At 34.0% G+C, this 139703-nt stretch overlaps 1 protein-coding gene and 29 non-coding genes across 30 annotated transcripts in view; 15 read left to right on the top strand and 15 right to left on the bottom strand.

The window, feature by feature from the left end:
* Window positions 1–5881, top strand: part of LOC124536367 — a 14072-nt gene extending 8191 nt beyond the window's left edge. Inside the window, exon 2 of the mRNA XM_047112897.1 lies at window positions 5714–5881. Coding sequence (XP_046968853.1) covers window positions 5714–5881 — 168 coding nt within the window. The remainder of the gene's footprint in view (window positions 1–5713) is intronic.
* A 50117-nt stretch (window positions 5882–55998) lies between these two features.
* Trnav-aac lies at window positions 55999–56071 on the bottom strand. The gene has a single exon. It is a non-coding gene; the product is annotated as a tRNA-Val (tRNA).
* An 8881-nt stretch (window positions 56072–64952) lies between these two features.
* Window positions 64953–65025, top strand: Trnav-aac. The gene has a single exon. It is a non-coding gene; the product is annotated as a tRNA-Val (tRNA).
* Window positions 65026–67652: 2627 nt separating this feature from the next.
* Window positions 67653–67725, top strand: Trnav-aac. Its single transcript has one exon. It is a non-coding gene; the product is annotated as a tRNA-Val (tRNA).
* A 9337-nt stretch (window positions 67726–77062) lies between these two features.
* On the top strand, window positions 77063–77135 carry Trnav-aac. The gene has a single exon. It is a non-coding gene; the product is annotated as a tRNA-Val (tRNA).
* A 5864-nt stretch (window positions 77136–82999) lies between these two features.
* On the top strand, window positions 83000–83072 carry Trnav-aac. Its single transcript has one exon. It is a non-coding gene; the product is annotated as a tRNA-Val (tRNA).
* A 6334-nt stretch (window positions 83073–89406) lies between these two features.
* Window positions 89407–89479, top strand: Trnav-aac. Its single transcript has one exon. It is a non-coding gene; the product is annotated as a tRNA-Val (tRNA).
* Window positions 89480–93153: 3674 nt separating this feature from the next.
* Trnav-aac lies at window positions 93154–93226 on the top strand. The gene has a single exon. It is a non-coding gene; the product is annotated as a tRNA-Val (tRNA).
* Window positions 93227–93322: 96 nt separating this feature from the next.
* Window positions 93323–93395, top strand: Trnav-aac. The gene has a single exon. It is a non-coding gene; the product is annotated as a tRNA-Val (tRNA).
* A 96-nt stretch (window positions 93396–93491) lies between these two features.
* Window positions 93492–93564, top strand: Trnav-uac. The gene has a single exon. It is a non-coding gene; the product is annotated as a tRNA-Val (tRNA).
* Window positions 93565–110396: 16832 nt separating this feature from the next.
* On the top strand, window positions 110397–110469 carry Trnav-cac. The gene has a single exon. It is a non-coding gene; the product is annotated as a tRNA-Val (tRNA).
* Window positions 110470–111704: 1235 nt separating this feature from the next.
* Window positions 111705–111777, bottom strand: Trnav-aac. Its single transcript has one exon. It is a non-coding gene; the product is annotated as a tRNA-Val (tRNA).
* Window positions 111778–113362: 1585 nt separating this feature from the next.
* Trnav-uac lies at window positions 113363–113435 on the top strand. The gene has a single exon. It is a non-coding gene; the product is annotated as a tRNA-Val (tRNA).
* A 96-nt stretch (window positions 113436–113531) lies between these two features.
* Trnal-caa lies at window positions 113532–113603 on the top strand. The gene has a single exon. It is a non-coding gene; the product is annotated as a tRNA-Leu (tRNA).
* A 1820-nt stretch (window positions 113604–115423) lies between these two features.
* Trnav-uac lies at window positions 115424–115496 on the bottom strand. Its single transcript has one exon. It is a non-coding gene; the product is annotated as a tRNA-Val (tRNA).
* Window positions 115497–120398: 4902 nt separating this feature from the next.
* On the bottom strand, window positions 120399–120471 carry Trnav-cac. Its single transcript has one exon. It is a non-coding gene; the product is annotated as a tRNA-Val (tRNA).
* A 244-nt stretch (window positions 120472–120715) lies between these two features.
* On the bottom strand, window positions 120716–120788 carry Trnav-uac. The gene has a single exon. It is a non-coding gene; the product is annotated as a tRNA-Val (tRNA).
* Window positions 120789–120884: 96 nt separating this feature from the next.
* On the bottom strand, window positions 120885–120957 carry Trnav-cac. The gene has a single exon. It is a non-coding gene; the product is annotated as a tRNA-Val (tRNA).
* Window positions 120958–123476: 2519 nt separating this feature from the next.
* On the bottom strand, window positions 123477–123549 carry Trnav-cac. Its single transcript has one exon. It is a non-coding gene; the product is annotated as a tRNA-Val (tRNA).
* Window positions 123550–123809: 260 nt separating this feature from the next.
* Trnav-aac lies at window positions 123810–123882 on the bottom strand. The gene has a single exon. It is a non-coding gene; the product is annotated as a tRNA-Val (tRNA).
* Window positions 123883–124824: 942 nt separating this feature from the next.
* Window positions 124825–124897, top strand: Trnav-aac. The gene has a single exon. It is a non-coding gene; the product is annotated as a tRNA-Val (tRNA).
* A 1209-nt stretch (window positions 124898–126106) lies between these two features.
* Trnav-cac lies at window positions 126107–126179 on the top strand. Its single transcript has one exon. It is a non-coding gene; the product is annotated as a tRNA-Val (tRNA).
* A 516-nt stretch (window positions 126180–126695) lies between these two features.
* On the bottom strand, window positions 126696–126768 carry Trnav-uac. The gene has a single exon. It is a non-coding gene; the product is annotated as a tRNA-Val (tRNA).
* Window positions 126769–128752: 1984 nt separating this feature from the next.
* Window positions 128753–128825, bottom strand: Trnav-aac. Its single transcript has one exon. It is a non-coding gene; the product is annotated as a tRNA-Val (tRNA).
* Window positions 128826–128921: 96 nt separating this feature from the next.
* Trnav-aac lies at window positions 128922–128994 on the bottom strand. The gene has a single exon. It is a non-coding gene; the product is annotated as a tRNA-Val (tRNA).
* A 96-nt stretch (window positions 128995–129090) lies between these two features.
* On the bottom strand, window positions 129091–129163 carry Trnav-aac. Its single transcript has one exon. It is a non-coding gene; the product is annotated as a tRNA-Val (tRNA).
* A 4726-nt stretch (window positions 129164–133889) lies between these two features.
* On the bottom strand, window positions 133890–133962 carry Trnav-aac. Its single transcript has one exon. It is a non-coding gene; the product is annotated as a tRNA-Val (tRNA).
* Window positions 133963–135069: 1107 nt separating this feature from the next.
* On the bottom strand, window positions 135070–135142 carry Trnav-uac. The gene has a single exon. It is a non-coding gene; the product is annotated as a tRNA-Val (tRNA).
* Window positions 135143–135240: 98 nt separating this feature from the next.
* Window positions 135241–135313, bottom strand: Trnav-cac. The gene has a single exon. It is a non-coding gene; the product is annotated as a tRNA-Val (tRNA).
* A 628-nt stretch (window positions 135314–135941) lies between these two features.
* Trnav-aac lies at window positions 135942–136014 on the top strand. Its single transcript has one exon. It is a non-coding gene; the product is annotated as a tRNA-Val (tRNA).
* The last annotated feature ends 3689 nt before the right edge of the window (window positions 136015–139703 follow it).

Here is a 139703-nt window from a genome sequence, read left to right as displayed (position 1 = left end):
ATAAACTTTATCGTACCGACATAGCTATCTGATTCGCTTGGAATATTATTATGTAAATCAATTTAGGCTTTCATTGTGGTTATCTGTGGAGTAGGGTGAAATTATTCACAATTCGATACGACCGGCGCCGTCGTGACTCCGTCACTATGCTCGGATCACTTTTCAATTAACCCACTTCTCTGTGTCTGATGTCTTAAATTTTTCGTAAAGGAAAGTTTTAAATATGAAAATATCGATGTTTATATACAACTAGCAACCGTGCTTACACGAATACTATTTTTTAAAAAAGAAAATCATCGGATCTTACATTTTACTATAGAATTAGCTCGTTGTTTGTGGATTCTGGATCTCCTACATTCGAACAAACTAATTTAATCTCGTAATAATATTAGTTTCTTTATTTCTTTATTACTTTACGTTCTTACAATATATTTAAACACATCTCGGGAAACCTTATTCGTACACGTCCAAATCGAGGCAGGCAGCCTTTATGTTACGTCGTCTGTACGCTATGATGGCTGTATATAAATCGACGTCGTGTATTATTCTATGAAAAATGAAAGAAACGCCGACAGCATTTCAAAGGGTTTGGAGTATTAGTCTTTGTCAAAGTAAAAAACAAATTTCCATAGACTTGGTATATTCCTTTTGATGCGTTTATTTTCTTCTTTCGTATGAAAGACAGCGATTTACGATAATCTACCAAAAATAAGTTTACCAAACCAATACCGCTTAATATAACAACTTGTTTTAACATAGATTATTAGATTTTGATATTAAAAATTATAAAGCATCAAGATTAATCCGATATTATACAATAATACTCAGTATTGCTATGTTGTGGCTTGAAGGGTGAGTGAGTCAGGTAATTATGAGCATAAGGGACATAACATCTTAGTTCCCAAGGTCGGTAGTGCATTAACTATCTACGGAATGGCTTATTAATTTACAGAGCCAATGAGTATGACCTATGATGACCACTTACCATATAGTAGGTGGAACAAGTGGTCCATATACTTAATAAGAGCAACATTAATTCATTCGATTACATAATAGACGCATTGTTTTGGATTTTGTACCAAATCCAAAAAGTCAAATAAGACTCTATAAGTAGAACTTATACTTCATTTTTAAAACGTTTACAGTTTTTATTTACAATTGAAGATACAGAGGTATTGTCTATTTAGTGCATCTTATATTTAATTTATCTTTGTTATTTTTGTGTACATGTTTTTAGTCTTCGAGGGATTTCTGGGTATCTTCACCGGTATGAAAAGTAGGTTTATTAGAGTTTAACTTCATTAAACAATCGTCGATTATTTTATTGGTACTAAAAATTCACTATTGCGTTATTATAATGAAATGAATGAAATATTGGACAACATCACATACATTACTCTGATCCCATCGTAAGTAGCTGAAGTACTTGTGCTATGGAAAATCCGAAGTAAAGACGGTACCACAAACGCCCAGACCCAAGACAGCATAGAAAACTAATGAACTTTTTCTACGTCGACTACATGGCTTGGCGTACCCATGAATACCGGTGTACACACTACTCGACTACGGAGGTCGTCAAATATATTAATTAGTTGAAAAGGAAAATACACTGACACGTGAAGAACTGGCAAATGAAACTCCGTTGCTGTCAATCATTATTTTGTTTATACGTTTTTAATCTTTAAACACAAAATTGCGCATAATCATTTAAAAGCGTTTACAGAATAATTGTTATTGGGGTACTTAATAAAACAACTATTTCTTTGAATATTAAGAAATACTTTGGAACATTTTGCTCCGAACAACAAACCACATCGATTGTGAGGTCACACTTTATAATTGTCACACAACTCCGAGTGAACCTTAGGTTTAACGTAAAAGGTTTTTTATTACACATAAAATTATTTTCGTAACGTCGACGCTTTCGGTGAAAAGTCATAAGAGCCAGCGGGAGTTTTTTTTATTAAACGATGAGTTAATTTCTAAATCGTATTTTTAATAGGTCTTGTTTTGTCTTAAAATATTAAATCTGACTCAAAACACATACTGTCTGTAACTTTTTGTTTGTGTAAATTCTTCGTCCAAGATTACAGAGTTTTTTTAAAAAAAAACCGTTTTGTATTATTGATGAGAAGATATTTAATGTACCATAAGGCAAAATTAATGTTATTGCAAATAGTATTGTTTTTTGTAGTCAAGTAAAAATCACTGTATAGTATTATGACCTCAGAAAATAGTAAAGAAAGGCTAGCGTTACTTAGCATCTGGTCCCCATCGTCAATATCTCAATAATATTTACAATAAACGTTTTCGAAAAAAATAATTAAAATGAAAATATCGAAATCATAAAATCAATCCAAGTGTCAATTGCAAAATAGTAATTTGCAGTTATAGTAATTTTATTTAATATGAGACAACATCACATACATTATTCTGATCCCAATGTAAGTAGCTGAAGCACTTGTGTCATGGAAATCAGAAGTAACGACGGTACCACCAGTAATTTGCCTGCTATAATATAACAATTTAGAATCTAAACCATAAAAAAATAACTTCAAAAATAAGTATGCTTTAAAGTAAATTTTGTATAAAACTAAATAAGACCAGGTATAAATTCAATTGAAATAAACATATTGACACGATATTCAAAAAATGTAAAACAAAACCAACCAATTTAATTCAATCAATCGAAATTTTATTTACTTCGATAGATTATCAACTACCGAATATCAATGCATTAAATTTTAAGCAATATGTTTTGGTTCACAATCTTTCGACAGTTTACAATCTCGAGAAATAGATTCCAACTGTATTTACAATTTTACGGCGAAATATTTTTTTTCTTTATCCCATACTCGATTGTAGCGTAATATTAAATTCCTGTTTTCAACATTCAAAGCGACGAGTATCGTTCAATTTGTTTCATCCTCAGAATAAATAATACGTTCAAATTCAGTTGGTCAGATTAATTACGAGACAAAGAGGAAGGCGACCTACATTCAAAACCAATTAGAGGCTGTTTATTTACTAAATTATTGAAATCTACCAGCTTGTTATAAATGTAGTATTAAATTTTCCTTTTGATTTATTAGCAAAACGATATTTCCGACATTTGAATTTGTTAACAAAATAGAAGTAACGAGATGATACCCTATATTATAAAGTACATTAAAAACGTTAAAATATGTAAAACAAAATATATAGTACGCTAAAACAGGCATTAGTTACATCAGAGGCGGTATATAGAAATGTGTGTATAGATAAGTTAAGTATCTAAGTATATTGGATTCCGCCTCCTTAATATAGTAGATAGCTTATCAGGCCCGAGGTTTCTATTCAAACCTCCTCAGCACCTTCATAAGGTTGGCTTAAGGAGACAGCGGATATACACTGATGATCACATATTATGTAAAAAAACTGACGAGCTATCACGATTCTTCTATTCAGGTAAGTAGTTTAAGCTAAGTGATATTTTTTAACACTCACACTATGGATCTTTTACACTGTTACAGAAAACACAGAATCATTTTAATAAATTTATAATACTGACATACAATGCTAATGTAACTAAATTAGAGAAGTGCATTTCATATTTTTAAAGGTTGGTTTTAGTTTTACGTTCTATTATTTAAAACTGACTGATTACATAAGAAGTACTAATGTTTTACATGCATACTAATATTCCGTTGAGTTGAGATGGCCCAGTGGTTAGAACACGTTCATCTTAACTAATGATTGCGGGTTCAAATCCAGGACAGGCAGCACTATATTTCATCGAAATTCTGTCACATGTGCATTCCACCAACCTGCAATGGAACAGCGTGGTGGAATATGTTCCAAACCCTCTTCTTGATGGATGAGGAGGCCTTATCTCAGCAGTGGGAAATTTACAGGCTGTTACTTTAGTTTAGTATTCCGTCCTAAAAAATATAATTGTTCAAATTGTTGTTGTATATCCGTCAAGACAATGCTCACATAAAAGATTGACAGTAAGGTTACTATCATTAATCAGCACGTTTGAAGCCGATACAGGAAAGACTTAGAAGCAAACATAAATTGATTAACATCCAACCGAGCCATGAAATGCCTACTCACATACAGTTGAGCACATTTCATGCTGTTACTTTATTCATGTTCAAATTCGTGCTAAAGTCGGAATAGCATCTGTAATGACAGCACCATTGAGCACAGGTAATTATGAGCTAATTGATTGACTTGCAACCGCTTTACCCTTGACAATAATTGGGGAAGGTGATTTCGAACTTAGCTTTCATCAAATTATTCAATACAATAGTTGATCTCGTGATAAATCTGACACGTTTATATCAACTTCATAGACGTATTAACATAAAAAGTTTATTCATGGTTCATCTCGGTCTACACTTCGAGCTTGTAGCAGCTTTAAGTAATATAGTTTTTTAAATGACGATTCAACAGTACTTGTAAAAGCCTATTTGAATAAATAACATTGTGATTTAAAAAAATAAATCAATATCATATAAATAATACTGATATTCTATACTTTATATAGATATAAAAACTGGCCAAGTGCGGTAGCTCTGGTTCATGAAGTAAGTAATTCACGATTGGATACAGGCAGACAGACGGACGGATAGCGGAGTCTTAGTAACATGCATTATATTACTAAGACTCCGCTGTCTTTTTGCCCTTTTGCCCTTGTCCTTTTGCCCTTTGGGTACAAACCCTAGAAACAAAAAAGAAACTATAATATCTAAAATAAAATGTAAAACATAGACAACTATGAAAATTTAAGAGATTAAATTGACATGGCTACTTTTATTATTACACAAGAACAAGACATTCGTAGATAATGTCGAAATATCGAGCTCCACCGAATAAAAATGATAAACATGGTAAATATTCCGTAATTAATAAGTATGAAAATGACCCTTAAAGAATTGACATTAGGCAATAAGTAAATAAGAATCAACTCTAGTATCTCAAGACCATATTATCTTGGATCTCAATAACTGTTTCTAGGAACTAAACCAGTTAGTGCTCAGAAACAAAGTTAGATGTTCGTTCTAGCTCGAAAATTGAATTTAAACTATGTAAGTGACATAGTGTAAATCTTAAACGGATTTCGAGTCTTGTAGCTCTAAAATATTTACCTTTCAAGCTTAAATCTGGATCTGAACTATCTATTCTCTTCTAGTCGGTTATAACATTGATTTCTGCCAACATTACAATGCTTTATTCTACTGTATTTCATAGTGGCTGAGCCAGTGTAACAGAAAGAATATAAGAAATCCCATCAAGGGCTTGTTACTCTTAGTCCAGCTAGTGGATATGAGGAAGATTATCGTCAATTAAAATTACAAATTATAAAATAAAATCCAAGACAAAAATCTTAAAGCAATTTTCAATTGTAGCCATCTTGGCTCTAAGAAATATAATCGATTATTCAATTAAAAAATGCAATTCAATTAGTTCAGTGACCCGCACAGATTGTTATCAAGCTTAAGCGTGAATTAATCCAATTCGAAATGCCGCTTAGTATATTTTAAAGTCTCTATATTTTAAAGTGTTTAAAGAGCAAATTGCATAGTAAAGTCGCTCCCGACTTTGGCGTGGTCAAGCAAAAATAAAAACGTTTTTTCGGATCTCATAGTTCCAACGCCTTAAAGATAGGGCGTTACCTTTGGGCCACGGATGCATAAGGTCATCAACTCTGCTGAGGGTGAACTAATAGTGCGAGGTGTCAAAATCATCTTCATTCCCTGAAGACTGCCTCATCCAGCCATGGGCAGAGTTCCACGAATGGGGGAAGACACGAATGCCTGATACGTATGAAAGATCAACAATATCCCGCATCCTCTTCAATCTACCCCGAGGACAACCATCACTCTGGTTTAAGTGAATAAGAATCCCATATAAGCTGTTTTCCCCTAAAGGGTTAGATACGTTGGATGATTTGATGAAGGATTCCACTGAGTGAAAAAAAAATGGCTACGAAAAAGGCTACAAGTCCTGATATCCTGAAATTAAATCCTAATTCGAGCTGACAAAAATACAGTAACAGACCGAAGACTGAAATTCGGAAGTGAGTACTCCCGTGCCTTGGAAATTATTTATAATGCCAAACTGTATACATATAATTATAGGACTGTGTCCCAATGCGGTATTACAGAACTTTAAACAAAAATATTTAAAATATCTATCCATGTTATAATATAATACTATCAAAGTTGTATATGATATTCCAAGCAGCAATTATTGTGAGTTCACTCAGACTGCAAGAAAACAAATCCACTCTGTCTGCTATCTCATTGAGAGTACGTAACGTGCGCGTCAGTGGTGCTTCCTTGAGCAACTTAGTTCGCCTGATGGGCACCGCTAGCGACGACGGTCGATGTCTCCGCCACATGTAAAGCCGTTATTCTGCATCTGTAGTGTTAGATTTGCCATCTAATCGGATTCTGAAAGAAAGACAGACACACATTTATGTATATGTCCAGAGTTGGTCGGTCGTTTTCAGAACATATTCCAACATACTATATAATTATTGTGTTCGTTTTGAAGCTATAATTAAGCTATAACATCATTTGAAAACCAATCAAAGCAATTTTTTTGTAGGAAACCGTACAAACTCTTAATAATACCTTAAAATATTATTATGGTACAGTTAATTACAAGTACATGTATTAAGCTAACAATTGCTTTATATTTATGTTAATTATTATCATCATAATCGACAATAGATTATAATAAATGAGATTATAATATTATGCCAGTGGACTGAAATTATTCAGATATGAAAGCATATTTCATATTAATTAGTTTGAAATGGAGTCGTGATTTTACTACTACTGCAAATATTATTTTGAAACAGTATTTGCATTTATTCTTATAATATATAGAATTGATTTACATTTAGAGAAATAATAGAATCGTCAATAGCCCAACGGTTTACGTGCCGCCTAGTTTTGTAAAAAGTCACAGGATCGATCGTCAACCTACGGACTATTATCGTATCCACTCCTAAAACAAGTTTACCACTTTTAGTTTAAAGGAATATTAGTAATTTCCTTTTTTTTTAAGGTACAAATATACATTTATTAACATAAGAATTAACAACATTAAATGCTTAAATATATATATACAAATATGAACTAAAACTAGTTACTGTATAAATCTTGACCGCGTGGAATGGTGGCAAGAATGCTAGCAGCATTTCCCCGTTGAATCGCAATTCCGATAACGTAATTTCCTTAATTTATTTGGGACATTCTTAATATTCTTAACAAAAGTAATATTTGCTAATGCCACTTGATGGTTATTTGTAACCACTGCCTCGCTACTGGCACCGTAAGAAATATTAATTATTCCTTGCATAACCGACATACACCATTAACTCTTGGATATTACCTACAGGCAGGCTTACACAAAGCCCAATCACAGTTATCATATTTTTTGTTATGATTGTAATAATTTTCCAAAATTTAATTTTTTTTTTAATATTACAAGTCCATCTAGACGTAGCTACTTTCTCGTCCTGTTCATGTTTAAAGGGTGTGCATAATTACTTCCACAAGTAATATAACATCTGTATTTCCAAGATTGGTGATACTGGCGATGTTAACGTGGTTACTTCTGACTTCCTTGTCTATAAGCAGGGGTGACCACTTATCATCAGATGGGCCATTTGCCCAACCGACTTAATCATCACCAATTTTATAAGAAAAAGCGCAAAAATATTATCTGAAATTAATTCGTTTAACAGAAATAACACATCGTAAAAATCATAACTCTTTTGTTATCTAGGTGGAATACTCAACTATGAAGTTTCGCCGCCATAGTTGTGTCAAGTCATAAAAAACTTAAATGATGAGTGTTATTTCCGTGTGACCCACTTCTGAATGCCATGACTACTAGAAGTTATTCTTCGCGATTACATCTAACGAAGTCACCTTTGTTTTCATAACTGACTTAAAAAAAGAAGGACGTTATCATTTCTATGAGCTGAGATGGCCCAGTGTTTAGAACGCGTGCATCTTAACCGTGATTGCGGGTTCAAACCAAGGCAAGCACCACTGAATATTCATGTGCTTAATTTGTATTTATAATCCATCTCGTGCTCGGCGGTGAAGGAAAACATCGTGAGAAAACCTGCATGTCTAATTTCATAGGAATTCTGCCATATGTCTATTCCACCAGCTAGCTAGTATAAAATATAAAATGGATATTTTTGCTACGTTATAAAAACCTTTTCATATATATTATTTATTAAATATTGTTTTATATGAAATCCATATTTTTTAATGCAATAAACTCGGAAAAATATTTTATAATATGTACTCTCATACTCACTGTGCCATACAAGCTTCGCTGAAATCCGTGTAACGGAACGTATTGCATTATTTCACAACGATATACAGAAGGTAGGGAAGGTGCTCTATATAATATTAAATTACCAGTAGTTACCTATTTCAAATATATTATGAAAAAAATAATAACATGTTATTATTATTGTTCCAATAATCTATTTATCCATACTGATAAACAAGGTGACGCTTTTACTTGATACAATGATAAAAGTTACAAACCTACATAAACATATCAGGGATATACAGCGCATTTATGACAGTATTTCGGTATATAATATAATCATATAAGTATAAGCAATTTTACCCGATTTTAATATAGAATTTTAAGAGAAGACGCGTTAATTTCGTGTTCTTTCTTATTTATAAGCTACGAGCCTAAAGATCTTGACTCATGAAGACATCAATACTACGTTAATTAATTCATAACACCATATACCCAGTATAGGCTGGGTATTTTGCCATGGATATCCTCTATAGGATTATAACAATAGGTGTATTGCTAGACCAAACTAGTTTATTTATAACATTTTCTGTCAGAGAACCGAGTCTTAGTATCCGATAAAGTGTAATATCAAATCGAAGCGATTCTTCTACTTGAAACGGGAAGCCATACTATAATCAGAGCTAGCACTTATTTCACGTTTCAGTTTGATTGGATGCTGTAATACTTATTATTCTAAATATTAATTACTCTGTAATTTTTCTGAAATTATTCCTCGATATAAATTAAATGTCCACTAAGCTTCAATTTCCATTGACGGGCGATATGACTTATAGTATAATATAAAAAAATCAATCGTTATTAATTTTACACGTGGAAAGACTCAAAGCGTGGCTAGTTATATAATAATATTATGACATCAAAAGAAATGATTTTCTAATAGAGATGTACCGTCAAATGGAGAGGCAATATAACTTAGAAGTTTAATGTTCCACTTTTACGAGCTCGACCTTGTCTAAGATATTACGGCACTATACTGTTATTATAGAGTTATGAAAGAATTAAAATATTCGAACTATCAAGTATATAATACGAAATATAAAAAATGGCAACATCTAAAATATTTGACTGATATAAAATGTGGCAACTGTAATTGTATACGTTGTTTAGTGGTCGATTATTTACAATCCCCAGTCCGAGTCATTTGACATAAAAAGTCGCTGTAAAAATTCATTATTTTCATTTACTTTTTTACCAATGGCTAACCCTTGTTGTATTCGTATAAAGTCAACATGAGAATAGAATAAAATAAGATTCTATAAAAATATTTTAAGTTGAACAATATACATAAAAATAAAAATCCTTGCTTTCTTCCGACTAATAAATAAAATTTTAACAAAAAGAAAAACCGACTTCAAACAAAACACTATTTTAAAACAAATGAATATGCACGAAAAAGTAATAAAAATAATTGCGTATTCAACATATTTTTTAGAGTCTTCCTAAGTTAAATGAATGAAAAATATTAGACTACTTAAAAGTCGATTAACGATTATATCATGTAGTTATAGTTATTGGTATATTTGGAGTCGGTGTAAGCCAATAAAACCCTACAGTATATCTATCAATTTTGATTTGAAATTATCAAAATCGGTCCACCCAGTGAAAAGTTATGAGGTAAAAACATAAAAAAAAAAAAAAAAAAATACAGACGAATTGATAACCTCCTCCTTATGGAAGTCGGTTGAAAAAGTTTAAACTCTTGGCTTTTATCTACATGTACATACTTTTATATACATGTATTTTATATCTAATTGTTTTCTCTTAAATCACTGTATTTGCTGTAATAGCCGCATCAAAATCTTTTTTTTAGTTCATATCATAAAAGCTACTATGTAAACGCTTCATTATAAAACCTATGATTTCTCGTCTCATAAGCCTTTGAAATTAATCATGATATTGGTAAATGTCTGAAATATCACAGACGACGCATCTATTGTTTCGGTGATAAGTCCAATTGTGAAATACAAATAATTCTCACATAACGTTCGGAATACATCGTTCCGTATTAGTAGCAGCTAAAGAAAATGCCATAGCTATAAAACAGTGCAAATATCATCTATACTTGCTATTTCTAAATTACAAAACCATTTACAGTTAAAGTATTCGTTCCTATCAATGCAAACATTGAAGAATATTTCATCCTGTTTTATTTATTGCCTTTGTGATTAACAGTTTGGCTGGATCAGACAGGGAATCGGTATCACGAAATTTACACAATTGATTTGTTTTGGACAGACAATTTATCTTATTCATACAAAAATCTCATAAGTCTCGCTAAGGACATACTATTACAAATATTGTATTCTCACAAGTAATTTATTCTCGGGATATTATTAAAATATTAGATTTTTAATTGCAGATAATATAATTACAAATATAGTTGTGAAAAAAGTGATAAGTATCGTCATGGTTTGATACTTTTAATGCTTATACTATATACGTTACAAATATATAAAAAAAAATTGTTGAAAATTCGGATTAGATATATTCGCAGACTGACAGGGTGCACCAGTGATAACTTACGGAACAGAGACGTGGTCGTTTACTAAGCGCAACATAAAAAAGCTCAAAGCTAATATTGGGAGCCAATGGATGCGAGTACCAAGACCGGCTTTTATTTTGAAGATCTTTGGGAGAGGTCCATCAATGGACGTATTCAGGCTGAAATAATGATGATGATGAATTATAAAATTATTTACAAAAATTATCAAACAAATATTTAAATATTTTTCACAAATAAACTTCATGTGAAACCTTTAGGTGTAGTTCATTAAGATTTTATGCAAATTGACCAAAACATTATGTACGTTTAAGTTGTCGAAAAACATACGTAGACCAATATTTCTACATCGTGATTTGAGCCTTTAAAATAGAAAAAATATTTAAAAAAAAACTATGCTTGATTTTTGACCCGAATGAATTTAAATGGGTTTTGTTACAAATATTTACATATCTGTTAAACAAAGAACGTATTTGGTCAAAATAATTGATATAAATCGAACGATTGCTTTCCCGAATGGATTTTGTCACCATATAAATTGCTTTTTACCCGAACACGACGCGTCAAGGGTATTGTATTTACTAGCCTTATTCGATCTCATTTTATTATATCGATATAATCGATTATAATAACATAACAATCGAATATTCCAATTTCAAAAAAAGAATGATACTACCAAATCGTTTCTCAGAACTCCGTAATTTATAAACTGATTTCCATTTTTCTGTATACGAAGTGGTTCAATTCCATTTAAATTTCATGAAACAAAATTAATTATTCAATTTTGTTTGTGTTAAAAAGTTGTAAATAACAATAAAAGTTTATAACAATAAAGAAAAGACTGTTTCGTTTACTATATTTATATATCGAATACAATGGTGGGAAGAGTAAAATAAGATGAATAAATAAAACTATATATACTATCTTGAATACTATACTTCGATCTTCAATTGACATGTTAGTATTGGTCGAAATATAAATGTAGCTTATGATAATCACGATGCGTACCAAACATATACATATATATAACTTAAATATTGTAGAAAAAAAACACTGAGCAATTGGGTAGTTACTTTATACTTTAAACCACAAAGAGAATACAAATAAATGCAACATGGATATAGCCTGAATAAGAGAGGCGAAAAATTTTAGCGATCTAATCACTATATATTGAATCTCTTCTAGACAACCAACAGAGACAAGCTGGGGTGTTTACTTAATAAAAGTAAATTTTGACATTCAGTGCACTGATATCGTATTCACTTACATATACTCTATTCATATTTTTAGTTCCTAGATATTATCAAGAGATGAGCCTACACACTTTATACTACATACATTACATTTCTTAAAAGCCAGTTTTGCAAGTGCAACACCTCCCCCACTACCACACCCCTCCACACCCCGTTATTGTGAAAGTCCATGATCACTGTTAATTTACTTTTCTTCAGGCACTTGCGTGTTTACCACCAATACCAAAAAATGGCAATAAAATTGTTCATGTTATACAATTACAAATTCATTATTAGTATGTATTTTAAACGTAAAACTTACCTGTTTATGACATTATATTTACCACCACAAAGTGTATTGGAGTACCATTACACGAGTTAATGCAATGATGTGAATTCGAACGAGACACGGCTGGTGAATTTAATAAATTGAATATAAAACGCGAAGGACGTTCAAATTGTCCCGAAGTGTTTTCTAATATGGCAATAAAACCTCATGTATGACTTATCCTAATAGATGTATTAGGTAATTGAATGGGGAAAATATAGCGGTCGAAAAGTATCCCACGCGTGGACAAAACTCTTTCCGCAATTATATATTTTTTTATTAACAAATATTGTAGCAGCCTGCAAAAGTCCGACTGCTGAGTTTTTCTTTTTCTTTCGAGGAGGTTTTGAATGCATATTACTTAATCCACACACACATAATTTTTCGTACGTGCAAGTTTTCCTCGAGAAAATTTTTCTTCGTGTGCCTACACATTATTTCAATTTTTCTTACTTAAAGGTAGCTTATAATAAACGTTTGAATTGTAAATTCAATTACATATGGCATTCTTAAACCATAAGTACATAATATCGAAAGAAAATTGCCAAATCCGGAAAACTTTTCAGGTTTTTAATTGACTTAAAAAAAAAAGGTTTTCAATTTGGACATTTTCAGGAAGTCATTTTTTGGTGTTTTGATGTCGGTTATTATATGTAATATTGTTTCCATTTAAAAGGCTCCTCTCCCATTAAGGAGAGGTATTGAAACATGTTCTACCACGCCGTTCCAATGCGGGTTGGTGGAATGCACATGTGGCAGAATTTTAATGAAATATATATGTGTATATATATGGTGGTGTTTGCCTGGGTCTGAACCCGAAATCATCGCTTAAGATGCACGCGTTCTTACCACTGGGCCTTCTCAGCTCTTTATCTAAATTAAAGTGCTCTATTTAAATCTAAATATGTTATAATTATACATATATGTGTTTGTCCATAAACAAGCGCACACGCACATTCGCATATAATATACATTAACAATTACGCGTATATAAACCTGTAATGACAACATCAAATTACCTTTTTTTATACCACAAGTACCTATTACTCTTCAAAATTATTCTTACTAAGGTTCTTAATTCTTCTACTCTCTATACATAATTAGGTACATTGTATAAAACAATATCACTTACCGCTGTCTGTCACTATGTAGGTATGCTTATATCTTTAAAATTACGCTACTGATTTTGATACGGTTTCGTTTAAAGGAAGGTTTTTGTATATAATACATAAACAATATATAAAATAGATAAGAAAAAAATTGTATTATATGTAGTCATTGCAGTCATTGCACCCGTGCAAAGCCTGGGTCGCTAGTATTATAATACATCCTAGAGAGCCACAAAGACATTTGCAGACTTTTGCAGTCTGCATTTGTGCTCCTGCCTCCCCACACTATTATACTTATTAATGAGACGTATTAAAGATAAACACAATACAACAGTACACTGTGATATTGGAGAGAATAAATATTTTTATTATTATTATATTATGCACAACGATTCTAAATGAAAAGTCTGATTGTAATATATATTTACCATATATTTTAAATAAATACTAATTCATTAATTCAGGAGTACACACGAATACATAAATCCTCACGTACAAGCGCACGTATGTTTTAGGCTGCGTTGTTACAAACATCTGGAACAATTTATCTTTTAAGCCAACGTATCTAAATCGTAAATTACTTTAGGCTATTTTTTTATGCTAACATGTTTTCTCGTATATTGTTTAAAAATAAGAAACATGTTGCGAAAATCGTTTATGCTTAATCATTTTTATTTCTTATGGTTATAAGTAGTCAGATTATTTAAATGATTTTAAGGACTGTAAGTCATTTGCATCGCCAAAGAACATGGACTATTTAAATTTAACTGAGTATATATAATAATAATCTTTTTATGAAAAAAATATAAACATTACTTTATTTACACCAAATGGCTTTATATATATATAAAGGAGAAGCATGTCCGAGCCCGTTTTTAAACAAACGTCACGTCAGTATTCTGACGTCACGAGTGTCAGGGTTTCGATCTTTAACCATCCTCGATGGTATGAAATTAAACTCAGGAAATAATCTTCTCTTATTTATTCCAATATGAGGCGGTCCGATCGCTCCGACGGCTCGAACAAGCCTGTCTATAACGACTAAAAATTATTAATTTAACAATCAAACAGTTTAAAATTATTAAAATAATCATTTCTGGACTCGTGTTTATGTGTTCGTGCCGACGTATATGATTATTGGTACTGTGTCAAGTGCTATATATGCGAAACTCCAAGACAAATATTCCTGAAAAAGTTATAGTAACGTCCACTATGGAAGAATATCCTAACCTATACTATAATAGTAAAAAAAGTTAATTTGACTCCCGTTAATCTTTACCAAGCAATTCAACACCGTTGAACATAGTTCAAGCGCAGGGTCAAGGGTTCTACGTGCTTTCCGAAACATGGGACTGCAAGGAATTCCAACTTTCAGTTTTCCGAATGATGTTGAGAATTTCCCAATGGAAGGATAAGTCATCTTTATTTAGCCTACCAACGAGATATTCAATTAATATGTACAGACTGTTCAGCATAATTCTAAGATTGTCTTGCTTATTACAGTATTGATTACTGCCATCATCGAATTACTCGCCGTCCTCCAACTAAATTGTGTTAGTTATTGACGCTTAAAATAACGCTTGCAAGGCAATTTATTATCAGTTAATTCTATTACACTAAACAAATTAGACTCGTTTTCATTTTAACGATAAAATCAAATTTCCGTTTCGACGATAACGAATATGTTTTTTCATTAATATGAATAAATTGGTTTTGTGATCTTTCAACGGTTCAATAAAGTGTATTGCTTTTGTGGTTATTTCGTATAACATTACAGCATTATTTGCAGTAAATATTTTATATAGAAGTTACAGCATTGGCTTGTAATATAATACAATACTACTAAAATATCCGAAATGGTAAAGTGGTTACGAATCTGTATATCTTAACCGCAAATTGCGGATAAATTATAATTAATTTCGTACTCAGAAAGGGAAAATATTTTGAAAAGTATGTACAGTCAGAGTTATTTTCTTATGAGATAGATAGCAAACGAGTAGGAGGCTCACCTGATGGAAAGTGACTACCACCGCCCATGGACATCTACAACACCAGGGGACTTGAAGGTGCGTTGCTGGCCTTTAAGGAAGGAGTACGCTCATTTCTTGAAGGTACCCATGTCGTATCGGTTCGGAAAAACCGTCGGCGACAGCTGGTTTCACAAAGTGGTTGTGCGAGGCAGAAAATGTCTAAGAAGTAAGAAAACCTTCGTCAGTTTTCAAATTCATTCCTTTATCAAGTCTTAAACTCTCAGTACCTTTTGAATCTAAACGTCAAATCATTGCGTCGCAATATGTCATTCTCGATCGGTAAAGCAGATTATCGCAAATACCGAGCACATGAAAATAGTTATTAAGGTGACGAACCTTTTCTTACCCCGACTATACATATACCCAACCTGCATTGGATTTGCTTGAAGCTCGAAGCGAGGAAGAACCTCAAAATTAAATGGGCCTTAGCCCATCATTATTAAGAGGCTTTTCTATAGTCATTTCACTTACAGACACTATCAATAATACCTGCTTGCTACATATATTAAAACTAATTGATATTGTACCTACACTATAAATATGTATTACAAATAATCTCCACTATATTCAGGGTTTCTGAAAGAGATCTCTTGTTAGAGATAAGTTATCCCTTTGTACACATTTTTCATTTATATAATTTTCTGTATACTCTGTTGGTACATAAATAAATAAATATTTAAAGACTTGAAATAATGTTGATAAGATGTATTATTTATTTCTAAATTAATAATAAATGAACTACTAGAATTTAAACGCTTCTAAAATCACATGGAAATATTAAATGAAAATTAGTTAACAATTTATTAAAGTATGCTTAATTCTAGCAAATATGCATATAATGGAACTATTAAATGCTTCGTAAATAGAAGCTTATTTTAAAGCAGAATATTATCCGAGAGCTATGCCCGAGGAACGTGCAAATGAGCTCAAGTATCGTCAGTGTATTTTATCGACATGAGCGACTTTTTTTCCTTTTGCTTTATACCGTAAGTTGCGTTTTACAAGCACAATGTTCATACTAATTCAATTAGAAAACTACCGTATAACTCTTATTCAACGTAGCGTTTTCATTTGTTTAAAAAGCAAATTAATTCATTCTTGCATAATTAAGTACAATTATGCAATTGTGACTGTTGCATAATTGTGTAAGAACAACAAGAGCCTGTAAGTTTCCCAATGCTGGGCTAAAGCCTCCTCTTCCTCTCCCTTTGAGGAGAAGGTTTTGGAACATATTCCACCACGCTGTTCCAAAGTGGATTGGTGGAGTACACATGTGACAGAATTTGTATGAAATTAGACATAAGCAGGTCTCCTCACGATGTTTTCCTTCACCGCCAAGCACGAAATGAATTATAAACACAAATTAAGCACATGAATATTCAGTGGTGCTTGCCTGGGTTTGAACCCGCAATCATCGGCTAAGATGCACGCGTTCTAACCACTGGGCCTTCTCGGTTCGAATTGTTTGTGTATGAAAACATTTATGCAATAGTCACAATTGAACAAATGATTGTTAACTATGCAATTTAATTAATAATTCTATTTTTAGTTAGACTTCCTTACTGACATAAAACTTTGCCAACGATTTGAAATAAATGAGTCAACTTAGTCAGCTAGCTGTCCCGCACACTTGCCAATCGTCATACAACTTTTACTAGTGTGCATGTTTTTGTTCTGTCCCTACAACAGCTTTTACACTCTACAGATTTGAATAACCAAAATCAGATACAGAAGGTATGCTGTACATGTATAATGTAAATTGTGAAATGAATGTATTGAATTAATATAAAAGATACTTTTTGTGTGTGTGTGATGATGCTGTCAGACGACCATTATCTAGATCGCCAATACGCCTCAAACCTTGGAGTTAATATGTCATGTCCTTGTGCCTCGGGCTTAATCAACTTTAAAACCGGAAACAACGAAAATATGATATATATTGGCACATTTATGATAAAGGCCGGCAACGCACCTGCAAGCCCCTTGGTATTGCATAAGATCATATGCGGTGGTAATCACTTTACATTAGGTTAGCCTGTTGGTTTATGAAGTACCCCATTAAAAAAAAATTGGTATAACAGTCTTCATTAAAGGCAAAAGTATTTTCATAGCATCTGAAGCAGAAATCATGGAAATAATAGCACAAAGTGGCTTCAGCTTTGAAATCGACTTCAATTTACCCAGAAAGCTATATTTAGCCGTTCATACGTTATATGAAAGTCATGAGTAACTAAGGGTCGATCAGACGGAAAATCACTTGAAACTGTAAACTTAGCTTGTAGTTTAGCGTTAAACTCGTGAGTTATAAATAGAAAACAGCCGATAATTTCAACGCAACGTCGAAGCCTCCTACGTTAACTTATAATTATTCTACGTCATCACCTAACTTCGACTTAGCGATGAATACAGTTTCTTGTATTGGGGACATTACCAGATTCGACTTCGTACAGGTTGAATGTTTATTAACGTTTAATCCTTAAATATACACATATATTAATTACAAATATTTACTGTACAAATCTTGATCGCGTGAATGGTGGCAAGAATGTAAGCAGCATTTTCCCGTTGAATCGCAATTCGGATCCTCTGGGGCAAAAATTCAAAATTCAACAATTCGTCACTAGTGGAAACAATCAGGAATCCACTGGTAATCATATTTATGTAAATAAAAGGGATGGTGTTGTATTATGTCTAACTAGTTATGAACTGTCTGCAGCTCAGTTGTGAGTTAATCGCTTGGAATATGTAAATCTATGAGTTATTTCCCTATTACTTTTTTTTATTTTCCTATTACTCCTTCAAATACTACCACATTTACTTGGTGATAGGGCTGGGTAGGTACCACCCACACATCAGTTATTCTTCCGCCAAATAACAGTACTCAGTATTATTGTGTTCCGGTTTGAAGGGTGAGTGAGCCAATGTAACTACAGGCACAAGGGACATAACATCTTAGTTCCCAATGTTGGTGGCACATTGACGATGTACAGAATAGTTAATATTTCTTACATTGTCATTGTTTATGGGTGATGGTGACCACTTACCATAAGGTGGCCCTTAAGCTCGTCCGCCAATCTATACCATACAAAAAAAATAGAATACGGTATTGTTGCTCAGCGCGGTTTCACCCGCATTAAACTTTGATTCACCCCTGTTGAATATAGCGTCCATAGTTTTTTGGACGAGTAAATTCTGTGATAGCGCCTCAAACAATCTCCTATTAAATTAAATACGAATATTAGTAGTTTTACATTTAATATAACCCAGTAACATGACGTTCAATTCCGACGAATCATGCCAGGTCTACGTTCCGTTAATATACTTCAGAGTGTAATTTTACACGAACTAGCTATCGTTTTCCAAACAGATTCTGTAACCAAATAATTGTTTAGCCAACGTTGATTCTGTGAGCCTCACTGGAGGGTATCGGTATAAAATAGGTCTATTATAGTTCTCGCAAATACGTATTTGATATTCGAAGAAAATTCCATATTACACTCGAGAAAATAGCAATTCGATTTGATATTAAAATCAGCAACAGCGTTTATATTCTATGTCATAAAATCTGCTTAGATTCGATGCTGTTTTGTTCATTGGCACAATTTAAGAAATCACTGTATTACTATTAATTTAAACAGCTGTTTTTTTCGGTACTTTATAGGATCAGATTGCTAACTGGTACAGTTCTATTTATTTGGATTTTGAGATAACACGTTACTCCTATACTTTTTAGTACGCACTTTTTTATACACATGATTTCCATTAAAAATATAGTTGACACTTCTCCTTCTGATGAGACGGATTGAAGTTTATAACACGTAGCTGTTACAATTTTATTTCGTGATAGGAAGAGGAAGACCTCTGGAAGGTACCATTCATCTGATATTATTGTTGTGTTCTGGTTTGAAAGGTACGTGAGGCAATGTAACTACAGGCATAAGGGACATAACATCTTATTTCCCAACATTGGTCACGCAATTTTCCAACATTGGCCGCGCGTTGGTGATGTTTGGTGAATGGTGAAATGGCCACCCGATGGCATATTTTTAAAAAATAATTCTGGTTGGTGACCCTGATAAATTGGTCACCAACTTTTATCTAACACATGCAGATTCAGTCACTGTGGTTTGTTGACGGATTCTTTGGATTTACAACTGAATTCTAAATAAAAATTCAGTGGTTTCGAACTAGTAATCATTCTCTTTCAATATGCTCCAACCTTAGGACTATTTTCATAATTTATTTTACTCAATTTATTTTTTATTATTTTGTAATTGAAGTAAAATATAAATACTTTTCTATTACTTTGTAGCATATTCTAGGAAAAAACTAACACGCTTTAATAAATGCTTCTTGATATGGACTAGAAAGTAAAATCGTTTCATGCATACAAAGTAGGTAAAAAATCCAAGAAGTACTTTTCATTACAATCTCAAAGCAAAGCTCATTACTTCATATCAGATATGTATGACAGCAGAAGAATGTTAATCAGAAATATCCAAGATCTGAAGTTTTACATAAGATTATTAAGAAAATTCAATATAAATGCATAAGTTAACATTTACTTCGTATTTTAACGTATGCTAGTGGATCTTCCGCGAAACTCGGTCTTCGTTTACTCAAAAGAATTGGAGTTTGTCGATACTAATTTATGTATTTTTTTTTACGTTTGTCATTTCTTTTTTCTAATAGAGTACCGACTTCTAATCGGCCAAGTTACTGGCTGATTAGAAGTCGGTACGATTTTACGCTCTCTAATAAATCACATGCACATGTGTCATGATTTATCTACATAGTGTCATGATTTATATATATAGTTATATTGACAACAATTTACGTTTTTGTCGAATTGTTTTTTTTTTAAGAACAGACTTAAATTCTGGTCGCAGTATAAAAGTGACGGCCAGTAAATGTCTAAATGCTGAGCTAAGATCCCTTTTTCTTTCAAGAATAAAGTTTGCAGTAAAATGTTGCAGATTTTTTATCGAAATAAGCAGATTTCGTCGTGATGTTTTCATTTTTCAGACGGACGGACAGCAAAGTGATCCCATTAGGGTTCCGTTTTTGCCTTTTGTGGCACAGCAAACAAAAAGAAGTAGCCACTTAATTTTTCTAGGTAGGATTTACTTTCAGAAGTGATGGTAAGTAAAGTACTTCAATGTGCCTACTAATATTTTAATTTTTTATAGAGTTCTGTGTGTTGGATACCGCCATAGCCGTACCACCACGCTTACCAGGAAATATTAATGCTTTAAAATTAACATGGTTATTTTTAATACTAAAGGTATTAATTTCGGGATATTTACAATGTTTTTTACTTTTGTTCGGTGGAGCTCGATATGTCGACATTATCTACGAACGTTACTCAAGATACCAATTGACAAATCGTTGGCGGTAGTTTTAATTAATATTTCTTTTGTTCTTCAAATAGACAAATGCTACCTTAGTCTACCCGTGACCACGAACGCTGTAAAGTATTCGAAACGTCGGGATGATAAAAAAAATAATTAATATACGCGACTTAAGTTTTATTTCAATGTGTAATAATCGCGAAAATCTAAAACAACATTATCTACGAATGTCATGTTCACGAGACTACGACTAGTCTAAGTCTAGTCTAGTAAATATCCCGCAATTAATACCTTTAGTAATATTAATGTTTGTTACCCAGGTTTGATTCCACAATATTCGGTTAAGATTTATTTGTATGAACCATCCATTTCAAATGAAATATCTTGTAATAAAAACTGTATCGAAAATAAAATGCACGTAAAGACACTGCTAAACAAACATTCAGAGAGACAAGGGCTCTTTAAACCATGAAAGTTCCCTCAAATGTCGACTCGAGTGCGGTTAAAATGAATGAAGTAGGTTCTCCCGACAAGCCATTATCATAACTATACTTATATTATAAGAGGGTATTTTCGCATGTCGGTTTCCGGATATACAAAAAAAAGAAATCACGAAATCAATTACGGAATTTATAAATTATGATAGTTTGTAGTTTTAGACATTTATTGCAGATTTCCATAGAAATACAAGTTTGGAATTAGTAATAATTATATAGGAAGTTAATCATTTTAAATTTCAAAACTATTTTTGGGTTTTTAATACTTTTTTTTATTTTTTTATGGTATCGGTTTGCGGTCCAGCATATAGGCTATCTGATGGTAAGTGGTCACCATCACCCATAGACAATTAACCCGTAAGAAATATTAACTATTCCTTACATCATCAGTGTGCCTTCAACCTTGGGAAATAAGATGTTATGTCCCTTGTGCCTGTAGTTACACTGGCTCACCCACCCTTCAAACCGGAACACAACAATACTGAGTACTATTATTTGGCGGTAGAATAACTGATGAGTGGGTGATACCTACTCAGACGGGCTTGCACAAAGCCCTACCACCAAGAAACCCTACCACCAAGAGATTTCAACACAGGTATTTAGTACATTGATTTTAAAACTCCAGCCTTTTACATTTTTAAATAAGTAAGGGGATTTTAAACGAAAGTTCTTCATAGGAGCGCTCCGTTGGTCTTGACTTACTTCAAGAACAAGATTTAGTGAACTAGAAGATGTTATAATTTATGAATCAACCCTTAATACTCTGTACAATTTTGAAACAAAGTAAGTAGTGAGTTTCTTGCCAGTTTTTCTCGGTAGAATCTACATTCCGAACCGGTGGTGGCAAAAGTGCTTGTAAAACTTGAATAAAGTGTGTATTGATTTTGATTTTTGAATAACAGAAAAAATGTGTCCAATAAGAATTATTTATAGTCATTGAAATTGTAAAAGAAATGAATTCAGTTGTATTCTTATACTACCAATGCTACCTCCAATTTAATTGTACACCACAACAATTTACAGATACCTTTATGAGCCTATCTAAATACTTTGGAACCTTATGAATGGAATTTAAAGGATGATGCGACTTCAACGACGCAAGGCGGCAGGCAGGAGTTGGATGCGAGCAGCCGGAGAAAAAACCACAGTGGCGTGCACTTGGAGAGGCCTATGACCATCAGTGGACAAAAACGGGCTGATGATGATACGACTTCAAATTATTGCAGGATTCACGCCTTGTAACCACTGGACCATCACGGCTCTATTATAGAATAATCAAATACATTTTATTTCCAGATAGTCCGGATCTCTGATATCAATTTTCCATAAACGAGTATGTATGTTCACACTGACAACAACTGAATTAATTTCTTTTACAATTTCAATGACTATAGATAATTCTTATTGGACACATTTTTTCTGTTATTCAAAAATCAAAATCAATACATACTTTATTCAAGTTTTACAAGCACTTTTGCCACCACCGGTTCGGAATGTAGATTCTCCCGAGAAAAACTGGCAAGAAACTCACTACTTACTTTGTTTCAAAATTGTACAGAGTATTAAGGGTTGATTCATAAATTATAACATCTTCTAGTACACTAAATCTTGTTCTTGAAGTATGTCAAGACCAACGGAGCGCTCCTATGAAGAACTTTCGTTTAAAACCCCCTTACTTATTTAAAAATGTAAAAGGCACGAGTTTTAAAATCAATGTACTAAATACCTGTGTTGAAATCTCTTGGTGGTAGGGTTTCTTGGGGGTAGGGCTTTGTGCAAGCCCGTCTGAGTAGGTATCACCCACTCATCAGTTATTCTACCGCCAAATAACAGTACTCAGTATTGTTGTGTTCCGGTTTGAAGGGTGAGTGAGCTGGTGTAACTACAGGCACAAGGGACATAACATCTTAGTTCCCAAGGGTGGTGGCACATTGATGATGTAAGGAATGTTTAATATTTCTTACGGGTTCGTTGTCTATATGCTCGACCGCAAACCGATACCATAAAAAATAAAAAAAATATTAAAAACCCAAAAATAGTTTTGAAATTTAAAATGATTAAGTACCTATATAATTATTACTAATTCCAAACTTGTATTTTTATGGAAATCTGCAATAAATGTCTAAAACTATAAATTCCATAATTGATTTCGTGATTTCTTTTTTTTTTGTATATCCGTAAACCGACATGCGAAAATACCCCCTTATAATATAAGTATAGTTATGATAATGGGTTGTCGGCAGAACCTACTTCATTCATTTTAACCGCACTCGAGTCGACATTTGAGGGAACTTTGATGGTTTAAAGAGCTCTTGTCTCTCTGAATGTTTGGTTAGCAGTGGCTTTACGTGCATTTTATTTTCGATACAGTTTTTATTACAACAGATTTCTTTTGATGCCGAAATGGATGGTTCATACAAATAAATCTTAACCGAATATTGTGGATTCAAACCTAGGCAACAAGCATTAATACATATTAATAATATATAGCCATAGCCGTACCACCACGCTTACCACATGGTAAGCGTGGTGGTACGGCTATGGCTGTATCTAACTACACAAGACTCTATAAAAATTGAAAATCAAAATAAAAATATTAGTAGGCACATTGAAGTACTTTACTTACCATTAATTCTGAAAGTTAATTCTACCTAGAAAAATTAAGTGGCTACTTCTTTTTGTGTGCTGTGCCGCAAAAGGCAAAAACGGAACCCTAATGGGATCACTTTGCTGTCCGTCCGTCTGAAAAATGAAAATATCACGACGAAATCTGCTTATTTCGATAAAAATCTGCAACATTTTACTGCAAACTTTATTCTTGAAAGAAAAAGAGATCTGAGCTCAGCATTAGGACATTTACTGGTCGTCACTTTTATACTGCGACCAGAATTTAAGTTTGTTCTTAAAAAAAACAATTCGACAAAAACGTAAATTGTTGTCAATATAACAATAAGAAAGGAATTTAAATACAAAATAACATAAAAATTAAAATTACACTGCTATTAAAAACCACGATTAAGTAACTTCAGCACAGCAATAAGACCAGTAATATTTATAAAAATAAATAAGATTTTCTAGAAAAATCGTACGAAAATTGAATCGTCGATGCCAATGTCACATTGCAAAAATTAATGACTCTATTGACTTCCGGTCAGCGGCTAAAATATTAAACAAAATAAATTTACCGGAAGTAAGTCCAAATATGTTTGTTCAAACTACCAACGAACATTAATAACAACAAATAAAACAAACTGACAATGCACTGCGTTTTCCAAGAATACTATAGTACGACACAACTTAGATGTAGCTTCGACAATTTAATAAAACCAATGAATGCCGATTTATCCAACCAATAGAAGTAGCGCCCCATTCGACGCTATTCGTCGCTATAGATTCTCGCGTCAGTTCATAAATCGACATGTCAAATTGACGAATATTTTAGGTCATATGACATTACAAGTTATTACGTTTGAGTAAAGATCACAGTGACATAAGAAATAAATATTGATAATTTGGGATAGCGTACTTAATTCGGATGTAAGCGGTTTTACGAATTTTGCCGATGCTACATCTAAGTTGTGTCGTACTATACGTAAAATTCACATAAAGTAAGGCTTAAATGTCTGTACGCTTAAACTAAACAATAACACATTTCAAAAACAAGTTAACTATACACTCTTCGTAATATTACCTCACGTAATCCGATGAAATTTTATCACTACATAGTATAAAACAAAGTCGCTTTCTCTAAAACTACGTAACTGATTTTGATGTGGTTTTTTTATATAGATAGAGTGATTCAAGAGGTTGATTTATATGTATAACGCATGCATAACATATTAGAGAAATACTGTCCAGGATGTATGCATCTATCTCTTAGGGATAACCTATAAACAATTTTTATCTTTAACTTTATACGAATAAATATTTTCTAATTTACGAAGTGATTTTTGATAAAGTACCTTATATGCATTGTGCATTTAATATAAATTAATACGGCCCTTTGCAACATGTTATTTCAATGTATATTTTCGAAGATATTACATAATTAAAATTCTAAGGCATAGCGATTTTTTTGCCTAATGGCAAAAAAGCTATGAACGTTGTAAGACGTTATGTACTATATTTATTAGTATCAGCATTGCAACTATGCGAAGCTGGGTGAATAAAAGCTACCTTATTAAGAAGCTTCTATGGTGATCTAGAAGACAAAATAATCTAGCATATGTGACAAGTAACAAGCATTGCACTCGAGAAGCTGGTAATTGGTCGTATTTACGACAGTAAAATCTTTTCAAACACAGAAATCCAATTTTTTTTATGAAGCTATTTCATAAAAAAAATTGGATTTCTGATTTCTTTCTGGCGGACGAGCATATGGGCCACCTGATGGTAAGTGGTCACCATCACCCATAGACATGCTGTAAGAAATATTAACTATTCCTTATATCGTCAATGCGCCACCAACCTTGGGAACTAAGATGTTATGTCCCCTGTGCTTGTAGTTACACTGGCTCACTCACCCTTCAAACCGGAACACAACAATACTGCGTACTGTTGTTTAGCGGTAGAATATCTGTTGAGTGGGAGTACCTACCCAGGTGGGCATGCACAAAGCCCTACCACCAAGTATTAATACCGATTACATTCGATCCGTTCTTATAAAAATAATTATTAGTTGCATTGTATACGTTTCATTGTAACGTTTTCTATATCATAAGTCAAGTGGATCTATTCAAGGTATTAACATGAAAGACAAAAGAACTATGCATTTGACCTTCGTTTCTATCGATATTGAGAGCTCTTTGGTAAAGGTCGAGTGTCGGAAACGATGAATAGCTTCGAAGATTTTTCATTTCAGTTCAGTCAATTATGAAAATTATTGAGTTATTTATAAATTATGCTATTCAATATTTACAAAACTTATGTAAATAAGGTAAGATCACACCAATTATATTAGGTGTGAAATTATCATGAGTCGAAATAGCCCAGTGGTTAGAGCGTGTTCATCTTATGATTATTGCGGGTTCAAGCCGAGACAAGCACCACTAAATATTAATGTGCTTAATTTGTGTTTATAATTCACCTCGTGCTCGGCGTATTTCAATGAAATTCGGCCACATGTGTATCCAGTATCCCATATTGAAGTATCGTGATGGAATATGCTCCAAACCTTCTCCTCCAAGGGAGAAGAGGCCTTAGCCCAGTTGTGGGAAATTTACAGGCTGTTAATATAATGTAAAAAAATATAGTGTATTCCTGCTTGAAGCGAAAGTCTCAATATCTTAGCTCTCAGGAATAGTGGCGCATTGGCGAAGTATAAAATGATTAATAGTTACAGCATCACTGTATAATAATGGCAGCTGGTGACCACTTAACGTCAGGTGACCCATTTGCCTGCCGCCTACTTTTACCATAAAGAAAAGAAAAACTATATTCGATCCACTTCAGCTTCCAAGTAACGATACGCTTGAGTTTGCCTATCCTTTTAAAAATATACAAGTGCTATACACCGTTTAAAGTTTAACTGGGATAATGTCATTTAGCATAGTTTTATTAACTTAAAGTTTTAACATTGTTTTCTACCTAAAGTCATGCTAAAACAAACAATTTATTTAAATAATTTATTGATATGAAGTTCTATTACGCGCCTTACAGTAGAGTAAACTGGCAGAATTCATCAGGTAAGGAGTAAGCGTAATCTCCCTTTCCTCCTTTAGTTGACATTCTCGTCTCTAACTCTTCCTCTGTGTATTTTTCTATTATAAAAGGTTTTGTATAATATTACTATATAGCGACACTAAAAATACGGCATTACCCCTTCGATATTTATATAACACAAACTTCAAACCCCTGTTTTACCCCTTGAGGGAGGAGTTTCGTATAATCCGTTCTTAAATATCTACACCCTATAAAAAGCCTACTTGCTAAATTTTAAGTTTGTAGTTGTATATGTTTAAAAGTATAGGGTTGTAATTATAAGGTGTGATTTAAAAATTTTGCATCTTTTTTCCAATTTTGCATAATTTTCAATTAATTATTCTCAAACATAATTATTTTTATTGTGTCCGATATTTAATACATTGCAATATATAGCGAATGCACTTTTCAACCAAGTGTCCCACGACAACGATTACTTTTAGGGTTCCGTAACTAAAGGATAAAACGGGAATCTATTATAGAGATTCACACTGTCCATGCTTCTTATTTTAGGCTGTATCTCATGAGATATAGCCTGTCAAACTGTCAAACTTCAACTGTTCATGAACCGTGATAGTTTGACAGTTGAAGTTGTCTAGCGATTGATTATTGATAGAAAATGATTTATGTTGCCGCTATAATAACAAATACTAAATTAAAGATTTGAGGAGAATCCTATACAAAAGTTCCGTTTTTATAGATAGACGGAACCCGTCCTGTTAGGAGTTCGACTCGCAATTGGCTGGGGTTTTTATGTTAATTATATAAAGAACGAACTATTTACATTATCATTCATTAATTTGTTTGTGTAGTATTAGTATTATAAAAAATATTTTTTGTTTTTCTGTATTTAGCAGCGGTTAGCGCCCTTTGGGGGTAAGCTGAACTTATTACGAAACGGCAAACGACACGACATTCTTATCCGTATTTCGCTACCTACTCCTGGTCTGGATGACGCATACCTATACCAAAAACATATATATTATACAAATTATTCGATTACATATAATGTTATTATAATAAAGCGCCATTTTGCGACGCTCATTTAAATACACGCTTCAAAGAATACATTTATAATAATTTAAGTGAAACTTTAAAGCAATTTTTTTATTTTGCATAAAACATATTTGCAATGTTAATTGGATTACTCTCAATAATATTGATAGTAAAATACAATTTCTCTAATAATATGAAATGTTATATTTTGTGTGTTTATTTTTCTGAAAACGATCGCTTATATAATTAAAGTGCATTGATGGATGAAATAGAATGTACATATGTATGCATGTTTATGTACACAAGTTATTTATTTTGTCATTTCGTGTACTATTATTAGTAAATAATAATAAATACTTAAAAGATCGAATAGGAGTGAAACGTCAAAAGGTTATTATTAACCTTAAGCTGAAAAAATTGCGATACTAAAGTGAAATAGTAATCACGATAGTGAACAAGATATATTAAATATTAAATTAATTTAGTACTTATTCCATGGCAAAAGAGTTTAAATTTAATTGTTTATAATAACAAATAATTACCTTATTTCACAATAACGTATTTTTAAAAACCAATCAATTATTATCCGCACGAAAACAGGACGCAATATTAGTTAACTATACAACGAATCGATTTTCTTTATTGCTTCAGGCTGAATAAATTACAGGTTTAATTGAGTTCAGGACTCGCTACGCTTTTTGATTCCGTCGTCGAATTAACTGGTGGCGTTATTACGAGATTTGATTTAAATCATTTTCATGGAACAGTAAAAATTGCCTTAATATTTTTGGAGTCTTTTGATTATGTATTATACAAACGACTCGCCTCAGCTTCGCACGAGTGCAATTTATTAACAAAATGATTTAAATGTATGTATGTTTGAAAGATTATTTATGAAGGATATTACTACGTACTAACCAACTTATGTTATCTTTTATATTAATAGAACAGATTCAAATATTATCTAACATAGAATAGAAGCTATAGCACCAAGTCTTTTTTTTATTGGAAAATAATTGATATAGTTTATTTTGAGTTTCTTAATGCCTTGCTCAAATAAGATAATTCCAATAGACGTATTAACATGGGTAATTCCATAAAGTACAATCTATGCAATAAATAAATCAATAAAATAAATTGTCAGCCTAAAAAGATATAGAGTAATTTTTACACAACAAGAAATACATTCTTTAATTTTTCTTCGTATTTGTACATAGGATTTTTTTACATTTACGATCGAATACAAAACATTTTAATATTCATTTTACAATAATTGTCAAAGTTTCATGTTTTAATCATCTAATACAAACCTATGTCAGCACGGAAAAATAGGAAATAGGAATAGTAATATCAGGTGCTCTACATATCAGGAATGTTTGAAATATTACAAAAATGGAAGCAGCATTTCTCCATTGAATCGAAATTCGAATTCCTGGTTTATTCTTTATACACTTCTTTGTTTGGTGTAACTTAATAATACCGAGTGGTAAGCAAGGTATTGAATGATATTTTTGCTGCATATTTTGTTAATGCAGCATCCTTAATCATATTTCAATATGAGAGACTAAAGCAATGTTTTCTAGCTTTGACGAAATTTATGATAATATTTTCTATGATGGAATGTTATTGGTGTTCCCAGAAAATTAAAGCTACACAACTTTATGTGGCAACATTTGTTAAAATATTTGCATACATGCACGTAGGTGTAAATTTAACGTTAATCCCTACAAAGGGATTCGTGTGTTCATATTTTGTATATTCAGTTTAAGTTCGGTTAGAGGTAAATAATTTAAATTCGTTTATTTATTTCGTTTATTACAATTTATATAGTTTTACGTTTTATTTAAAGACTAACTCTAGTTAATATGATAAAAAATAATAACTTTTATAAATGGAACATAACCTCACTGGTGATTTTCTTAAATGTCAATAATTTGGTGGTAGGGCTTTGTGCAAGTCCGCCTGGGTAGGTACCACCCACTCATCAGTTATTCTACCGCCAAACAACAGTACGCAGTATTGTTGTGTTCCGGTTTGGAGGGTGAGTGAGCCAGTGTAACTACAGGCACAAGGGATATAACATCTTAGTTCCCAAGGTTGGTGGCGCATTGCCGATGTAAGGAATAGTTAATATTTCTTACAGCGTCATTGTCTATGGGTGATGGTGACCACTTACCATCAGATGGCCCATATGCTCGTCCGCCAAACTATAACATAAAAAAAATTATAAGTAACCTCTTTGCTGCACCAAATTTCATGCAAATATTTTTTTCTAACGGAAGATCCGTTTGACTAAGCCCTAATCTTCAATATCTAAAACGCTGTATCCGTAAATGCGTATAAATTAATATTAATACGAAGTCTGACCCAAAAACATTAGTCGGTAATTAGTGACCTTTTAAACAAAGACGGACTCTCTCAGTCAATCTAATACCCATTATTACTTCCTCTCGTAAATTAAGACCGAACTCATCCACAAATAACGTAATACGTATAAACATGAAATGTCTATTGAATTTTTTTTAATAAAAAATACTTAACAATTTCTTTATTTAACAATTCTCTCGGTGACTGTGTGCAAGTTTTGTTCCGGTTTCAGCCAGTGTAACTACAGGCACAGGGAACTTATCATTTTAGTTCCCAAGGTTGTTGGCGCATTGGCACTGTAAGAATGTTAATATATATTACGGCACCATTGTCAATGCGCGGTGGTGACCACTTACCATCAGGCTTATTGGCTCGTCCGTTAACCTATATGATGAAATAATAAAAATAACAAGCTATCAGTCTTTTCATACATGGTGTATTACCATACATTACTACATTATACAATTGGTTAATTATTTTATTTAGCTTCCCGCCCGGGTTAACACGGATGCTATACTGATAGTGAATACACTACAAGTTTGTTTATTTACAACATTACGTTACGTTATTGTATTATATACGAAAAACCTTCCGCTCGAAACACTATACTAAAAAAAAAACCGCATCAAAATCCGTTGCGTCACTTTCAAGATATAAAGATACATACCCGTATTGGAACAGCGTGTTAGAATATGTTCCTTAGGCCTTAGCCTAGCAGTGGGAAATTCACAGGCTGTTATTGTTACTTTACATAGGGACAGACAGTGCTAATCGATTTTGTTTTATACTATATAATGGTAATGATCAATATTAATTTTATCAATTTACTAAAATTAGACGCCTGTTAACGTCCCACTGTCAAATCGCCTCTCCCTTTTACATACTAAATATTATAAAATATGTTGCAGACGAAATTGTTTCGACGTTCTTAAAATAATCTATTACATTGAATATAAATTCTGAAATAACACAATCTCTTCAGTCAACACCTACTGACTATTTTGGTACAAAGTTTTATATTAATACTGAGTCTGATTTGTTTGCTCTCGTGATAATATAAAAATTGCTTGCGACATCACTTTCAGAGAGAAATGAAGGCGAAAAAATTCTGGTAAATTACTAAGCCCTATAAAGAAGCTTTAATAAAAACGGATCTTAGAAAATCTTTGAAGATAAAATATAAAGCCTATTTATGATGGACACATCAAATATTAACAAGCGTCTTTCTTACTTATTACCTTTGGTATTGTGTAACCAGTCCCATATAATGAATATTATAGTAAGTTCTCAAGACAAGAAAAACCTTTTAAAATTACGACCGTCATAATAAAACATTGACTTTGATGGTTAATAAAGTATTATTTAATAAAAAAAAAACAATATTTAAATATGGAATCAAATAAACATAAATACAGTTTTAATAATAAGATACACAAATCTTGTTATAATAATAATATGAAGGTGAAAAGTGTTCGAAAAGCTGAAAAAAAAGTCACTCGAAGAACTGACGGCCGATGGAGCCGACGTGTTCTCGAGTGGTGATCACGGACCGGAAGATGCAGGGTGGGTAGGCCCCTCACGAGGTGGTCCGACGACCTGGTCGCGGGAAGCCGCTGGTTGCAGGCTGCACAAGACCGGGCGTTGTAGCGATTTTGGGGAAGGCCTAAATTCGGCACTGGACGTCCTTCGGCTGAAATGATGATGATGATGAAAAGTGTGGCAGTAAAGATGTATGTACTATATCAAATACATTTATTTAATTAATTATATACTTGACGTATTATTGAATACACACACACACACGCTTATGTACTTAAAAAAGTATTGGGTTCTTAGCTAGCCGGGAGATTAGCCGCCGAGGCCTGTCATAACATTTTTTTGAACCTTTATTAATTTTTTTAAGCCATTTAACATTGAAACAATTAAAGAATGGATTGTTACTACACATAAATACTATACCCCCAATAAACTTTGACTTAACGCTTAAATCGCTGAACTGATTTGGATGAAATTTAATATGGAGATAGTTTGAGTCCTGGAGACGGACATAAGACCGTTTAACCACGGAAATCATTCTTTAACAATGAAAAAGAGGTGTGTGAAATAGGAGTTGGTATTAAATTGTGGGCGACATTTTAAATTAATATGGTTATTTTTATTACTTAATATATTATGAACGGGATATTTATCATGTTTCTATTTTCTTTTGGTGAAGCTGAATATTTCGACATTATCTACAAATGTCTTTTTCACGAGACACAATCTTACGTCTCTATATATTTTTGTTCTAGTGAACAAGACATTCATAGATAATTCCAATACATCGAGATCCACGAAATAAAAAATAAAAAACATACTAAACATACCGTTTTAAATACTCGTGGATTACAGTTTGGTTTCTATACAATTCAATAAATATCTCGAATAAAGCCGCGTGTTCGTCTAGTTTCTTATAATATCGCTCACAAATAAAACCTCAAAGAAAATTAAAATGTCAGATTGAAAATTTAAATTAGATTCGACTTTGCCTTGAGTCTTTGAACTTTATAGCGAGCTCTGAAACGGATGATTATTCTCCTTAGCCGTCATTTGCATCTCGGTAACACTAACAATGACATTATGAGACGGTTATCTTGTAACAGACGTTACAAACGCAGGTGTCTTTAATGTTGTTTTAGTTTATAATGCATTCATTAATAATAAATAGTTTCATATTTTGAAAGAAAAAAGTTAGGACTTCCGGTTGAAAAGAAGTTGGTCTCGCTATATGTATATTATATACTATATGGTAAACACGATGAAATAAATTATTTATACGGTTTGAAAACAAATCAATAACAAGAAATAAAATCTTTATCATATATATAATATATTATTGTGAATTAAAACATCAATAAAAATTATGTTAAAAATATAAACCGTATGACGACTTCCGTGGCCGAGTAGCGCGGACAGCGGTTTACATGAGTACGCCATTTCGAGGTCCCGAGTTCGATTACCGGCCGAGTCGATGTAGAAAACTTTCATTAGTTTTCTATGTTGTTTTGGGTCTGAGTATTTGTGGTGCAATCGTTTCTTTTGATTTCCATAACACAATTGCTCTAGCTACTTACATTGGGACGAGAGTAATGTACATATGTGATGTTGTCCAATATTGTGCAATACAAACAGATAGAGATAAATAGAAAGAGAAGGAAAGTTTGAAGGGGCATACGCTTACGTAATTACCGCCAGTTCATTCTACCGTAAGCCGCATAAAACAACATCGTTCCAAATTCATAGGCGGATTGACAAATGGAACTACTGATGTTAAGTCACCACTGCCCGTATACCTCGGTACTATCATCAATAAGCTTATTTAGGTATCAATAAGCTCTTCAAAAGAAGAAGCCCTAGCACTCCTTTCAATAAATGAATGATTAATTAGGAAATTTTAGTATATATAAGTGTCACACGCCTTCAATTCAACTTATGTGATAATCGTGAATAACGTATTATTTTTCTAAAATATATAAATAAATACCAATTAGTACTCTAAGTTTCATAAATTTTAAAATTCCGATCATGTGAAATGTTTGTAAGCATCCCAGCAGTATTTTTAGGATCGTAATTCCGATTCTCTATTGAAAAAATTCAAAATCTTCCCTACATCACCACAGGTAATATGACCCTGATATTACCGGGAAGCATTTTTGTACTATATATACCTTTCGTAATTACGTATCAAAAAGTTTGATCTCATTTCACACTCAGAGTTCTGATCAAAGATCAATTGATCACGGGCGACCCGACATAATGAGCGCCTCAGCTTGATACATTGATGCTATTCCGGAAGATATATGACGTCATTGATTAATTATTAGACTCTGTGAACTGCATCTTCCTCGTCTAAATTATTTTGTTCATGCTTTTGCAATTAAGAAATTTGTAAAATAACAATTAGTTATTTAGCTATTATAAAAAGCCTTTTTTTTCAGTGGAAGTTTTCAAAAAGGTAAGTAAAGACCACTTGGGAGGGAACCGGTTTACGTGGGATTACTGTCCACTAACGTCTTACTCATCTATGACGAGCGGAAATTTTCCCCTTCACCTCAACCTTTCCCGCTCCACCGTCATCTTCTGGACCGTGACAGGGTCAAAGAAGGTAAATATGGGTCTTCACGTTGCTTCCCGGAGCATTGCCGATACAATAGCTCGCAAGAATATATATCAAATCAAAATAAACTTTATTCAAGTGGGCTTTTACAAGCACTTTTGAATCGTCATTTAATAATTAAATGAAGCTACCACCGGTTCGGAAAGTAAATTATATCAAGAAGAACTGGAAGGAATTCGGTAGTTACTCTTTTTCAACATTTAAAAAATACAGTCATATTAGTTAAGACAATTATTTAAATTATTCCAACCACCGGTGTGAAGAAAAATAAACAACTTTGTCTTTATGACATAAGTAAACGTATGGACACCTGATGGTAAATGGTCACCACCGCCCATAGACAATGGCGGTATGTGAAATAATAAGCCTTCCTTACATCGACAATACACCACCACAGAAAACAACAATGTTAAGGCTATGTGCCTGTACTTATATTAGCTCACTCGCCCAGACTGTAATCTTGGTATGTAAAATGAAAATTGATAATAAAAATAAAGAAAATAAAAGTATGTCTCATTAAAATGTCTTTTATCACAATTTCGTGATGATGATACTGATGGTGGTGATGAACGCCAGAATAAACAGCTACGTAGTCCTAACATATTATAGTGCACTCCTAATATTACATTCCCTCCTTCCCATAATCCGTTGGGATACCAAATTTGACACGATGAAAAATTCAAGCGCTGAACCAACGGCTTTAAATGCTTTCCGAGGCATGGGAGTTTACACACTTCCCACTTCTAGATTCTGGGTTAGTTCTGAACTTTTTTCCAAAGAAAAACCAAATATATTTAACTGCCTCATCTGGGGTTTGAAGCCATAAATTCGGAATCTGTTACATTATATCTATTCACTAAACTAACGAGGCAGACAAAGATATTAAAGAAGATAAACAAAGGAAAACGTAATAAATTCGCCGTGTTGTTAACAGTAAGAAAATATAAACTCAATAAATACAAACAATACCGTCTCGTAAAGGCTTAAGCCAGGTTAAGCCCGTATCAAAAAAGGTACCCGTAAAAACAAACCGCAAATTCGCACGTACTATAAAATATCTTGTGTCTTTATGTATTTTGAAGAATATTTCCTGCTCATTTATAATAAATTATTATTTGGTTCATACGTGCTGAGTTCTTTATTCGCCGATCTATAAAAGAAAAAATGTCTTCGCAATGAAGTTATTTACGACTCGGCTGGTGTGAAACAAGCTTATCAATACTTTTGTACACATCCAATGAACTTTGAGGAAAAATGAAAAGGTATTTGATCAAAACATATTCCATTACTTCAACGATGACATACTGAATGGACACACAGAACAGTTGTGAAAAAAAAATACAGACCGTATTCTCTTGGCAATAGATCTTCTAAGCGCTCCATGAGTTATTTATCTACGAAATAGAACGAACGCTCACTGAATAATAGACAGCGCATTGCTTTAACCTTTGAGTCTAAAAAGACGTAAGTCATATGAACTTTTGAACGGTTTCTTATATAACGAGCTGCACTAAGTAAGACTCTACAAATTCATTGTGTAATGGAGCAAAATGAAGTACAAAACTTACGTATTACGTACGTATGCACAGAAAAAAGTCTACAGTATAATATTGTTTTTATAATACCCTAACCTGATCTAATCGAAGAGCTGAGATGGACCAGTGGTTAGAACGCGTTCATCTTAACCGATGATTTCCCCTTCCCTCCGAACCACTGACTTAAGTAGACGTGTGTAAAATTAGTAATAAAAAAAAACCAAAAAAAAAAAAAAGACTTTTTAAAATTTAATATCAAAATTACTCTTCAAAATAATAGGAGTGCATAAAACAGCAACAGTACAAAGTGAGTAAAAGTGTGATATGGTAGATTAAAGACAAGAATATTCAACTCCAAAAAGAGACAAACATATGTATCCACTGTCGTCTTCAAACTAAACAATTACTGTCTCTCTTGCACCTTCATTGTGTTTAATATAAATAAAATTTTAACAAAAAGAAAAACCGACTTCAAACAAAACAGTATTTTAAAATAAATTAAAATGCACAAAAAAGTAATAAAAATAATTGCATATTTAACATATTTTTGAGAGTCCTCCTAGGTAAAATGAAATGATAAATATTAGACTACTTAAAAGTCGATTTACGATTATTTAACGTAGTTATAGTTATTGTTATATTTGGAGCCGGTGTCAGCCACAGGCACACGCTTCAACAATCAAAAGAAAGAAGCGATACGAGCCTCTTGATCGACCCAGTATAATATCGTATAAAAGGTAATTTGTAGAAACATTACTAAAGTATTCTCGTATTGTTTTTTGATAGGTATAGTATAGGGTTGGCTGACACCGACTCCAAATATAGCAATAATTATAACTACATTATATAATCGTAAATCGACTTTTAAGTAGTCTAATATTTATCATTTCATTTTACCTAGGAGGACTCTCAAAAATATGTTAAATATGCAATTATTTTTATTACTTTTTTGTGCATTTTAATTTATTTTAAAATACTGTTTTGTTTGAAGTCGGTTTTTCTTTTTGTTAAAATTTTATTTATTTTTTGATTTTAAGTGAAGCTGATGTAGACTAACATTTTTTTCTTAATATGGATAGATTAAGCGTGCCGTTTATATGAATCAGAAACTACTTCAGGGACAATTTCAAAAGAAACTTTCGAATAAAGCAAAAATAGACTTTCGAAAATGCGGCTTTAATACGTCATGCGGCATTAACTACAAGGTACCACCCTCGAATGAGCTGTAATCGACCTCAGTAAAAAAACTTTGCAAAAGAGCTATTCGTATGCTATGTCATCCATCATATGACATCACATCATATACACAAAATTTGATTAAAGACAGGAAGAAATTCTGCCCTAAATCGCACCCTAACTGTAAGTTAGGAGTTCCGTCAATACATAGTACAAAACAAAGTCGCTTTCTCTGTCCCTATATCTTTAAAAGTACGCAACGGATTTTGATGCGGTTTTTTTTAATAGATAGTGTAATTCAAGGGGAAGGTTTTTGTATATAAAAAATGAACAATATAGTAAAGAAACACTGACAATTTTTGAAGTTTTCAATGTGATGTCGTAAATAAACAAATTCTTTAGTATATTTAGTATCAGTATTGCACCCGTGAGAAGTCGGGGCGGGTCGCTAGTTGATTATAATATTCGATTATGACAATTACATGAACATAACCACGTTCCGGAAGGTGATTCAAATATCCAAGTAACCCATAAATAAAAGATTCGACCGAGTATTGCTAACGTGCTCCTCAGAATTGTTCCGTTCCCTCCCGTTCCCTTAATTTGTCATGGATCCTGTGCTCAGAACCTTACCAAACTTTCACCACACTACCCTTAAAGTATATCCTTTATAATAAAAAAAGAATCATCAAAATTGGTTAACGTGATTTTCAGTTATTCACCTATTTGTTGCGCATATACATAATGCAAATTTAAGACTTATGTCGTTTTCATACTGATACCATCATCGAAAAAAAATAAAAAAAAAATGGGACCCCACGGGAAGCACTACCTTTCAAACAAAAAAAAAATTATCAAAATCGGTCCACCCAGTAAAAAGTTATGAGGTAACAAACATAAAAAAAAAAAAAAAAAAAAAAAAAAAAAAAAAATACAGACGAATTGATAACCTCCTCCTTTTTGAAGTCGGTTGAAAATTACACGTGAATATATTAAATTATTATTTTTCTCATACATTAGTCGAATACTTTAAGCTCACTAGCCTTGAATTAGTCTGACTAACGGAATTGTATTGAAAAAACACTCTTAAAACATTTGATGTTGTAACCAGACAGTATTTTATTAATAAAACAGCTAATATCTTTGACCGAAAAGGTATTACATGTTAATATTCCTCTTTAATGTATAAAGAGTCATAACAACCATCAACAAGAGTATTATTGACCGCGTCACTGATACTATTGTAAAACTATTAAGCGCACAATCACATTTCATTGTTATCGGATAATCATACAGATAAATAATTATTTATAATACATAGACAATCGATGAAATGCAATCGAATACAGATAAGAGATATGATTAGCAAATAATAGTGCATCGTTAAATTTACACGACGTAGATTAAAGATCCTGCGCAGTTAAAAGATAAGGAAGACGAGGATAATTGAATCGATATATTGTTTTAAACAATAAAATGTAACAATAAAATTGTAGTTTAAACAATTACATTCATTGAACCTATTTAATATGCCGTATAAAATATATTTGTTTTACTACTCTGTGGTAGGGTTTTGTGCTCCCGTCTGGCTAGATACCAATTAATTGTCTTAATTTAATAGTTGTTGACTTCCACGCAGGATATATTAATTTAAATAGTTGTATTAACTAACATAACTTCGTATTTCTTAAATGTTGAAAAAGAGTAACTACTGAGTTTCTTGCCGGTTCTTCTAGGTAGAATCTATTTTCCGAGCCGGTGGTAGCTTCACTTAATTGTTAATTGACGATTCAAAAGTGCTTGTAAAAGCCTACTTGAATAAAGTTTATTTTGATTTGATTTAGCATTGTTGTGTTCAATTTTAAAGGGTAAGTGAGCCAGTGTAACTACAGGGGATAACATCTGAGCATCTAAGGAAGAAGGAATGTTTCATAAAGACCAACTATATTTCGTACATCATATGACATCACATCACATACGCAAAATTTGATTAAAGATAGTAAGAAATTCTGCCCCATATCGCACCCTAACTGCGAGCCGTATAGGAGTTCCATCACTACATAGGATAAAACAAAGTCGCTTTCTCTGTCCCTATATCTTTAAATCTACGCAACGGATTTTGATGCGGTTTTTTTTAAAAGATAGTGTGATTCAAGGGGAAGGTTTGTGTATATAATACATGAACAATATAGTAAAGAAACACTGATAATTTTAGAAGTTTGCGATGTGATGTCGTATATAAACAAATTCTGTAGTATATTTAGTATCAGTATTGCACCCGTGCGAAGCCGGGGTGGGTAGCTAGTTGATTATAATATTCAACTATGATAATTACATAAACATAACCACATTACGGAAGGTGACTCAAATATCCAAATAACCTATAAATAAAAGATTCGACCGAGTATCGCTAACGTGCTCCTCAGAATTGTTCCGTTTCCTTCCGTTCCGTTACTTTGTCATGGATCCTGTGCTCAGAACCTTACCAAACTTTCACCAAATTACCCTTGAAGTATATATTTTATAATAAAAAAAGAATTATCAAAATTGGTTAACGTGATTTTCAGTTATTCACCTATTTGTCGCGCATATACATAATGCAAATTTAAGACTTATGTCGTTTTCACATGGATACCATCATCGGAAAAAAAAATAAAAAAAATGGGACCCCACGGGAAGCACTAGCTTTCAAACAAAAAAAAAATTATCAAAATCGGTCCACCCAGTGAAAAGTTATGAGGTAACAAACATAAAAAAAAAAAAAAAAAAAAAAAAAAAAAAAAAAAATAAAGACGAATTGATAACCTCCTCCTTTTGGAAGTCGGTTGAAAAGAATTTATTATAACAAGTACCACGACTTATGCGCTCCTGGTAGTTTCGATAACGTATCTGCAACTATGCCGATAGATCGCTCGCCGCCGAACAAAGCGTATGGCTCGGATTCCAATCTACCCACATGTAGCGAGCGCGAAAGCGAGTTGATGTCGTATGTAGCAGCACGAACTAAAAGAAAGAGGGATGAATCAAAGGATGAGGATTTAAGTCTATTTATGGAAGAAATAAAATTGTTAATATCTAAAACGGCTGCTATACATGAACAAAAATACAACGCCCTACAAAGAAGTCTTGAAACAATCGAAAGACAAAACGATGACTTACGGAAGTCCATAGAATTTATGTCAACAAAATATGATGAAATTAAATCGAAGCTAGAAAAAATGGAAGCAGAGAAGAAATTAAATAACACGTATATAAAAGACCTGGAGAACAAGCTAGAACGGCTGGAAAAGAACTCCCGTGCTGCCAGTATAGAAATAAGAAATATTCCCCAAAAGCCCCAGGAGACAAAGGAAGACCTAGTGAATATTGTTAAAAATATCGGATCGGTTTTAAACTCACCAATAACACACTCAGACATAAAAGATGTATTTCGTACAAAGTCCAAAAGTGCAAATAAACCGATTATTGCCGAGTTTACAACTATTATTAAAAAGGAATGTTTACTGAACTCGGTAAAAAAATATAAAAAAGGAAATAAAAATATTAATACCACAGATATACAAATAAAGTGATCCTCGATGCCGATATATATTTCTGAAAATCTCACACCAAAAGCTAGGAGACTTTACTACTGTGCTCGTACTTCTTCACATGACAACAACTACAAATATTGTTGGATATCAAATGGAAAGATATTTATACGTAAAAAAGATAACGAACCGGCAATTCAAATAACCTGTGAAGAGGATATAAATCATATTGAAAAACAATGACTATCAATAGGTAAAAAAACGAAATATTTAAAGTGTATATTAATAATTAGTTTAAAAATATATGCATGCTTCTATAAGAATGAAAATACAAATTATATTACAACTTTATTCTATTTTACTACTAGTTACACCACATGCACACAAATTAACATTAACTCACAATCATACACGTATATAAAATTCCAGACTCTTAGGCTGACTTCCATAGCACGTACCTCTATCTATAAAAATAAATCTGCAAAATTTCACATACAATGTAAGAATATTTATCTTTATCACCCTGTTATTAACATCTTAAGCTCTAAAATGTATCCAGACGTAGTCACTATTGACACTAACTACCTACATGAAATATTATCAATTTATAAAATTGCCAATCAAGAGAGATACCTACCATTTTTTACAAGCAACCATTCAACCCTCAGTCTTTGCATGATGAAATAGAGGAATCCTGTAAAATCCCCTGTCAAGTGATAAATAAATTAACAGAGATTGAGTATGCGGACACAAAAAGTTTCAATATATTATCTTTTAACATTAGAACCTTAAATAAAAATATAGATGACCTGCTTATACATATCTCCCAACTTAAGATACATCCAGATGTCATAGTGTTATCGGAATGTTGGTGCAATGAATTTTCCGTACCCCCACTTATAGATGGTTATGACATGTTCTTTACTAAACACAGCTTTAACCAAAACGATGGTGTTGTTATGTATATAAAATCAGATATAAAATCACATGTTCACGAGTTAGATCTAAAAGAAGCCAATGGATTGGCCGCGAAAATCGGTAATATGACTGTCTTAGGTATGTATAGACCATACTGCTTTAAAAATATAACACCCTTTCTAGAATCATTAGATAATATTCTTACCACAGTGCGCACTAGAAATATAGTTTTAACGGGAGATATTAATATTAATACCCTTAATCTTAACAATAGTATAGCATCGGAGTATCTAAATATTCTGGCATCACACGGACTAGTGACGGCAATAGAAGTTCCAACACATAACAAGACATGCCTCGACCATTTTATGTGCAAATTACTAGCAAAATCAAAGTGCTATGTCATCAATGCAGATATTACAGATCATCTACCCATATTTTTGTCAATAGCAGGTTCACCAGTCCAAAGGAAAGTTACGACAGGTTCATATAAAATTACTAAAGTTAAATATGAAGACATTATAAAATCGTTACAGGCACATGATTGGTCAGATTTTTTTAATATTGCTGATGTGAATAAAGCAGCAAACGTCCTAACCAAAATTATCAATGACAGTGTAATTGAAAATACAGAAATAATAATTCTAAGTCGTAAAAAAAGGCCACTGAAACCTTGGATTACCGCTGGAATCATAAAATGTATTAAAAAGAGAGATCGTCTTCATTTGCTTACTAAAAAATTTCCGGAAGACCATCAACTTAAACTTAAATATGTTACTTACCGAAACACATGTAAAGAAATAACAAAGAAATTAAAAATTACTTATTACAAAAATAAACTCAGCTGTCAATGGGACAACAAAAAAGCGACCTGGGATGTCATTAAGGAAATATGTAATTTGTCAAAGCAAAAATCACCGGCAAACGAGTTACTAAACGTAACACCGACACCAATAGTTTCCTTAAATAACGTTAATACTTTTTTCACTAACATAGGACCTACGCTAGCAAGAGACATCCTAAGGAGAATAAATAAGACTGAAGACCAATTAATTCATTCGATAACCAAAGTCCAAAATAATAAAACAATGGTTCTGTATCCTACAAGTCACATTGAAATTAAAAATATAATAAATAATCTAAAAAACAATTGTGCCCCCGGAGAAGACAACATATCAACAAAACTATTAAAAATGGGCCAAGATGTATTATGTTATCCTATAGAACATGTTAGTAACCTAAGTTTATCGAACGGCATTTTTCCTACGTGTTTTAAGAAAGCAGTTGTTATTCCTATATATAAGAATGGGGACAAAAGAACAATGTCAAACTACAGACCAGTGTCACTACTACCAACATTAAGTAAGATTATTGAAAAACTTGTTAATACTAGGCTAATCAAGTTCTTAGAGGAGCATAAAATATTAGCTCACAATCAATTTGGATTCCGAGCCCATAAGTCTACTGAAGACGCGATTCATTCATTAGTTAATTTGATTACAAATTATTTGGACAATGGTGAAAAATGTATAGGTGTATTCCTTGACTTAAAAAAAGCATTTGATACCGTGTCAATTCCTCTGCTCCTGCGTAAGTTAGAGGATATGGGAATTCGAGGTATTCCGCTCGAGTGGTTTAAGGACTACCTGAAGGATAGAAAGCAAAGCGTTAAGGTTAGTGATTACACTAGTACCTATCAATACACCACACACGGAATTCCACAAGGAAGTACACTAGGGCCAACCCTATTCTTAATATACATTAACAATTTATGTAACTTGAATCTACAGAATGGATATATATCATCATTCGCTGATGACACGGCTATTATATTTCATGCATCCTCATGGGAACAAGTAAAAGTATTTGCAGAGGAAGGATTGAAGAAATTTACGGAAACCCTAGAAAATAATTTACTAACAATAAATACTCTAAAAACTAAATATATGTGCCTTAAAATAAGTAAAGCAAATGAACCACCTCCTCAATATATGATAAAACTTCACACTTACCGATGTACGGGCGGTCTTTGCTCCTGCGAAACCCTGGACAGGGTGCAAACAATGAAGTACTTGGGAATAATCATTGACGAAAACTTAAATTGGAAGCAACAAATAATAACATTAACAAACAAAATTCGGAGGCTAATTCCAGTGTTTAAAAACCTACGAGAAATCGCTGAAAAAGAGTTACTCATACAAGTATATAAAACACTTTGTCAATCTCTACTACTGTACTGCATAACAATATGGGGAGGTGCAGCTTCCTCCCACATGATAAAATTAGAAAGAGCACAGAGAACGATCATTAAAGTTATCCTTAAAAAACCGAGAAGATTCCCAACAAATGAGATTTATAAAATAGCCAAGGTACTTACTGTCCGTCAACTATTTATACAAAATACCGTCATACGCTTTCATAAATGTTTTCCCATCCCACCTATGAACACACAACGTCGACGACCAGACATTAAGATTACTAAAACAAGAACTAAATTTGCCCAGCATCAGAATATATATTTAGGAGCTTATCTTTACAAAAGAATAAATAAAAAAAGAGACATTACTCGGTTAAATCGAAATAAACTTAAGCTGTATCTACGGAATTTGCTAAGTGGCCTAAGCTATCAAGAAACAGAAAACTATCTTCGTACATGACAAACACACACACACACACACACACACACACACACACACACACACACACACACACACACACAAACACACACATACACACGCGCACATGCATGCATATATTAATTATAGGTAGTAAAATTTACTTTACCTCATTAGTTAAACATATTTTTTTTATTTTTTTATTTTGTGTTCCTTTTTCTTCTGTTTTTATTTGTATACTATTTATTTTGGCATTAAATTTAAATACTGTTAAACTGAAATACTGATTGGGAAGTCACTGGCCCCTAAGATACGGGTTTTCCTAGTTTAGGGGTACAGGGCCTCTGTGAGATATGTACTTGATATGAGAACAATAAATATATTTTGATTTGATTTGATTTGATTTCGGGTTCAAACCCAGGCAAGCACCACTATATATATGTGCTTAATTTGTGTTTATAATTCATCTCGTGGTCGACGGTGAAGGAAAACTTCGGAAACTAAGGAAACCTGCATGTGTGTAATTTCATCGAAATTCTGCTACATGTGCATTATATTACAAAACTGCCGTATTCGCACGTATAAAGTTTTAAGAGCTTACGTATTGACACTTAAGTATCCAAAATTCTATCTTAATATATAAAAATCCAGTGTCACAATGTATGTTCCCAGTGAACTCTTCACCAACTCAACCGATATTGATGAAATTTGGCATTTATGTGTAATTTGGTCCAACTTAAGAGATAGAATAGTTTTCATTTCGATTAATTGCCTCAATGATTTATAAATAACAATAAACTGATTATCAAAGTTGATTGTTGTTATTAATTGTAAGTTACGAAAATTTCGAACAGATGGCGCCTCACATAGGATTTTTTACAGAAATCTGTCAGACCGTTTATCATTAACTTATCATAGATGGCGCTACCGTTGAATTTTAGATTTCATTTTCCACTACACGTGGTGCTGGCCATTTTTTGATCGATACTCTCTGTGACATCGCTTTTTCTGGATCATTTTTCATTTTATTTCCATTTGTTGTATATTATTTTGGATATCTATATAGCTACTAATTTACAGTTACATAATGCAGTGAAATATAAGAACAACAAAATAATAGTACAAGGAATTTATTCACATAAAATTTTCAGTAAAATGCCACCAAAAAAATCTAACCTCAACAATGCCCGTAGCAAAAAAGCTCGACAACGGCGCCTTGAAAGAGCTCACGAATCAGTCGAACAAAGAGCAGAAAGAAATGAAGCTCAAAGAATTCGCATAGCTGATATTCGTGCGCATGAATCAAGAGAACAGCGTGATAATCGTCTCCAAGAATATTTATCGAGAACAAGAGCTGCACGTGGACAACACATAGATTCAATTAGAGAACGAGACCGAGAAAGGCAGCGAACCAGTCGTGCATTAACACGTGAATCATTTGTTCGTCTTGGGTTTAATTGTGCACCAGACATTAATTACTCAGCTGATCCCAAAGTTACCATCGGTGCGATAAACAAAATATGCAAACATTGTCAGGCGTTAAAATTTCGGAATGAATCACCTGGCATGTGTTGTGCCTCAGGGAAAGTTGTATTATTACCACTCCCTACTCCGCCTGAACCTTTGAAATCTCTTCTTTCTGGCATTTCAAATGATTCAAAATTATTTTTGCGTAAGACACGAAAGTTTAATTCTTGCTTTCAAATGACATCATTTGGAGCATCAAATGCGATCTCTCAACTGATGGTCGTAATTTTGAAACAACATTTAAAATACAAGGACAAGTGTACCATAAAATAGGGTAATTGATGCCAATGCCAAATGAAGATCCAAAATTTCTCCAAATCTATTTTATGGGCAGTTGTGAAGAACGTGTGACAACGCGATGCCAGTATAATTTTATTGAACAAGCAGAAGAGAGATCAATTGTAGTATCGTTAGAAATTTTTTTGGAGAACCTTAATCATCTGATTCAATTGTTTAAAAGAGTATCACCACAATTAAAAGGTGACAATTATCAAATCGTCACTAAAGCTGACAAAGTACCATCGGGAGGACACGCTGGCAGGTTCAATGCGCCAACTGTAGATGAAGTTGCGATTATTATGGTCGGTGATCCAGTTGACGACAGGTCTATAAAAATTACCCGCCGAGATAATACTGTGAGTAGAATTTCAGATATACACCGTTCGTACGACGCACTCCAGTACCCATTGATATTCTGGCAAGGACAACACGAATATCACATCAATATCAAACAGCGTGATCCAATTAATGGTAATGAATTAAATAAAAAAGTTAGTTCAATGAATTACTACGCGCATCGATTAATGATTAGACATAATCAGGACAACTATATTCTTCGATATCGTCAGTTGTATCATCAATACGTCGTGGATATGTTTGCTAAAATTGAAAGTGAACGCTTGCGATTCATTCGGTTTAACCAAGTTAAATTACGATCAGAGGATTACATCCACTTACGAGATGCTGTTGTTGGAAACATGGCGCTTCAGTAAACTTTAATGTGACAAACTGTGATTTATTTTAATTAAAGGTTATCAGAGAATTTATAAATAAAATGAAATTAAAAATTCTATGTTAATTTGTGTTAAATTTTGTCTTTTAAATCCTTCCTTAATCACTCAGCCACAGCAACGCGTGGCCGGGTCTGCTAGTATTGAATAAAAATCTAGTCCTTTTAGATTTCATTTTATTAAGAAGAATTATTTATGGTAAAAATATTTGTTACTAAAAAAACTAATACCATTTCACCTACTTGAACAAAAAATTAAGAATTTTTATTATACACAATATAACTTCGAAATGCACTATTCATCGAATGTTTGATCGCCTAATTACGTAACAAATAAAGAATCTAATTATAATAAATACTGTTTTTAAAACAAAGGTGCATTATTAAGTTATATTTCAAACAATATAATAGCATATATGCCTGCCTATTAAAAAAATATTTATCTCATAAAAATAAAAGCATATTAAATAACTCAACAGTGTTTGCATTCAAAAAACATGGATTCATATTAATATTGATAAACTTAAATAACTGGCAACCAACGAATACGTCAACATGCAAAAAATTGAGCTGTCAAAGAATTATTCAAAGAAATTTATTTAAAATAATCTAAATCTAATTTTTAAACCTAAAAAAGTAAAATACAGACAGTATATAAAATAAAACAGTAATAAAATATGCGTATATAACAGTATGAACAAATATATAACTACAATATGCAGAAAATCAAAATGACAGTGTCAAAACACAATAAATAATGTAAAAATCTAAGATCATGTTGACAAGAGCCAGACAACAAGCGCACAACAATCCATCCCCGGACCCGTCGCTCAGCTCCGCCTCGCAGGCACAGGACCCCGCACAAGGAAGTAGTCTGGTGTCTGCAGCTGCGTCGAGCTCGAGCGACGAGTACTTCTCCCCGCCGACGTCGCCAACACCTGTACGTCGAGCGGGGAGACGCCGGCCACCGACGGGCTTGGGAGCCAGAGGCCAACCGGTCTCGAACAGGGTCCCCGCTTCCGGTGGTGGTGTGCAGCGCATGCGATGGACACAACCCATTAATGAAAATGTCATGCGCGCATACTATGGGGCTACAAAGGGGGGAACTAACCTCACTGCGTACCGTGTTAGGATGCTCTCTCTGTTTCAGGCGCTTGAACCAGCTGTCAACGTCTCGGCTCAACGACTATCGGATCAGGTGCGAGTCATTCTGCGTAACAACAGGCTGAGTGACACCGTACTTGATCGGATTCGCTCGGAAACATGTAATAGCGATGTCACTTCTGGCCCGTCAACGCCCGTGGTTGAGGAACCACTTCCTGCAATACCACAGGGCCCAGAACATGATGATGAGGGTGGTGGTGACATGGCTATTACAAAAAGTAAGTACAGTGATCATTTGAGGAGCGCACTGGGGGATGCGATTCGGGAGTATCGTAACACTCCCGCTGAGCTTAGGCCACGTTTGCCACGTTTACCTATGACTAAACGGAATAGGGACCTAGTGTGCACTCTGGATTCACTGCTCGCAGATTATTTTGAGAGCAGTGAAAATCTCGAGGATACGCACTCAATTCTGTTTTGTGCGGCTGTTGCAGCATGTCGTGTAGCTGGTGTTACATTTGAAGACACCGAACGTGCTACACGACCAAAGGCTGTTGCACCGGCCTGGCAGAGCAGGATTGAGAAACGTATTAATGAGACCAGAGTGCTCATTGGAAAACTATATTGTTTTAAGGAAGGGAATACGCGTCCACGTGTAATGCGTTTCGTGGGGCGGGCGTTCTTGGGAACTGGTATCAGTCCGCAAGAATATCCATCCCATGTTGTGGAGCGTATTGACTTCCTAAAACAAAAAGTTTATGCATGGGCAAGCCGCATCCGTCGGTACAGGCGGCGAGTGGACCGTTATCACTTGAATCGCAAATTCCAGAGCGATCAAAGGTGGGTGTACAGAACGTGGGAGCGACTCGACCAGGATGTGAGCGATGGGTGCCGCCCAGATGATGATGCCACGAATACATTTTGGGGCAACATCTGGTCGGTGCCCGTCGACCACATTGAAGGTGATTGGATGCTGGAGGTCAGGCAAGCGTGCGAGCCTTTGGAAGTGATGGGAAAAATTTCCATTGCTTCTGAAGATGTAGCTGCTGCAGTTCGATCCGTTGCCAACTGGAAGTCTCCGGGACCGGACGGGCTGCATAACTTCTGGCTAAAATGGCTGCGCAGCTCGCATGAATGCTTGGCATCCCAGTTCCAGTCAGCTCTAGAGTCTGGGTCGCTACCACAGTTCCTTACCACCGGAGTCACCCACCTGCTCCATAAGTCAGGTAGTGCAACGGATCCTAAAAATTATAGACCGATTACTTGGTCTATAAGCTCCTTACCGCCATTCTGAGAGATAAGATTAATAGTCACATACAGAATAATAGTATTTTGTCTGTCTCTCAGAATGGATGTAGGGGTGGATCACGAGGCACTAAGGAGCTACTCCTCATTGATATGACCATTAGCCAACAGGTTCGTCGTTCTCGAAAGAGTCTGTCGACATGCTGGATAGATTACAAGAAGGCCTATGATTCCGTGCCGCATACATGGCTCTTGAGGGTGCTGGAGTTGTATAAATTAGATACAACTCTATGCAGTTTCTTGAGATCATGTATGGGGCAATGGCGGACAGTCCTTCGCTATCCAGGATGCCGAACGATTCATGGTAATGACGAACCGATAAGGATTGAGCGGGGAATATTCCAGGGCGATAGTTTGAGTCCATTGTGGTTTTGTTTGGCCTTGAACCCCCTAAGTACTCTCTTGGAGAGTTCAAGGCTAGGCTATCGTTTGCGGAGAGGAGGTAAAGTAATATCCCACCTACTTTACATGGATGACTTAAAGCTCTTTGCACCTTCAGATTCACAACTAATGGAGTTACTAAAGGTAACAGAAACTTTTAGTAATTCTATTAGAATGGAATTTGGAGTTGACAAATGCGCGGTTATGCATGCAAAGCGAGGAGAGATTATGGAATCTGACGGATTACAACTTTCAGATTCCATAAACTTTAAGTCACTGTCCGCAAACGAATCATACAAATACTTGGGTATGTCGGAAGCGTTAGGCATCAATGTGACCGACATGAAACAATCATTGCAGGAGCGTTTCTTTGGTCGCCTGAAAAAGGTACTCAAAAGTCTTTTATCAGGTGGCAATAAGGTTCGCGCCTTCAATGGTTGGGTCATGCCGGTCTTGATGTACTCTTTCGGCATACTCAAGTGGACTCAAAAAGAACTAGACGCCTTGGATAGGAAAGTTCATGTCCTGCTGACTGCATATCGAATGCATCATCCTCGGTCTTCGGTGATGAGATTGTACATCCCACGGAGATGTGGTGGCCGTGGCTTTTTAAATGCCAAGACCCTACATAACCGTGAGGTATACAAACTCAGGGAGTATTTTCTCCACACTGACTTGGATATGCACCGAGATGTAGTTACAATGGACAAGGGACTAACTCCGCTCTCTTTAGGCAAAGAGAACTGGCACAAACCTGTAGTATTAAGTACTGAGAACCGCAAGGAGGTATGGAAGAGCAAGGAGTTACACGGACGCTTCTATCGGGCCCTTCATGGACCCGATGTGGACTTTATGGCGTCCGTATCTTGGCTACGGTTCGGTAACCTATTTGGTGAAACCGAAGGTTTTGTTTGTGCGATTATGGATGAAGTTATCATGACGAACAATTACCGGAGGTATATTGTGGGGGATGGCACGGTGGACATATGTCGGGCGTGTCACACTCCGGGCGAATCCCTTAGACATATTATTTCCGGTTGTTCTCGTCTTGCTAACGGAGAGTATTTGCACAGACATAATCAAGTGGCCAAGATTATCCATCAACAACTTGCACTTCGATACAGTCTTGTGGTATCAGAGGTACCATACTACAAGTATGTGCCCGACCCAGTTCTCGAGAATGGTCATATCACACTGTACTGGGACCGATCTATAATCACTGACAGGACTGTTGTCGCCAACAAGCCTGATATAGTGGTGATAGATCGGTCAGAGCGCCGCACGATAATTGTTGACATCACCATCCCTCATGATGAGAATCTCGTGAAAGCTGAGAAGGATAAACAAATAAAATATCTTGACTTAGCTCACGAGGTTGTCGACATGTGGGATGTGGATACAGCAGTTATTGTGCCGATAGTTGTTTCAGCGAATGGCCTAATGGCCAAGAGCCTCGACCAACATCTTAAGAGACTCTCGTTAGACAGCTGGGTCAAGGGCCTGATGCAGAAGGCAGTACTCCTCGGCACGGCGCGTATTGTGAGGAAGTTCCTCTCTTTGGAGCCCTGACCACCGGTGGCTTAGACCCTGTTCCCGTCACTGGTTGGCCTCTGTATTTTGTATTTTATATTTTTAAATATATTTTATACATATGTTTGTATTTTATATTTAAAAATGTAATATAATATGAGTAAAAATAAATAAATAAAAACTTAAATATACTATTTACATAATTTCATACTATTTCATATGTATCCATTTAAATATCACGTATTTGTAGTAAAATTTAATATTAACTTTCATGTATCAAACGTAATTAAACCTTATTGTGAAATAATAGAGTGCATATTTTAATCTCAATAATATACACTGGAGTAGTCGTGCATACCTTTATGCGTTTATGATATCCTGGTAGTTCGTGTTTTGATTTAAACGTGACTTTTGGAACCTGGTACTTTTTAGTTCAAATTTCCGCCATTGTTTGTCAGTTACGTTCGTGTAAGTAGTTTTTTTGTTTTTGCAAACGTGTCGTTTCATTAATCACCATATTTTGATCTGAAAATTTTACATGTATTAAAAACTTTATTTTATATAAACATATACCTAAAGAATATTAAAGAAAAACCACTTATAATAAAAGCTATGTTTGTTGTTTATAATTAAAGATAATAGATATATTTTAATTGTAAACAATAAAATATACTAACAATATCTATGTTTGTTGTGTAAAATTTAGTTCAATTAATAACAAGCAATGTAATTTCAAGCGTTGACCCATTTAATCAACCGATACGACCCAACAACATGAGCTTGGCCGCTAATATTCAGCCAGGAACTAGTATTTAAAATAGACTCTTTATCCATTAAATTACAGATTTTATATCATATATAGTAAACATACTGAAAAAACACAGCTAAATGTTCATCGAAAGTTTGCAATGGACGGATTACTTCAATTCAATCACTGATGTAAAATAAATAATACAAATATTATATTAACGTAAGGAACGTTAAATGATTTTAAACCTAATTCGAAAAATAATAGTGTCTATTTTACTATTTTCATTCCTCAGAACACGGTAGTGTAAGCATATCTCTTTCACTTCTATGAGTGCCTGGTATCGAATGTTTTGATTTAAACGTGATTTATATAACCCAAACAAATTAGGAAGATACTTCCTTCGATCGATGTATTCGTTTCTATCCAAATTATATATTTTCGTGCATCTTTATCCTGTGTAAAGCTTCTAGAATGATCTTGCCTAATTATAATTAGGTCTCTAAATAACGGTTCGGTCTAGAAACTAAATTATGTTTGTAATTACTTAGAGCCCCGGGGAGGCAAACAGGAGTTACAATTAGTGTAATGCGTTAAAGTTATAAAGTACTTACAGAAAAAATGTACTTAAATATTTCCTTTTGATGTCAATTTACAGAGTTTTATTAACTTCCCTTGTTCCGAATTTAAAAACGTTCTATGTATGCAAACACTTTTAAATTATTATATCCTTTTAGAATTATTCTAGTTTCTAATGTTGTATACACAAACGAGTTCGTCCATATTTTTATAGTATGTTGAAACTAATACGGTTCATGGTCTGGTACGATAACGAACTAAAGCTAGATTGCACTTGTTTGGTTGGATTAACGATGATGGATGATCCACGGGGACATAATTAATAAAAAAGTCGAGGATTCGAATTTCAAATTGTTACCCTAATAGAAGTAGTATGATAATAATTTTAAGCGAAATATTTTTGAAAATGTATGACTAATCTAAAAGCACCTATGTATTTTTATTTTTTTTGTTTTACAAAAAAAAAACATGTAATTAGTCGTCATAACTATTAATTCATAATTTTAAAATAACTTGCCGAGCTGTCCAATCTTTTTATAATCTTGGAGCTCGAGACTCTCTCCAGTTTTAATATACTTGCTGTATACAAAAAACAATTTAACAAAGTACTTTAAAAATGAAAACTGCCTGGACTGTCTACGATAACTGATAACACCTTGTTTCCGACTTTGTAAAGTAAAAATATGTCCTTTTTGAGACATAGTATTAGTTTCTATAATAAGATTCCACAGCTGTGTTTCGCTCAGCCTAATAAAGCTGTGAAAGAAAGTAATAAGCACATCACACATTACAAGATTATAGTAATTTCGATTTCTAGGCAGGATTTATGTACGTATATATGTATATAAATTTACCAGTGTTTCGTCAATTATTAATATTCTGTAGTTAAAATTGTGGTAAATAGTAACTACTGGATTCCTCTCGCTAGAATCAGTGGTAGCTTAACGTTTAAAAACACTGTAATATAACGATCAAAAATTTTAAAACATTTAGAGGTCACGAACCTCCGCCTTTCGCAAACAGCGGGGCGTTTGTTGATCCGCGGCCTTCAATAAACACAACAAAACAGCAAAGAAAACATAAAAGAGATTTGGTAAGCCGTGATAGTAGTTGTCTCCTATATACGTGTACCATTCAGTTTCTAAGTTGGGTTACGAAATCCCAATGCCTATTTTCAATGGTACCCTGGTATACATAAAATAAAAAAATACTTTAATATTTCATCGCGTAATTTCTTCATTTTTGTTTCCACTGCAGCCTAGAGTAGCATAAAACGTTCAGCCTCAAAAACTAACTTGGAAGATAGTTTCCTTGTAATAAAAAGGTTTCAGAAAAGTAGTCTTTGTGTTGCAGTAATTACAGAGCAGCTTTTATTAAAATGAGCTTTGAAATAATAAGTAGTGAGCTTAATTAACTCAAGTAAATCGTTACCAAAATTAATTTTATGTTATACATAAAAGAGTATTACATTTTTACTAATTACGCTTTGTACGTATATTTTAAAATTGATATAATCACTGTTAAAACTGTTTTGCATATGTATGTAATGATAGTGATTGTCATTGTTATCGGGCCATTGTCTATGAGCGGTGGTGACGACTTTCCGTCAGGTGAGCCATATGCTCGCCTGCCAACTATGCCAAAAAAATTACAATTTGTAAATAGAATTGACTCGATAGATTATGTTTCCATCAATCTTCGACCGAACCTGATCTGGATTGTTATTTTAGTATAATAAGCTGAACGACAATGATTATTTTTCGATTTGATTGCGATCTAGTGAAAATTTGTGAGTAGAATTGACTCTCATTCAGCTTGGACGATTTGACCTAAATAAACTAACAACATACAAATAGTGCAAGTTAAATATACGCTTTTAAAAATGAATATTTGCTGGTTTGTCCTCTATGCAATTTTAAACCGTTCATCCGATTGTGAAAATATTGTGTGCTACGATATATGCCCTATTTTATTTGTCTTTGTATATTAACGTTTATGTAAAGCCCAGTAAAAAGTAATGGTCCGATTTGTACCCCCAGGATGAAGAGATATGTGGTACCAACTGGAGAGCATATCTGGGTTGGAGTTCAGCCCTTTATGTTACAGAAAGCCACAACGAGGGAGGAAGTGGTTGTCTTATGAAGACTTGGCTTGGCTTGGCTCAATTTTCCTTTCCCTCGAAACTCGGTGGGCAACCTTAGCATTACTGTTCGATTAGTTTCTTGAGAATGGATGCCTAAACAGAGGTTCTCCACCGCAATCGATGGATCCATTCAATTGCAAATATAAAAATGAAATAATATATATATGTATGCAACCATCACGTTTTTGGGGAAAAGGGACCGAGCCTCCGGCACTGTCATATAGGATTTAGATGATTTCTAGCGAGAAAGTTGTAGAAAATATGCAGCTTAGCACTACCACCTTAATATTATGATATAATAAATAAAAAAAAATCATAAAATCCACTGGATTGGGCATTATTATTTTATTCAATATAGCTTTAATATACTTCTGACTGGACAGGGATTAAAAATCGCATTATAACAGATTAAAAAAATATATATAAATCGCTGTCCACAAATTCAATGAATACTTCAAGCAAGCCGCTTTTCTTTATAATGTCTTCGTAAATCCTTCATTTGAATTTTTCTCAAACAGATTTATCCCAGGATAAACGTCTTACAAATAAATTAATTTCAGACCGTATCACAAGGAAAATTTAACTAATTACGAATAATATTAGTTCATACTCTGTGTAGGGTATTTTGTTTCGTTATTGATAGATATATTTCTGCTTTTTTTTTAAAAACAGTATATTAGAAACATAAATAGTCTCTTTGTATAATAGAAAACAAGGAAGCTTAAAAACCTTCCTCAATTATTTTGTATGCACATTTTTCTCTTGTGTATTTTAATTGACTTTTCTGTTGTATACCTATATAATAATAATAAAAAAAATATAAATAAAATAGAAGATAATTAAGTTCTTTGAATGCGAATTGGTAAAATATTTTCCTGGTGATCGCGATCGGTGATCTACCACCTACTAATCTTACCACACAAGGTGGTAACAACGATTGGTTCTATAAAGAATGATTAATATTTCATTCGGTGTCAATGACTACGGGGATGGTGACCACTTCCCATAAATATTACGACTGAATTATGGTATCAAAATAATTTACTTATTAATGCAAATTATTTATAATGTAATTTAATCATTTCTGACTCGACAAAGACAATGATCCTTTGTTGCGATTAGGGAACCAATTTCGTATTAGTTACGTATAATAGCTGCTACTTATATTACGGGGAAGAAGAAGAAGAAGCTTAATATTGAAAACTAATTAAATATTTCTATACAGTACAAAAATAAATATCAGGACTAAAGTAATATTTCGCTTTTTTTATCAAAAACAATGTTTCCGCCCGGGATCGAACCGGGGGCCTTCTGCGTGTTAGGCAGATGTGATAACCGCTACACCACGGAAACTACGACAGAGTAAGGTTAATATTTAAATTACAATAAAAAAAAAGATGATGATGATTTTGTTAATATTATTTACAGCACTTTAATTTCACATTTAGTAAGTATTAAAGTTTCCGCGAAATATTTACACAAATAAATATGAATGATATATTTAATTTAAAACCAAGCGAAACGTACTGTGCCGTTTTCCCATTGTAGTTCGTAGCAGATAAGTTTGTAGCGCTGCGTAGCACATTGTAGTATATTGTAATTCGCTACCTAACGACGTGTTTGATGATTTCCCAATAGACATGAATAGTTTTTCAATAACAAAACGTTGAAATGAAAACTAACTTTAATCAAGGATTTTATATTTAAAAAGTTTCTTTACATTATTTCGCTTATTATTAACTAGCTGTGCCCACGACCTTGTACGAGTTTGAATTTAACAACAGAAATAAATATTATTATAGCCTAAGTTATTCCCATATCAGTTATCTGCCAGTGAAAGTCCCATCAAAATCGGTTAAGCCGTTCCAGAGATTAGCAGACCGACAAAAATTGTAAAAAATGTTATTTTGGTGTATGTACATATGCATTGAGTAAAAAGGGCTAGTTTAATATTAAAAACAGACACTCCAATTTTGTTATATGTATAGATTAATTGACCATTTTTGATTCGTGTAATTGTTTTATATGAAAACGATAGATAATATACACATAACGTAATATCATCTTGACCAATTTCGACCACGATCACTAATCTGGAAAGACACATATAGTTCACAAGTGTGAACGCATACATAGTATGACTATTATTAATAATTGTTATGTATATTGTATAACATGGGCTGAAACCTCAGTGGGTTTTTATTGCTATTATTGTTCAGATATGTGTAATTTTGTAAATTGTTTAAACGATAAATTTAAAAAAAAGATGTACTCCTATTTCGTCACACTCATTATTCGACAGTAGATCCGACACGAATGGATATAATTCAGACATAGGACCAACGTGGTCTTGCTTGTCGAGGTACGAGTGTGTTCATACTTCTATCTTACAGAGAGGAGGCTCTTATTGAAATTATCACTACATATTATAAAACAAAGTCCCCCGCCGGCGTCTATCTGTCTGTATGTTCGCGATAAACTCCAAATCTACTGAATGGATTTTCATGCGGTTTTCACTAATAGATAGAGAGATACATAAGGAAGATTTAGGTATATAATTTTAAGGTTTTTGTGTAAATAATTTGAAATAGAACGACAATTGTTAAACAAGACGGAAAATAAAGCAACATAAAAATATAAATAAAATATAAAACAAAACTTATGTCCACCCGTGCGAAGCCGGGACGGGCGGCTAGTAACCCAATAATTCTTCTATCAGTCTAATCATGGGACAGAACCTTGACACCTGCAATATTATAAGAAGTCACTACTACTCTGGGACACTTACTATCAAAACCTTACCCGAATAACTCCTTAGAGCAATATTAAAAAAAGTTACGGCCTATAAAGGCGAGTTCGTTGTGATATATTACCATTAAAGACTTATTTTCCGCTTTTTCACGCATGCAAATGAACCCCGCATTTACAAGCATTACATTTTTATCAACAGTAAACAGACACATTTTTACTAAGAACGACGTACAGTTGACAAATGCTCCGTATTACATGTCTCTTTCCATTGTATTATGACTTTTATTCATTATACGATAAGGTACTTAATCCGTTACTTGCGTTTATAGGTTGGGGTAAAATCTTACTACCGATTATCGCTCCAGTTTTGAAACACGTTTTCATAAAGTGGTATTATAAAAATGATTAGATTTCATGAAGGGTAACCATTTTACGAAGTATTATTGAATTATTTTTTTTATTATTAAAATAAAATGGAGGTTTTGTCGAGAAACACCCATTGACGCCTTAGGGGTAAGATTTACTTGTAAGAGGGAAAATGGCATGATACTCACACATACACACACTTCTTCGTATGTATGGCGCGTATACTACATATTATGTATCTACTTATACATCGCTACATAATATCATTGCAATAAGAATTATATATTTATTTCGTTCCTTACTGACTTATTTATAATAAAAAATATATTAATTTTATTTATTAATCCGAGCGTCTGAGTATTCCATAATGACCATATTTGTTTATATAATTTTCGTTTATTATTTTGACTAAAATTTTATCATACTAGATGTTATATTACAGCACAAATTAAATCAAATATACATCGCGCTATAGAAACATATGTTATAGTTTTCGAAAATCCTAAGTCAATGAATTTCCAGAAGCAAGGAAAAGTGCAGAACCCTCTTCATAAGTGTCCGAGTCGCACTGGGCTATTCTTATATCATCCTCGCCCAGGGCTTTGTAGCCCTTATCGCTACGCGACGCTACGCTATCAAATTCGTGAGTTCAAGCAAGCACAATACATTTTCTTTTATTTTTATTCATGCAATTTGGCTACGACAGTGTTATCCCTGGCCAAAACTTAACACTTTTTCGGTTTACTGATATGATTATTATCTATACTTATAGAATCTTTTGCCTGTCTGACTATCAATGCGTTGTCAACGCTACAGAGTCTAAAAAGCTGATATTATAAACATACGTATAAAATAATTTAATGGATTAAGAAATTTCAACTTCAAATTGTTAGGCGTGGTTTTGGATGAATAATTATAATAATAAATATATTAAAGTCGAAATGGGCTACTAAATATATAAAAAGGAGATAGTATAGATCATTGCCTGTCTTAGTATATAAAATATTATTATTGAAAGTCTATCATATGATTTGTAAGTTGAAATACGTTACAACGTTTCTACAACAAAATAAATATTTTTAAGAATTACATGAAAAGTCTTAATTACCACTTAAAGCTATAATAGTTAGTGATAGTGATGACTTTTATCTACGAGGACATTCTCGTAGCAGATTTCGACCACGACGAACATCGACACTAACTAATTGCTTTAGCAATTTACAGTTTGTTTTTAGTTCCCTGGCATTTGTTTTTCAACAAATGATTAAAACTAACGACATTTTATAAAAAATACGTCACATTTTCAATAATAAATTATATTTATGTTGTTCAAAATATATTTAATGCGTTCAAGTTTCTTTTTATGTAAAATCAAATAGAACGTGTCTTAATAACCGGATATTAATGTCTATTGTGGAGCCAATGCTTGCTCAAGTTGAATATAAAAATGATTTAATAAAAACAAATAAAACCACTTCCTATATAAATATGAAGTAACTCAGACAAAAGACAATTATATTAACATAAAGTAGTAAAATAAATTCAGTAATAAAAATGAACAAAATTATTATAAAAGCAATATTGAAGTCACTGACTTCATCTGACGATACTATTCATTCATTAATGTTGAAACGAATTCTCTGTCGAAAGTTTGGACCCAAGCCAATAGAAGAGAAGTTGAAATGAAAAGACGGAGAGAAAATATGGCCGTTGTAAAAATGAAATACCAAAACGAAAATTAATCGTCCTTTGGGATACATTTATAAAATTTGGAATACTCAAATGAGCTGAATTTTATAGTTTCTTTTTTGTTTTTTATTTTTTATCACGGTACAGATTATTTCGAAAAGTCACGTGCGAAATAATATAAATGATTCAGATCATGACTATCAGCAGTCATTGGTTTTATTTTCTGAGTGTGTATTAAGGTAAAAAGGAAATTTCAGTTACCAAATCATGACTTTAAAATCATATAAATATGTAAAAGAGTTGATTAAGTATTTGTATATATTATAAATAATACCAAACCATTTAGTTGAGCGCACAAATTTCTACACCACAGGCACGTACACTACACCTGTGTAAATTTATAGTTTAAATAAATAATGAATACTAAGCATTTGTTATTATAAATTAAGAATAGGTGAATAAAGCATTGGTGTATTTCACCCCCTACAATATCCAGAAACGCTTAAATACGTATGAAGAAATTTTTAATCAGTAACCCAAAAATAAAGTTTCATTTTTCTAACTTAATGACGGACAACACACACACAAACTGTAATACCCTATTTTACCCCTTTAGGGGTAGAATTTCCAAAATTATTTCCTTAGTGGATGCCTACTCAATAAAACAATTTTCTCTCACTCAATTCACCAAATTTCGTGGCCCTAACTTTATAAATGTAAATAGTTTACCCTCGACGTTGCTTGTTGAGTCAGTCAGGACTTCTTATTATATAAGTATTGTTGGAATAAACAAGCAACATCAGCGTCAAGTCATACAACTTCAGTATTTAAAAAAAAAGGCGGGAGATTCGTAGTTGACACATTGAGAATTGCAATTATAATTATTACGGTGTAATGTGATTATTGATGGTTATTTGTGTTGTAGACTAAATGTTTTTCTTTTGTGGTAGATTGATTGTTATTATAAATTAAAGATAATTGTTTTAGAGGTTAACCTACTTCCTACTTCTGGTTCTAAAAGTATAGATAAACTCAAATTTGGAATTCTCTAGAATATAATAAATCTTTTATCGTTGATATTATTTAACTTGCATGTTCAACAATAGGATATTCAAAGTTTAACAGCCTTAATTAAATTAAACAGAACACCTGACGGAATTCGTGACATAGGGTAAACAATTAATTAGGAAGCTATTTGTTATTCAAATCATCTTTGAAGTAATTAATTTTCAAACAAACGGCGCTCAGAGTACGGAGTTAAACGATTTATAATGAAACAAATGCTTTGCTCCTTACTTCATTCGTGATGATGTTATATGTGAAAATAATTGTAATTATCAGGGTATAAGCTACAATAAGGTACACCATGTCAATAGCAGTTTTCGAATCAAGGTTTAGGTCAGTCTACCTGTTCTAACAATTCAGATTTTAAACGGTTCAATCGTTTGGGTGAAGATCAATATTTTATTCTATTCTGAAATCCTAATTCAAATCTATTTTATAATGTTATACTTATTAAATAATATACTGCTTTCATTTGTTTTGCCATAGTTCGATTTTTCATTTATATCACTAATTGTATACGTTCTTTTTAATACGAGTTCATGATGACTTCAAAATAGAACTGATGAAAGTGTTACATAGACAAAATCACTTAGTTTCTTACAGAATAGAGCCTATCATAAGCCCCGGGCATTGTTCTTACAATTAAGCTCTTGTTTATGTTACTAAGTGGTTATTTGCGTTAAACGCATCTATCACTACCGAAATCTAAGTAGGAAACCTAAAATAAATTCTCAATGTGCGTTGACGTTCTTTAAATGTTACAGAAAATGTCATCCTTCAATTTAAATTATAAACATAAACGAAATTGCTTCATTTAAAAACAATTTTATTTCATTCAAGGATGCTCTTTGAAACGTACTTTTTCAAGGTCGCTACACCAATTGAAATTCTACGCAATTGATTGATTTCTCAATACAAATAATAATACATTTTGAGCAATTAATCTTACACAACAAATGTTTCATGAACAGTCATGGCTTTATTGTGATCAAATTTATGATCATTACAATGAAAAAGCCTTTTTTCAGATAATACATAATCTAGACATGTTAGTTTTAAAAAAATATGTAAGATAAAATAAGTCAAATGAAATCATTTCATTCGTATTAATCTCTTTTCAGTATGTTATTAATTTACTTGACCTATCAGGGCCTACCTGGTCATATGGTGGGTTGTTCATATACCACAGGTGAGTGAGACAGTGTATCAGTCAACAAGGGGTATAACATCTTAGCTCTCAAGGCTGTTGATGCAATGGTGTGATGTTAGGAATGATTGATGTTTCTTAAAACGCCAGCACAATTATTGGCGATGATCACCACTTACCTTAAGTAAGCCATTTGCTTGTCTGAATAACGATTACATAAATAAATACTTTCCAAAACTTTTATGAGTGGATTTTATTGTAAGACGATGTAGCCCCACAGGGCTTACATTGGTCTGACCTTTCCTGAATGTATATGAATTATATTTGACATCATTTTTGTTTGTGTAATGAAATTCATAAGGTATTCGACGGGAAATTCTATATTAAAAAGACCTGCATTTATCAAATAATTTGATACTTCATATACATGAAACAAGCCGCTGTGTTTTCTTTGACCACGCTGTCTACAACACTGCTACGCTGTGGCAACAAAATATAATTATGTTATTCTTGAATTATGATACAGCTGAATAGAATATTTTAATTAAATTATTCATGTATTTTTTAAATCTCAAATACAAGATATAATTAATCTAGTAATTGTGCCATACAGACAGAAACTGGACTTAAACTTATCATTGAAATATACATATTTATTATTTCAAAATGTATATGCACATACAACAAGTGCCACGTAATTGATTTGAAGCATATTTCTCGCAAACCTCCTCTAATTCTTCTGGGAAATCATCCCTTAATATCTTATTAGTCATGTCTACGAAGTTACGAACAGCTACGGTCATATTTGAAGAGGTCTACGAAGTTACAATAACAGTATAAAAATATTCTTCGAAATTATTTATATCATTTTTAGGATCAAATTTTATATGATTTAGTAAGTAAGCATAAACTATTACAGAACAAATAATGTATGGAAATTTAAGATCTCTACTGTTGAGGAAAGCCGTCATTATATTTACGTATTGTTTTATATGTATGTATGTTATCTCGCCCAAACTCAATTACATGTTGTAATACGTGTCAGAGTATGCTATTTGTCAAATTGACAGTGCGTGATGGAATATGCTTTTCACTCTATTGCAATATCTATTATATTATTTCCTTCTTCTAAATATCATTATAAAATTGTATACCAGGAAACATGAATCTTGCCAGTAATTTTAAAAAATATAGAATAGAAGGAAGGCTGTATTGTAGTAAAATGAAACTCTTTATGAAAGTGTAATAAATTAGTACACCATTAGCGATAATGTTTGTATAATTTCGATAGTGTCAAACAATTTAAAATTTGAATGTTTTTGTAATATACTAGGATATTTCGAGGTCTTCATAATTTATTAATAATGTTAATAAAGCATCAATAGTGAAAATAACTTATGGGTCGAGTAGTTTTACAATAAATCAAAACTGCGATCCTGACTCCTTGAACTATTTATGTACCCACTCCTAGCACAAGTATGAACTATGCTACTAGGTAGTACTAAGTACTAGGTACTTTATGTTCAATTGGAGTCGTTAATAGGAATATTAAATTCATCAAAATTGCAACTATAATTATAGAATGAATAGTGCTAATTATTATTATTGTAAATTAATTCAAACTAATTTATATGATGACGATTTTTATTATAATCTGACGCCGATATTATTGTACATATTTATGTGCGTAAGAACTGGAACTTATCTTATCTTATACCTGCTATGCTCCTAACCAAGTGAAACCATTTTAAATACTACCATCATCCACTATACATATTACTCTAAACATTAAATAACCCAAAATTTGTATTTTATTAAAATAGACAATAATTAACCCAATTATGCCGTTAAAATGGCCAAAGCGTATCGAAAATGTAATGTCCTATAATTCGATTAATTAAATATACATGCTAACATTTTGTGCCAGTGGATGTCTCATATAGGCTCGAAATTTTATTTCATTAAAATCTAATTATCAACTGAATTTACCGAACTATAGAGGGAATATAAATTTAATAATAATAATTAACAACACTTATATGGAATCGGAACATGATATCTTCGTAATCAATTTTGATAACGATTTTCAAAGGGACCAAACATTTGGGAGATGTTACAGCTCTCCAGTTTGTGAGAAAATCAGGGCTCAACATCAGTCGTTTCGGACCCAACCATTGGCCCAATGGTTGACCCAATGGTTGGACCCGATACGAAAGAAAGCTCCCGTGTGGCTTTACGAGATTTCAGAGTCACGAGAAGTGGAATTATTAAAATATAAAATACTTGATTAAATACCATTCCGGTCTTTTGGGGAATCATGAAACAAGTCATTAGGTAGCAAATTATAATCCACTACAATGTGCTACGCTAAGCTACGAACTTATCTGCTACGAACTACAATGGCAAAATACACAGCACGTTTCGCGTTTCTTTTAAATGAAGTGTCACATTAATAATTATCAGTGTTAATATTTCGAAATACCTTTAATGCTAAATGCGAAATTAAAGTGCTGTATAATATTTATAAAATTGAAGAGTTTTTTATTATTTGATTTTAATTTAAATATTAGCAAAAGTACTTTGTAGTTTCCGTGGTGTAGCGGTTATCACATCAGGCCCCCGGTTCGATCCCGGGCGGAAACATTGCCTTTGTTTAGTCAACCTTCCAACTTTTTTTCCTTGATATGTACCTAAATACACTTAAATGCTATGTTTTATAATGTTTTCTTATTTAAAACATTAAAAATTTGAAATAATAGGTGATGGTTTTAATTTAAAGCGATTGATGTAGTACGAATAATATGAAATGCACCCTAATCTCATCACTAGTTTAAATTTAAAGCGGATGAAACTACGACGCAGAGCTACTTACATAGTCATATAACATAAAACCTTTTTGCTGCTGCATCTGCTAGTATAAAATCTTATATGTATGGTTTGTTCTCTCAAGGATTACAAAAAGTCTATCCATTTGTTAGTATACTTTACTTGGTTCTTGGTCTAAGTCTGTGAACAGGTACTAACAACTCGTCAATCTACCAATTAGCAATACTTATTGGCGACATGATCAATATGACTTTGAGCTTGAATGTCTATGAGCAGTGGTAACTAGTGGTCCGATATAAATTTATAACAATAAAAATATATAAGTGATATCGTGATATGTTAGTTTTAATAATAGGATTGTAATTTAAATATTAACCGAAATCTGCCGTAGTTTCCGTGGTGTAGCGGTTATCACATCTGCCTAACACGCAGAAGGCCCCCGGTTCGATCCCGGGCGGAAACATTGGTTTTTTGACAATATTACTTTTCACGTTTTTTTTTATTTTTGTACTGCATAGTAATGTTAATTAGTTTTCAATCTTAAGCTTCTTACTCCCGTAAGTAACCGTGATAAAGCAGGTATTATACGATACTAATACGCAATTGGTTCTATTTTTGAAACAAAAGATCATTGCCTCTGTCGAGACAGAAGTTACAAGCAATATTATGACTATATTCGCTCAGTTACCGCAATTCCACCGTAATATTTACATTTTAAAATTAACACAAAATAACAACAATGGAGTAGCTAGGCAAACTAACAAATACACGTAGCTTGATGGTAAGTGATCACCACCCCTATAGTCAATGACGCCGAATGAAATATTAATCATTCACATTCACGAAGGCACACATTATCCCAGCAATGAACCAGTGAAAGGAAAGACAAATTAAACGCTATTAATAACTCGTATTTACGAGAGACTCGCTTAAATAAACAATTGTATCAACAATAATACTGATGACATTATCTATACAAAAGATTAGGCATTATTTGATTAATAAGACAACTATTTTATTATAACATGTTGACCTTTGCCCTAAGGCTATTCGAAAACATTGCTATTTATGACATAAGACTGCCTTTTGTATAACTTTTTCCGCATTCATTTTTCTTTCATTTCATCGTCCAGTAATATGTTTACATAGTATTGATTTTGTCGTATCCAATATCCTTTAGTTCCTTTTATTCATCTGATATAACAAATATTATAGTATATTTATTTTTTTGATTCGAGAGTCAAAGTGGCCATCTTATAGTAACTGGTCACAACTGGTATTGTTTTTTAAACATTTCTCATATTCAAATGCGCAACAATCTTAAAACTAAGATGCTATGTCCTGTAGCAACACTACTACACAACAGCGTGACTTTAAGACATTTTCTGCCTTGCTCGACCACTGTTTGGAACCAGCTTACGCCAGCGGTTTCTCCGAACCGATGCGACTTGGGAACCTTCAAGAAAAGAACGTACTCTTTCCTTAAAGACCGGCAACGCACCTGCAAACCCTAATTTTTGCAGATGTCCACGGGTGGTGGTAATCACTTTCCATCAGATGACCCTCCTGCTCGTCCGCTACCAATAACACAAAAAAACGCTAGCTCACTCAACTTTATAGCAGGAATACCACCGAAGGATCTGTCTTTATATAAAGAACCAACGTTATATAATAATAAAATATTACCAAACCACCAAATGAACAATGCACGTCAACTGTATTTGAACAATATCGGTTAATTACTTATTTAATTCCATTCATTACAGTCACAGTACCGCGTACATTTACTCCGTGCACGGGTAAATATATCTTGTGCTATTGCGGACTAACGAATGTTTAATTAGCATACTATTTTTATAGTTTCGCGCTGCCATTAAATTGAACCCACATACAATACACCATCATGTAGTAGATGAGAGATGGCCCAGTAGTTAGAACGCGTGCATTCTAACCGATGATTGCGGGTTCAAACCCAGGCTCCAAACGTTCGTTCCAAGCGTGCAAAGAGGTGGCGTAGCGGTGACGCTCGTTGCCTGACAACTCTTTACGTCACGGTAGCATGTGTGTGTGTAGCGTGTGTAGCTTCCAAGCAGGATATATTAATTCAAATAATTGTATTTAATTAACATGAATATGTATTTTTTAAATGTTAAAAAAGAGTAACTACTGAGTTTCTTGCCAGTTCTTCTCGGTACAATCTACTTTCCGAACCGGTGGTAGCTTCACTTAATTGTAAAATGACGATTCAAAAGTGCTTGTAAAAGCCTACTTGAATGAAGTTTATTTTGATTTGATTTGATTGAATTATTTCAAGGGTAAATGTGACCGGATAATTAAAGCTACGAAAGAATTAATTATTTATTACTCGCTATTGTTTTCTCTTTGAAAGTGGGCGTGACTTTTATATTCTGTTTATTTGCGTCATTCGACATGTCAATCATAATTTTGAAGTCAATAAAATGTCCAATTCATTTCAGTTTCAACAGGAAAGTTATAAAATAAAGCTACAAAAGCTATAAACATCGAAAACGGTAAAACTTCACAGGTTTTACGAGTCAAACAATTTCCTTTAGCAAATAAAGTGAATACAACACCAAAATGACATGAATATATCGTGTTTCCTTCTAGTGAAAATTTAAAATGATCGTTTTAAAGATTCTCGTATTACCGAACACAGTTTTCTAGTATCTGTATCGAATAATTAATTTTATTAAATTTAAACGTAAATGACATTTGAATAATTTACTTCCTATGATACCGAATTTTCTCTAACATCTCGTAATTCGTGTCTTTGTTCTTATTTAGTTCCCAAGTGAATTTTATGTCAAATTTAATTGTTACCGAAAGTTTAATCGTTTTGAGGAAACTAACGGATAAGGTTACATTGTACGTTTAAATAAATACAAGAAGTTAATATCTATAACAGTAACTTTTAAATTATTATTTTGTAAAACCAGTCGAGTAGGCTTTTACAAGCACTTTTGAAGTGAATTTTATAAAACTATATTAAGTGAAAAATATATAATACAGTCGACTTATATATTAATATATATTTCTAACGAGAAGATCAGTTAACCGATCTCTGACGTAGTTTCCGTGGTGTAGCGGTTATCACATCTGCCTAACACGCAGAAGGCCCCCGGTTCGATCCCGGGCGGAAACATTGGTTTTTGACAATATTACTTTTCATGATTTTTTTATTTTTGTACTGCATAGCGATGTTAATTAGTTTTCAATCTTAAGCTTCTTACTCCCGTAAGTATCCGTGATAAAAAAGTTATTATACGTTACTAATACGCAATTTTTTCTCTTTTCGAAACAAAGGATCATTGCTTCTGTCGAGTCAGAAAGACAAGCAATATATTATGACTATATTCGCTCAGCTACCGCAATTCCACCGTAATATTTACATTTGAAAATTAACACAAAATAACAACAATAGAAAAGCTAGGCAATGACAAATACAGGTAGTTGATGGTAAGTCATCACCACCCCTATAGTCAATGAAATATTAATCATTCACATTCACGAAGGCATACATTATCCCAGCAATGAACCAGTGAAAGGAAAGACAAATTAAATGCTATTAATTTGCGGTCAAAAAGATTAGATTATGTACCGATGTTGATACGGCTCGCTTAGTATATTTCAGTTACTTTCACAGTATAATGTCATACGGTATTATGCTGTGGGGCAACGCAGCCGCTATCCATACTATATTTGTGCTACAGAAGAGGGCTATTCGCGCAATCTATAACCTAGGAGCTAAAGAATCGTTAAGGAATAAATTTTGAGAAATCAAGATATTGACTGTTGCTTCTCAATGTATATTCTGCAATGTTATGTATGTACGAAAAAATATTAATGATTTCATGAGAAAATGTGATACTCATAGCATTGGTACAAGGAACAAACACAAACTTGTTACTCCTGTTACTCGACTACATAGAGTCAGTAACTCCTTTGTGGGGCAATGTATACGGTTTTACAACAGGATCCCAGAAAGCGTTCAAAATGCCTCTGTTGCCAAATTTAAGAAAATTATTAAGGAACGCTTGTGTGCAAAAGGTTACTATACAATTAATGAGTTTATGATCGATAGCACACCTTGGGAATGAAACGATCGCCTCCTGGCTATTTCATCTCATATTAAATTGTTTAAATAATATATGAGACAACTAAAATAAAATAAAAAAACCCGCTGAGTTTCTTTCGCCGGTTCTTCTCAGGTCAGGGTATTTTCTTTTCCGAACCGGTGGTAGTGTTTCAATTGACCATCAATAAGAAAGTGTAATGCTTCTATATTGAATAAAGTTATTTGAGTTTGAGTTTGAGTTTAATAACTCGTATTTACGAGAGACCCCCTTAAATAAACAAATGTATCAACAATAATACTGATGACATTATTTATACAAAAGATTAGGCATTATTTGATTAATAAGACAACTATTTTATTATAACATGTTGACCTTTGCCCTAAGGCTATTCGAAAACATGGCTATTTATGACATAAGACTGCCTTTTGTATAACTTTTTCCGCATTCATTTTTCTTTCATTTCATCGTCCAGTAATATGTTAACATCATATTGATTTTGTCGTATACAATATCCTTTAGTTCCTTTTATTCAACTGATATAACACAACAACAAATATTATAGTATATTTATTTTTTTGATTCGAGAGTCAAAGCGGCCATCTTATAGCAACTGGTCACAACTGGTATTGTTTTTTAATCATTCCTCACATGCATAATGCGGCAATAACCTTGGAAACTAAGATGTCCGAAAATTCACAACGATTTTAAGACATTTTCTACTTTGCACGAGCACTGTTTGGAATCAACCTTACGCCGGCGGTTTTTCCGAACCTATACGACTTGGGAACCTTCAAGAAAAGAACGTAATCTTTTCTTCAAGACCGGCAACGTACCTGCAAACCCTAATATTTGCAGATGTCCATGGGTGGTGTTAATCAACAACTAAAAACAACAACAACAACAACAACCTGTAAATTCCCACTGCTGGGCTTAAGGCCTCCACTCCCTTTGAGGAGAAGGTTTGGAACATATTCCACCACGCTGTTCCAATGCGGGTTGGTGGAATACATATGTGGCAAAATTTCAATGAAATTTGTCACGTGCAGGTTTCCTCACGATGTTTTCCTTCACCACCGAGCACGAGATGAATTATAAAGACAAATTAAGCACATGAATCAGCGGTTAAGATGCACGCGTTCTAACCGCTGGGCCATCTCGACTCTCTGGTGTTAATCACTTTCCATCAGTTGACCCTCCTGTTCGTCCGCTACCAATAACACAAAAAAACACTAGCTCACTCAACTTTATAGCCGGAACACCACCGAAGGATCTGTCTTTATAATAGGTTGGGGAAAAAGTTTCTTCGTATTTTATATGAAAATTTAAAAAAGTTTTTTTTATAGTTTATTTACATTTGACTAAAGTATGTAGGTGCCATTTTGTGCCATAACTTTTTGCCATCTTGTTGGTAGTGACATGATCCCATTGCTGTAAAAATTTTGGGGCTTCTGATCGAAAAACTGCGACAAGTGGTTTTGGCAGTCCTCTCGTGATGTTAACCTGACACTGCCTAAGGAATTCTGCAGAGACCGAAACAGATGAAAATCTGAAGGTGCAAGGTCAGGACTATACGGCGGATGCATTAATACCTCCCAGCCAAACTCTCGTAATTTTTGTTGAGTGGCTAAAGATTTGTGAGGTCTGTTATGGTGAAAAACCACACCCCTTCTGTTGATCAATTCTGGCCGCTTTCTCTTAATTTCTTGCTTCAATCTCATCAATTGTTCGCAATACAGTTCTGAATCGATGGTCCTGCCGGGCGGTAACAGCTCATAATGAATGATGCCCTTCCAATCCCACCATACACACAGCATTACCTTGTTGCGAGTTAATCCGGGTTTTGCCACAGTCTGTGAAGCTTGACCGGCCTTTGACCACGATCTTTTTCGCACGTTCTTGTCGTATGTGATCCACTTTTCATCACCAGTTATCAGCTTCTTCAAAAATGGTTCGGTTTCATTACGTCGTAATAAAGAATCACAAATGAGTACAAGGTTCATTAGATTTCTTTCAGTGAGTTCATGAGGCACCCATATATCGAGCTTTTTTGTGTACCCAGCTTTATTCAAATGAGTCAAAACCGTTTTGTGGTCCATTGCCAGTTCTTCACCTACATCGTAACTACTAATATGCCGATCTTGCTCCACTTTTTCAAAAATGGCATCAATTTTGTCCGTAACAGGGTGACCAGAGCGAGATGCATCTTTGATATCAAAATTTCCGGCTTGAAAACGCTTAAACCAAACCTGCGCTACTCTCACAGATACTGCATTAGGTCCATAAACATCACAAATATTTTTTTTCAACAACAAAAACAAATAAAAATCACACAAATTCCTAATTTGAATTTTGAAGTGCCTTCTTTAAAATTAAAACTTTTTAATGATACCAAAACCAGCCAGATACAAATGGTATAGCCAAAGAGATTTTATTACAAGTTCATACTTACTATATGCGAAAAGACTTTTTCCCCAACCTAATATAAAGAACCAACATTATATAATAATAAAATATTACCAAACCACCAAATGAACAATCCACGTTAACTGTATTTGAACAATATCGGTTAATTACTTATTTAATTCCATTGATTACAGTCACAGTATCGCCGTACATATACTCCGTGCACGGTAAATATATCTTGTGCTATTGCGGACTAACGAATGTTTAATTAGCATACTATTGATATAGTTTCGCGGTGCCATTGAGTTGAACCCGCATACAATACACCACCATATAATAGATGATCGAGGAAAAAGATTAAATATTTTAACTTCAATATATCATATTGAAGTTAAAATATTCTGATACTATCTGGTATGAGAAAGGGGCATTAAAAGTAAAGTAAATGTCCTACTTGTAGGGTAAAGCGGCCTCTCCCTTTCAGGAGAAGTTTTGGACCTAATTCCAACAAACTGCTCCAAGGTAGGTTGAATTCACATATGGCAGCATTTCATTGGAATTAATAATTTCATTAAATATTAGATAAACGCAGGTTTTCTTACAATTCCTTAATCACTCCACACAATATTAATTATCAATGCAAATTAAGCACATTTATTAATGCGTTGCTGGATTTGAATCTGTGATCATCGATTAAGACAATCTGTTTTTCATAAAGAATAGTGATTACCACTACCCATGGACTATGTACATCTGCAATACCAAGGAGCTTGGTGTGGCAGGTGCGTTTAAAGAAGGAGTACGCACTTTTTTTGAACGTGGGTTGGTTCTACCCACTCAACAAACCCAGCTCGAACAGTAGCTCTCAGCGGGCAAACTAAAATAAAATACAAATTAAAGTTGCACCAACAGCACGTCTACATATCTTTTAATAAATGAAAATAAAAATTAAAACAACTGTCATACTCTCTTTTTGAACGGTCATTTACTTATTTTACCTGTTGACTTCCAAGCAGGATATATTAATTCAAATAATTGTATTTAATTAACATGAATATGTATTTTTTAAATGTTAAAAAAGAGTAACTACTGAGTTTCCTACCGGTTCTTCTCGGTAGAATCTACTTTCCGAACCGGTGGTAGCTTCACTTAATTGTAAAATGACGATTCAAAAGTGCTTGTAAAAGCCTACTTGAATGAAGTTTATTTTGATTTGATTTGATTGAATTATTTCAAGGGTAAATGTGACCGGATAATTAAAGCTACGAAAGAATTAATTATTTATTACTTGCTATTGTTTTCTCTTTGAAAGTGGGCGTGACTTTAATATTCTGTTTATTTGCGTCATTCGACATGTCAATCATAATTTTGAAGTCAATAAAATGTCCAATTCATTTCAGTTTCAACAGGAAAGTTATAAAATAAAGCTACAAAAGCTTTAAACATCGAAAACGGTAAAACTTCACAGGTTTTACGAGTCAAACAATTTCCTTTAGCAAATAAAGTGAAAACAACAACAAAATGACACGAATATATCGTATTTCCTTCTGGTGAAAATTTAAAATGATCGTTTTAAAGATTCTCGTATTACCGAACACAGTTTCCTAGTATCTGTATCGAGTAATTAATTTTATTAAATTTAAACGTAAATGACATTTGAATAATTTACTTCCAATAGCACCAAATTTTCTCAAACATCTCGTAATTCATGTCTTTGTTCTTATTTAGTTCCCAAGTGGATTTTATGTCAAATTTAATTGTTACCGAAAGTTTAATCGTTTTGACGAAACTAACGGATAAGGTTACTTTGTACGTTTAAATAAATACAAGAAGTTAATATCTATAACAATTACTTTTGAATCATAATTTTATATAAATAAAAATATTAACAAAAAGAAAAACCGACTTCAAACAAAACACTATTTTAAAACAAATGAATATGCACTAAAAAGTAATAAAAATAATTGCGTATTCAACATATTTTTTAGAGTCTTCCTAAGTAAAATGAAATGAAAAATTTTAGACTACTTAAAAGTCGATTTACGATTATATAATGTAGTTTTAATTATTGGTATATTTGGAGCCGATGTCAGCCACGGTGCCCTTACCTCAACAATCAAAAGAAAGAAGCGATAGGAGCCCCTTGATTGATCCAGTATAATAGGTTGGGGAAAAAGTTTCTTCGTATTTTATATGAAAATTCAAAAAGTTTTTTTTATAGTTTATTTACATTTGACTAAAGTATGTAGGTGCCATTTTGTTCCATAACTTTTTGCCATCTTGTTGGTAGTGACATGATCCCATTGCTGTAAAAATTTTGGGGCTTCTGTATGAAAAACTGCGACAAGTGGTTTTGGCAGTCCTCTCGAGATGTTAACCTGACACTGCCTAAGGAATTCTGCAGAGACCGAAACAGATGAAAATCTGAAGGTGCAAGGTCAGGACTATACGGCGGATGCATTAATACCTCCCAGCCAAACTCTCGTGATTTTTGTTGAGTGGCTAAAGATGTGTGAGGTCTAGCGTTGTCATGGTGAAAAACCACACCCCTTCTGTTGATCAATTCTGGCCGCTTTCTCTCAATTTCTTGTTTCAATCTCATCAATTGTTCGCAATACAGTTCTGAATCGATGGTCCTGCCGGGCAGTAACAGCTCATAATGAATGATGCCCTTCCAATCCCACCATACACACAGCATTACCTTGTTGCGATTGATTAATCCGGGTTTTGCCACAGTCTGTGAAGCTTGACCGGCTTTGACCACGATCTTCTTCGCACGTTCTTGTCGTATGTGATCCACTTTTCATCACCAGTTATCAGCTTCTTCAAAAATGGTTCGGTTTCATTACGTCGTAATAAAGAATCACAAATGAGTACAAGGTTCATTAGATTTCTTTCAGTGAGTTCATGAGGCACCCATATATCGAGCTTTTTTGTGTACCCAGCTTTATTCAAATGAGTCAAAACCGTTTTGTGGTCAATTGCCAGTTCTTCAGCTACATCGTAATTACTAATATGCCGATCTTGCTACACTTTTTCAAAAATGGCATCAATTTTGTCCGTAACAGGGCGACTAGAGCGAGATGCATCTTTGATATCAAAATTTCCGGCTTGAAAACGCTTAAACCAAACTTGCGCTACTCTCACAGATACTGCATTAGGTCCATAAACATCACAAATTTTTTTCGCGGCTTGAGTTGCATTTTTACCTTTTTTATAGTAAAATTTTAAAAGGTACGAATTTCTTCTTTAGATTCACTCATTTTAACAACAACAAAAACAATTGAAAATCACACAAATTCCTAATTTGAATTTGGAAGTGCCTTCTTTAAAATTAAAACTTTTTAATGATACCAAAACCAGCCAGATACAAATGGTATAGCCAAAGAGATTTTATTACAAGTTCATACATACTATATGCGAAAAGACTTTTTCCCCAACCTAATATTATTGTGTAAAAGGTAATTTGTAAAAAACATATTTGTTAAAGTAAGATATACTGTAGGGTTTTATTGGCTGACACCGACTCCAAATATAGCAATAATTATAACTACATTATATAATCGTAAATCGAGTTTTAAGTAGTCTAATAACTCGAAGATCGTTCCAACTGGTATTACGCAATCGTTTTTTCAGACTCATTGGACGAAGAGTGGCATAACATCAAAGTAGCGTATACTGAGGCTAGCTCTACCGTTTTAAGGCGTAAATCACCTTACTCAAAAGAGGACTGGATGTCACAACGCACATGGGATCTGATCGAAGACAGGAGAAATCTCCTCCTAAGACTCCTTGAGACTCATGATGATGCTGTTCGAGCCAACCTTAACTCGCAATACCGCCAAAAGCGTAAGGAGATCTATCGCAGTACACGCAAGGACAGGCGACTGTGGGCTGACGGTATTGCTGATCGTGCTCAACAAGCTGCTAATACTGGGAATTTGAAGGAACTTTACAGCGCAACAAAGTCCTTGGCTGGGAACAATAGGGCTAGGAAGAGGAAACCCATAAAATCTAAAGATGGTCAGCTTGTTGTGACATCAGAAGGGCAGCTGCTGCGTTGGCGTGAACACTTTGAGGAGGTCTTCCGCTTATCTGCAACATCGACACCTGACGCGATAAATGTTAGTCCACAACCTCAACTACTCGACATTGATACGGAACCACCATCACCATCAGAGGTGGCAAAAGCAGTCCTCTCTCTGAAGACCGGCAAGGCGCCAGGGCTTGACTTGATCACAGCGGAAATGCTACAAGCAGACTTGACCTCCATAGTCAATGTTCTGACGCCTCTAATCGAGAAGATTTGGACTTCAGAAGAGCTCCCGGATGATTGGAACAAAGGTCTTATTATAACAGTACCAAAGAAAGGAGATCTTAGTGAGTGTGACAACTGGAGAGGTATTAGATTGCTCTCAATCCCCACCAAAGTTTTCTGCAAGATCATCCTGGGCAGGTTGCTAAAGGCTGTAGATCTTCTCCTCCGCAGGGAGCAGGCTGGTTTCCGGTCAAATCGCTCTTGTACAGACCAGATCAACACTCTGCGTATCATACTACAACAGGCATCAGAATGGCAGAGAGAGATTTATCTTACATTTGTTGACTTCGAAAAAGCCTTCAATACGCTGAAGTGGTCAAGCATCTGGTCTCGTCTACTGGACATCGGGGTGCCTCCGAAGATTGTGCGCTTGTTGGAGAGTATTTATAGAAAATATTCCTGCAGAGTTACTCACGACGACCTCATTTCGGAAGACATTACAGTGCATGCAGGTGTCCGCCAAGGCTGCCTCCTATCGCCTCTTCTTTTCTTGGTCGTCCTTGACGGGATAATGCTTCGCATCACAGATAAACGGCGACGCGGGATAGAATGGAGATTATCCAATATCTTAGAGGATTTGGACTATGCCGACGATCTCTGCCTGCTGAGTCACACCCACGCCGACATGCAAGCAAAGTTAGATGATCTACGGCAGGAAGCAGCAAAGACAGGACTGAAGATAAATACCCGGAAAACCAAAGAAATGCGATCTGGTGTGAAGAACAACTCACCGTTGCTGATTGGCACAGAGGTGGTGGAACGCGTCCACCAATTTACTTACCTCGGGAGCGTCGTGTCGGAAACGGGGGGATGTGAGGAGGACATCGCCTCACGGATCGCCAAAGCCCGAGCTACTTTCGCGCAGTTGAGACCTGTTTGGCAGTCACGAAAGCTGACCCTAAGGATCAAGCTCAAAATCTTCGGGTCCAATGTCTAAGCCGTACTGCTTTACGAGTGCGAGACGTGGAAGGTCACAAAAGTCATCTCACGCCAAATCCAGGTCTTTGTCAACCGATGTTTGCGCCGCATTCTCGGAATTTACTGGCCCGAGACCATCTCCAACTCAGAACTGTTGGAGAAATGCCGCGAAAGCCCCATTGATCGACAGATTAAACGCCGCAAATGGGGTTGGATTGGCCACACACTTCCCAAGCAAGCCTTGGATTGGAATCCTCAGGGGAAGAGGAAGCGTGGCCGTCCTCGTCAAACCTGGCGTCGCACTGTGATAGCTGAAGTGGCGAGCATCGGTATGACGTGGAGCGAGATGAAGCATGAAGCTCAAGACAGATCGAGATGGAGAACCTCTGTGGACGCCCTCTGCCCCATCTAGGGGTCATAGGACTTTAAGTCAAAAGTAAGTCACTTAATAACAGTTAGTATTAATTTCAACATGTTATTATTAAAAAACCATTCCGGTGCATTGGGCAATCGTCAAACAAGTCGTTAGGTAGCGAATTACAATCCACTACAATGTGCTACGCTAAGCTACGAACTTATCTGTTACGAACTACAAAGGCAAGGTGGTGTAGCGGTTATCATCTGCCTAACACGCAAAAGGCCCCCGGTTCGACCTCGGGCGGAAACAGAACTTTTGAATATCGAAGCTTATCACTTTTTTATTTATTTGTGATATGCGTAGCAATGTTTCAATGATTTTTAAATTTAAGACATTCACTTTCGAAGTTTCCGTGATGTAGCGGTTATCACATCTGCCTAACACGCACAAGGCCCCCGGTTCGATCCCGGGCGGAAACATTGTTTTTGACAATTAAAGCTAAATATTACTTTTCATATGGTTTTTATTTGGGTACTGCATAGCAATGTTAATGACTTTTCAATCTTAAGCTTCTTACTCCCGTAAGAAACCGTGATAAAGCAGTTATTATACGTTACTAATACGTAATCGGTTCTCTCTTCGAAACAAAGGATCATTGCCTTTGTCGAGTCAGAAATTAATAATAATAATAATAATAAAGCCATTTATTCCATATTTCAATATAATCGTCAAAGACGGCAAATCAGGAAACGTGAAACGCAAAAGAGACTCCCCCGCCTCGCCAAGCATATCTGAACAACCCCGTAAACAACAAACAACCAAAGCAAACAGACGCAATGCATTCGATTTGATGAGGAATAGAAGCAACTCCCTTCCTATTGGTAATCACCCGTCCGAACCAGAAGCATAGGATAAAATCATCAGCCGCCGGAACAGTAAAACTACCAATAAAGTACCAAATAAAATTAGTAAAAAAACATTCCCCAAGCCGACTGGTCCTCGTGGGGAATTAGACCACTACCCTCCATCAAATGCAAAAGATACATGCAAAGCATCAACTCTAAAAGTGTGCACATTTAATGTAAGATCCTTATTATCAACAGAAAGATACCTTGAACTAAACTATGCCCTAAAAAACGTCAATTGCGATATCTTAGGAATCTCAGAAGTCAGAAGATTGGGATGTAATATAGAAGAGCACCAAAATTATATTTTTTGCTACATTGGTCAAACGAAAGGTCTGCACGGAGTAGGATTTCTTATTAAGAAAAAATATAAGAAAAATATTGCTAACTTCATAGGAATTTCGGAAAGAGTAGCATTTTTACAACTAAAATTTGAAAATTTTAATTTATCAATAATCCAAGCATATGCACCTACCGAAACAGCATCAGAAGATAAAATTGAACAATTTTACAATGAAATGGAATCAGCGCATGAACTAGCATTTAATGACCAAGTCATAGTAATGGGAGATTTCAACGCGAAAATAGGTTGCTCAAAAGCAAATGAATATCCCATCATAGGTCAACATGGTTTTGGAGAACGAAACGCAAGAGGTGACCGCCTTATTAACTACGCTTTCGAACATAAATTATCTATAATGAATACATTTTTTAAGAAAAAACAAAATCGCAGATGGACTTGGATGTCACCTGACCAAAAAACAAAGAATGAAATCGATTACATAATGACAAACAATCCCAAGCTAGTACTAAACGTGGAGACAATAAGTAATATTCCTTTTCCCTCTGATCACAGACTAGTGAGAGCAACGGTACTACAAAAACATCCACCAAAGAGCAGAAAGAACTACACAACACCACCTAAGATACCGAAGTCAAAAGCAGAAATAGAAAGTTACAAAACATGCCTAAAAACAAAACTAGGAAACAATAAAATGAACTCAGATGATACTCAAATATACTACGATTTCCTAGAAAAAAGTATAGCAGAAAGTCTGAAGTTGAAAAATAAAACTCAAGCAGAAGGACATAAAATAGGACATAAAATATTCAGTAGAAGTACAATTGAATTAATTAATAGACGCACCGAGTTAATACACAACAAACACAAAACAAAAGACATGAAAATTGAACTTACTAGAATATACAAAGAAACCAGCAGATCCATCAAGAAGGACTACAGTAACTATAGACATGAAGTTATCACAAGAAATATAAAAAAATTTAGAAGTACAAAAAGAGCCTTCAAGGAGCTCTCCACACACAAAACATGGATTCATAAGCTAGAACAAAACTCAGTAAAAACCAACTCAAGGAAAGATGTTCTAAAACACGCAACTAACTTCTATAAGGAACTATACCGGAAAAGAAATAAAAATGATATCGAGATAGAAGCCAACAATTCTAACGAAAATAATAAATCGTACATAGAACCAATCAAAGACATAGAAGTGTACGAACATATCAAGAAGTTAAAGGATGAGAAGAGTCCCGGTCCAGATGGAATATACAACGAAGTTCTCAAATCAGCTGCACCCATTTTAATCGACCATCTAACAAGATTATTTAACATGATAATGGATACTGAAACCGTACCAGAACAATGGCGCACATCTGACATAATTCTAATTTTTAAAAAAGGAAATCCCTCTGACGTGGGAAATTATAGACCCATAAGTCTACTTTCGAGCATGTACAAGCTGTTCTCATCTATACTTTTAACGAGAATAACAGGAACTATCGATAAAATGCAACCAACAGAGCAAGCTGGGTTCAGATCAGGCTTCAGCACAATGGACCACATACAGACGCTAGAACAAATAATAGAAAAACACCAAGAATTTAATAGACCCCTGTATGTGGCCTTCATAGATTACAGCAAAGCATTTGATAGCATTAGCCACTACTCAATTTGGAATGCATTACAATGCTCAAATGTGCACCAAAAATACATCAACATCTTAAAAAATATCTATACAAATAGCACAAGTAGAATAAAACTAGAAACTAGAGGTGACGTAATAAAAATAGAAAGAGGTGTCAGACAGGGAGATCCTTTATCGCCGAAACTCTTTATTGCGGTACTCGAAACCATATTTCGAAAGTTAGACTGGTCAAACAAAGGGGTGCTAGTAAACGGAAAATATCTAAACCACCTAAGATTCGCTGATGACATAGCTATAATTGCTGAAACTCCAAGGGACATTGAAGAAATGATGAGGACACTGGATCATGAAAGCTCAAAAATTGGTTTAGAAATGAACTTAAATAAAACAAAGATAATGACTAACAGTTATGAGCGACCTATCATAATAAAAGGAGACTACATAGAATATGTCCAAGACTATATATATCTGGGTAAACAAGTATCATTCAACAGGACTAGCAACGAAGAAGAAATAACAAGGAGAATTAATGTTACATGGAAAAAATTTTGGTCTCAGAAAGAAATTCTAAAAGGACATTATGGATTGCATTTAAAAAAAATCGTATTTGATACTTGCCTCTTGCCATGCTTATTATATGGATGCGAAACATGGGTATTCACAAACAAAGCAAAGCAGAAAATCAAATCCACCCAAACAGCAATGGAAAGGAGTATGTTGAAAATCAGAAAAATACATAAAGTGAGGAACGAAACTATCAGACAAAAAACCAAAATCAACGATGCTCTGAAACATGCACTCACACTTAAGTGGAAGTGGGCTGGACATATCTCACGATATACTGACAAAAGATGGACTATTGAAACCACAAGATGGAACGGCCCTGGGGGAAAGAGAAGTGTTGGTAGACCAAGAAAACGGTGGGCTGATGATATCACCAATGTCACAGGGAGCGACTGGCTAACAGTAAGCAAGGACAGAGAGACGTGGAAAAAACTGGAGGAGGCCTTTACCCAAAAAGGGGTCCATATTTCACACAATCGAGTCAGAAATTACAAGCAATATATTATGACTATATTCGCTCAGTTACTGCAATTCCACCGTAATATTTACATTTGAAAATTAACACAAAATAATAACAATAGAGCAGTTAGACAAACTGACGAATACAGTTAGCTTGATGGTAAGTGCTCACCACCCCTATAGTCATTGACGACGAATGAAATATTAATCCTTCACATTCACGAAGCTACACATTATCCCAGCAATGAACCAGTGAAAGGAAAGACAAATTAAACGCTATTAATAACTCGTATTTACGAGAGACCCCCTTAAATAAACAAATGTATCAACAATAATACTGATGACATTATCTTTACAAAAGATTAGGTATTATTTGATTAATAAGACAACTATTTTATTATAACATGTTGACCTTTGCCCTAAGGCTATTCGAAAACATTGCTATTTATGACATAAGACTGCCTTTTGTATAACTTTTTCCGCATTCATTTTTCTTTCATTTCATCGTCCAGTAATATGTTTACATAGTATTGATTTTGTCGTATCCAATATCCTTTAGTTCCTTTTATTCATCTGATATAACAAATATTATAGTATATTTATTTTTTTGATTCGAGAGTCAAAGTGGCCATCTTATAGTAACTGGTCACAACTGGTATTGTTTTTTAAACATTTCTCATATTCAAATGCGCAACAATCTTAAAACTAAGATGCTATGTCCTGTAGCAACACTACTACACAACAGCGTGACTTTAAGACATTTTCTGCCTTGCTCGACCACTGTTTGGAACCAGCTTACGCCAGCGGTTTCTCCGAACCGATGCGACTTGGGAACCTTCAAGAAAAGAACGTACTCTTTCCTTAAAGACCGGCAACGCACCTGCAAACCCTAATTTTTGCAGATGTCCACGGGTGGTGGTAATCACTTTCCATCAGATGACCCTCCTGCTCGTCCGCTACCAATAACACAAAAAAACGCTAGCTCACTCAACTTTATAGCAGGAATACCACCGAAGGATCTGTCTTTATATAAAGAACCAACGTTATATAATAATAAAATATTACCAAACCACCAAATGAACAATGCACGTCAACTGTATTTGAACAATATCGGTTAATTACTTATTTAATTCCATTCATTACAGTCACAGTACCGCGTACATTTACTCCGTGCACGGGTAAATATATCTTGTGCTATTGCGGACTAACGAATGTTTAATTAGCATACTATTTTTATAGTTTCGCGCTGCCATTAAATTGAACCCACATACAATACACCATCATGTAGTAGATGAGAGATGGCCCAGTAGTTAGAACGCGTGCATTCTAACCGATGATTGCGGGTTCAAACCCAGGCTCCAAACGTTCGTTCCAAGCGTGCAAAGAGGTGGCGTAGCGGTGACGCTCGTTGCCTGACAACTCTTTACGTCACGGTAGCATGTGTGTGTGTAGCGTGTGTAGCTTCCAAGCAGGATATATTAATTCAAATAATTGTATTTAATTAACATGAATATGTATTTTTTAAATGTTAAAAAAGAGTAACTACTGAGTTTCTTGCCAGTTCTTCTCGGTACAATCTACTTTCCGAACCGGTGGTAGCTTCACTTAATTGTAAAATGACGATTCAAAAGTGCTTGTAAAAGCCTACTTGAATGAAGTTTATTTTGATTTGATTTGATTGAATTATTTCAAGGGTAAATGTGACCGGATAATTAAAGCTACGAAAGAATTAATTATTTATTACTCGCTATTGTTTTCTCTTTGAAAGTGGGCGTGACTTTTATATTCTGTTTATTTGCGTCATTCGACATGTCAATCATAATTTTGAAGTCAATAAAATGTCCAATTCATTTCAGTTTCAACAGGAAAGTTATAAAATAAAGCTACAAAAGCTATAAACATCGAAAACGGTAAAACTTCACAGGTTTTACGAGTCAAACAATTTCCTTTAGCAAATAAAGTGAATACAACACCAAAATGACATGAATATATCGTGTTTCCTTCTAGTGAAAATTTAAAATGATCGTTTTAAAGATTCTCGTATTACCGAACACAGTTTTCTAGTATCTGTATCGAATAATTAATTTTATTAAATTTAAACGTAAATGACATTTGAATAATTTACTTCCTATGATACCGAATTTTCTCTAACATCTCGTAATTCGTGTCTTTGTTCTTATTTAGTTCCCAAGTGAATTTTATGTCAAATTTAATTGTTACCGAAAGTTTAATCGTTTTGAGGAAACTAACGGATAAGGTTACATTGTACGTTTAAATAAATACAAGAAGTTAATATCTATAACAGTAACTTTTAAATTATTATTTTGTAAAACCAGTCGAGTAGGCTTTTACAAGCACTTTTGAAGTGAATTTTATAAAACTATATTAAGTGAAAAATATATAATACAGTCGACTTATATATTAATATATATTTCTAACGAGAAGATCAGTTAACCGATCTCTGACGTAGTTTCCGTGGTGTAGCGGTTATCACATCTGCCTAACACGCAGAAGGCCCCCGGTTCGATCCCGGGCGGAAACATTGGTTTTTGACAATATTACTTTTCATGATTTTTTTATTTTTGTACTGCATAGCGATGTTAATTAGTTTTCAATCTTAAGCTTCTTACTCCCGTAAGTATCCGTGATAAAAAAGTTATTATACGTTACTAATACGCAATTTTTTCTCTTTTCGAAACAAAGGATCATTGCTTCTGTCGAGTCAGAAAGACAAGCAATATATTATGACTATATTCGCTCAGCTACCGCAATTCCACCGTAATATTTACATTTGAAAATTAACACAAAATAACAACAATAGAAAAGCTAGGCAATGACAAATACAGGTAGTTGATGGTAAGTCATCACCACCCCTATAGTCAATGAAATATTAATCATTCACATTCACGAAGGCATACATTATCCCAGCAATGAACCAGTGAAAGGAAAGACAAATTAAATGCTATTAATTTGCGGTCAAAAAGATTAGATTATGTACCGATGTTGATACGGCTCGCTTAGTATATTTCAGTTACTTTCACAGTATAATGTCATACGGTATTATGCTGTGGGGCAACGCAGCCGCTATCCATACTATATTTGTGCTACAGAAGAGGGCTATTCGCGCAATCTATAACCTAGGAGCTAAAGAATCGTTAAGGAATAAATTTTGAGAAATCAAGATATTGACTGTTGCTTCTCAATGTATATTCTGCAATGTTATGTATGTACGAAAAAATATTAATGATTTCATGAGAAAATGTGATACTCATAGCATTGGTACAAGGAACAAACACAAACTTGTTACTCCTGTTACTCGACTACATAGAGTCAGTAACTCCTTTGTGGGGCAATGTATACGGTTTTACAACAGGATCCCAGAAAGCGTTCAAAATGCCTCTGTTGCCAAATTTAAGAAAATTATTAAGGAACGCTTGTGTGCAAAAGGTTACTATACAATTAATGAGTTTATGATCGATAGCACACCTTGGGAATGAAACGATCGCCTCCTGGCTATTTCATCTCATATTAAATTGTTTAAATAATATATGAGACAACTAAAATAAAATAAAAAAACCCGCTGAGTTTCTTTCGCCGGTTCTTCTCAGGTCAGGGTATTTTCTTTTCCGAACCGGTGGTAGTGTTTCAATTGACCATCAATAAGAAAGTGTAATGCTTCTATATTGAATAAAGTTATTTGAGTTTGAGTTTGAGTTTAATAACTCGTATTTACGAGAGACCCCCTTAAATAAACAAATGTATCAACAATAATACTGATGACATTATTTATACAAAAGATTAGGCATTATTTGATTAATAAGACAACTATTTTATTATAACATGTTGACCTTTGCCCTAAGGCTATTCGAAAACATGGCTATTTATGACATAAGACTGCCTTTTGTATAACTTTTTCCGCATTCATTTTTCTTTCATTTCATCGTCCAGTAATATGTTAACATCATATTGATTTTGTCGTATACAATATCCTTTAGTTCCTTTTATTCAACTGATATAACACAACAACAAATATTATAGTATATTTATTTTTTTGATTCGAGAGTCAAAGCGGCCATCTTATAGCAACTGGTCACAACTGGTATTGTTTTTTAATCATTCCTCACATGCATAATGCGGCAATAACCTTGGAAACTAAGATGTCCGAAAATTCACAACGATTTTAAGACATTTTCTACTTTGCACGAGCACTGTTTGGAATCAACCTTACGCCGGCGGTTTTTCCGAACCTATACGACTTGGGAACCTTCAAGAAAAGAACGTAATCTTTTCTTCAAGACCGGCAACGTACCTGCAAACCCTAATATTTGCAGATGTCCATGGGTGGTGTTAATCAACAACTAAAAACAACAACAACAACAACAACCTGTAAATTCCCACTGCTGGGCTTAAGGCCTCCACTCCCTTTGAGGAGAAGGTTTGGAACATATTCCACCACGCTGTTCCAATGCGGGTTGGTGGAATACATATGTGGCAAAATTTCAATGAAATTTGTCACGTGCAGGTTTCCTCACGATGTTTTCCTTCACCACCGAGCACGAGATGAATTATAAAGACAAATTAAGCACATGAATCAGCGGTTAAGATGCACGCGTTCTAACCGCTGGGCCATCTCGACTCTCTGGTGTTAATCACTTTCCATCAGTTGACCCTTCTGTTCGTCCGCTACCAATAACACAAAAAAACACTAGCTCACTCAACTTTATAGCCGGAACACCACCGAAGGATCTGTCTTTATAATAGGTTGGGGAAAAAGTTTCTTCGTATTTTATATGAAAATTTAAAAAAGTTTTTTTTATAGTTTATTTACATTTGACTAAAGTATGTAGGTGCCATTTTGTGCCATAACTTTTTGCCATCTTGTTGGTAGTGACATGATCCCATTGCTGTAAAAATTTTGGGGCTTCTGATCGAAAAACTGCGACAAGTGGTTTTGGCAGTCCTCTCGTGATGTTAACCTGACACTGCCTAAGGAATTCTGCAGAGACCGAAACAGATGAAAATCTGAAGGTGCAAGGTCAGGACTATACGGCGGATGCATTAATACCTCCCAGCCAAACTCTCGTAATTTTTGTTGAGTGGCTAAAGATTTGTGAGGTCTGTTATGGTGAAAAACCACACCCCTTCTGTTGATCAATTCTGGCCGCTTTCTCTTAATTTCTTGCTTCAATCTCATCAATTGTTCGCAATACAGTTCTGAATCGATGGTCCTGCCGGGCGGTAACAGCTCATAATGAATGATGCCCTTCCAATCCCACCATACACACAGCATTACCTTGTTGCGAGTTAATCCGGGTTTTGCCACAGTCTGTGAAGCTTGACCGGCCTTTGACCACGATCTTTTTCGCACGTTCTTGTCGTATGTGATCCACTTTTCATCACCAGTTATCAGCTTCTTCAAAAATGGTTCGGTTTCATTACGTCGTAATAAAGAATCACAAATGAGTACAAGGTTCATTAGATTTCTTTCAGTGAGTTCATGAGGCACCCATATATCGAGCTTTTTTGTGTACCCAGCTTTATTCAAATGAGTCAAAACCGTTTTGTGGTCCATTGCCAGTTCTTCACCTACATCGTAACTACTAATATGCCGATCTTGCTCCACTTTTTCAAAAATGGCATCAATTTTGTCCGTAACAGGGTGACCAGAGCGAGATGCATCTTTGATATCAAAATTTCCGGCTTGAAAACGCTTAAACCAAACCTGCGCTACTCTCACAGATACTGCATTAGGTCCATAAACATCACAAATATTTTTTTTCAACAACAAAAACAAATGAAAATCACACAAATTCCTAATTTGAATTTGGAAGTGCCTTCTTTAAAATTAAAACTTTTTAATGATACCAAAACCAGCCAGATACAAATGGTATAGCCAAAGAGATTTTATTACAAGTTCATACTTACTATATGCGAAAAGACTTTTTCCCCAACCTAATATAAAGAACCAACATTATATAATAATAAAATATTACCAAACCACCAAATGAACAATCCACGTTAACTGTATTTGAACAATATCGGTTAATTACTTATTTAATTCCATTGATTACAGTCACAGTATCGCCGTACATATACTCCGTGCACGGTAAATATATCTTGTGCTATTGCGGACTAACGAATGTTTAATTAGCATACTATTGATATAGTTTCGCGGTGCCATTGAGTTGAACCCGCATACAATACACCACCATATAATAGATGATCGAGGAAAAAGATTAAATATTTTAACTTCAATATATCATATTGAAGTTAAAATATTCTGATACTATCTGGTATGAGAAAGGGGCATTAAAAGTAAAGTAAATGTCCTACTTGTAGGGTAAAGCGGCCTCTCCCTTTCAGGAGAAGTTTTGGACCTAATTCCAACAAACTGCTCCAAGGTAGGTTGAATTCACATATGGCAGCATTTCATTGGAATTAATAATTTCATTAAATATTAGATAAACGCAGGTTTTCTTACAATTCCTTAATCACTCCACACAATATTAATTATCAATGCAAATTAAGCACATTTATTAATGCGTTGCTGGATTTGAATCTGTGATCATCGATTAAGACAATCTGTTTTTTTATAATGAATAGTGATTACCACTACCCATGGACTATGGACATCTGCAATACCAAGGAGCTTGGTGTGGCAGGTGCGTTTACAGAAGGAGTACGCACTTTTTTTTAAAGGTGGGTTGGTTCTACCCACTCAACAAACCCAGCACGAACAGCAGCTCTCAGCGGGCAAACTAAAATAAAATACAAATTAAAGATGCACCAACAGCACGTCTACATATCTTTTAATAAATGAAAATAAATATTAAAACAACTGTCATACTCTCTATTTGAACGGTCATTTACTTATTTTACCTGTTGACTTCCAAGCAGGATATATTAATTTAAATAATTGTATTTAACTAACATGAATTTGTATTTTTTAAATGTTAAAAAAGAGTAACTACTGAGTTTCTTGCCGGTTCTTCTCGGTAGAATCTACTTTTCGAACCGGTGGTAGCTTCACTTAATTGTAAAATGACGATTCAAAAGTGCTTGTAAAAGCCTACTTGAATGAAGTTTATTTTGATTTGATTTGATTCAATTATTTCAAGGGTAAATGAGACCGGATAATTAAAGCTACGAAGGAATTAATTATTTATTACTTGCTATTGTTTTCTCTTTGAAAGTGGGCGTGACTTTAAAATTCTGTTTATTTGCGTCATTCGACATGTCAATCATAATTTTGAAGTCAATAAAATGTCCAATTCATTTCAGTTTCAACAGGAAAGTTATAAAATAAAGCTACAAAAGCTATAAACATCGAAAACGGTAAAACTTCACAGGTTTTACGAGTCAAACAATTTCCTTTAGCGAATAAAGTGAAAACAATACCAAAATGACACGAATATATCGTATTTCCTTCTGGTGAAAATTTAAAATGATCGTTTTAAAGATTCTCGTATTACCGAACACAGTTTCCTAGTATCTGTATCGAATAATTAATTTTATTAAATTTAAACGTAAATGACATTTGAATAATTTACTTCCTATGATACCGAATTTTCTCTAGCATCTCGTAATTCATGTCTTTGTTCTTATTTAGTTCCCAAGTGGATTTTATGTCAAATTTAATTGTTACCGAAAGTTTAATCGTTTTGAGGAAACTAAAAGATAAGGTTACTTAGTACGTTTAAATAAATACAAGAAGTTAATATCTATAACAATCACTTTTGAATCATAATTTTATAAAACCATAACTAATTAAAGAATATTATTTACAGTTTTTTTTTATGGTGTAGATTGGCATATGGGCCACCTGAGTAAGTGGTCACCATCACCCATAGACAATGACGCTGTAAGAAATATTAACTATTCCTTACATCGTCAATGTGTCACCAACCTTGGGAACTAAGATGTTATGTCCCTTGTGCCTGTGGCTACACTGGCTCACTCACCCTTCAGACCAGAACACAACAATACACTCAGTATTGTTATTTGGCGGTAGAATGACTGATGAGTGGGTGGTACCTACCCAGACGGGCTTGCACAAAGCCCTACCACCAATTATCCACAGTTGGTTTATATATTCGTATAGTTTTTTACCGAGAAAAACTGGTAAAAGAAAATCAATAGTTACCCTTTTTCGAAATTTAAAACACAAAGTATTGTCATTAAATGTAATTATATATGTATATAATAATGTTAGACTGATTAAAAAAACAATACGCTTATCCACGATTTAATCAATTTCCGATTCTGTGCAGCTACAAATATACAAACTCGTATTTATAATATTAATATTATAGCAAAATATTAGCGCAATATATTTAACAATCTATAAACAAGTAACGTCTCTATATTGAATAAAGAAATTTTAATATAGGATATACTTTTGGTAATGTCATTTATATTGCATAAATATAATATATATATATTGAATAATTGAAAATAAAATTTTTAATATATAAAAATTAATTAATAAAATCTGATTCTATCTGATAAATTTATTCAATTTAATTCAATATCAAGAAAATGTTTAAATATAAAATACTTAATAACAGTTAGTATTAATTTCAACATGTTATTATTAAAAAACCATTCCGGTGCATTGGGCAATCGTCAAACAAGTCGTTAGGTAGCGAATTACAATCCACTACAATGTGCTACCCTAAGCTACGAACTTATCTGCTACGAACTACAAAGGCAAGGTGGTGTAGCGGTTATCATCTGCCTAACACGCAAAAGGCCCCCGGTTCGACCCCGGGCGGAAACATAACTTTTGAGTATCGAAGCCTATCATTTATTTATTTATTTGTGATCTGCGTAGCAATGTTTAAATGATTTTCAAATTTAAGACATTCACTTTCGAAGCTTCCGTGGTGTAGCGGTTATCACATCTGCCTAACACGCAGAAGGCCCCCGGTTCGATCCCGGGCGGAAACATTGGTTTTTGACAAAATATTACTTTTCATGTTTTTTTTATTTTGTACTGCATAGCAATGTTAATAAGTTTTCAATCTTAAGCTGCTTACTCCCGTAAGTAACCGTGATAAAGCAGGTATTATACGTTACTAAGACGCAATTGGTTCTCTTTTCGAAACAGAGGATCATTGCCTTTGTCGAGTCAGAAATTACAAGCAATATATTATGACTATATTCGCTCAGTTATCGCACTTCCACCGTAATATTTACATTTGAAAATTAACACAAAATAACAACAATAGAGTAGCTAGGCAAACTGACAAATACAGGTAGCTTGATGGTAAGTGATCCACATCCCTATAGTCAATGACGCCGAATGAAATTGTTTTTTAATCATTCCCCATATGCATAATGCGGCAATAACCTTGGAAAAGATGCTATGTTCCTGCAGCAACACTACCTAGATGTCCGAAAATTCACAACGATTTCAAGACATTTTCTGCACGAGCACTGTTTGGGACCAGCTTACGCCAGCGGTTTTTCCGAACCGATACGAATTGGGAACCTTCAAGAAAAGAACGTACTCTTTTCTTAAAGACATTTGACCCTCATGCTCGTTCATTACCAATAACACAAAAAAACACTAGCTCACTCAACTTTATAGCCGGAACACCACCGAAGGATCTGTCTGTATATAAAGAACCAATATTATATAATAATAAAATATTACCAAACCACCAAATGAACAATTCACGTTAACTGTATTTGAAGAATATCGGTTAATTACTTCATTAATTCCATTACTTACAGTCACAGTACCACCGTACATATACTCCGCACGGGTAAATATATCTTGAGCTATTGCAGACTAACGAATGTTTAATTAGCATACTATTGCTATAATTTCGTGGTGCCATTAAATTGAACCCGCATACACTACACTATCATGTAATAGGTGAGAGATGGCCGAGTGGTTAGAACGCGTGCAACCTAACCGATGATTGCGGATTCAAACCCAGGCAAGCACCACTGAATATTCATGTGCTTAATTTGTGTTTATAATTCATCTCGTGCTCAGCGGTGTAGGAAAACATCTTGAGGAAACCTGCATGTGTCTAATTTCATAGAAGTTCTGCCACATGTATATCCCACCAACCCGCATTGGAACAGCGTGGTGGAATATGTTCCAAAGCTTCTCCACAAAGGGAGAGGAGGCCTTAGCCTAGCAGTGGAAAATTTACAGATTGCCGTTGTTGTAATAGATGATCGAGGTAAAAGACTAAATATTTTAACATTTTCTGGTACTATCTGGTTTGAAAAAGGGGAATTCAGGCGGTCTAAAAGTAAAGTAAATGTACTACTTGTAGGTCAAAGCAGGACCGTTTCAGGCGAATTTTTGGATCAAATTCCAACACACTACTCCAAGATAGGGTGAATTCACATTTGGCAGCATTTCATTGGAATTAATAATTTCATTGAAAAAATAGATTAAAGCAGGTTCTCTTACAATTCCTTAACCACTCCACAAAATATTAATTATCAATGTAAACTAAGCACATAAAAATGTATTAGTGCATTGCTGGATTTGAATCTGTAATCATCGATTAAGACAAGTTTTTTTTTTATGTTATTGGCAAACGAGCTGGAGGCTCACCTGATGAAAAGTGATTACCACTGCCATGGACATCTGCAATACCAAGGAGCTTAGTGTGCCAAGTGCGTTGCCAGCCTTTACGGAACTACAGAGTTTCTTGCCGGTTCTTCTCGGTAGAATCTACTCTCCGAACCGGTGGTTGCTTCACTTTATTGTAAAATGACGATTCAAAAGTGATTTGATTTGATTTGATTGAATTATTTCAAGGGTAAATGAGACCGGATAATTAAAGCTACGAAGGAATTGATTATTTATTACTTGCTATTGTTTTCTCTTTGAAATTGGGCGTGACTTTAACATTCTGTTTATTTGCGTCATTCGACATGTCAATCATAATTGTGAAGTCAATAAAATGTCCAATTCATTTCAGTTTCAACAGGAAAGTTATAAAATAAAGCTACAAAAGCTATAAACATCGAAAACGGTAAAACTTCACAGGTTTTACGAGTCAAGCAATTTCCTTTAGCAAATAAAGTGAAAACAACAACAAAATGACATGAATATATCGTGTTTCCTTCTGGTGAAAATTTAAAATGATCGTTTTAAAGATTCTCATATTACCGAACACAGTTTCCTAGTATCTGTATCGAATAATTAATTTTATTAAATTTAAACGTAAATAACATTTGAATAATTTACTTCCTATAGCACCGAATTTTCTCTAACATCTTGTAATTCATGTCTTTGTTCTTATTTAGTTCCCAAGTGGATTTGATGTCAAATTTAATTGTTACCGAAAGTTTAATCGTTTTCAGGAAACTAAACGATAAGGTTACTTTGTACGTTTAAATAAATACAAGAAGTTAATATCTATAACAATCACTTTTGAATTATTATTTTGTAAAACCATAACTGATTAAAGAATATTATTTACAGTTGATTAATAAATTTGTATAATATTTTACCGAGAAAAACTGGTAAAAAGAAAATCAATTGTTACCCTTTTTCAAAATTTAAAACACAAAGTATTGTCTTTAAATGTAATAATACATATATGTTTTTCTCAATCTATCCATGATTTAATCAATTTCAGATTCTGTGCAGCCCCAAATATATAAACTCGTATTTATAATATTAATGTTATAGCAATATATTGGAGCAATAGATTTAACAATCTATAAACAAGTAACGCTTCTATATTGCATAAAGAAATGTTGATAAAGGATATACTTTTTGGTAATGTAATTTATATTGTATAAATATTATGTAGATATTGGACAATTGGAAATGAAACTATTTTTAATATATAAAAATTAATTAATAAAATACTACTCTACTCAAGAGCCGAGATGGTCCAAAAGAGCCGAGATGGCCCAATGGTTAGAACGCGTGCATCTTAACCGATGATTGCGGGTTCAAACCCAGGCAAGCACCGCTGATTCATGTGCTTAATTTGTCTTTATAATTCATCTCGTGCTCAGCGGTAAAGAAAAACATCGTGAGGAAACCTGCATGTGACAAATTTCATAGAAATTCTGCCACATGTGTATTCCACCAACCCGCATTGGAACAGCGTGGTGGAATATGTTCCAAACCTTCTCCTCAAAGGGAGAGGAGGCCTTTAGCCCAGCAGTGGGAATTTACAGGCTGTTGTTGTTCTTGTTGTTGTTACTCTACTCATAATTACAATATTGAATTAAATGGAATTCATTAAATTTATTCCATTTAATTCAATATCAAGAAAATGTTTAAATATAAAATACTTAACAACAGTTAGTATTAATTTCAACATGTTGTTATTAAAAACCCTTCCGGTCTATTGTGAAATCGTCAAACAAGTCATTAGCTAGCGAATTACAATCCAATACAATGTGCTACGCTAAGCTACGAACTTATCTGCTACGAACTACAGTGGCAAACGACACAACACGTTTCGTTTGCTTTTGAATTAAACGAAACATTCGTATTGTGTAAATATTTTGCTGAAACTCTATCTAATATTACATGTAAAATTAAAAACCATAATGCTATATAGATATACAAATTTCAAAAGTATTTTATTATTCGATCGTTGTTTATAAATAACCCAATCTGACTCAAAGTTTCCGTGGTGTAGCGGTTATCACATCTGCCTAACACGCAGAAGGCCCCCGGTTCGACCCCGGGCGGAAACATAACTTTTGAATATCGAAGCCTATGACATTTTCTTTATTTGTGATCTGTGTAGCAATGTTAAAATGATTTGCAAATTTAAGCCGGTTACTCTGGAAGTTTCCGTAGTGTAGCGGTTATCACATCTGCCTAACACGCAGAAGGCCCCCGGTTCGACCCCGGGCGGAAACATGATTTTTTTCTATGGAATCCTGTCAGTTTTTACTTCCTTATATTCTGTGTAGCAATATTTAAATGATTTTCAAATTTAAGACATTCATTCTGGTAGTTTCCGTGGTGTAGTGGTTATCACATCTGCCTTACACGCAGAAGGCCCCCGGTTCGATCCCGGGCGGAAACATTGCTTTTGTTAATTAAAGCCTTCCAACTTGTATGGGTACATTGTTTACCTATTTAAAAAATTAAAAAAATACTATTTTTGACAAGTGTATTCGTAATAACACTAATATTGTCGATTTAAATATTAATATTTATTTAATACGAATGAGCAAGTATTATGTTAGAGATAATCGAGTAAAAAACTTCTTACAAAAATACTGCTTCGTGGAGACTTACTGACGCAATTTGTCCAAAACTTTGTCGGAATAATTTCCAAAGCAAATAAATATGTACCTGTTTTGTAAGATACGATGAGAAACAAGATACATATCGTCGAGAAAAACCTTCTCAGAACTTGCTTTTTTTTCTCCACTAGTATTTTACAATGTCCAAACGATTGTGATAAATATACATTTTTAATTCCACTGCAAACGTTGTTCTACTGATAAAAAACATCGTCAATTAAAAGTTCAGTTTCAAGAAGTTTTTAATTACTTCAGAAATGAATAATTTGTTTTTATTTTCAATCGAGACTTGATTCAAAGATTTCTTCATGTAAGAAATTTTTATTATCTTCAAATGAAATATATGGCTAATTTCATAATACGTATAGTTTCATCTCAATATGTAATCGTTAGGTTTTGTGAAGATGAACCGATGAATGGTAGAATAGATTGAATACCTGGTGGGACGATCTGGAAGGCTGACATTGGTGTTTATAACCTATAAAGTTCCAATTGACCATTAGATTAAGGATAATCATTGATACCAATCGTTTATCTCAGGAAGTTTTGAAGTTTACATTCTCCAACGCCGGTTGGTGAATCCACATGTAAAAGAATTTCATTAGACACATACAGGATTCCTCACAATACTTTATAAAATTAAGATAAAAAATATAAAATAGAAAAAGATAAAATAGAAATTAAGGATATAAAAACTCAGTGATGCTTGCCTGAGTTTGAACCCGCAATCAGTTACGATGCACACGCCTTAACTGATCCAGCGGTTACGCTGTAAGATATACTCCTACTCTTTTGGAATAATCTTCCCATCATATATAAAGCCCTTAGCCCCTCAGTGGGACATTTGCAGGCTTTTTTTCTGTCTCACATACATTATGGAAATAAATTTAAACAAATTATAATATTAAAAACGATTTTTATTATTTACAATTTAATAAAAAAATACTAGCAAATAAACGAAAAGGTTGTTAATTGACTCGTGATAGTCGACGTATTCAATATCAAAAGCCTTACACTTAACTATTTGTTATGTCAACAACGAAACCTGTTATTTGTACGTGAGAATACTAGCGATTACGTCTTGTTTTTTTTTAATTTTGATAAAACAATACAAGCAAACGAACCGTGGGACGAACAATCGATCGCCGAACCGATTTGCTTTTCTGAACTCGTGTAACGAAACGCACCGCGGATTTTATACTGAAAGATAAATCCTTTGTTTTACCGATAGCAATATCAAGTCTTTCGAAATATATTAGAAAATATAGACAGTGCCATGACTTATAAAAACTCTGATTGGAAATGAAAACAGTTTAATCAACTAAGAATATAAAGTAAAAATGTTTCGGTATCTAAAATCTTTTATTTATACGAATTATATTTTTGCTAGTTGAAGTATACATATTTTACGCAGAGTACTAATTTAGCAAATAAATAAATGGTTGAGTTCTTTTTATACACAGCATGGAAATAAGCCACTAGATTTTAAACGGTTGCCAGTTATAACCATAAACCAATCTTCATTTATAAACATTGGTTTATGTTTATGTTTTAAAAGACATTGTTCGAGCCTACGATTTTATTATATAATATAATTTTAATGAAATTAACATTATTTCATCACATATAAAATCTTTTTTTACAAAATTCGAAAAGCAAAAGTAATGTGTAAAATCGAATGCTGTGATCTTCTTTTGTTTTTTTTTTTATTAACTTACTAACTACTCATGACAACGAAACAATGTATAATTATATTGCAATAATATCAAGATTAAACTAGTTTTAAAACAATTTTTTGTTTAATTGTGTTCGGATTTTTTGAGTTCAGACTCCAGTGTTTTATATATATATATCTATCTTTTCTATATATATAGAATAACTGATGAGTGGGTGGTAACCTAACCAGACGGGCTTGCACTAAGCCCTAGCACCAAGTAAAAAGTGTCTAAGTAATAGACACTCATATCGCCAATATGATATGAATTTTGCAAACCAATCTTGTTATGTAAGCTCTCCTACCTATAGCCGTACAGACTCAACAACCGTTTAAACTTAAACACAACTATCTTAATAATCATTATAAATTTTTGACGATCTCCGTGGGTGCGCCACTCCGAGGTCCCGGGCCCGATTCCCGGTTGAGTCGATGTAGAAAAAGTTCATTAGTTTTCTATGTTGTCTTGGGTCTGGGTGTTCGTAGTACCGTCGTTACTTCTGATTTTCCATGACACAAGTACTTTAGTTATTTACATTGGCATCAGAGTAATGTATGATGTTGTCCAATATTTATTGAAAAAAATTATAAATAGCCATATTTGCTTATATCTGATCTAGCCGAATTATCGATTCCCTCAAAAACGCTGAAGAAGTTCTGACTCTTAATAGAAATTAAAAGTTTATATTCTAAGACCTAAAGATACAGTTAGTGCCTTCTGCGTGCAACCGGAACGTTACTCAAGATATCAATTGAGAAATCGTTGGCGGTAGTTGTTAATAATATTCCCTTGTTCTTCAAATAGACAAATGTCATCTTAGTCTGCCCGTGACACGAACACTGCAAAGTGCTCGAAACGTCGGGATGTTTAAAAATAATTAATATACGTTATAAATAGTTTTATTTAAAAGTTTATATTGGATTTGAAGATATTTATGTTAGGTTACAGTCGGAATTATATTATCCGGGAAAAACGACTTTCAGCTAATATTTTCGCTAAATATTTGAGTTTAGAAAGGGTCTCTAAAGGGTAAATTAAAATTATTATTTTTTTTATCAATTATCCTTCAAAGAAGTATACATAATAACTCATTAAAATATCATCATAATCTTATGAAAGATTTAGAAACGCTCAAAGATTTTTTTTTCTAAGTCGTACAATACTTTTTTATAATTGATTATCTAATTGATACAAATCGCACATAGGAGATAGAAATTACGGCCGTAACATTTTCAAATAAACATCAATTACTTCTTTATTATATTTATATATCTATTCAAATATACCATATTTCATTACAGCGTTTATATAACAAGTTTACCACTCGAGAAAATGGCACGTTTAAATGAATTTCGATTGAGATATTCGAATAATAATGGTACCACACTGTCATGTCAGTCCTGTCCCAAATAATATGCTTATATAAATAAAAACTGAACTTTATGTACTTGGTGGTAGAGATTTGTGCAAGCCCATCTGGGTAGGTACCACCCACTCATCAGTTACTCTACCGCCAACTAACAGTACTCAGTATTTTTGTGTTCCGGTTTGAAGGGTGAGTGAGCCAGTGTACCTACAGACACAAGGGACATAACATCTTAGTTCCCAAGGTTGGTGGCACATTGACGATGTAAGGAATAGTTAATATTTCTTACAGCTTCATTGTCTATGGGTGATGGTAACCACTTACCATCAGGTGGCCCATATATATATATATATATATATATATATATATATATATATATATATATATCTATCCTTAATCTACAATATTTTTCGAGTTGTCACTGGTAAAGAGCAATTTTGACCGAATACATTTTCGACTGTAACATACTCGTGTTCGTTACGTAAGCAAAAAGCGATCAAAAGAAATCTCATCAACCGCTATTCACAGCCGTCGACACTGTTTTTCATCGGAAATTCACGCGTTTTTAGCGAGTCATGCATATGAACAAATAGGTCGCATGTGCAGCTCATTTAAATTGGGAACATGGTTTTATTTTTAATACTTACTAGAAGTCGCCCGCGGTTTTGCTCGCGTTTTAAGGTGTTGGTTGTCATGTGTTAGGCAAAAATAATTACCCTACGTCCTTTCTTTGAGTTCAAGTGTGCTTCGTACCAAATTGCATCAAATTTGGTTCAGTGGCTTGGTCGTGTAAGAGCGATATACAGACAGACAGCTACTTCCACATTTATAATATTTATAAAGATAGTTTGTAGAAGCAAGGTGGCCAAGTGGTTAGATGATTGCGGGTTCAAAATTCGAATATGCTTGATTTGTTTTTACAATTAATGTCATCATCGTTAGTGAAGAAAACCATCGTGAGGAAATCTGCATGTGTCTTATTTCAACGACATTCTTCCGCGTGTATATGCATGAAGCAGCTCAGAGGTTTTCGACCAATTGTGGGACATTTACAGGCTGCAATTACGTTTATTTTTAAGTACCTATATATTGAAGCCGAGATATACCTATATCTAGACTCTAATTAATCTGGTTGCTGCGTATCAAAAATTTTAATAGACTAAGTTCAAGTATTTTTGTATTTACTAGCAAAAATATCAGAGTATTAATAACATTAAAGGCTTAAATATATACAAATATGAACTAAAACTAGTTGCTGTATAAATCTTGACCGCGTGGAATGGTGGCAAGAATGCTAGCAGCATTTCCCCGTTGAATCGCAATTCCGATCGTATGGGCAAAACGAACAAACGAACCAGCCCTCCTGTCACCAGTGGAGGCAATTAGACGAGGTGTTATACTTTTGATGAAGCTTTTTGCGCCACTACTCAATAATCAACCGACTTCCAAAAGGAGGAGGTTATCAATTCGTCTGTATTTTTTTTTTTTTTTTTTTTTTTTTTTATGTTTGTTACCTCATAACTTTTCACTGGTTCGACCGATTTTGATAATTTTTTTTTGTTTGAAAGGTAGTGCTTCCCGTGGGGTCCCATTTTTTTTTTTTTTTTTTCCGATGATGATATCCATATGAAAACGACATAAGTCTTAAATTTGCATTATGTATATGCGCGACAAATAGGTGAATAACTGAAAATCACGTTAACCAATTTTGATATTTGATATTCTTTTTTTATTATAAAATATATACTTCAAGGGTAATTTGGTGAAAGTTTGGTAAGGTTCTGAGCACAGGATCCATGACAAAGTAACGGAACGGAAGGGAACGGAACAATTCTGAGGAGCACGTTAGCGATACTCAGTCGAATCTTTTATTTATAGGTTATTTGGATATTTGAGTCACCTTCCGTAATGTGGTTATGTTTATATAATTATCATAGTCGAATATTATAATCAACTAGCTACCCACCCCGGCTTCGCACGGGTGCAATACTGATACAAATAAATATATTACAGAATTTGTTTATTTACGACATCACATCGCAAACTTTTAAAATCATCAGTGTTTCTTTACTATATTGTTCATGTATTATATACACAAACCTTTCCCTTGAATCACACTATCTTTTAAAAAAAACCGCATCAAAATCCGTTGCGTAGATTTAAAGATATAGGGACAGAGAAAGCGACTTTGTTTTATACTATATAGTGATGGAACTCCTATACGGCTCACAGTTAGGGTGCGATATGGGGCAGAATTTCTTACTATATTTAATCAAATTTTGTGTATGTGATGTGATGTCATATGATGTACGAAATATAGTTGGGCTTATTCAAAGTTTTTTTGCTGAGTTCGATTACAGCTCTTTCGAGGGATCCTTGTAGTTTACGCCGCGTGACGTATTAAATCCGCATTTTCGAAAGTCTATTTTTTCTTTATTCGCAAGTTTCCTTTGAAATTGTCCTCGAAGTAGTTTCTGACTCATATAAACGGAACTCTTAATCTATCCATATTAAAAAAAATAGTTAGTCAACATCAGCTTCACTTAAAATCAAAAAATAAATAAAAATTTTAACAAAAAGAAAAACCGACTTCAAACAAAACACTATTTTAAAACAAATGAATATGCACGAAAAAGTAATAAAAATAATTGCGTATTCAACATATTTTTTAGAGTCTTCCTAAGTTAAATGAAATGAAAAATATTAGACTACTTAAAAGTCGATTAACGATTATATCATGTAGTTATAATTATTGGTATATTTGCAGTCGGTGTCGGTGTCGGCGATTATTAAAATAAAATATACTTATATTTATGCAATTTAAAGGCCAATGGGCACCGTAGTGTAGAACCTCTTAATATAGATAAAATATGCTGAAATTAACAAATCCATGCTTGATTATACTCCTGTATGCACTACCACGAGAAAAATAAAAAAAATATTCGCACTTTTTTATTAGCTACAATGCATTACCAAAGGAATTCATAAACTCCAGGCAACTTTTGTAATAAAAAGAAAGATTAAAGAAAGTCGTATATTAGTTCCATTAGTAGACATCATACTTTAAATTCAATAAATGATGGTGAGTTTCTATGAATGAATTTAAACTCATATAATCTTGATAAAACATTATTAATGGTGCCGAATTTGAACTTATCATTATTCAAAACCACGACTCGCAACGGAGATTGTTTGATATTATATTCGTATAATTCTTACATTAGAACTTTTTCGTTACGTATTTAAAATCTAAATTTATACTAAAACATAAAAATTTCATGACTTTTTTGTATATGTGTCGTTATAATTGTTTAAAATAGCAACAATTGTTCAACTGCATAAATATTTGAAAGAGCTGAGATGGAGAGCCCAGGAACGCGTGCATCTTAACCGATGATTGCAGGTTCAAACCCAGGCAAGCACCACTATATGTATGAGCTTAATTTGTGTTTATAATTCATCTCGAGCTCGGCGGTAAAGGAAAACTTCATGAGGAAACCTGCATGTGTCTAATTTCATCGAAATTCTGCCACATATGCATTCCACCAATCCGCATTGGAACAGCGTGGTGGAATATGTTCCAAACCCTCTCCTTAATGGAAGAGGAGGCCTTATCCCAGCAGTGGGAAATTTACAGGCTCAATTTTACTTTTTTAATTTATAAATATTTGAAGTAAATTTAATCTACAATATAGATATAGTTAGTAGTTTCTAATCGGTTTAAAGAATAAGTGAAAATTGAAATTAAAAATAGGTTTTCTTCCGAGGTTTATATGTAGGTATAGTAGGTTTTGGAATTTAAATTCAAATCAAAAGAAGTTTTCTTTCTAAGTTCAACATACAACATTCAACAACATACGACCGTTTCATAGTTAATTCGCACGTCTGTTTTCATTACATTATTAAAAAAAAAAAACAAATTCAGTGATAAAGTTATGCAAGCCCTCGATAAGAAATTCTCGAATCGATACGGTGAGTTTCGTTTGTAAAACACGGGATCGAGTGTCGAGTGCACTTAAAACAAATATAGCAATGGACAATGGTAGGGGTGCAAGTGACAATGGTAGTGGTGACCAGTGTTTACGCAGCAAATGAACGAGAAAGGAGGTAGTCCGATACGGACACTTCTTCTAACATTATCAACATCTACCCGCAAACTTCAGTCTCGTGAACAAGACATTCGTAGATAATGTCACAATGCTCGATATTTCGACATTATACATCCATCAAATGAAAATAAAAAAGCATGGTCAATATTCCGTTTTTAACAACTGTAATCAAATCAAATCAAAATAAACTTTGTTCAAGTAGACTTTTACAAGCCCTTTTGAATCGTCATTTTACAATTAAGTGAAGCTACCACCGGTTCGGAAAGTAGATTCTACCGAGAAGAATCGGCAAGGAACTAGTTACTTTTTTTAACATTTAAAAAATACAAAGTCATGTTAGTTAAATACAATTATTTAAATTAATATATCTAATAATAAAAATAACCATGTTTTGTTAAAATCAAAATATTATTAATAAAAAAAAGTCGGTAAGATAAATTAGGGCAATAGATTTCGAAATTAAAATTAAATGCAGCGTTTCTACGCGTGAGTCACGATTGATTGAAACTAATGTGAAGTTACGTCTCGCTTCTGAATGTTGAACGCATGAAAGCCTCACGATATATTTCAATATGAGTTTACCTATAAATAAAATTTTAAGAAAAAGAAAAACCGACTTCAAACAAAACACTATTTTAAAACAAATAAAAATGTACTAAAAAGTAATAAAAATAATTGCATATTTAACATATTTTTGAGAGTCCTCCTAGGTAAAATGAAATGAAAAATATTAGACTACTTAAAAGTCGATTTACGATTATATAATGTAGTTATAGTTATTGGTATATTTGGAGCCGGTGTCAGCTACGGTGTCCTTGCCCCAACAATCAAAAGAAAGAAGCGATACGAGCCCCTTGATTGATCCAGTATATTATTGTGTAAAAGGTAATTTGTAAAAAACATATTTGTTAAAGTATTCTCGTATTGTTTTTGATAGATATACTGTAGGGTTTTATTGGCTGACACCGACTCCAAATATAGCAATAATTATAACTACATTATATAATCGTAAATCGACTTTTAAGTAGTCTAATATTTTTCATTTCATTTTACCTAGGAGGACTCTCAAAAATATGTTAAATATGCAATTATTTTTATTACTTTTTAGTACATTTTTATTTGTTTTAAAATAGTGTTTTGTTTGAAGTCGGTTTTTCTTTTTGTTAAAATTTTATTTATTTTTTGATTTTGAGTGAAGCTGATGTAGACTAACATTTTTTTTTAATATGAATAGATTAAGCGTGCCGTTTATATGAATCAGAAACTACTTCGGGGATAATTTCAAAAGAAACTTTCGAATAAAGCAAAAATAGATTTTCGAAAATGCGGCTTTAATACGTCATGTGGCATAAACTACAAGGTACCACCCTCGAATGAGCTGTAATCGACCTCAGTAAAAAAACTTTACAAAAGAGCTATTCGTATGCTAAGTCGTACATCATATGACATCACATCATATACACAAAATTTGATTAAAGACAGTAAGAAATTCTGCCCCAAGTCGCACCCTAACTGTAAGCCGTTTAGGAGTTCCGTCAATACATAGTATAAAACAAAAGCGCTTTCTCTGTCCCTATATCTTTAAAACTACGCAACGGATTTTGATGCGGTTTTTTTTAATAGATAGTGTGATTCAAGGGGAAGGTTTGTGTATATAATAAATGAACAATAAAGTAACGAAACACTGACAATTTTAGAAGTTTGCAATGTGATGTCGTAAATAAACAAATTCTTTAGTATATTATTTTAGTATCAGTATTGCACCCGTGAGAAGTCGGGGCGGGTCGCTAGTTGATTATAATATTCGATTATGACAATTACATGAACATAACCACGTTCCGGAAGGTGATTCAAATATCCAAGTAACCCATAAATAAAAGATTCGACCGAGTATTGCTAACGTGCTCCTCAGAATTGTTCCGTTCCCTCCCGTTCCCTTAATTTGTCATGGATCCTGTGCTTAGAACCTTACCAAACCTTCACCAAACTACCCTTAAAGTATATCCTTTATAATAAAAAAGAATCATCAAAATTGGTTAACGTGATTTTGAGTTATTCACCTATTTGTCGCGCGTATACACAATGCAAATTTAAGACTTATGTCGTTTTCATACGGATACCATCATCGGAAAAAAAATAAAAAAAAAATGGGACCCCACGGGAAGCACCTTTCAAACAAAAAAAAATTATCAAAATCGGTCCACCCAGTAAAAAGTTATGAGGTAACAAACATAAAAAAAAAAAAAAAAAAAAAAAAAAAAAAAAAATACAGACGAATTGATAACCTCCTCCTTTTTGAAGTCGGTTGAAAAGGTAGATAAATAAAATACAGAGAAAATAAAATCCTATTTCGTATCTTCAATGAGAAATACCTCTGGTATATTTCGTACTTTAAATATATCCATCAATTTTATTATTACTTATTAATCTTTCTAGTTAAATATGTATCAATACAGTTTTTAATAAATATGACAAAAACATTTATTTATTTTACAATTTTACTGTTTTCGTAGAACGATATCAGGCAATGATATTTAATTAAAATAATTAATTGTTTTATATAATAGACAAATAGTAATAAAAATAATATATTAATAACAACATCATATTTATTATTAGTATAATTCAAAAGGAATTAATGAATAAATTTATATAAATTCAAAATTATTGTATTTAAAAAATACAAATCATTAATCTATTGATTACATTAAAAATATTACAGATATTAAAAATGTATTCTGCAAAAAAAAAAACTTGAAAGATCTCATATAAATATTGCGTTAAATCGCTTAAGTAAAAAAATATTATACCTTTGTTAACTTATTCTGAAAGTAATTTGCGAATTTATTTTTATTACTCCTATTTTAATTTAAAAAAAGAAGAGGACGATTTTGTTTATGATGTAATACATTAAAGGTATAAGTTATGGTAATACTATACACATATCAAATTAACATATCATCTTAAATATTAAACTCTTTTTTCGTGAGATACGAAGTGGTTTCTTTCTTTTTTTATGGTATAGGTTGGCGGACGAGAATATGGGCCACCTGATGCTAAGAGTTCACCATCACCCATAGACAGTGACGCTGTAAGAAATATTTACTATTCCTTACATCGTCGATGTGCCACCAACCTTGGGAAATAAGATGTTATGCCCCTTGTACCTGTAGTTACACTGGCTCACTCACCCTTAAAACCGGAACACAACAATACTGAGTACTGTTATTTGGCGGTAGAATAACTGGTGAGTGGGTGGTACCTACCCAGACGGGATTGCACATAGCCCGACCAGCAAGTTACAAACTATTTACAAATCACACTGCTGATCAAATATAATCTTATCAGCTCTATACCGTTTGGTGGCAGAAATTATTAAGATTAAAAACTAACCAACACTTGAAAACAGAAAACACGTTGTTATTAAAACAATCAATAAAATACCAGAGACCATACAACTATAGACAAAATAAAGTAAAGTAAAGTAAAGTAACGGCCTGTAAAACTTCCAACTTCCAACTTCCCACTGCTGGGACAAGGCCTCCTCCTCCATAAAGGAGAGGGTTGGGAACATATTCCACCACGCTGTTCCAATGCGGGTGGTGGAATGCAAATGTGACAGAATTTCTATGAAATTAGACACATGCAGGTTTCCTCACGATGTTTTCCTACACCGCCGAGCACGATATGAATTATAAACACAAATTCAGCACATGAATATTCAGTGGTGCTTGCCTGGATTTAAACCCGCAATCCTCGGTTAAGAGGCAGGCGTTCTACCGACTGGGCCATCTCAGCACAAAATAAATAAAATGCTATTTCTTATCTATATCCCTTTCCCCTCCTCCCGAAAGGCGACGCCATTTTAACATTCGATTACGTTAAGTATTCGGTATACAAAAGGTTTAGATAAAATAAATAAATAAATAAATATGAGACAACATCACATACATTACTCTGATCCCAATGTAAGTAGCTGAAGCACTTGTGTTATGGAAATCAGAAGTAATGACGGTACCACAAACACCCAGACCCAAGACAACATAGAAAACTAATGATAATCTACATCGACTCAGCCGGGAATCGAACCCGGGACCTCAGAGTGGCGTACCCATGAAAACCGGTGTACACACCACTCGACCATGGAGGTCGTCAAGTTTTCGGTTTTAGTGTTTCGATGTGAAGGTCACGCTATTTCGGTTTTAAAAATCCGTCTTAAATTTGTTGTTCTTCTAAAAAATTCTAGTTTTGACATTTACTTTTAATACTTAGATATACTGATCTTCATATCGTCCACTTTTAAAACGATTTATTTCGAAATTCTTTTCTTCTTAAGAAACAATCAATAATTGTTGAAAGGCGGTTTTTAACTGTAGCGTTGAATAAACGCATTACTCGCTTCATGCATAGTTGGTCAAAGCACCGCTATGCGTGACGTCGACTTTACCCCGTTCGTCAGTCGTTTTCTGATACCGACGCCGGGAGGCTGCGTGCGCACCGTTGGATACTCGTTGCTATGCAACGCTTTTGCTTATTACGCTTAATTCTTCTTATATTTCTTGGTTATTCTATTTTCTTACTTAAACGCTATAACTGTACCTTCGCTTTATCTTTCTTGTATATTCTTTTATATTTCACCTTCTGTGCTTGTGAAAATATATCTGTGTAAAAACTATATCGTTTATTTTATCGCTGCTTAACTTTTCCTGTTATAGTTAAATTCAACCATATAACAAACTGATGTATTATTAAACTTCAAATTCCTTAGTTTCGTGTAGAACTTCTACATCTTATTACGTCTTCGTCTGCACTTACTTATTAGTTACCCAAGTAAAAAGTTATTGACGATCGCACTTTAAAAATCTATATTTATATAATAAAATTGGAGTGTGTGTTTGTAATATTAAAATAGCACTTTTTTACTCAATATATATTTGTATACACGGTACCTATACCAAAATAACATTTTTTTTACAATTTGTCTGTCTGTCTGTCTATCTTTCTGTTTGTTCCGACTAATCTCTGGCACAAACGGCATTACCGATTTTGACGGAACTTTCACTGGCACATAACTGATATAATAAGGAGTAACAGGCTACAATAATATATTTTTTGTTAAATTCAAACGCGTACAACATCGCAAGCATAACTAGTTTCTCATACAAAAGGCTTAATAATAAAGATCATACTTTGATCAAGGAAAACCATAATCATGCAGCTATTAATTCGAGGTGATACCAGTAACTTAAGCTTCCAACAAACGATCGGCGAGAGAACCAGTAAATGCATTTTGACTAGACAACGAGCATGTACGTACCCTTATCGGCTCTGTACAGTATTCTGTTTGTGCGACGTTTCTTCTATAAGGACCCGGAATAATATCCTTATACAATAGTAAATATTATAATAACAATTTCATACTAAAACTCTGGGAGACAAATTGGATTGGATATAAACTGGGAGTAACCTGTTACATTACTCTTAAAAGTCAATCCTCAAATAAAGTAATTGATTGTATGCTATAAAAATATCATTTATTAAAAAATAACTTAAAAAATTGAGGCATATTATTCTATATCTCACACTGGGTACTGTTGTTTGGCGGTAGAATATTTGATGAGTCGGTAGTACCCAGACGGGCTTGCACAAAGCGATACCACCAAGTAAATAATCTATAATTTCTTTCACATAGCATTAACAAGGATTACATAGAGTAATGAAAATTTACTCATAAAATATGCACGTTGGTCTGTATCAGTCACGAAAATATGAGAACCAATTAATCATGTCTACTTCGTTATTACCGAAATGATATTGTTCATTATATCAGCTTATCAAAATGAACGTCACATCACTTTCATGAAGGTTAACCTTAAATATCTTATTATATTAATGAATAAATGAAACTGAAATAATGAATGAGAGACTTTTTCTCTATAAGGCCTAACTTAAATATATACTGAATTAGTTCACATGAATATTACCTACATTAATAGACTAGCTATTCACATAGCATCGCGCTGGTGTAATTAATTAATAAAATGGTATGTAATGGTATTGAAATAAAACTAGTTATAACGGATTTGAATCGCGTATATACTAAGGTGGCAATATTATTTACAACTACCGCCACTACTACTTCGTTGGCGGTAGTTGTAAATAATATTTCTTTTGTTCTCCAAATAGACAAATGCCACCTTAGTCTACCCGTGACCACGAACGCTGTAAAGTGCTCGAAACTATAGTCTGTTCGCGTTAAGAATGCAGTGAGTTGTCATTGTTTAGCGGCCTGACTCCGCCCCATCAATTTCACATTTAATTAATTATTACCTGATATTTATATAATTTAAATTTAGTTTATTTATATATTATATTTAATTTATTCAAGCTTTACACGTAATAATTAATGTAACCTATAGCTACTAGATTACGTTATGTCAAAATATGTAAATTTCTACATCGCGATGGCAAGATTCGCAAACGATTGTATATAGTGTTAAGAATTTTGTTGATTAAACACCCCGGTGACACTGTAGAGGCCAAAAAGGCCAACAGCAGTACACAGTTCGAAAAAAAAATGATTTAACATGACTTTCAGTGGCAGCTATTGGTTCTACTATTAAAAGAAGAAGTCAATATTTGGAATATTATTGTACTGTCTTGGTTATTGATGAAATAAACATGTATTATTATTATTATTATTATTTATTGCCTCCTCTCCCTCTAAGGAAAAGGTTAGGAGCTTATTTCACGCTGTTACAATTCTGCCACGACATGATTATGAATCTTCCAATTCATTTGTGTAGAAAAGCTCTGCATGAAATATAATCATATATAAGCACATGAAAATTCAGTCTTGCTTGCCCTGATCTGAACCCGCAATCATCGGTTAAGATGTACGCGCTCTAACCACTGTACCATCTCGGCTCTACTGCTACTACTGTTGCTACTCTCTTACTTACTCTCTCACTCTCTCTCTCTCTTACTTATATCCTATAGTACTCCGAACTAATGTAGCTGTCGTAAGTTCTGATATTACCTCATAAATACAAACAAACAAGATTACTCTTTTACAATATTACTATAGATGACGTAACGGTTTTTACAATATAAAATCGTTATAAAAAAGCGCAGCGCATCGCTTTGCAGTTTCATCCGCTTTAAATTTAGAACATTGACGTGACAAGCGTGAATAACGTGTTCCTATATAAATAAATTTATAAACAAGATAACAAACATGGCGTACAGATAGACATTATTCAGTTCACGTTCAATTAACGTTTATGAAAAGAGGAAGAAACAACACGTAGACGGCGTGACAAATGTAAAGTCAATTATTTACATTTTCCTCTCTCTAACAAGGAGCTCCTTTTACAGAATAAACGCCAGACAGACGTTTCGTCTATTGCACGGAGTTTTTTTAATATTCTCATTGGTATAAAGCTATTAATGAAAAAAATAAATAAAATTATATCAGTATATGGACCGATAGAGTGTAATTACTCTATATTCATTTATGGACTGAAACATTTATCAATCCAGAACGAATAATTGATAACAACATTTCTTTGTATCGCTGCTGGTATCCCAACCTATAATCGAGTATATTTGTATCCCGTATAACAATTAGGATGATAAAGAAGATTTATATTCAAGTATGTTTATATAATTATTGAAATATTAAAAAAAAAAAAATAATCGATTCTATTATTCGAACGATAAACATGTTAGACACACACACATAAAAAACATTACGCATGTACACAAACCACCAAGCAACCCTTCTGTTAATATATGTCATTAAATTAAAACACACAGATAGGACATTGCATCTGTATATCATGATATACAGATGCAAATGTTAGACACTTGAGTAATAATGATACCTTCGCTTTGCTAAACAAAGTGGAGAATAGTTTTTATGAAACTCAACACATACATAAACATCTCTGATTGTTTAACAATTACAGTAATGAGTTTGTCTAGACTTAGCAAACAGACTCCAGATGAGAGCGCCCCTTATAACTTTATACATCGCCCAACAGAAACAACAATTAAGTTATTGTTTCAAGAACTTGTCGAAGTTTGTTACGTCTTTGAATGCCAGCAAAGATTGACAGAAATTATAAAAAAAAATCATATTAGTTAACATTTGAATAAATTCACAAAAAAACTGTTTTCAAAATTTTGTTTTGTTACATGAATACAGTGAATACTGCTTTTATTCCTTTAATGAAAAAGTAACACCACTAAATATCACTAAACATTTAAAAATAATATTTATGATGGATGACATTCGAGGTGATACATCTTTACCTATAGGTGTAAATAAAATTGACGTTCACAAATAGATACCAAACTAACCTATATACAATATAAATTTAAGAAGTAAGACATAACTACAACAGAACATAAAACTAAAAAAAAAAACCAAAACTATAATATGATATCTCGATATAATTTCATAATTTACACTCACACGAAAGTATACTAATTAGTCCCATAATTTACTATCTAAAAAAATATCTTACCTAAATAACTAACCACTAGTTCCTACGCTTTGCATATTCGTAACGGATAGAACTCATTCTACTATTTATTAATTGTTGAATTAATTAATTGTATTGTTGAATTTTCTTTTATGATATAGTGTGGCGGACGAGCATATGGGCCACCTAATGGTAAGTGGTCACCATCACCCATAGACAATGACGCTGTAAGAAATATTACAATTCCTTACATCGTCAATGTGCCACCAACCTTCGGAACTAAGATGTCATGTCGCACTGGCTCACTCATCCTTCAAACCGGAACACAACAATACTGAGTACTGTTGTTTGGCGGTAGAATAACTGATGAGTGGTTGGTACCTACCCAGACGGGCTTCCACAAAGCCCTACCACCAAAATAAATTAAGACATTCAAGATTAAATAATATAAAAAATAGGTAAGGTAAGAACAATATGATGATGTATAACATGATTGTTCTTCCAAAACGATTTGGATCTCGGCGACTGATCTCAAGAGACTAACCAAATGCGCAGGACATACGACATTACGTAATTTGCACGCAAACACAGATGCATTTTCTGATCGCTCTCATATTCCAATGGGATCGTAAAATTGATACAAAGAGACAGAATTCCATAACAACGATTTTACATGATTTTCGAGTTAAGGGAATGTTCACACACACGACTTCTCTGGAAGTTGTATACACATACAACTGAGCTTTTGAGCATGAAAATTGCTGCACCGTAGCGGTTATTACATCTAACCTAATCTGAGATGTAGATAGCCCTCAGTTCTACCTTGAGTAGAAAAAAACCTTTAGTCAATCAAGGACGGTTTTGGCTATTTTTAGTTACCTTGATAAGCAATATTTGTTTAGTTCTAAATTTAATCGAAACAATTTCAATGTTTCCGTGGTGTAGTGGTTATCACATCTGCCTCACACGCAGAAGGCCCCCGGTTCGATCCCGGGCGGAAACATTGTTTTTGTCAATTACTACTAGTAGTAAAATTGAACAAAGCAAAAAATGTTAATTTAAATAAGTTATTTGGGACAACCCCCCACCCCAAAAATTTTTTTTTCTATATATTTTAGAGTTGCTCCAACAAATCACGCATTGATAAGATGCTTTCTTAATTAACGTATAAATCTTTAGACGTGATGTTAATAATATATGAAAAGTATTAAAACTTTAAGCCCAACAAAATCTTCCAAGTTATTCTAATCTCAAGCCCTTGTTGAACTTTCTTCCTGACTTTACTCATGTCGGTTCTTTGGAATTAAAAGTTAAGTTAAGTTTAATAATATTTAATTTTACAATTTCAACAAAAAAGCGATTGTTTTCTTTTTTAATAACATAATTTAAAGTACATAAGAGAGACTACGCAGGCTTTTGATTTCATATCTGAGCAATCGGATTCAGAGAGTTGATGTAAATGAAAAAATATATCCTATAAAAATTTCAAGGCTTTCATTTTTATACGAAGTAAAATTCAAATGTTTTACGTTTTGTTTAAAGTATAATATCAAGTGTTAGTAATTGGTAAAAGGCCAGTATTTATTGTACATTGTATAAATTCATTGTTGTCCATGCATTTTTACAACAAATAAAGTACCTGAAAAATCTGTGTTCCCACGTTTGAGCCCACCAACTTTTTGTTCTAGAAAAGTAATTGTTGATTATTTTCAAACGCATTCCTTATTTGAAAAATTGTTTCTTGCGATGTTTACTTTCGGTCAAATAATCAAATATTATGCCATAGGCCTTTTCACATATGTACACGATTTTGTAACATGACACTTGTTAATAGATCACTCCAATCTAAAAGCCTGGCTGGTGAATCTCTAAAATTAAAACAATATTGAACGATAACACCGCACAATCACCACGTTAGGATAAATTAGATAATATATTATTTACTGCAATTCTAAAGTATAAAATTATTATGAACTATAAGTAATATAATGCTTCGTTACTCGTCAATTTTAAACTTTATATTATAGATAATACTAAATAAGATGAGTGATATAGCCTTTTAGGTTTCATTTTATTACTGTAGTATAAATCTTAACCGTTTTATGGTAGGAATTTTAGTACGATCTTTTTAAATGTATAAATAAGATACGATTTTTTTTTCAATTTGAAAATCATTTAAATATTGCTACACAGATGACAAAGAAATAGAAACTGACAGGCTTCGGTACTCAAAAGTTATGTTTCCGCCCGGGGTCGAACCGGGGGCCTTCTGCGTGTTAGGCAGATGTGATAACCGCTACACCACGGAAACTACCAGAGTGAGAGGCTTAACTTTGAAAATCATTTCAATTAAAATAAATAAAAATTTTTATAAATAAAAAAAAACCGCCTTCAAAAATGAACTAAAAAGAAAAAAATAATCAGTTACATCCATATCCAATTTACGATTTTTTAATCACCTCTCAAAGTCGGTGCCAACATTGCTATATGCATATAGGTACATAATACATACATACAAACACTAAATCTATTTATTGTATAGATGACACCATTAGACAAACCTTACTATCGATACAAATGAAATGATTTCAATATAGGAATTTATTTACTTTGTTGGCACCGCCTTCAAAAGGTGATTAAAAAATCGTAAATTGGATATGGATGTAACTGATTATTTTTTTCTTTTTAGTTCATTTTTGAAGGCGGTTTTTTTTTATTTATAAAAATTTATTTACTGCTTTTCAGTGTTGTTTTGTTATTTATAATTACAATTGGTCATTTGGGTTTGTCATTCACTTTAATGCCGTTAATCATTGAGGAGTTCTCCTGGTAGTCCACCATCAGCTAGACTTCATCATAGGCATGTTACTAACATCAATTGCTTGACGACTATCTTAAAGAAATAGAACTAAGCCCGTAAAATAGTTACTTACTAATAGGTTCTGATTACTAGTTGTGGTCTTCATCATCAGTTCCACTTCATCAAATGTCACTTTTCGTGAGCATATGATCAAGGCACTTTGAATAAAACCGAAATCACTATAGGTGTGCCTATAAAATTTGAGGAGTTCCCTCGATTTCTCTAGGATCCCATCATCAGATCCTGATCTCCTGACAATGGGACCACCTGTAAAACATGCCCTTTCAAACAAAAAAAGAATTGTCAAAATCGGCCCAGCCATCTTCGAGTAATTCGGTAACATACATAAAAAAAAAAAAGGCCCCGACGAATTGAGAACCTCCTCCTTTTTTTGAAGTCGGTTAAAAACTGGTAGACTTTTAGTTACCCCTTATCATCCAGCAACTAATGGATAATAAAAAAATGATTAAAAACTATGGAATAGGTACGAGGTAACTTATGAGATAAAATAATTACAGTCAAGTGTTGCTTGCGACGAACCCCAGGGATATGTGGTCGGAGTCCATACGAACTCATGTTTGGCAGAAATATAAGGATATATTTACATACAATTTTTGAAAGAGATACGAACGTAGAGTACTATTAAAAGAAGACATAATTTTAAATAAACAATTTAAAGAGGGGGACAGAGTACAAGTTCGAGTATACGGTAAAAATAAAAGGTGGGTTTTCGGAACAATTCAAAAACGGCTAAGAATATTACACTATCAAATAGTCACAGATGAAAAAGAGATAATTCGTTGACATATCGACCAAATGCTTGCGGCACCTTTAATAGCACGTTCCATTGCGGCGGAGGGCTGTCATATCCTTTAGTTACTAAACAACCTAATTATTGTTATGTCATTTAATATGTTTAAATTAAATGCATGATATAAAATTACAAATTATTATTTATTTAGTCAAAAAAATATTATATATAATAAATTGACAAGCGATATTTGATTAGTTTCAGATTTGATAAAGACTTCTCCAAGTTTTCGTAGAGTAGCGGTTATCACATCTGCCTTACACGCAGAAGGCCCCCGGTTCGATACCGGGCGGAAACATAACTTTTGCGTATGGAAGCCTATCAGGTTTTATTTGTTTGTGTTCCGTGTAGCAATATTTAAATGATTTTCAAATTTAAGCCGGAAACTCTGGATGTTCCTGTGGTGTAGTGGTTATTACATCTTCCTCAAACGTAGAAGGCCCCGGTTCGATCCCGGGCGGAAACATAACTTTTACCTATCGAAGAATGACAGTTTTTATTTCTCTGTCATCTGTGTAGCAATACTTACAAAACACTTAAAAATAATATTTAATATTGGTGACATTCAAGGTGACACATCTTTATAGGCACCGTGCAGAAACAATAGAGGGCGTTATAATTCCGACAGTAGAGACACCGTGCGAGTAAAAAAAGAAACTTCCCAGACACATTGGTGGCAGGCTGGCAGCTGTCAAGTCTGTAAATATGATTTTACAATGATCAAAATTATAAAACATGGTTTTTTACCAATTAACAATGAAAGTAATGGGCGCTGCAGATGGTGGTATTTTTAGATGGGAACCAATTATTTGGATGTCTAATAAAAGAAACAACGGTTATAGGTTAGATTCAACGATCGACGAAAATTAAACTGTCTTCCATAACAGTTACCCACAAAATTGGTGATTTTTATATAAATATAATCAAATAGTACTTTTTAAATACTTGAAGGTATACTTACTTACATACGTGTGTTTTATGACTGCATTTATCTATTTCACTCTTTTATCCCTAAGCCATGGCATGTGAGTACTATTAGTAGGGAAATAGTAAAATTTTACACCCTTAAAGTTGTTTTTGGATGTATTACGGCATCCATAAATAAAACAATACATTTCGATAGCTCAAATTATCAAAAATTAAGACGATAATTCAGAAATATTTTCCGTTGTTTGACAGTAGAATTTCTGAAATTGACGGTAAAAGTTTTGAATATGAGTCACGAGATGGCAGAGTCATCGCTACGCACGGTGCCTATAGGTGTAAATAAAATTGACGTTCAAAAATAGAAACCAAACTAACCTATATAAAACATAAATTTAAGAATTAAGACAAAACTAAAACAGAACATAAAAGCTTATTATAAAATAAAAAAAAAAGGAAAAACAAGACTTAAATGTGATATCTCGATATAATTTCATAATTTACACTCACACGAAAGTATACTAATTAGTCCCATAATTTACTATCTAAAAATTATCTTACCTAAATAACTAACGAATATTTCCTAAGCTTTTCTATTAGATTTTACAGATTTTGATTGGTGAAATTCTAAAAGTATTGTTGAATAATATAAAAAATAGGTAAGGTAAGAACAATATGATGATGTACGATTATAACATGCTTGTATCTTCCAAAACGATTTCGATCCCGGTGGCTGATCTCAATAGACTAACCAAATACGCAGGACATACGACATTGCGTAATTTGCACGCAAACACAGATGCATTTTCTGATCGCTGTCACAATCCATTGGGACCGTAAAACTGACACAAAGAGACAATTCCATACCAACGATTTTACATGATTTTCGAGGGTAAGGGAATGTTCACACACACGACTTCTCTGGAAGTTGTATGTGTGACTGAGGATAGTCAACTAAACGAAAATGGTGGTAACTAGTCGTAGATATGGCTGACCAGTATAGATTCCTGACTGTACCGCGTAAAAATCGAGTAAACTTTTGTAAAACATTGTAGGCGAGTAATATTTGTTTAATGGTATGAAAATTCTTACATGAAAATTGCTGTACCGTAGCGGTTCTTACATCTAACCTAACCTAAGATGTAGACAGCCCTCAGTTCTACCCTTAGTAGTAAAAGCCTTTTGTCAGTCAAGGACTATCAGGTTTTGGCTATTGATTTGAAATAATAATTTACATTTGAATCTATTGTCCAAATGCTTAAAACTGGAAAGTAAGGCTTGCGTTTGAAACTAGTTAAGTATTGTCTTTGCAGTCAATAAAGCTTTAAGATTATAGTGTCAGGTTTTGGTTGTCAAAAACAATGTTTCCGCCCGGGTTCGAACCGGGGGCCTTCTGCGTGTAAGGCAGATGTGATAACCGCTACACCACGGAAACTTACAGACTAACGGGCTCAAATTAGAAAATCATTTAAATATTGCTACATACAACGCCGAGAAATATAAACTAACAGACTTCGATTAATTAATTGATGCCTGCAATTTCTTAACATACAGTTTCAACCCGGGATCGAACCGGGTTACCTTTTGCGTTAGGCAGCTATGATAACCGAACGGACTCCTGTTTAAATATTTTAAGACCACTTATTTTATTATTTGGTATTTGGTACTTTGCAATAAATTTGTAATAAAAAATGCACAAGGAAAAAGAATTGAAATTTAAATGAGCTATTTGACACACCCCATTTTTTTTTTCTATATATTTTAGAGTTGCTCAAACAAAACACGTATAGATAAGATGCTTACTTAATTAGCGTTTAAATCTTTAGACATGATGTTAATAATATATGAAAATTATTAAAACTTTAAATCTAACAAAATCTTCCAAGTTATTCTAATCTCAAGCCCGCGTTGAACTTTCTTCCTGACTTTACTCATGTCTGATCTTTGGAATTAAGAGAATAATATTTAATTTTAAGATTACAACAAAATAAACGGTTTTTTTTTAAATAACAGCATATAAAGTACATTAAAGACACTGCACTCAGATTTTTGATTTCATATTTGAGCAATCGGATTCAGAGTGTTGATGTAAATGGAAAGAGATTTCAAGGCTTCATAATTTTATATGAAGTAAAATTCAACGTTTTGTTTAAAATAAAATATCAACTGTTAGTAGTACTTTGTGAGAGACCAGAATTCATTGTAGATTGTATAAATTGTAGATTGTTTTGCAAGTGGTAGTGCCACACTGCATACCTCTCGGTTGCAGTCGAATGGGCCGGCACGCCCGGGGAAGTACCACTCTCTCACTTAAAATCGGCGTGAAGTGGTAGCTATGCTACCGCGTTTCGTCCGGTAAGTGAGAGTTCCGGAGGCCCGATCCCTCTCCCCCCAAAACATGGTTGTGCAGAATTTGGTGACATTACCCCAGGAGGGTACCATCAGCGACTGCGATGGAGAATCCCTCTCTGGGCATCCATGCTCAGGACGTACACCGCCTGAGCAGGGATGCCCAGGCTGCCCTCCGAATTCTGGGGGGGGCAATTTTGCGCTCGCCACTGTTCGGGGCAAGCGGAGCAGGCATCATAAGGCAACCCCTACCACACTCGCTGTGGACTTCTGCAACATAAGGGGACTCAACTCCAACTTGAATGCCGTTCACTTTCACCTTGAGACGGCGAAGCCGGCCTTGCTCTTTCTTACCGAGACCCAGATATCTTCTCCTGCCGATACGTCTTTTCTCTCTTACCCCGGGTACAAATTGGAGCATACTTTTGTGCCACGAGCTGGGGTGTGCGTTTACGTCAGAGATGATATCTGCTCTCGACGCCTCGGCAGCCTTGAAGGGCAGGACCTATCAATTATCTGGCTGCGCGTAGACTGCGACGACCATCCGCGAATCTACGCGTGCCTTTATAGGTCCCATAGCGGTAATGCCGAAACCGACCGACTGGTTGAGCACGTCCAATTGGCTACAGATTCCGTGCTGCAGCAGACTCCATCCGCAGAGATCATTATTCTGGGCGATTTCAATGCTCATCATACAGAGTGGCTTGGATCACGCACCACTGATCATGCGGGTAGATCTGTTCTCGACTTCGCTTTGGCTTATGATTTGACACAACTGGTCACCTCGCCAACGCGAATACCGGACGTGGAGGATCATACACCTTCCCTGTTGGACCTTCTGCTGACTTCGCATCCGGACGGCTATAAGATTGTCGTCGATCCCCCTCTGGGCTCGTCGGACCACTGTCTCGTCCGGAGTACAGTGCCAGTTACACGATACTCACGACCTCGTTTCGCGGGCTGTCGTCGCGTGTGGCACTACAAGTCAGCAGATTGGGATGGGATGCGGTCCTTCTTTGCATCTTACCCATGGGGGCGAGTTTGTTTCTCGATGGATGATCCGAGCGTTGTTGCTGACTCTGTCGCCGATGTGGTGCTTCAGGGTATGGAACTTTTCATTCCATATTCTGCGGTGCCCATTGGTGGCAAGTCCCAGCCCTGGTTTGGTCGCCTCTGTAAGACGGCTTCACGCCGAAAATGGGAACGCTACCAAGACTGGGCTAACGCATCGGCGTCTCGTGATACAAACACCAGCACATTCAGAAAGGAATATAACTCTGCCTCCAGGTCCTTCAAAAACGTGATAGCTGAGGCGAAGTCGAAGTACATTGGCAGAATTGGCGAGAGACTGGTGCGCTTCCCATCAGGAACACGTGCGTTCTGGTCTCTCGCTAAGGCTGTCCTAGGGAATTTCTGTCAGCCTTCTTTTCCGTCTTTGCACAGGGACGGTGAGTCATTGGCCCATACCGCGAAGGAGAAGGCCGATCTTTTAGGGTCTCTCTTCGCGTCGAACTCGACTCTGGATGACCAAGGAAAGTCACCTCCATCAATCCCGCGATGTGATACGACGATGCCGGAGGTTAAATTTCGGCAAAGTGCAGTTCGGAAAGCACTTCTTTCCTTGGACATTCACAAGTCGAGTGGACCCGATGGCATCCCTCCAATCGTGCTACGGACATGTGCTCCCGAGTTGGCACCGGTCTTAACGCGTCTCTTCCGGCAATCCTACGCATTAGGCGTCGTCCCGAACTCCTGGAAGACTGCTTTGGTGCATCCGATCCCTAAAAATGGCAACCGCTCAGATCCGTCCAATTATAGGCCTATAGCCATCACCTCCTTGCTCTCCAAGATAATGGAGTCCCTTATTAACTGCCAGCTCCTGCGGTACCTAGAGGAGAATCAGCTGATTAGTGACCGCCAGTACGGTTTCCGTCGGGGTCGCTCAGCCGGTGATCTTCTAGTTTACCTTACTCACAGGTGGGCTGAAGCAGTTGAGAGCAAGGGGGAGGCATTAGCAGCCAGCTTGGACATAGCGAAGGCCTTCGATCGCGTATGGCACAAAGCGCTTCTTTCGAAGCTTCCTTCTTATGGGCTTCCCGGGAAATTATGCAATTGGATTACCAGCTTTTTGGCAGATCGGAGCATCAAGGTCGTTGTCGACGGTGCATGCTCTGACTTAAAATTCGTCAATGCTGGTGTTCCACAAGGCTGCGTCCTATCACCCACTCTGTTTCTTCTGCATATCAATGATTTGTTGCAAATCGGGAACATTCATTGCTATGCAGACGACAGTACCGTTGACACCTTATACACCGGCCGCGCTAATATTTCTCGGGAAAACGTCGAAGAAAACCGGAACAAACTTGTGTCTGCAATCGAGTCTTCGTTAAACGAAGTCTCGAACTGGGGCCGGCTAAATTTAGTCCATTTCAACCCCAAAAAGACGCAAGTTTGCGCGTTAACCGCTAAAAAAACACCATTTGTCGTATCTCCACGATTTGAGAACATCCCGATAGCCGCTACAGGTAGTATCGGAATACTTGGCGTTGATATTTCGAGCCTCGTTCAGTTCCGCGGTCAATTGGAAGGCAAAGCCAAATTGGCTTCAAAGAAGCTCGGTGTGCTCAGCAAGGCGAGACAGTACTTCACGTCGGCCCATCGCCTAAAACTTTACAAGGCGCAAATTCGGCCTCACATGGAGTACTGCTCTCACCTCTGGGCGGGTGCTCCCCAGTACCAGCTCCTTCCATTTGACCGCATCCAACGTAGAGCGGCTCGAATTATCGACGATCAAGCCCTTTCCGATCTCCTTGATCCTTTGGCTTTGCGTAGAGATGTTGGATCACTCTGCATCTTCTACCGAATTTTTCACGGGGAATGTTCCGAGGAATTGTTCGGATTAATCCCGGCTGCTGAATTTCACCTTCGGACATCTCGTCAAAATTCTAAGTTTCACCCGCACCATCTTGATGTCCGAAAATCCACAACAGCGCGATTTCTTAGACATTTTCTGCCTCGCACAACCACTCTGTGGAACCAGCTGTCGCCGGCGGTTTTTCCGAACCGATACGACATGGGAACCTTCAAGAAAAGAGTCTACTCCTTTCTCAAAGGCCGGCAACGCACCTGCAAGCCCCCTGGTGTTGCAGATGTCCATGGGCGGTGGTAGTCACTTTCCATCAGGTGAGCCTCCTGCTCGTTTGCCACCTATTCCATAAAAAAAAAAAAAAATTCATTGTTGTCCATGCATTTTTATAACAAATAACCTGAAAATCAGAGTTCTTAAGTTTGAGCCCACCAACTATTTGTACTGGAAAAGTAATTGTTGATTTTTTCACATGCTTTATTTGAATCTTTTTATTTCCTGCAGAATTTACTTTCGATCAAATCTTCAAATATTATGTCATAGGCCTTTTCAAATGCGTACACATTTTGTAACATGACACTTGTCAATAGATCACTCCAATCTAATAGTCTAGCTGCTGAATCTAAACAATTAAAACAATATTGAACGATAATACCGCACAATCAACTAGTATATTAATTACTGCAATTCCAAAGTATAGAATTATAACGAACTATAAGTGATGTAAAGCTTCGTTACTCGTCAATATTAAATTTTACATTATAGATAAAACTAAATAAGATAAATGATATAGCCCTTTAGATTCATTTTATTGCTGTACTATAAATCTTAACCGTTTTGTGGTAGGAATTTTAGAACGAACTTTTTAAATGTAAAAATAAGATAAGAAAATCATTTGAATTTGAAAATCATTTAAATATTGCTACACAGATGACAAAGAAATAAAAACTGGAAAGCATCCATAGACAAAACTCATGTTTCCGCCCAGGGTCGAACCGGGGGCCTTCTGCGTGTTAGGTAGATGTGATAACAGCTACACCACGGAAATTTCCAGAGTGACCGGCTTAAATTTGAAAATAAATAAAAACTGTCATTCTTTGATACACAAAAGTAATGTTTTTATGTTTCCGCCCGGGGTCGAACCGGAGGCCTTCTGCGTGTGAGGCAGGTGTGATAACCGCTACACTACGGAAACTTGAAGAAGTCTCTATCAAATCTGAAAATGATCAAATATCGCAATATTTAAAATCCGACAGGCCTTGTTAGAAAAAAAACTTATAGGCTTCCAAACACAAAAGTTTTGTTTCCGCCCGGGGTCGAACCGGGGGTAACACCACAGAAACTTCCTGAGTGCATGGCTTAACTTTACAAATCATTTCAATATTGGTACACAAGAAATAAAGAATTAAAAACAAATAGGCTTCCATTGACAAAAGTACTGTTTCCGTCCGGGGTCGAACCGGGGGCCTTCTGCGTGTAAAGCAGATGTGAAAACCGCTACACCACGGAAATTATCAGAGTTTCTGGCTTAAATTTGACATTAATTTAAATATTGTTATACAAGAAATAACGAAATAAGAACTGATAGGCTTCCATAAGCAAAAGTTATGTTTCCGCCCGGGGTCGAACCGGGGGCCTTCTGCGTGTGAGGCAGATGTGATAACCGCTACGTTACGGAAACTTGAAGAAGTCTTTATCAAATCTGAAACTAATCAAATATCTATTATTTCATAGAAGTTGTAGAATTTATTCAAAGCAATTATATATTTATAAATCATATGCAACAATTAATTTATACAATGTGTGTTTAAATCTACTCAAACACCTGAAACCCTTTATGTCTTAGCAAAACAATACCTGGAGGCTTAGACAAAGTAACATCGCTTCATAGCGAAAAGATAACGAAATTCGCTATCGTCTCTGAGATATCGAACAATTTCCTAGCCAATGTACTATGACTGTCGCGATCGTTGTGGCGAAATTGATATTCGCTAAGAAACGAATATTTAGTTGTCATTACATTATTTTATATGAGTACCGATGCAATGTTTTTTTAACAATCATTATGTAATGTTTATTTTTTAAAAAATAAGCTGGTTATGTCAAATGAATGTTTAAAAAAAATATTTGTTGAATTGTTTACGTTGGCTCAGTTATGGAATAAAAATAATAGTTGTATAGGTAGGAAGACTTCGTTGAATTATTGAATTATTGCCTATTTTTTTAATTTTTATTCATTACGACTGCGATAAGACTGTTCGACTATGTTGTTCAACTGTTAAGACTGCTCTTAGTTTTTTTAAGTGTTAATATTAATAAGTGTCACACATCGATACAATATATGTAAGAAATTTGTAATCAGTAAATCTTGCTTGCGCTTTAGATTATGCAAAGAAATTTACTAGTTTTATTGGATAATTTATTACCTACGTCTAAAAAAAATTATAAGGTTTACTGTTAATTAAAATATACTACTAAATAAAAGTTTTATTCAAAATCTTTATTCTGTCTGAAAAAGATTTTTTTTAATTCATTAATTTAGCTATATTCTTCTAACCAAAACATTGCGCATATCCTTGCCTCGAATGAACTCATTTCCATCGTCATTTCTGGTGGTGCTTTGTCCCACGGAATGGTCTTCATTACCTTCAAGACCACTGGCTGGCATGTAACTCTGAGGTGGTATTCTAGCAGCTACTGCAATGTTGTGTAGCACACAACAGGTTATTTTGCTAGCCATGTCAGGGTGATAGTGAAGAACTCTGAGTCAAAGTAATTTTATTTAAGTACAACTATCAACAAAAGTGTACTCACAAGCACCTTAAAACACTTTTAAATTCCTGATATTTATATTTTTTTGCTTTATTTCCAGGGAAATTTCAGCGGATCCTTTTAATCTAGCATTATCTTTTAGGTCGTCACATAATTTTCGAAATGTGGTTTTGTTTAGCCTGAAATGTTGTATGAACAACTCTGGCATATCTTCAATTGTATCCAATTGTCTTCTTCACCGCCTTTGTCGCTTCTTCCATATGTTCTCAATGTGTGCAGCAAGCAAAGAATGCTTTTTTTTTACTATTTCAACTGATAATTAAAAACTTAAAAACGCCTAGTTAAAATATCAGCTGACGAATGAAATCGGCCATTTTGTTTCGATATCTACAGCATCTTTGTAATCGTTTCGATAATTTTTTTGACAATCACGATCGCAGCGAAGGCGAATAAAAAAAGTTCTGCTTGTCTTCGCATTTCTATGGTAACGACATGGATGACGTTTGATAACAATTCGCTAATGTATCGTTTCGTTATGAATTTTAACATTGTCTACCAATCTGCGATAGCGATGTCGATTGACCACGTGATTTAGCGCGGCTTATGTCAATCCCATACATTTTGTTCTTTTCTAACTTCGCTATCGTTTTTTAAATGTTACTTTGTCTAAGCGCCCTTATTTCTTTTATGTGGTTTACTGTTTATAGACTAAAATCATTTGTGCTAAACGTAAATACTACATCATTTCATTTCATACAATTTTTGAAGCTAGTTTATTTAACTTTTTCATTCATTCTTATCATAACTAAATTTTATTTACACAAAACTTTAAAAAAGTATTGGCATCTTTAGTAATAAAAAGAACAAATAATGTGGGACCCAGACAGGAGCCCTGTGGAACTCCAGATGTTGCCACAAATGTTTTGGACTCAATTCTTCAAAAACCCTCATATATATTTATATAAATATATATATATATATATATATATATATATATATATATATATATATATATATATATATATATATATATATTTGCATATCTGTATTGTAAATAAGTTATCTTAGAATTTAAAATAAAACATTAAACTAATAATAATAAATTTCCCTTTTAGATAGGTCAAATACTTTAGCTATACATTTTTTTAATGCAACCATAATTTTCTGATATTTGATATTCTACTTACCAAGTGACAAAAATACTAATTTCGAGATTAAATAGTTTAGATATATTAACAATTTCAAAATGCTACTTAGAACACTAAGAAATATAAAACTATCAGGTTTCGATTAATAAAAACTTGTTTCCGCCCGGGATCATCACAAAAACTTCAAGAGTGACCGGCTTAAATTTGACAAAAATTCAAATACTAATACACAAAATACAAAAATAACTAAAAACTGATAGGCTCTGATAGATAAAACTTATGTTTCCGCCCGGGATCGAACCGGGGGACTTCTGCACGTGAGGCAGATGTGATAGCCGCTACACCACGGAAACTTCTAGAGCAAGTGGTTTAAATTTGAAAATCTTTTAAATATTGCTACACGAAACATAAACAAATAAAACCTGATAGGCTTCCATACACAAAAGTTATGTTTCCGCCCGGGGTCGAACCGGGGCCCTTCTGGGTGTTAGGCAGATGTGATAATCGCTAAACCACGGAAACTTACAGAGTGAATGGCTTAACTTTGAAATTCAATATTGTTACATATGATACAAAGAAATAAAAACTGGTAAGCATCCATAGACAAAACTCATGTTTCCGCCCGGGATCGAACCGGGGGCCTTCTGCGTGTTAGGCAGATGTGATAACCGCTACACCACGGAAACTTCCAGAGTAAGAGGCTTAACTTTGAAAATCATTTCAATTAAAATAAATAAAAACTGGTAGACTTTTAGTTACGGATCACAAACCACTCACAGCAATTTTCCATCCACATAAAACCTTGCCTACAACGAGTACTATGAGATTGTTTCAATATGCTCACTTTTTGTCTGGGTTTGATTATGAAATCGAATACAGAAGTTCAGAAAGACATTCAAATGTTGATTATTTATCTAGATTTCCTGTCGAACAGAGCAATGAGAGTAAAAGAGTATATATCAAGCAACTATCATACCAACACAGTATATATCAATTACAGCAGATAAGTATCTTACAAATTAGCATAGAGAAAATTAAATCTGAAACAATTACAAAGACGAAGAATTACAACCGATTTTACAAGCACTAATAAAATAATGATAATGAGCTAACAATGCAAGATGGCTGCATATTTAAAGGTACACGAGTACTTATTCCAAAAAGTTTGAGAGATATTATGTTAAACGAGTTATATACTGGATATATTGGTGACGTTAATATGAAATTGTTGGCTCTAAGTTTTGTTTATTGGAGAAATAGCGATAAAGATATAGAAAATAAAGTTAAATCGTGTAGGTCATGCATTACAATTAAACGAATCTAAAAAAGTTGAAACACACCAACACATACTGATTTTGCTGGACCAATTTATGGACATTGCCTATTTGTCATCGTAGACTCATATTCTAAATGGGTTGAAATAACTACCTACGATAACTATTAGAAGTTCGTGGTGCATAGAAAAATTAAAAGATCTTTTCTCAATTTTTGGAGCTCCTAACATTTTAATATCAGATAATGGCCGGCAATTTACATCACATGAATTCAAAAATTTTCTTATTGAGCAAAGAGTGTTACATAGGACTTCAGCCCTTTATCATCCAGCAACTAAGCCTCTCACTCTGGAAGTTTCCGTGGTGTAGCGGTTATCACATCTGCCTAACACGCAGAAGGCCCCCGGTTCGACCCTGGGGAGAAACATAACTTTTGTCTATGGAAGCCAGTTTTTATTTATTTTAATTGAAATGATTTTCAAAGTTAAGCCTCTCACTCTGGAAGTTTCCGTGGTGTAGCGGTTATCACATCTGCCGCACACGCAGAAGGCCCCCTTTCGACCCCGGGCAGAAACATAAAAACATAACTTTTGTCTATCAAAGAATGACAGTTTTTATTTATTTGTCATCTGTGCAGCAATACTTACAAAACACTTAAAAATAATATTTAACATGGGTGACATTCGAGGTAATACATCTTTATATTTGTAAATAAAATTAAAGCCAAACTAACCTATATAAAACATAAATTTAAGAATTAAGACATAACTAAAACAGAACATAAAAGCTTATTATAAAATTAATAAAAATGAAAATCAAAACTTAAATGTGATATCTCCATATAATTTCATAATTTACACTAACACGAAAATATACTAATTAGTCCCATAATTTACTATTTAACAAAAATATCTTAAATAACTAACAACTAGTTCCTAATCTGTGCTATTATATGTTACAAATAGAACTGATTCTAGTCATAAAAAAAATTTGATTGGTGAGATTCTGAAAAGTATTGTCGAATAATATAAAAAATAGGTAAGGTAAGAACAATATGATGATGTATGACATGATTGTATCTCCCAAAACGATTTCGATCCCGGCGGCTGATCTCAAGGGACTAACCTAATACGCAGGTCATACGACATTGCGTAATTTGCACGCAAACATATATGCATTTTCTGATCGCTGTCACAATCCTTTGGGACCGTAAAACTGACACAAAGAGACAATTCTATACCAACGATTTTACATGATTTTCGAGGTAAGGGAATGTTCACACACACGACTTCTCTGGAAGTTGTATGTGTGACTGAGGATAGCCAACTAAACGAAAGTGTGGTAACTATTCATAGTAGTGGCCGACCAGTATAGACCTGACTGTAACGCGTATAAATCGAGTAAAATTTTTAAAACATTGTAGGCGAGTAATATTTTTGTAATGGTATGAAAAGTCTTACATGAAAATTGCTGTACCGGTTATTACATCTAACCTAACCTAAAATGTAGATGGCCCTCAGTTCTACCCTGAGTAGAAAATCTTTTGTCAATCAAGGACTGTCAGGTTTTGGCTATTTTTAGTTAGCTTGATAAGCAATATTTGTTTAGTTCTAAATTTAATCGAAACAACTTCAATGTTTCCGTGGTGTATTGGTTATCACATCTGCCTCACACGCAGAAGGCCCCCGGTTCGACCCCGGGCGGAAACATTGTTTTTGACAACAAAAACCTGACACAATTCTATCCGTGTATATCTTCTCTATCTCAAAGCTTTTTGACTGCAAAGACAATACTTAACGAGTTTCAAACGCAAGCCATATCTCTTGCAGTTTTTAACAATTGGACAATAGTTTAAAATGTGAATTGTTATTTCAGATGCCTTCCTGATACCTTCTTCCTTTAAACTCCTTCAAACGACGCATGAAGTGGTATCATTATCATTGGGTCAGAATGACGAGTGCGACAGAGGCAGTTCAATCTTTTTGACTGTACTAGCTCTTCTCATTTGAACTATACAACCACTTACTGTCAGGCAGAGTAGAGTCCGAATACTTCTAATAGATCAAAGAAACGTTTTCACCTGAAATCAAACCAGGAATATTCTGCATATAAGATCTTGGAAAGTTCCAGAATGACTGCCTTTAATTTAAAAATCACTTCAACATTACTTACCTGGAATCAACATCAATACTCAAAAACCGACTAGTAGTAATTGACAAAAGCAATGTTTCCGCCCGGGGTCGAACCGGGGGCCTTCTGCATGTAAGGCAGATGTGATAACAGCTACACCACGGAAACTTACAGACTGACGGGCTCAAATTAGAAAATCATTTAAATATTGCTACATACAACACAGAGAAATATAAGCTGACAGACTTCGATTAATTAATTGGAGACTGTAATTTCTTGACGTAATTTCTTAACGTATAGTTTCAACCCGGGATCGAACCGGATTACCTTTTGCATGAGGCAGATATGATAACTGAACAGACTCCTATTTAAATAGTTTTTTTTATTATTATTTGGTATATGATACTTTGCAATAAATTTGTAATAAAAAAATGCACGAGGACAAAAAATTTAAATTTAAATAAGTTATTTGAGACACGCCAAATATATTTTTTTCTATACATTTTAGAATTGTTCCAACAAAACACGCATAGATAAGAAGCTCACTTAATTAAAGTTTTATTCTTTAGACGTAGTAATGTTAATATATGAAAAGTATTAAAACTTTAAGCCCAACAAAATCTTCCACGTTATTCTAATCTCAAGCCCGTGTGGAACTTTCTTCCTGACTTTACTTATGTCGGTTCTTTGGAATTAAGAGAATAATATTTAATTTTAAGATGTTATGATTTCAACAAAAAAAACGGTTTGCTTTTTTTTTAAACCTTAAAACTGCACTCAGATTTTTGATTTCATATTTGAGCAATCGGATTCAGAGTGTTGATGTAAATGGAAAGAGATTTCCTATAAAAATTTCAAGGCTTCATCATTTTATACGAAGTAAAATTGAAATATTTTACGTTTTGTTTAAAATAAAACATCAACTGTTAGAACTAGCGCGCACTAGTAACTTTTGTCACGGTGACTGTTTCGTCACTCTTGTCAAGTCCTTGAATATGTACAGATGCAGACACAAACGTCACGTCGTAATGTGCGCGCACCTCCATACATATTCATGGACTCGACAAGAGTGACGAAACAATCACCGTGGCAAAAGTTACCAGTGCGCGCTAGTAGTACTTGATGAAAGTCCAGGATTTAATTGTACATTGTATAAATTAATTGTGGTCCACGCATTCTTATAACAACTAAAATACCTTAAAAATCAGTGTTCCCAAGTTTGAGCCCACCAAATTTTTGTACTAATTTAATTTTATTATTATATTTTTAATTTAATTCAAATGCATTATTTGAATTTTTTATTTCCTGCAGTATTTATTTTCGATCAAATCTTCAAATATTATGCCATAGGCCTTTTAAAATATGTACACGATTTTGTAACATGACAATTGTTAAAGGATCACTCCGAACTAAAAGCCTGGCTGCTGAATCTCGACAATTAAAACAATATTGAACGATAACACCGCACAATCACCACGTTAAGATATATTAAATAATATATTAATTACTGCAATTCTAAAGTATAAAATTAAAATGAACTAAAAGTAATGTAAAGTTTCATTACTCGTCAATTTTAAATTTTATATAATAGATAATACTAAATAAGATGAGTGATATAGCCTTTTCGGTTTCATTTTATTGCTGTAGTATAAATATTAACCGTTTCGTTAGGAATTTTAGTATGAACCTTTTAAATGTAAAAATAAGATAAGATTTTTTTTCAATTTGAAAATCATTTAAATATAGCTACACAGATGACAAAAGAAAAAGAAACTGATAGGCTTCGATACTCAAAAGTTTTGTTTCCGCCCGGGGTCGAACTGGGGGCCTTCTGCGTGTGATGCAGATGTGATAGTGGTTATCACATCTGCCGCCATCACCACGGAAACTTCCAGAGTGCATGTCTTAAATTTGAAAATCATTTAATTATTGCTACACATATTACAAAGAAGTAAAAATTGACAGGCTTCCATAGGAAAATATTATGTTTCCGCCCGGGGTCGAATCAGGGGGCTTTTTCGTGTGAGGCAGATGTGATAACCACTAAACAACGGAAACTACCAGAGACCGACTTAATTTTGAAAATCATTTAAATATTGCTACACAGATGATAAAGAAATAAAAACTAATTGGCTTCAATACTCAAAAGTTTTGTTTCCGCCCGGGGTCGAACCGGGGGCCTTCTGCGTGTTAGGCAGACGTGATAACCGCTACACCACGGAAACTTCCAGAGAGACCGACTCAATTTTTAAAATCATGTAAATATTTCTACACAGAATACAAAGAAGTAAAAACTGGCTGGCTTCCATATAAAAAAGTTATGTTTCCGCCCGGGGTCGAACCGGGGGCCTTCTGCGTGTTAGGCAGATGTGATAACCGCTACACCACGGAAACTTACGGAGTGAATGGCTTAACTTTACAAATCATTTCAATATTGTTACACAGATGACAAAGAAATAAAAACTGCCAGGCTTCGATACTCAAAAATTATGTTTCCGCCCGGGGTCGAACCGGGGGCCTTCTGCGTGTTAGGCAGATGTGATAACCGCTACACTACGGAAACTTCCAGAATTACTAGCTTAAAATTGAAGACCATTTTTTAATCCTCTTCTCGTAGTTACTACATTCAGTTAACATGTTCAAAATGTAAAGCATATAATATTTTTTTATTAAGTACGAATCTTTGTAACAATACACATGTTTATAGATTCGCATTCGCAAACTTTAGCCTGTCTGTTGAATCTAGACTATTAAATACTAAGTAAAATAGTTTTTAATTTCATTACAAATGCTTTATTTTTCATGGTGATCAATTCGGTTTTAGAAAAGGTCGCTCGACAACTGATGCGGGAATAGCACTTCTCAAATATATTTGCGATGCAAAACCACAAAATGCTATTGGAGTATTCTGTGATTTATCTAAAGCAATTGATTGTGAAGAACACGAAACGCTTCTTTATAAGCTCAAATATAATAAAGGTAAAGCTCATTACTCTCATTGCTTCATACTTAAATCAAAGAATCTAGCAAGTTTTCATTAATGGAATAAAATCTTCTGGATAGTTCCACAAGGTTCAATTTTGAGACCCTTTCTATTTCTAGTATATATAAATGATCTTCCTTTCTATGTTAAAGGTATTTGTGATATAGTGTTGTTTGCTGACGATACTTCACTGATTTTTAAGGTTGACAGGAAAAAACTGACCATGACGATGTGAACGGTGCATTATCATAGATACACGTTTGGTTTACAGGAAATAATTTAGTTTTGAATGCTCAAAAACAAAATCCCATCAAAAACAATACTTGTCAAAAAAACCAAGTCTCGCAACTCAGTTGTTCTACGGTAAAAAGTTGTGAGATCCATGTAATACCAAGTCTTATCCATGTAATACTTAAGCGACTTCCTGTCTTAATACGTCCACTCCCTAAGACCACGATCGTGGTCCATAACAATTGAAAATCAATTGTGACTGGAATCTCAGTACTCGAAGCATTAAGTTGTTACGTAATAATTGACAGCATCTTATAGTGACGCATCTCAATCTTAAATTTTTTTAATGTTTTATATAAATATATTGACTTGGTCATCGCACTAAATAATTTAGTTAATACGTGTTTTTATGCGTATTGTTTTTGATGGGATCTCATTTCTTATTGTAGTTAGTAGACAATTCTACTTTTTTTCTTTTCGGTACCTTCTACTTATATCTACCAGCAACGAATTTTCTTGAAGCCCTCTCTCTGACATATTAACTTTTCTTATTTTTGTAGATAGGGCTTCCGTTTTCTCTTTTCCGGTACTACTTCTTGAGCTTCAGCTATAGTTTTTCTAAGAGCCCACTCCCTGTCTCTATGTGTTTTTCTGGGAGGCATTGATGTTAAAATTTTTGACAAATCTGGACGGTAAATGCTTTTTACTCTGTTGTATTGACAAATTGAGGATTCCTGCGCTTTAACACTTCCAAAGTCGATGTTAATTAGGTGTAAAAATAATAAAAAGGGCTCTTGCCACCATCGACGTTCCTGCTCTTACTGAGCCTCGTGGAATTAGTCGTGATGATGGTAAGAGACCTGATGGATTAACATTGGTTCCCTGGGAACGAGGTCGGGCCCTTGTGTGGGACGCTACATGTGTTGACACGTTGGCCCCATCTCATATCCGAGAAACAATGTTAAGAGCCAGTGCCGCTGCGGAAAAAGCTGAAGCCAAAAAAATAACTAAATATTCGTGTATTATGTCTAATTACTTTTTTGTTCCATTTGCTGTCGAAACGCCTTGGAGTAGTGGTGCAAAAAGCTTCATCAAAAGTATAACACCTCGCTTCATTGCCTCCACTGGTGACAGGAGGGCTGGTTCGTTTTTTGCCCAGAGGATCGGAATTGCGATTCAACGGGGAAATGCTGCTAGCATTCTTGCCACAATTCCACGCGGTCAAGATTTATACAGTAACTAGTTTTAGTTCATATTTGTATATATATATTTAAACATTTAATGTTGTTAATTCTTATGTTAATAAAGGTTGGTGTAAACCGCCCAGACTTCTAACTCTCGAAAGTGCCACGTAAGCTTGACCGGATGTGAATACTGCAGAACCGATATCCATATTTTATGTAATTAATACATTAAAATATTAAAATGTATATTAATATTAATTATATATACTATTATTAATAATATTAATTTTATTATTAAAAAAAATAATATGTAATATCCAAATAATCAATAATATTATAAAATAAATTAAAAAATAATAAATAAATACAGGAAAAGCGGTCTTTGGAAATGTAAAGAAACATGGTCATAGTTTAGTCTGGTCTTGGAATGATCTGTGTGCATTAGATGAGAACGCAATTACACAATTAACAAACATTTTTGAAAGCTTATTAATATAATAAATTTATTATATTGTTATTATAATAATATAATAAATAATCTTCCTTCGTATTTTTAATTTTTTTTTTTAATTTTATCATTCTATTAAATATTTTAGTTTTTCCTTGATTCATACACGAAACACTACTTATATTCCAAATTTGAAGCTTCTAGGTCTGCTAGAAGTGCCTTAGAATTTTGATGATCGGTGAGTCAGTCAGTGAGTGAGTGACAAAATTAAGAAACTTTGACCCGTTATAATTCTTAAGCTACTGGTTCAAATTTGAATGAAATTTGAAATATACCGTGTCTTTACCATGCCTGCATTGTTACTGAAAATTCAGTCTTCTAGTTTTATCCACAACGAAGTTACAGGGGGTCGAAAATGGCCTGAATTGCTTCGAGAAAAGGATGGTACGGCCGTGCCGCTTTTTTGCTCGACTTGGTGGTTACTACACAGATGTGTAGTTTTTACCCTACCATATGTTAGAAATCAAAATTATAATATATCTTTAAACTGTGACCATCTTGATGTAGCCGATACTACGGTGTTCTTGGGAATAGAATTGGATTCCAAACTTCAGTGGAGTCCTTATTTATCATCCCTAACAGGAAGACTCAGCTCCGCAGCATACGCGGTTAGAAAAGTTAGGCAACTAACTGATGTTGATACCGCTCGTTTAGTATATTTTGGTTATTTTCACAGTATTATGTTATATGGCATATTACTTTGGAGTAACGCTGCAGATATTGAATCTGTCTTTATTTTACAAAAGAGAGCAATCCGATCTATTTATCATCTTGGCGCTAGTGACTCTCTTCGGGATGTTTTTAACAAAGTAGGAATACCCACTGTTGCGTCACAGTATATTTACAACACTATTATGTACGAGTATATTCACAGTAATATTGGTCACTTTGACAGTGATAAATAAAATCATTGTATGTGCACTAGAAGTAAGGTTAAGCTTATAACGTCAAGTTTCCGACTCCGCAAAGTCAATAAATCCTTCTGGGGCAAGGTATCCGTTTCTATAATAAAATTCCGCAGACATTTTTAACTTGCCGTTTCATAAATTCAAATCGTTTGTAAAAAATACGTTGGTAAAAAAGGCATATTATTCGATACAAGATTATATAGATGATAAAAAAGCGTAGAGTTAATACCTGTTGACTTCCAAGCAGGATATATTATTTTAAATAATTGTATTTAACTAACTTGACTTTGTCCTTTTTAAATGTTGAAAAAGAGTAACAACTGATTTACAAACAATTTTATTGTTTATATTAATTATTGCAATTCTAAATCTTAAAATTATAAAACCTCTGAAGTAGTAAGGAGTTTCCTTACTCGGATATTTTTTTTTTATAACAGATTCTGTTTAAGTCGCATAACATCCCGATAACTGGTAATGGCTTTATAAAATTTCATTTTTATTGCTTTAATATAACTCTTTCTGTAACAGATCTATAATGGGAATTTTATTAGAAACAGTTTGCTTTTTAATGAAATAATGTATTATTAACTAGGTTTTATTCATAACACAAAGATAAGACCGATTGTGTGGTGTTAAGCGATTTCACATTACTTAGATAAATAAATAAATTAATTTTCGTTTTATTCTTTAGTCCCAATAAAAGTTGGGAGAAACCTTTTTTACAAATTTAACATATGTATGTTTAACCGAAACTTGAACAAAATTTGTAAAATAAAGATGATATATCGAATAGTAGTTAATTAAATTAATATTCCTATATGTCGAAATATTAATTTAACTTTGTAAGATTTATTTTTAACACTAACTATATCTATATCAGCCTCTTTGTATTTACAAACCCTTAAAACTTATAATAATATTTATTGTTATAAGTTTTAAGGGCCCTATTTAAAGGCGCCGTCATATCTAAGTTCGCGTTTGAAAACTGAGTACTCGTGTTCTAATGTTTTAGCAATTCAGAGAATGTATTCAAATAACTTTTATTATTGTTTTTGTTACTTACTTGTTTTATTACAAATACTTTTGAAACTTTTTCTGTACTCTATCCAATATTTTTATGGATTTCATAAAACGTATTCCATGGCATTGAGCAGTATTTTAAGTTACTTCTAATAAAAGATGAAATAAACAAAGTAATCAGGTTTGATTTCCGAATGTGTTTTGTTTTCATTTTAATATGCCCTAGTCTAATTAAAGTTATATATCCGGAATAAAATTCATTTCGAAATCAACTGAGATCCCTTATTTATTTCATGTGGTTTACTGTTTGTAAAATAAAATCATTTATGTTATAATCATAAATACTACATCAGTTCATTTCATACGATTTTTAAAGCTTGTTTATATTCACATAATTGTTTAATTCATTAGTATCAAATTTTTTTTTTTTTTTACCAAACTTTAAAAAAGTTTTATGTTTCCAGCCGGGATCGAACCGAGGGCCTTCTGCGCGTTAGGCAGATGTGATAACCGCTACACCACGGAAACTTCCAGTCCAAAAAAATACCAATTAATTTTTTTTATAGACTATTTGTTTTCATAATCAAAAAATTGAAATAAAATTCCTATAAAAGAATGGTTAAGAGTTACAATACAGCGATTAAATGAAATTTAAAAGGCCATTCCAGTTGTCGGGGCATTATGCGAATTTAGCATAATCTGTTACATGTACAACAGGGGTACAAATAGTGCTTAGTATATATTTTGTGTTTAGTATAAATGTTAGCGCGACATCTCTGAAAGTTCACTCGCTTACCAACTGTAGCGACAAATAAACGTGTTAACTAAGAAGTCTCGCATATTATTTCTACATCCCGTAACTATCACCATAAAGGATTACTCTAAAGTAGTGACCCCGACGTGAACTAAAATTGAACGTTGCTTACACCACTTCTGCGATCATTATAATTTTACGTTTTAGAACTGCATTAATTAATATAATATCTACATCAAAATAGTTTGTGTTAATTAACGTGATAATTGTGCGGTGTTGTAATTAAAATTCCTTTAATTATAGAGATTCAGTTGTTAGGCTTTTAGTTTGGAGTAAATAAAGATAAAAGTGTATCCTGTTACAAAAATGTCTACCCACGTGAACATAACAATGACGTATAGTACGACACAACTTAGATGTCGCATCGGCAAAATTCGTAAAACCGATCACATCCGAATTAAGTACGCTATCCCAAATTATCAATATTTATTTCTCACGCGAATATGATCTTTGCACAAACGTAGTAACTTGTAATATCATATGACCTAATATATTCGTCAATTTGATGCGTCGATGTACATGCACTTGCTTTCTCTGACGTGTGAATCTATAGCGACGAATAGCGTCGAATGGCGCGATAGGGAGCTTTTTCTATTGGTTGTGTAAATCGGCACTAATCGGTTTTATTTTCATTCCATTGCATTTTCTGATGCTACATCTAATTTGTGTCTTACTATCTGTAACAAAGCATAACATTTAAAATGTCGATCTAATATAAATACCGCAAGAAAATATTTTTAAAAACAAGGCTTGCTTTTGTAACTAACAAATTATTGTCAGTCTATTATACAAAGCTTTGAAACAAGGAAGATACAAAACAATGTTTCCGCCCGGGCTCGAACCGGGGGCCTTCTGCGTGTAAGGCAGACGTGATAACCACTACACCACGGAAACCTCCAGAGTGAATGGCTTAACTTTAAAAAATATTTCAATATTTTTAAATAAGAAACAAAGAAATAAAAAAATTGATAGGCTTCTATAGACAAAACTAATGTTTCCGCCCGGGGTCGAACCGGGGGCATTCTGCGTGTGAGGCAGATGTGATAATCACTACACTACGGAAACTTGAAGAAGTCTTTATCAAGTCTGAAACTATTCAAATATCTATTATTTCATAGAAACAGAATCTAATATTTATTATTTCATAGAAGTTTAGCAATTTATTCAAAGCAATTATATATTTATCATGTGAAACAATTAATTTGTACAATGTGTTTTTAAATCTACTCAAGCACATGAATCGGCGATGCCCAGGTTTGTGCCCAAAATCTTTATGTCTTAGCAAAACAATACTTAATTAGTTTCAAATGTAAATCATATTTTGAAATTTTTTCCCAAGGTTGATACATGCAGCTTATTTAATTGTAACACGTTTTCTTTCAGAAAGTAAACAAAAATACTCCTTTGTTTTGTTTATACGTTTACCGAAAATTATTAAAGATAAAGGCGTGCTTATAAAGTTTAATTTAAAAATATTTTTATTGGAGACTACTTTGACAACTTATAGTTTTGTTATATTATAAGAATTTTATATAAATGCATTGAATAGTACTATTCCCATGAAGGCTTGACTCCCAATCGATTTCAAGTGAAAACATTGCTGTTTTCTTTCGTGTCTTGACAGATTTTAGGTATTTTTGTCTCTTGATAAGCAATATTTGATTAGTTCCAGAATTAAAAATATCTTCTTCAAGTTTCCGTGGCGTAGCGGTTATCACATCTGCCTAACACGCAGAAGGCCCCCGGTTCGATCCCGGGCGGAAACTTTTTTTGGATAAGCGAAGAATGACAATTATATCCGAGTATATCCTTGTCTCAAAGCTTTGTGAACTAGAATGGCAATAATTTGTTAGTTACAAATGCAAGCATTGTTTTTAGAATTATTTTCTTGAGGTATTTATATTCGATCGCATTTTAAATGTTACGCTTTATTTCAGAAGGTATCAAATTACGTCACCGGTTTATTCACGTGGTTACACTTTTTTGTAACAGAATACACGTTTATCTTCATTGACTCCAAACTAAAAGCCTTACAAATGAATCACTATAATTAAAGGTATTTTAATTACAACACCACACAATTACCACGTTAATTAACACAAACTATTTTGATGTAGATATTACATTAATTAATGCAGTTCTAAAACGTAAAATTATAATGATCGCTGAAGTGGTGTAAAGCAACGTTTCTCGAGTAATTTTAATTCCATGTAACAGATTATGCTAAATTCGCATAATGCCCCGACAACTGGAATTGCCTTTTAAATTTCATTTAATTGCTGTAACTCTTAACCATTCTTTTCGAATAGGAATTTTATGATTGTGAAAACAAAATGTCTAAAAAAGATTACTTGATATTTTATTTGAAGTTAAAAGAAACAAACAGAATAAAATATGCTAGTATATTTTATTTGTTTGAAGTTGAATAGGCATGTTGCGCGTCGATCTAAGTTATATGTCGGAAGGAAGTGCCTTGATACGTTTGTATCTGGAACTTGCCCTTTCGGGCGTCGAAGGAAGTGATGGCTGGATATCGTGAAGCAGAAGATGAGAGCCAGTGGTCTAAGACAGGATGACCATAAAGACTGTGTACGATGCAATACTCTTAGAAGGCAGACCTTGACAGAAGTCAGCATTAATAAAATTCCTGGAAGAATAAGACAGCACCAAGAAATCAACACTTGTAGACTTTGATTGATAAAATAAATAATTACGCGCAGGATCGAGGGCCTTCTCGGTTTTAAGCACAGGAAGTAACCGCTAAACCACGGAAACTTCCAGAGTGAATGGCTTAACTTTGAAAATCATTTCAATATTGTTACACATAAAACAAAAAAATTAAAACTCATAGGCTACGTAGAATTAAAGGTTCTCTGTTTAAGAGATCGTGAATGACAATCTCAACATTCTAATCGAATTTACCATAAGCGGCGTCCTGACCTCGACATAGCGGGCCAACTTCTGTAAATTCCACCCTCTCGGGAAGGCTTGGTGGTAGTGGTAGTCAGGAGCTTGACGAAACCGACGTTGGGCCGCAACCCACTCTAAACCGGACTAGTTACCCATCACCACCACCCTGAGAATTAAACTGTTCCGGAGAAATGCCCACAACCTCCGGATCTACGATGGCACACCATGGTATCGCAGTGTTTCCTTAATGGTTTCAAAGGGAAAACTATTGAAGAAGTTATATATATATACTCTACAATTTCAGAAACTGATCTGAAAAGATACTCATCAAACAATTCTAAACCGAAAGCTTCCAACCCAAAGCCCAAGGTGCCCCAAGGCTTCACTGTATTCAATTCAATTCTTAGTTTAATGGCTTTTAGTTGCGCCCATAGGTCACAGATTATTGCGCCAATGTCACGTAGGAATAAAATAAATCTTAACATCGAAAGTTGTGATGTTAAAAAGCCCCTTTTACCGTTTTTTATTGTGTCAATAATGAAGAATGCGAATCACGTAAATCTCATACGTGATTCGAATTCTGCGGAAGTAGATCGCTTAGTGTATACATATAGTTTGTTAATGTTTGAATCGTTAAAACACTAGTAAACGTTCCAAAATATTGGTTTTAAATATTCCGCGTGGGTCCAATAATGATCGCCTCGGGATGAAACCGTAATGTAGGCGTGATAACTGCTGCACCACGAAGCCTTTTTTGTGTTTAAGGGGGCAAACGAGCAGGAGACTGTGTACGGCCTTTAAAGACTTCCAAAAGGAGTAACTTAAGCTTACTACTAAAGATAGCTTATCACCTAAAACGAATAAATATAATAATTGCTGTTTTATCGTTACTAGCGAACCCGACAGACGTTGTGCTTTCATAACTATTACTATTGATTTCGAATTGGTATAAATACTTAAAAATTTTCAGACCTATACGTTTATTATTTTAATGTCTTTTGATATAGGTTGAAAGATCTTTATTTCTCAAAAAGATTTACAAGAAAATCACTTACATGAGAAACAAATAAACAAAAATACAAAAAAAATTGTTGGGACAAAACGGAAATAACTGGACACTTATTATATTACATAAAACATAGTATTTAAATATTTAAGTGTAGGGCGAAATAATGTAGTTACATATACAATCTTATTCATATTTTTTTGTACCGCGTATATCAATAGTTTTGTTTGCATTTCGATACGAGAACAAGCCGTGTGAAAAACAAGGATTTTCATAATTAACGCCACAAATAATTAATAATAATTTAAACTTTTCGAATGCTATGTTCTACTGCTGTTCATTATAGCGTTTGACATAATATCGATGAAAAAAGAAATGAATGTCGTTTAAATATGGTGTTTCTGGAGTAACAGTATATTTATAAAATACATTAACAATAATTTAAAAAAATATTTTTTACAAAGAGCGTCCTCTTAAATCTCAGTTGAATTTTCGTTTTTAAAAATGCCACTAATTAGACGTACGACTCAGTGTGCTGTGAGTCAAAGATATACAAGAGCAAGTCAAACTGACGAGCAACGCGTTTATATGAATGTCGGTTAAATTTCTTATCAAATCAATTTATTAACGTTGTGTGATAATATTAAAACGGCATTTAAGTTTTAAAATGAAGATTGTGTTGGACGAGCAGTCAAGTCTAATTGACGCTATTGTTACCGCCACCATATTAGTTGGTTGCCGGAAATAGGACATAATAAAAAAAAATAATGCAAGGTTTACATGTATATATACTGTTTCAAAAATTCAGTCGTTTCAAACCTAATTTACTTTCATAACCGGTTTTTTTTTGCAATATATAATATTCAAAATTTATTTCCTCATAAAAGTCATAAAAGCTTGTTTAAATGGCTATTAGCCTAAAAAGGCTACGTGCTTGCAACCGTGTGACAACAAACACGTGTCCCTAACAAGTTTACACGTTGTTTGCATCACCTCGACTAACCAAGTTTCATTCTACCGGTAGGCCAAAATAAGGTTAAAGTTTTGTTTGTGTCCCAATAATTTAATAAAGAATATGGACCTATATTTAAATATTCTTGGTAATATTGTTAAGACGAAAAGACTCAAATGTAAAACTTAAAAATGACTTTAATAATAAAATCTTATGGCCAACTTCATGGAAAATTTAAGTTGACAGAGGTATTTTTCTATTTACTTCCGTAATTTAATGGAACTGCAAACTGACACGATTGAAGGCAATCTTAGTGCGCAACTAAGCAGCAACTAGCAAAGTTTCATTTGTAAAAAATCTATCAACTTCATAACTCCGAACTGCTTTCCAAAAATTTTTAATAGAAAAACTCAATGCCATTTTAATGAAACTGAAATCCAGAACTTCAACTTCAATTTAACTTATTTATGTCATTAGATAACTTCTTCGTGTCTAGTAAAATAAGCTTATTTATTTATATAATTTTACTTGCATTTCCGTTGAAAATAAATTTCAAAAAAAATGTTACGGTTATTCTCAATAAAACT

The sequence above is a fragment of the Vanessa cardui genome, chromosome 16, assembly GCF_905220365.1.
Source record: "Vanessa cardui chromosome 16, ilVanCard2.1, whole genome shotgun sequence".
Classification (NCBI taxonomy): Eukaryota; Metazoa; Arthropoda; class Insecta; order Lepidoptera; family Nymphalidae; genus Vanessa; species Vanessa cardui.
Note: the sequence above shows the minus strand (reverse complement) of the source record. Positions and strands in the feature narration are given on the sequence as shown.